This window comes from Eumetopias jubatus, unplaced genomic scaffold (assembly GCF_037043125.1).
Source record: "Eumetopias jubatus isolate StellerSeaLion01/CBP00866 unplaced genomic scaffold, mEumJub1_p1.0 scaffold_4, whole genome shotgun sequence".
In the NCBI taxonomy this organism is placed as follows: Eukaryota; Metazoa; Chordata; class Mammalia; order Carnivora; family Otariidae; genus Eumetopias; species Eumetopias jubatus.
This window is the reverse complement of record NW_028274810.1, coordinates 151,872,955-152,017,133: the sequence shown is the minus strand read 5'-3', so window position 1 is coordinate 152,017,133 and position 144,179 is coordinate 151,872,955. Positions and strand designations below refer to the sequence as shown.

The 144,179-nt window shown below is 37.7% G+C and overlaps 2 protein-coding genes and 1 pseudogene across 4 annotated transcripts; all 3 read left to right on the top strand.

The window, feature by feature from the left end:
* Window positions 1-2,295: 2,295 nt before the first annotated feature.
* On the top strand, window positions 2,296-2,806 carry LOC114216157 (heat shock cognate 71 kDa protein pseudogene; annotated as a pseudogene).
* A 10,006-nt stretch (window positions 2,807-12,812) lies between these two features.
* Window positions 12,813-28,771, top strand: OTUD6B (OTU deubiquitinase 6B). Of its 2 annotated transcripts, XM_028113401.2 has the most exons (7): window positions 12,813-12,987; window positions 13,625-13,776; window positions 16,310-16,390; window positions 21,331-21,643; window positions 23,295-23,356; window positions 25,581-25,687; window positions 26,662-28,771. In XM_028113401.2, exons 1-7 carry the CDS (start codon window positions 12,813-12,815, stop codon window positions 26,744-26,746), a joined length of 975 nt encoding a protein of 324 aa, XP_027969202.2. In that variant the 3' UTR covers window positions 26,747-28,771. The 2 variants fall into 2 exon arrangements, with proteins under 2 accessions (XP_027969202.2, XP_027969213.1); XM_028113412.2 differs by lacking the exons at window positions 12,813-12,987; window positions 13,625-13,776; window positions 16,310-16,390 and adding an exon at window positions 19,292-19,420.
* A 19,523-nt stretch (window positions 28,772-48,294) lies between these two features.
* LRRC69 (leucine rich repeat containing 69) lies at window positions 48,295-139,046 on the top strand. Of its 2 annotated transcripts, XM_028109357.1 has the most exons (8): window positions 48,295-48,477; window positions 76,049-76,175; window positions 79,593-79,665; window positions 86,061-86,256; window positions 89,196-89,267; window positions 114,701-114,802; window positions 122,775-122,954; window positions 138,936-139,046. In XM_028109357.1, exons 1-8 carry the CDS (start codon window positions 48,295-48,297, stop codon window positions 139,044-139,046), a joined length of 1,044 nt encoding a protein of 347 aa, XP_027965158.1. The 2 variants fall into 2 exon arrangements, with proteins under 2 accessions (XP_027965158.1, XP_027965168.1); XM_028109367.1 differs by lacking the exons at window positions 76,049-76,175; window positions 79,593-79,665; window positions 86,061-86,256; window positions 89,196-89,267.
* The last annotated feature ends 5,133 nt before the right edge of the window (window positions 139,047-144,179 follow it).

The following is a 144,179-nucleotide window of genomic DNA, read 5'->3' as shown; positions in this document are numbered from 1 at the left end:
TTAATATTAAGTCAACTCTATTTTCCTGGGATAAACCCTACTTGAACATATTGCGGTATCCATTTATGTATAGTTGAATTTGATTTTCTAATACTTTGTAAAGGATTAATCATGAAAGATATTGCTTTGAAATTTCCCTTTTTGTAATATCTTTGCCAGGGTTTGTATTATGTTTGTGCAGGCCTCACAAAATGAGATGGGGAATGATTCCTCCTGCAATTTTCTAAAAAACATATTGTGTAGCACTGATGTTATTTATTCCTTTAGTGTTTGATAGAATTCACCAGAGAAAACTTATGGACTTGGTATTTTCTTTTTTTGATAAGTTTTTTGATAATAAATTCATTAAAAAATATATATAAGACAAAAAAAAAAAAGAAAAAGAAAAGCAATGAAAAGCTGAGTGCTCAGAATCAGAAGAAAAGCTCCCTGGAGAAGTTATTTCCAATCCTGGCTGCATATTAGAGTGATCTGGGGGAGATTTAAAAAAAAATACACGTGCTTGGTCCCAATAGCAGACATTTTGGAAAAGAGACCAGGACAACAGTATTACAAACAAAACTAATCATCTCTTCAGATGATTCCAAAATACAGGCAGATTGGAAATTTCTGCTTCAGATTATCCAGCGATATTCAAATTAACTCCTTGAGGCTCATCAGAGTAGGTAGGATTCCACGACACTCATTCCATTCAGTCTCACTAGCTCTGTTCTTATCTGTTTCATATACTGGGCTTCTGCATAAGATTTCGTTTGTAAAAGTAGTTTTATGGTAAAAAATAAAGAGATGACTTTTCATCTTTCTCTTCCCCTCAGTTTAAAATTGGAAACTGAGGCATAGAGAAGCTAATACAGAGGCTGCCACAAGACGTGTTGACTTCAAGAACACATCTCCATGGCTATGCCCAGAGACAGAAAGATACCTAGATATGAGGTGTAAGGCACTGGACACTGGAATGCTGCTGCAGTGCTACCCAAGGTCTCCACAAAAGTCCGAATCAGTAATAACAGAAATAAGAAATAAGAAAAAAGCAGCCCAACTCAATTAATCTTGGGCAAGTCCCTCTAATTGATGGAAATTAATTTGAATCCAGAATCCTATAAGAGATAGAAGAAATAAAGTACTTATCTTTCCAGTCCTTGAAATTTCTTTCACTTTTAGGAAGAAGTTGGAATGGATGCTGAGTACCAAATGCCATACCCACTACACCAGGTTTCATCATGTTAGGATTCTTAGCTAATGCCACATGATTGTTTAGTGACAGGAAAAGGAAAAAGGAGAAAAAAATTATAAGGGAAGAAGAAAGATAATTTAGTGAGAAGGATTTAGAAATGGGCAAGAAAACAAAAATGAGACTTGAAAACATTGCAACTGAAAATACTTGAAAAAGGTGAAATACAATATAAATTAGACACAAAGTAGAAAGTTAAAAGGCCAAAAGAAAAAGTACTATAAGGTGTTTCTTTTCACTTACTGGTATTCTATTAGTTGCCATTGGGTAAAATCTCATTGTGGGAACAAGATCTGATCTTTTGTCTTCTAATTAACACTGAGGACTGATTTGAGTCTGAGAATATTGATAATAAAATATGGAACAATGTTTCCATAACTGTATGAAGATGAAAGAGACCTTAAATGTTCTTTTATTCATCTTTATTATTGCTAAATGATCATCCAGTCCATGTTTGATTTATTAAAATGTTTACTAAATGACTTCTGTGTGCACAGCACTACATTAGGTAGTGAGGACAAAAATGTGAAGAAGGTGAATCTAGTTAGTCTGTGCTTCGTGAAAGTATATGCAAATACAAAAAAAAAAACAGAAGAAAAGTAGAAGTATTATAAGGGGGAATAATTAGGGTACTTACAATAGGGAATGAGTGGATAAATATTGTGTATTACTTTAGATAGTGTGGTCAGGGAGTGATGGCAGATCAAAATTTCCAGCGGTGAGAAAGCACTATTTCCAAAGGCACTCCATTCCCGAAGAGATAGAGTGAGAGTTCAAGATACCAAAGGCCAGAATGGCTTAAATAGATTATAATGTGGCATGTGATGAGACTGGAGATGGCCTTGAGAAGCATGTTAAGAAACATACACTTTATTGAAAAACTATTTAAGAGTTGAAACTCTTAAATTTGGTTTCAATTTTACAAAGATCACTCATATTGTATATAAAGAGTAAACTTGAGAGAGGCATACTTTCATAATACAAGTGAGAAATGATTCAGGCTTGGACCTAAAGTGGTGCCAGGAACTGGAGGTAGGTTAATTGATTTGCGATACATCTAGAAGATGGGGTTTGATGCTAATGGTATCCTCAATGTCTCTGCTGTGGATAATAGCACAGGAAAAGAGAACAAGATTACCGGCACTAACGACAAGGGCCGCCTGAGCAAGGAAGACATTGAGCGCATGGTCCAGGAAGCTGAGAAGTACAAAGCTGAAGAGGAGAAACAGCGGGACAAGGTGTCTTCTAAGAATTCACTTGAGTCTTAATGCAATCAACATGAAAGCAACTGTTGAAGATGAAAAACTTCAGGGCAAGATCAATGATGAGGACAAACAAAAGATTCTTGACAAGTGCAATGAAATCATCAATTGGCTTGATAAGAACCAGACTGCAGAGAAGGAAGAATTTGAACACCAGCAGAAAAAGCTGGAGAAGGTCTGCAATCCCATCATTACCAAACTATACCAGAGTGCAGGGGGCATGCCAGGAGGAATGCCTGGAGGCTTCCCTGGTGGTGGAGCTGCTCCCTCTGGTGGTGCCTCCTCTGGACCCACCATCAAAGAGGTTGATTAAGCCAACCTGAGAATAGGTCTAGCATTGTTCCACATAAAATATTCGAGGACCAAATTTGTAGCAAATTCTATGGCAGTTTTAATGTTGAGCTGCTATAGTAAATAAACTGGACATTCTTGATACTTGAATGTGGAATATGTGCACAGGGAAAGGAAATAAACATTGCACTTTATAAGCACTGTAATGTTAAGTGGAAAATGCAATGTCTTAAATAAAACTGGATTTAAAACTGGCAAAAAAAAAAAAGGTGGGGTTTAATGATTTGTTCAAAGTAAAGGGTAAGGGAAAACAATAGTCAAGAATGATACCTAGGTTTTTTGTTGTTGTTTTTTTTTTAAATAAAGATTTTATTTATTTGACAGAGAGAGAGACAGCGAGAAAGGGAACACAAGCAGGGGGAGTGGGAGAGGGAGAAGCAGGCTTCCCGCGGAGCAGGGAGCCCGATATGGGGCTCAATCCCAGGACCCTGGGATCATGACCTGAGCCAAAGGCAGACACTTAACGACTGAGCCACCCAGGCACCCCAATACCCAGGTTTCTGATGTGAGCAACTGAGACAACAGTGGTGCCGCTTACCGGTTAATTGGTTGCAGTTTATCGTATGTCAATTATACCTCAATAAATAAAACTGTGAAAGAAAAAAGGCAAGAAAAAGATGCTATTAGAGGGTAATCAGGGCTCTGACAGTGCTACAGAAGGTGAAGTCATTGACAGTTCCTTGAGATAAGTGATATATACTTATCATGAGATTCCCCCCCACAATTGTCGGGGGTCTCAGGTAGCTTGTTGGTTAGGTGCCGCGTCTCTGATAAATCAAACATACGAATTTTGACCTGAATGATAATAAAAAGTCCGTTTTAGAAAATTTGGGGTGTATTTTTCCTGAGGAAGCACATAGTGAAAAACTTAAAACTTTTAGGTAGGAAGAAGCTTGATTTTTCTAAAAACAGAAAAAAAAGACCAATATGGCTGAAGTTCTGGGATTGGGTGTAAATGGGATCAGAGATCCATGCAGGAACAAAAACATGTGGGGACTTCTACAGTGTGGAGTGGTGCCATTTACTGAGATTAAAAAATATAATAATAAAGAAAAATCCTTGAGCGCCTGGGTGGCTCAGTCGGTTAAACATCTGCCTTCGGCTCAGGTCATGATCCTGGGGTCCTGGGATTGAGCCCCATGTCGGGCTTCTTGCTCAGAGGAGAGCCTGCTTCTCCCTCTCCCTCTTCTCCTCCCCCCACCCCACTGCCGTCAAATAAATAAATAGAATCTTTTAAAAAAATCCTGGAAATACAGAAATGTTATTCAAAAAAGAACAAAAACCCAAACAAATTTAGAGAAGAGCCATTTAGCATGTTAAATCCAGAGTACCTGCGGGACGATCCAAGTGAAGCCACCCAGGAGGCTGTATTTGTATGTATGACTCCGGCACTTGGGAGAAAGGTCCAGTTGGCACACAGATGTAGTAATTGAAGCCATGGGAGTTGAAGTTGGGAGAAAAATGGGCCTGGGACAGAGCCCTAGGGGAACCAGCAAATTTTAGTGAGAGACAGAGAAGGAGCAGTCAGAACCAAAGGAAAAAAAAGCAGGAGAGGGTATGTCATGGAAGCGAAGGGAGGAGATACACAATACTCAATTTAACAAGGGTATATATATCAGTTGGTGGTTAATTGTTACGGAGAGAAGTCAGGCAAGTTCAACAGGGAAATAGGAAAGGTGGGTGGGAAGAGCACATTTCTTTTCTTTTTTTTTTTTTTAAAGATTTTATTTATTTGACAGAGAGAGACACAGCGAGAGAGGGAACACAAGCAGGGGGAGTGGGAGAGGGAGAAGCAGGCTTCCTACTGAGCAGGGAGCCCGATGCGGGGCTCGATCCCAGGACCCTGGGATCATGACCTGAGCCGAAGGCAGACGCTTAACCGACTGAGCCACCCAGGCGCCCCTCTTCTTTCTTTTTTATATGGTGGGACAAGGACCGGTTTCACTGACATTTGAGTAGAAATGTGGACAGAAGAGATAGTCAATAGTATCTGATATTGCTGAGAAGCAAACTACAAGCTGAAAAGTGATTTTTGGCAGCTGGTTTATATGGTAGGAAAATATGCAGCAGTTAAATGTTTTTGAGGAACAAATGACTTGGAGAAATGTCTGTATTATAATTGAAGTGAACAAAAGGCAGAAATTTATATATAGTATTAGCCTAAATTTGAAAAGTAATTTAAAAGTAATTTCCATAAGGAAATACCCCGTTCTCAGGGCATCTATGCATGGTGGGATAATGGGTAACACTTATCATCTCTATCTTGTTCAGGATTTCTGCAGAAATGTTTTTAATTTTAAAAAGCAATATGCCTTTCTTTTGCTGTGAACATGACACATGCTAAAGAAAGATAAATAAGGAATTTTTTAAAAAAAGCTACCATCCAGGGGCGCCTGGGTGGCTCAGTTAGTTAAGCGACTGCCTTCAGCTCAGGTCATGATCCTGGAGTCTGGGGATCGAGTCCCACATCGGGCTCCCTGCTCGGCAGGGAGTCTGCTTCTCCCTCTGACCCTCTTCCCTCTCATGCTCTCTATCTCTCATTCTCTCTCTCTCAAATAAATAAATAAAATCTTTAAAAAAAAATAACAAGCTACCATCCAGATGTATAGTAAGTACTGTTAATTTTGGCAATATCCAAATAGTTCACTATACATTTTCTAGACAGGAAAAGTCATGCAAATACTCACACACAAACATGTACAATAAGTATTACAATATTTGCTGTTAATTGGCTTTTTTTCTTACTACATGTCATTAGGTGTTTTCCATATCAATTAATATAGAGCTTACTCTTTCCTAGTGGTTACCTGTTAATGTATTTATTTTTTTTCTTAAATTTTTTAAAATTTATTTGAGACAGAATGAGAGAGAGAGAGAGAGAGAGAGAGAGAGAGAGCACATGAGAGGGGGGAAGGGTCAGAGGGAGAAGCAGACTCTCCGCTGAGCAGGGAGCCCAATGCTGGACTCGATCCAGGGACTCCTGGATCATGACCTGAGCCGAAGGCAGTCGCTTAACCAACTGAGCCACCCAGGCGCTCACCTGTTAATGTATTTAACTAAGCCCTTAAATCTGAACATACACATCATTCCCTATTTTTTTCAATATTATAAATTTTGTATACTTTTCTATTGTATTTCCAGGATAAACTTCTAGAAGTCAAGTTGATGGGTTTGCTATGAATTATTAAGCCATGTTCAAAAAATGTTAGTAAGTTAATCACACTGAAATACATTTTTGATCATTTCTTTACTATTACACTGTTTGCTCCATTTCAAACCTCTTGGACCTCACTTTGTCTCTAATAGACACTTGATAATGGTAATAGTTTTTTTTCCCTATCTTATTGAATTGTTTGAGCTTTAAACAAGAGAGTAATATACAAAAGGACTTTATAAAAACCCGTGTCCATTTTAGCAATCGTAGCCGCCCTATTATGAAAATTTAATACTTGCAATTCTTGAGAGAAAACAATATAGAAGTCCAGTTAAATTTTTTTTTTCAGAAACCAAAAAGCTCTTACACTCAAATTTTCAAGTTTTCATTCCACATTTTTATAATTATAAAACATTTAGCACATAACAACTAAGATAGGCTGCTGCCTAAAAGCTCAGTGTTGGTAAACCAGCAGTTATTTTAGGCTGCATTAAATTGTATTGCCTTCCCATATTACCAAAGACTGAATTGTGCCCCCCCAACACAAAAAATTCATATGTTGGGGGGGCTGTATTTGGAATAAACAAGGGATTAAGGTTAAACGAGGTCATATGGGTAGAACCCTAACCCAATACAATTAGTGTCCTTATGACACCAGAGAGCATGCTCTCTCTGCCTCCCTCTCTCCCTCCCTCTCTTTCTGCCAAGTGGAGGGATGGTGAGAAGGCAGGTATCTACAGGCCAGGAAGATCTCTCATCAGAAATGGAGTTGGCTGGCACCTGGATCTTGGACTTCACAGTCCTGAGAACTCTGAGAAATAAATCTGTTAAGACACCCAGGCTGTGGTATTTTATGGCCACCTAAGACTAAGACATATACTGTTTTTTTTTATTATTATTATTACTATGAGCTTTTAGGATGAGAGGCTTAAAATTGCCAATTAATTAAAACTAACCCAGGGGAGCCTGGGTGGCTCAGTCGGTTGACTGTCTAACTCCTGGTTTTGGCTCAGGTCATGATCTCGGGGTTGTGGGATTGAGCCCTGCATTGGGCTGTGCACTCAATGGGGAGTCGGCTTCAGATTCTCTCTCCCTCTGCCCCTCCCCCTGCTCCTGCTTTCTCTCACTAAAATGAATCTTAAAAAACAAAACAAAACAAACCAAGGCCCAATTTCCTTCAGCAGTGTACTAACCCTTATGAGCTTTGAGGCTGGGTGTGTGACTCTTGACTATCAATCTCATTTCGTAATTGGTTGCATGATATCGCTCAATTATGCAGTCTGGTCAAACAAAAAAGACAAACCCTCAAATTTTCTGTACCGTTTTGGCATATAGATTTATACTGTCATTTAGTCTTGTTGAGAGTTCTTTGAAATTAATATTTGGGACAACAGTCTAGATCTCAACCTGGCTCTGTTCCATATTTCGAACATTCTCCTCTTGCTGTCCCAGACAAAACAGCAAAATAACAGTTGCTAGGAATCCAGACTTCCTGGCTCAGAGCCAACAGAAAGGAACGAAGCAAAAACCACTGTGTTCATGGTGATCATGTACAAGTCTTTCAGGACCATTGCAGCGATCCTTAATTCTGTGGGAGTCATCAGTGTTGTACCCCCTCAAAGCTGCATTCTTTGGCTTTTAGTGTAAATATGGTTTCCCAATTCCAGTTGGAAATACTTAACAAAAACGTTGAATTATAATCCATATTCATTTTTTGCAGGTTACGTATGTTAGTTTGTTTACTAAAATTTACCAGTAAACCCCCGAATCAATACTTATGGTGCTTTCATGGGCATGTACATGTGCAAATTTGTCATCTGACATGTATAGATAGGCTCAGATAAAGTGAGACAAGGTGACAGTCTTATCTCAGCTCTCATGCTGCAAACAAGTGCCCTTTTCATGATGTATTTAGTGTTTTTCACATTTTTGTGCCTTTTCTTGGTGATTTTGCTGTTTAAAATGATCCAAGAATACGGCTAGGTAGTGCTTGTTCCTAAGTACAAGAAGGCTCTGATGTGCCTTAGTTAGGTAAGATTTGTTCAGGCCATGTATTACAGTGCTGTTGGCTATGAGTTTAATGTTGGTGAACCAACAACAGATATTGTATCTTAAAACAAGACTATGTATTGATCAGTTGATGCAAATTATGCGACCAGAGGTTCACGGGAACCTAATCCTATCCTTGCCCCAGATGCAATGATACAGTATCTGCTAATTCAGTGTGACTTTATAGAAATAACTATAGTAACAAAAATCAACTATGTCGCAGGGAACTACATATTAGAATATTTCGAACAATGGGTGTGCCATTCTTATTTTTAAGTTTTAAAATTACAAATTAAAAACAATTTTGGTACAAAGATAAAAGCCGCATACTCCATATTACCCGTCGCTAAGTAGAGGGCTGACAATAGCGTGCGTTGTTTTTGATGTTAAATTCGACTGGAACTATAAATCTCAATCTTCTATTCTTCTGCAATACCTACCCATCAAATACAGGTGTCCCTTATGGTTTAATCTCCTTTCCTTTTCCCTTCTATTTCTTACCATCCTTTCCAGGGTGATTTCTCATGGCCTCAAATACCATCTTCAAATAAAAAAACTCAAACCTAAACTTCCAATCTTGACATCTCTTCTAGCTCTAGACCTGAATTTCCAAATACCTGTCTGACTTATCCACAAATCTTCCTGTCACAAATCATGATCGGTATGTTACAAACAAACCTCATTTTTTCCCTCCATAAGCCATTCTTTTCTGTGTATGTACCTTAACTGCAGTAATGAGCTTTCTTCCTTATCATATAAACCAGAAGTTTATCCTCACAACAATCTTCTAAGTAGGTGCTGTAGTGTGGATGAGGTAAGATTACATAGATGACAAAATTACAGCCTTGAAATCAGATTTGGTTCTGATATTTACTATGCAGCCTTAAGCCAATTACTTTCTGAGCCTCACTTTCACGGTTAATAGACACAGTGAAGATCTTACTTTTCTACTTGAAAGTGTCTTATGTATCCAGACTGGCAGCATCAACACATGGGTACTTCTAAGAAATACACAATCTCAGCTTTACCCCAAATGTTGTATTATTATCTGCATCTTAATATATCTTCAGGCAAGTGGTTTGCAAATTCCAACCCATCCTTACTAATACAAAAATGTTATCACCTTCAGGAGAGTACAACCTTGGAGAGTAAGTCCTGTCTGTAATTTACTAGAGCCGCTGTTCCAATTATTGCTCATACTATTTATCATTTGTCACCAAGCTATAGTTAATGAAGGCCTTTTACAGCTTTTATAATCTTTGATTTCTTCCAGAACCCTTGAACTATCTGCACATGACTTGAATTTAAATCCACCCCAAGGTTATCTTATTCACTAGAGAGACCTATTATGTTATTATTATTATTTGAGAGGCTCATTCTTTATTTACCATTTTAAGTTGTACTCCTTCAACATTTCTTAATTTGGATTGTTTGACTTGAAATTTTCCTTGTGTCCTAACTTTATAAATTTTCAAGACAGAAGGAAAACAGAAAGTACCAGTCTTGCCCTGAAATATTTGGAAAATGTGACTTACAATTCAAATGCAAAAACTTTCATATAGTAACACTGCTTCGGCAAAACTGTTTCTAGATTTTAATACTATTTTAACATTTATTAAGCATTCATAATGTACAGTGCATTATGTTCAGTGAAAAAGTTTACAGATGTTTAATGTATTTTATAATCTAATCCCATGCTGCTATTAACCTGAGATACATTTCTAACAAGCTCCCAGGCAATGCTGATATTGCTTTTCTGAGGACAATAATTTCAATATAAAAACCGTACCGCAAGAAATATTATATGGAGGTCTAAGAAACAGACAAAACCTGTGTGTGTGAATGTGGGGGTTGTGGTGCTGAGAAGACTTTGGCTTCTCCTTTGAAAATGAGTTTTTAGAACTTATGTTAAAACTCATTTGGGAGAAATCTGTCACCAAGATGTTAATTGTGGCACTTAAATAGCTTATATTGGAGAATATCCACTACTTAAGATTGGAAGGTAACAAAATTTACAAACTCCAGTTACTAAGTCTATCTAGGTGCATATTCCATTCTTCACCTAATGTTTTCATTCCCTGTTCCTTGCCTTTTGTACACCCATTCCATAACATAATAATGTATAACATCCTTATTGTAGCATTTCCTAAATTATGTGTTTGTTACAATTTTCTCTTTGACCCAAGTTATATGAGAACATCCCAAAATTCCAAGAATATGATTTTTCAGCTTTTAAATTTAGTTTCTAGTCTTTCTTGCAACGTAGTCATTTGTGCAATGTGCTCATAGATTAAAGTTCTCTCTGTATCCTAGCACAAGATCATTTAGAAATGTTTCAGGACAGTTTGAAAAGAATGTAAATGAAGTAGCAAAGTAATACATATTATACACATATTCACACCCCTCCTAATTAGTTTATCCCTTTTCATTTACTTTACTAAAGACTGTAAGTGAAGTCAGTCTCCAATATATGTACTGCCACATGTATTTGAATTAAGAATTACTTTATTAAGTACTTAGAATGCACTTAACTATATATACAGCAGTAAAACTACCACTCACATCAAGATACTGAACATTTTACAGATGAATGCCAGGTTATTTACCACATAAAGCTTCTTAAATGCTACATCCTACAGTTTTATACTTTGTTATAGCTTAAATTCTGATAAAAATGTTGCTCCCTATTTCATTTTCTATGCTTTAACAGTTTCCATTATCTTTAAATTCCTTTATCCTTTGTTTTACACAAATGTAAACCTCCAGGTTCAGAGACTGATTTTTGACCCAATTTGAATCTTTTTAACAGGGATATTTAGCCTGTTTATAAGCGTGATAATTCGCCTGTTATCTGTTAGTCTATCTTGTGCTAATTTTAGTGTTTTCTTAGTGTTTTTGTTTTTTCACCATTTCCTCTCTTCTTTTATCTGTAACACTTATCTCAACGTCAAATTTACTTAGAATGAACTACTACATCAAGTGGTTACTACTGATTTTCCCTAGGCAAGATGTACATAAAACAAGGTTTTCATCTACCACCTCCCCAGTCAGGGATTTGGAAATTTTCTTTACATTGTCAGCATTAACATTATAAACAAACTTGTTACTTTTCCCCCCTCTATAATTAAAAATAAAGGACACAAAACTGTACCAATTGTCCCATCTTATCAGATTAACACTTGGAATGCCTTTACTCTAGGTGTCCTGCCCACCACAGTAACAAAGCCCTTTTTATTTATTTAGCTGAAGAGCATGCATATCTTTATCTACATTACATACTAAAAACAGTACTTACTTGCTGTCTGCATTGAACATTTAGCACACCTTTTCGGTTTAAAACAAGACAAACTGAAATTTTAGACCCAACTCAAGAATTTATCTTTGCATTTAGTTTTATAACCCTACATATAACAATTTAATCTTTAATGATATTTAACTAGCTTTAAGGCTTACCCATTTTTTTTCCATACAATTGCCTCACTACTCGAGTTGTTTTTGTGCTCTGCAGTAACATCATTTAGCAAATTTTTCAAGAATGGTATTTGGCTGATAAACTTTCTTAACCCCTGCATATCTAGGAATGTCTTCCAGTTGCTTTCATTTAGAAACGATAACTTGACAGGATATATAACTCTAAGTTCAAAATCATTTTCCCTTAAAGCTGTAGATACTCTCGGCATTTAGAGTTGCAAGAGAAAAATCGCGTCAGTCTGACTTTTACCCCTTTACAGGTAACCTGCTTTCTCTGAATACTTGTAGAATTTTTTCTTTATCCTTCCAGTTTAAAAACGTCACTGGGCTAGATCTAGGTGTTGCTTTCTTTTCGTTGTTTTACTGATACTCTATGAACTTTTTCTATTTGCAGATTTAGTTCGTTTTTCGAATCTGGAGCATTTTCTTCAATTAGGTCCTTACTGTTTCAGCTTCATTTGCTTTCCCGTTTCAGGTATTCCTATTACGTGTAGATTGTATCTCCTGGATCGATCCTGTAGATTTCTCTTCTCTTTTATTTTTCCTTTTTTTCTGCATGTTTCTCTTGTTTTGCATTTACTTCGGTAATTCGATTTTGTGACCGATCAGGCTTGCACATTTCTGTTATCTCTCTCTCTCTCCTTTCCAAGCACTCTGACACTAGCCTCTTTATCAATGAGCATAGATCTTTAAGCTCCTGTGTTACACGATGCTCAAACCTTACTCTCTCTTCTGTTTCCACTGCTATATCCGTTTCAAGAGGCGGCATTTTCTCGATGATAAGCTGTTTCTTCCGAACTCAGGTATTACGACCTTTAAAACAATAAACAAAACTTAATTCTCTACCGCTTGACCCAGTCAGCCCAAAGACTCCCACTGGTAATTATTAACAGGTTTATTGAAATATTTTCTTCTTCTTGCTTACCTTTTGAACAACTCTTCTTGGCAATGGGACCAAAAGTAAAGATTAAAAGAAGCCTTCCGAAGCCCCTTACAAAATAAAACCAACGTCCAAAATGGTTCCCGTCACGTCAGCACTGCACGCCTCACGTCAGAGCCAATAGCCTGATGCTTAGCTTTATTGCTGGGGAGCTATAGCGCGCTAGCCAATCGGGAGGCAGCAAACTCCAGCGAACCAAGCCACACCCCCACGCGTTTTCGCGCTCCTCCCCCGCCGCCCCGCCTCATCAGAGGGGTCATGGGAGTGCGCATGCGTCCATCCCATCTTGGGTCCAATGACTCGGCTTAGATCCGGTACCGCCTCGAAGGCGGGACTGGGTCCCAGCCACGGCCAATGGAACCCCAGGTGAAGGTTGAGGGGTGGAAAGTGCCTGGTAGTCGGTGGTGCAGGTTTCTACCAGCGCATGTGCAGGGCTATCTGGTCGTCATGGAGGCAATCTTGGCGGAGGAGCTTGATGAGGAGGAGCAGCTAGTGAGAAGGCATCGCAAAGAGAAGAAAGAGTTGCAAGGTGACGAGGGAATGGGAACCTAGAAGTCTCTCGGATCCAGGAAAGGCCGCGTGGCGGGTCGGTTCTAGGGAATCCCGAGAGGCTTCTGATCTGGATCCTCCTAGACTTTCCCAAAGTAGCCGATGGCCTCACCCCTCCTAAGGTGGTCCCTTAATCCGCCAGATCTTTAGAAACTTCCTTTTCTCAGGTCCACCGCGTACCCACTATCCCACGCCACAGCCGGTGCTGGTGTCTGAGAATTTCGTGTTGGGCCCAGATTGTTCTCCCTCTCCCGTCTCCCTTTCCTGTTCCTAATCAGTTACTGATACTGGGCGCTAATGGACGCGTTTTGAAATACCTCAGTTTTGAGGACTCAGAAGGGATGCTTGAGAGATTTAAAACTCAGAGTCATTTTTTCCCCTCCTCCTATCACACCAAACAGACGTACGTTTTTGTTAGTGAGGTTTTTTGCTTGTTTGTTTGTTTTGTCTCTTCTTCATCTGGGTTCTTCTCTGTAAATGTCTGATTGTTACGTGCTCTTCTTGGCTTACATCATTACTCGTCTACACACTTCTCTTATCATCCCCTTATTGCCCCTATTTGTCATTTCCTCTTAATCTCTGGGTTGTTGACTTAATGATTTTTGGTGGATTTTCAGCCAAAATTCAGGGTATGAAGAATGCTGTTCCCAAGAATGACAAAAAGAGGAGGAAGCAACTCACTGAAGATGTTGCTAAGTTGGAAGCGGAAATGGAACAGAAACATAAAGAAGAACTGGAGCAACTGAAGCTGAATTCTAAGGAAAGTAAAGTATGTGAAGTGATGTTTCTTTTTGCCTACAGCTTTTGAAAGCAACTGTCCACCTCTAATAAACTGTTCACTATATGAAATCATAAAATTAGAGGGAAAGGAAGTCACAAAATCATGCTCATGCATCATCTTTCATTAATATTTCTGTGACCAGGTTTACTTGGTAATGTGTAAGGGAGGTCAGCAAAAAAAGTACACTTCAACTATGTACGTGCCCCCAAAATGAACATATTGATAAAGTGGACGAGAGGAAGCCTCACCAAGTGGAATTTGGAAGATCAGACTTCTAGCCCCAGAACTGCCATTAAATAGTATTGTAACCTTGGTAAAGTTACTTAAAACTTCCTGAGCATAAAATTCTCCACATATAATATGATACAAATACTTCTGCTGTTTAAGCACAAGATTCTGTAAGAATCAAATGGGACAGCAAATATGAAATCATGTTCAGGTTATAAAATGTGCTTTTATGAACAAGTTGTAATGAATGAAAATTTACTTTTGTCTCCTGGGTAAATTAGAGCATACTGTCATTTTAACTAATACTTATTTTATCATTGTAGCTAACAGATATTATGTGCCAAACACTTTAACATATCATGTGCATTATTCTCATGTAGTTTTCATGGTAACACACTATGAGGTATTACCCATGAAGTAAATGTAGATAATCCCATTTTTCAAGAGAGAAATAGACTCAGGGATTAAGAATTTCCTTCTGAATTCATACCAGCTATTAAATGCCAAAGGCAGAATTCAAAATCAGGACTATCTTACTCCAAGATGTGAATCTGAATTCTGTTATGACTTAGTGTGGTATGGTAGTTTATTGCATGAGTTTGGATATCAAGGATCATAGACTCTATAATCTTACTCCATTTTTGATAGTTAGAAAGTTCTTACAGCTGTACAAAATTTTATCTACCATAACTTAGTTTTACTTGGTTTATTTTTGGTCTGCAGTTGAGGGAAAACTTGTCTGTACTGACTTACAATGGTCTTTATATGAAACATAATCTCATCTTCTTTAGCCTTATTAGCAAGTCATTAAGCTCCTGGCCTTCCATGACTTAACATATTTTATTTCCAAGTGGCAAAGCATGATGCTCCACTTGTTTTTGTTGTCACAATCATGGTATTCCTAATTATCTCCCCATCTTTTCTATTAGTGAGATAGTTTTATTTGCTCTCCAATTTTCAGTTTTGAGATTTCTTTCCTAGGTTTCCAAGGACAAAAATGCTTGATTTTTAAGCTACATATTGTTCAACTGTTAAAATACAAAGTCCCATTTTACTTTGACCTGTTATCTTTTTCATTAACTTAAGCTTGTTTTCTTTCTGAACACTATCTGAATTCTCATGTCATTGCTTTCCAGATGCTTCTCTGTATCTTGCCTCTTGTCAGTATGGCAGTTTGTAGATTTTAGCAGATTCCTCTGAAAAATATAAGGATACTAATTTTATTAAAGTTGATGTAACTATACTCTGAAGTCTTAATCTGGTTTTGATATTTTGATAATTTGGTTGTAGCCTTGGAGCCTACTATCTCTTTTGTTATGAGAGGCCTCTATATGCTTTATGCATGTGTCATACTAAAAACTAGTTTAAGTTACATTGCAGTAATAAAATACTAGTACTAACCCTGATCATTAGTCTAGCATCTTTCTTCTTCCTTCAGCAGACACATGATAGCCATTTGATGATTAAGATTTGTTGTGATATCTAAACAATACATTAACTTTTCTACCTGTAGTTACCAGTTTGTAGATGGGAGAGGATAGAGAAAGCTCAACAGTGTTCATCAGGTTCTGGCTAATTGAGATGGGAAAAGATCTTTCCTGCCACATTTGAGATTCTTCTTATTATTTTTTTAAATTTTATTATGTTATGTTAGTCACCATACAATACACATTTGAGATTATGAAGGCGGTAATGAACTGATCCAGCACAAGACCTTATTTTTTCTTTTTTTAAGATTTTATTTATTTATTTAAGAAAGAGAGCACGAGCGTGGGCATCATGCACGCAGAGGGAGGAGCAGAGGGGGAGGGACAGGCAGACTCCCTGCTGAGTGTGGAACCTGACATGACCTGAGCTGAAATCAAGAGGCTGACACTTAACCAACTGAGCCACTCAAGCACCTCAACACAGGATCTTATATATCCTATAAGTACTCTCAGCATTTAGAGAAGGGAAGGATGAACTGCTGAATGAGTTGACACTTATAGGAAATATTTAGATTAACGGAGTAGGAATTTCAAGGAAGGAAAGCCTGCAGGGATGAGTGTTATCTTTGGAGAGTTCTAAGGAAACTTTTTGGGAATCTGATGAATTCTCCCTTAAAAATAGAAATAGGAGACAAAGCCACTTCATGTAATATTGTACCTAGTGCTGTTATTCAAATTTGAATTGTATTACATATACCTGTGATTTTCTTTTTTTGTGTGATTTTCAATAATTTAATAATCTAATACTTTGAATAATAACTTAAAAGTATTTTTCATTAACTTGGTAATGCTTTTGTTTCCTTCAGATAGATTCTGTTGCTGTTAACATTTCAAACTTGGTTCTTGAGAATCAGCCACCTCGGATATCAAAAGCACAAAAGAGACGGGTATGAATGTCATGTCACCAAGTAATTAAGTTAGTGCTACATGCTTATTACTATGTTAGGTGTTGTATACATGCACGAAGGGAATAGGAAAAAAAATGATGGAGTTTCTTGTCAAATACCTGAACTAACATTTATTAAACACTTAGTATGTGCCAGATACAATGCTAGGCTTATGGATTATATGAAATCTCACTTAGTCCTGATTATAATCGTGTGAAGTAGATTCTTATCCTCATTTTGAAGAGAAGAAAATAGGTCTAAACAGTATAAAATAACATGTACAGTTTTCAGGTCTCAGAGAGTAGGGATAGGAAGGAAGTGTGCAAAGGATATTTTTTACAAATATATTATCCCAGACTTAATAATTCAGAATCTTCAGATTGTGGGCCCAGGTGATTCTGTTTTGGTTAAAAACTGTGGTGTTAAGTGGTGAAACAAGGATTTGAATCTAGAAATTCAGCAAGATACACAGGTGTACAGAATTCTCAGGATTATGCAGGTATCTATGTAACGGTTAGTGGCAGTGAAAATTCAGAGAAGGAAAAGTTCATTTGTGCCAGGTATTATATAATGAGTTGGAATTTTAAGAAAGTACAGTTAATTAGATAGGATGTTTGAATAGGAGAAACTGCATGCATAAAAATAAATAATAAAAATAAATGTGGGCATGAAATTTTGCAACATCAGAGAGCTATAAGGAAACTGATTTGTTGGGAGTAGTGAGTTCATGAAATCAAAGTTACGGGAATGAAATTAGATAGGTAAGGGCTGTTCACTTGAAAAAGGAAAAAGGGGTTTAAATCTAGTATGTTTAGTCTCAAATACTGTTTTACTAACATTTGATGTTTTATAGTATTTAAATGTTTGTTTTTAAGCTAATTTAGCATTTTGTAATTTAGTAGTACATAATTTAATAGGGCATGGTATTTGGTGTCAGACATGTGAAGGTTTTAATATCCCACTTACTATGGTGGCTTTGGGTAAGATTCTTAACTTTTTTAAACCTCAGTTTCATATGTACAAAATGGGGTAAATAATACCTACTTTATAGAGTTATTGTAAATATTAAATAATGTACCATTTCCAAAGCCCTAACACAAGGCCTGGAGAACCAGTGGGTCAGCAAATGGTAGTATTGTTTACTGTGTTCAGTCCTGCATAGTGTGCCTTTTAGAAATTCAACCCAAGACTGTATCTTTTTTTTGTTGTTTGAAAGTTGATTAAGTTGCAAGTTGTCAAACATTTCTCATACTTATGTAAGATTTTATTTTTTTGAGTAAATATCATGTTTGTGAATTCCATAGAATCATGCAACTTAGATTTTGTAGTATCTTGGAGGTTATCTATTTTAACTCCCTACTTATATGTGTTCTTTTTGTGAGAGCCTTATAGTCGTCATCTAGCTTCTATAGATCAAAAGCAAAGGTCAGAATTTTTGCTTGGCAGGAGCATAACAAAATACTTGTTGGAGTTACCTCTACTTAATAATTGATACATCTTAAGAGTAGCCTATTTAATTCTGGAAAACCTAGGTCCCAACCCCTTCCCGTCTTTATCAAATCTTACTCATCCCCAGCTGGACCCTTAGGCAACAAAACAAATAAAAAATTAAACTCCTTTACTTTTCTCAAACATCTTGTTACTTTTCTCCTAAAATTCTGCATAGCTGAAATGCATACCTTTTCAACTATACCCTCAAAAAATTTGGTATCTTTTATAGTCAGCTGCTTAAACACTTGGCAAGAAAACACCCTAGAAGTAATGCCTGAAATTTTTTATTGCTTTGTTATATTAATAGTAGTAGTAAGATTCTAGAACTGAAAAGACTTGAAAGTTTATAGTATATACGAAAATGAAACCTGAACTTTTTTTTTTTTTTCCGGCCCAAAACACCAAGGAATGAAAAGCCAATAAATTAGTTGTGTTTATCTTTGGGAGAGATACAATTCTGTCCTTAGAAAAAAAACTGACAAAACTTTATGAAGATTTATTATTGGAATATTGTAGAGTAAATCTCTAATTTTGAATCTAGAAAAACACAGGGAATATTTTTTTAATTCAGCAGGCTTCAATGGAAGAAGCTCTTTGGTATGCTGGGAAGAGCCCAAAGTAGAACTTAGAAGAATTGGGTTCCAAAAATAGGAAATTTGGGAGCTGTAATGAGATCTAGTTCAATTTCTTTATTTACAAATGAGAGAGCCCAGTTGTCTTAGTGGCTGAGTTTGATACAAACCCAGGACTAGTACCTAGCTCTTAAGATTTCTCTTCAGAGATGATTTTGCTACATTGCTATATTGAAATGATTCTAGTCTTAACTGACAGTATATTTATGAGTTAATTGCTGTTTTCATCTTAAATATATGTTTTCATTAGACTTAATTGTTGACATTCTGGGGCGCCTGGGTGGCTCAGTTGGTTAAGCGACTCCCTTCGGCTCAGGTCATGATCCTGGAGTCCCGGGATCGAGTCCCACATCGGGCTCCCTGCTCGGCGGGGAGTCTGCTTCTCCCTCTGACCCTCCCCCCTCTCATGTGCTCTCTCTCATTCTCGCTCTTTCAAATAAATAAAATCTTTAAAAAAAAATAAAAAATAAATTGTTGCCATTCTGTCTCTAGCACTAGGGCTATAGAAACCACAGTGCCTAGTGCCATTGGGAAACTATCCATGGCTGGGAAAAGAATCCAGTGAATTTCCCCCCCTGTGCCCTGGAAAGAAAACACAATTGCTGTGTAACGTTGAAGCAGAGCTTGAGGGCAAAAGTGAAATGTTTGGATTAGTATTTTAGAGGGTTAAATGGTTTTGCAGACAGTGTAAAATTCCACTCATCTAGTAACTAGTATATAACATCATTAACTCCAGCTCCCATCTGCTCCAACTTTTATTCTGATTTAGGTGCCCGGATAGAAGGAGTGCTCTGTGTTGTCCTTGGTCCCAATCTGCTTCTAAACCAGCTGTATGGCCTTTGGAAATCTTTCTGCGTGCTGTTTCCTCAGAGGAAAATGAGGGGTTTTGGATTAGATGATATCCAAGGTGCTTATCCTCCCTCTCCGCTCTGAAAATGCTTTTTAGACTTTCAAAACGTAACAGTGCCATCTTGTGTTTTAAGGTTTTTATGCTGCTGTGATAACATAGTTAAAGATATGCAGTGAAATAAATTTGTTCATGTTACTTCTGGCATGGTTGGATTCGGGTGGAATAAACTTAAATAGGTGTATGTTTTATTAGGGAGATAATACTGTTTTTTATTCAGGTAATTTACAAATCACTTTAGGTTCCAGCATGGCACGTAACAGGCAAGTAGTTCAAGTGTGTGACATTAGTTGAAATTTGCTTTCCATTAATTTCTTCTGCCCCAAGGAGGAATGAGAGCTAGGGACACGAAAATCTTTACTTTTTCCTTCTTTTTCTTGATTTACCAAATCCTTCACTGTAATTTGCTACCAATATCAAGATTTGTGGAATTTAACTTATTTTTATTCTCTTAAATTGAAAAGGATTCATGACCTGTATATAAGTAAAACATATTCATGATCGAGAATTAGAAAGATGCAGAAAAGTGCATGCGTGCACACACAAAACAAAACTTACTTTGTAAACAAAAGCCAGACTTCTAAATACAGAGAACAAACTGGTCGTTGCTAGTGGGGAGTTGGATGGGGGGACAGGTGAAGGGGGGAAACAACTTATTTTGTAATCCTATGATCCAGAGAAAAGCACTGTATTTTGTGTATATCTCTCTAATTTTTAAACTATGTATGCATAGATTTAACATATATTAACTATATACATACCTTTTTTGCCCCCAGCCTCATTTCTTGACATGTTTCTATAGTACTCTAGCTATATGAACCGTGTTCAGCTATGAAACATATAGTGCTTTCTGGCTTTGATCCTTGCTGGTATAACTGTCAGGATTTTTTCTTTTTTTTCTCATTTTCCCCAGCCTTCCCATTTACTTCCTACCCATCCTTCATGTCACAGATCTCATTGCCCTATACCTACACCATCCTTGTGTATGTTGCCATAGGAAGAGCTCTTATGACATTTGAATAAGGAAAAGCATGTTGCAGAATGTAATGTGATACCATTTTTTGTCAAAATGTTTTTTTTAATTTTTTATTGTTATGTTAATCACCATATATTACATCATTTGTTTTTGATGTAGTGTTCCATAATTCATTGTTGTCAAAATATTTTTTTCCATACTTTTTTATGAGTACATCTATATTTGTTAAAATGCTTAGAAAAAAAATCACCGGACCTCTAGAGCAGGCACTGAAATTGGCCGTGGTCCTTAGGGGAACTTCAGTCTATCTGTAATATTTTAATTTTTTATAAGAAGAGTTTTTTTTTTTTAATCTGTTGCTTTAGTAAATTGTGTGTGTGTGTGTGTGTGTGTGTGTGTGTGTGTGTGTGTGTACACACACACAGTTTTTTTCTTTAGGCTAGATAAATAGAATTCCCATACCCTTCTAAAGGCTTTGGCATATTGATGCCTCACTGGTGATTTAGCATGTTAATGACCCAGTAGTTGAGTGATAAGTTAAAAAGCTTGAATTAGCTTGGCATAAATATGATGATGATGTTGCTTTAAGGCCTAGGACAGCTCAGTTTTAAGGCAGTACTTTGAAATCAGTAAGTAGAATTTTTAGAAACTTTTCATGTAGTTTTTAAATAGACTTCAAAGAAAAATTTGAAGGCTGTTTTTGGTCCTAGTACAGAGCTTGGTGTTGGGTACATGCAGATGAGAAAGATAGTTGCCCTTAAAGGAGTTCATAGTGTAGAACATTCTATAAGTGATGAGATCATCAATATGATAATGCTTGTGGGAGAAGGAAGATGGCAGAAAGTTTTGAGAGTCTTACATTTCTATCCCCTAAATAAATGTGAAATAGTCCTAATTATTGTAAATTAACTTTCCTGTATTCTTCTCATCCTAGGACAAAAAAGCTGCATTGGAAAAGGAGCGGGAAGAAAGGATAGCTGAAGCTGAAATTGAGAACTTATCTGGAGCTAGACACCTAGAAAGTGAAAAACTTGCTCAAATACTGGCCGCTAGACAGTTGGAAATTAAACAGATTCCATCTGATGGCCACTGTATGTATAGAGCCATTGAAGATCAGCTGAAAGAACAGAAATGCCCCTTGACTGTGGCTGCCTTGAGAAGTCAAACTGCTGAATATATACAAGGCCATGTGGAAGACTTTCTGCCATTTTTAACAAATCCTAATACAGGAGATATGTATACTCCAGGTAATTTATTTTTCTTCACTGTCTTTTTTTTTTTTTTTTTTCCTACTATGTCTTGTCGCTGCTGTTAAATAAAACAATTTCTGGGATTGAGAATAAGAAAAACCCGTGATAGTCTTTATAGAGGGAAAAAAAATCTCAAAATTTAGGCAGAATTATTTTTTATAATTTTAATAGTTACTAGTTCATTTTGCTTTATTAAGATCTTTTAAGTACTTGACCATTTTGTGGTTTAATGTTTAAGATAAAAATGGGAATAGGATTATTATTATCGAAAAAAATTGTGGTTTATAAGTTCACATGTCATAAATTTGGGCATAGAGGGAGGTAAGCTTTGACTAGTCTATGGAAGTATAGGGCCCAAAGACCATAAGCAGAATGATTGGGAAAACTAAATCCTACTTTTATCCTGTACACTGGGAGATTTAATTTTCTCAATAAGCCGTAATATTTAGGCAAAATTTGATTTTGCCAAACCAAAAACAAGTTAATGACCTGCCTTATTATTCTTTATAATACCTTTGGTAATTAAGGTAAGATATTTATGGAGAGGTGTAAAAAAATGCACAACTCGCAAGTAAAGGAGAGAGCAGGTGAAAATCTGAGAGTTTTGGGGGGAGTCAGGGATAGAACAGAGGAAAGTTAGTCCTTAAGGGAAGATGCAGGTGTGGTAGTATCCTTTGGGAGCAAGTCATATGGCCAGGATGGGTCAGAGAAGAGAAGATTAAGGTTGGCTTTCCTTTAATGGAGTCCCCAACTCTGCTAGTTGCAGGGCAGTGGAAAAGAGGTGGCAACTCAGCATGCTGAATTTAAAAAAAGATAAAAGACTTAATTTCTTATTCAGCCAGTATTTATTGAGGGCCACTATGTGCCAGGGACTCTTCTAGGCACTGTGTTGAGCATTGGAGATATAGCAGTGAATGAGACAAACCCACAGGACATTATTTTCTATAGATGCCCTTAATTCTTTTCCCTTCCTCTAAACAGGGAGGGTATTCGTTTCCCGTTTTAACTTTCTGTATAAAAGTGTGTATGCTCAAGATGTGCCATTAAACTGCAGTTAGGTCTTTGCCTACTCTCATGACTGATCTAGGAAGCCCTTTCTTTGGCTAGAACTGATACTGAAGCAAATAAGGCAAATGCCTTCAAGATAACAAGTGAGGGCACTCTGGTGCTATTGCTGGGAAAGGAATTTCAGGTCCTTTCTACTTTACCCTAATTCTCTTCTCACATTTCTTGTGGGGTCTTAGAGTAGACCTGATTTTATAAAGGCTGCACTGTTCTAATTGTTCTGTGTATTTTTTCAGATGGAGGTCTGGGCTTTAAAATATGTGTCAAGGTAGTGAATATGGTGGTAATTTGGGGGATTGCCTGGGTAAACAGAAGAGCCTTGCTATGTAGTTAAGGTTCCTGGGCTTCAGGCTGAGGGAGAGAAGCAGAAATGAATTGCTTTGCTCTCAGATGGAGAGGTGGTAGAAAGTTGGAGTGAGTTAAGTTTGGATATGGGAAATGGATTAAATTCTGGAGAGTGCAGGTAGAGGAAGGTGTAAGTTCACAACTTGAGTAATAATCAGGAATTGTGGGAGCTATAAAAGGGATCTTGTAACATGAGTTATGAAAATTATTAAGTGTATCTTCTAATTTTTCTCTACAGAAGAGTTTAGAAAGTACTGTGATGATATTGTCAACACAGCTGCATGGGGAGGTCAGCTTGAGGTAAGTTTGTAATTATTCATGGTATTTGTGGATTGTTAAATTTAATTTCTAAATCCCATATGTAGTATTCAGACGTATTTTTCAGCTGATCCTAGTTTCTGAGTATCCTTTTTCTTAATGTATTTGCTATTTCTCTACTGATGAAGCACTGAAATAGGGATTCTTAGGCCTTTGATTTAAATATGTATCTTTGGGAAGTAAAGCAGTATTTCATTTTAAATAGCCCAGTGTTTGATCTCTGGGTTGGTGAGGCTAATCTTGTACCTGTGTGTTTCCGTTTGTGATGCCGCTCCTGGCAATATATTTGATTTTCTGGACTTAAGAAAGGAGGATTTTATTCAAATATAGTAAAATTTACCCTAGTGGCTCAGATGATGAAAATCACTATTGTAAAGTAACATATCCATTACATTAGAAATAGAAAACAGTATTTTTATGTGAAATTAGGGGCCAAATCCTACCACAATACATTACAATTGGAATTCTAGTTGATACTGACTGCAAAGCAGTATCTGCTGCATTAAAATTCACATGTAGGAAAACAGTATGTTCAGTCACTTCTAGGGAATTAATCAGGATTTTTTTTTAAAGCTTTATCTTATTGTTAACTTTGTTTCATTAAACAAAATAAAACACCTAATTGGTCCAAGTGGTGATGGGGCAGCCTGGGGTATTTGAAAGACAGGGGATGAGAGAGAAAGTCCTGGGTTTGGGTCCTGGCTTTCCCTTCACGTCTCAGTTTTGTGATCTGGAGTCAGCCAGCCTCCTGAGCTCGAGTTTCCTAATTCAATGCGGGTGTGTACTTGGTAGGTCATTTGTGGACATTAAATAAGACAGGTAGTACGTGCATAGCACTCCGTAAGCTGAAGTTCCAGCTGGATGAATCTAGTGTGTAATTAATATTGTGTAGTGATGGTTAGTCATCTTGAATAGTTTGTGGCTCGAAGTATTTCACTTCAAGAACTATATTTTTGGAAGAAATGGCGTGAATGCTTCTTCAAATCTTTTTCTCAGTAATGCTATATTTGTACCTCTTCTGAACCACCAGAGGGAACTATGTCCATTCATTTTGTATGCCCCTCCCGGGTCTCTGAAACTCAGGAAGTGTTCATAGTAGCTTTGTGACTACATTAGGAGTAAAGATGCTTGAACTTTGTTTTGAGAAATCACATAGGATTAAGTTTGCTGTTGTGCAGCATAGAATTTTTTCCATATTCTTGAAGTAATTTCTTACCTTTGTTAAAACTTCCTAAAAGGACCATGTTCTAGGCAGAATGTTCTTATAATTGGGTAAATATATAGATGAGGGCACCATGAGTGAGGACTGTTAAATGATTAATTTATGAACTTGGACTCCACAGTCACACTTACTCATTTCAGTTGCAGGTCCTTTTATTTCCTTGTGCTTGACTACAGAGAGGCACCTTAACCATTCTCTGCTTCAGATTCTAGATCTTTAAGATGTGTAACAATAGTAGTACCTATCCCATAGGGTTATTGTGAGGGTTGCATGAATTAATACACATAAAGTGCCTTAGTGTGCTTGGTCATAGTAAATCTAAACAATGTTATGACTAATACTTATTACTAACTATTACTTATCTGACTTTAAGCTCTAATTTTATAATGTAGGATATGAAATTAACATTATGTATCAGTCAGATGGAAATACCATGAAAGGATAGTACAGTTCTTAAACATAACTCATTCTAGTCATGCCTTGAAAATTATGAAGCAGTGGTTATCAACACTGGCACATTAGAGTCATCAGCTTTAAAAAAATAAGCAAACCTCCTAATCTTCCCTGTTCTTTCTCTCCTTCCTCCTAGCCCCTCCCAAATTGTAGTTGATTTGGTTGGGTGTCTGAGCAATAGTATTTTTAAAAACTAGCAATTTTCATGCAATATTCAAAAGTAGAGAGATTAGTATAATGAGTCCAATCTACCCCTGTCCTCACTTCATTAACTATGGTACTGCTATTTCTAAAAAGCTGTCACGCAGCCAGGACTTGAAACTTCTGCATTTGATTTAATAAATATTATATTTGTTTTTTCAACAAATATGTATTAAGTGTCCACTATGTGGCAGGCTCTTGGTGAACAGTGAGGAACAGAATAGATCCATGCTGGATGATGATTGCCCTATTCATGCATACTCAGTAGTTTATGATTTGAATAAGATTTACCTTTTTATTTTCCTTACTAACACATTTTCTTTCCTTTAGCTAAGAGCTTTGTCTCACATTTTGCAAACACCAATAGAGATAATACAGGCAGATTCTCCTCCTATTGTAGTTGGTGAAGAATATCCAAAAAACCCATTAATACTTGTGTAAGTACCTGGAAATTTCTACTGTTACATTTTTCATATTTAAGACAAAAAGTTATTCAAAGATTTAGGTTGTGTATGTTGATTAATCAGAAAAAAATCTATCTTTGGCTGCATTAATTATGCTATTTTATGTTAAAGGCAATTATAGAATTAGAAAGCATTGTCAATATATGATTTAGATAATTGTTTAAGAACCTCTAGTGGTTTATTCTTGTGTATGAGTTAAGAATAAAGTCATTTCTAAAGGTGACACATTTTAGCATTAGTTTTCATATGGTCCTGGTTTCACATGAGTAACGCTAAGTTTCAACAAGTATAAAAGCTGAAATACATTCACGTTGCCTAATTGTTTATTCCTTAGAGATTTTTTCTTTTTTTTTTAAAGATTTTATTTATTTATTTGACAGAGATAGAGACAGAGAGAGAGGGAACACAAGCAGAGGGAGTGGGAGAGGGAGAAGCAGGCTCCCCGCAGAGCAGGGAGCCCGATGCGATGAGGGGCTTGGTCCCAGGACACTGGGATCATGACCTGAGCTGAAAGCAGACGCTTAACTACTGAGCCACTCAGGCGCCCTGAGATTGTTTCTTTATACTGTAAAAATATTTTACCTGAATGAGAATTCTTCTCTGAAACACAGCATGGAGAGTTCACTATTGGCTTTAGTGTTTATTACTCAAACCTACAAAGATAGTCATTAATGGCTTAAATTTAGGTAAAAATTTAAGCTTATTGAGCACTCAGCATTTCAGTATTTCCCTTTACCCCCCAATGATTGTATATTCCCCGACTTAAACTCATCTACAGAGTTATTGAACTAGATTTTACTGACTGCTGATGCTTTTCAAATGGTGTTGAACTTTTAAGTAATATGTCAGTGAAGACTCAGAGTGTTTGGTTTTATATACAGAATAAACATTTATATGCAATGAATTACTTTCATCTAAACTACTCATTTCTCCTTTTCTCATTTCAGATATATGAGACATGCATACGGCTTAGGAGAACATTACAATTCTGTTACACAGTTGGTGAACACAGCTACTGAAAATTGCAGCTAGTTTACAAAATGTTGCATAATGTTTTAGTACAGTGTGCCGATCTGACTATTCTTACAAGTGCTGGATTGTTCTAACATTACTGAAAAACACAACTACCTTAAATCAGTTTTATGGCAAAGCTACTAACAGATTTTTTAAAAATGTGTCAGAGATAAACTTTAACCAGTGTTCCCTTATTGGTATTTTAGAGTCCATTGTAGAGAACCATCATTTACAGACCAAGATAGTACCCTGTTTGCTTATATTTTTATTAATATCGGATCCTGAACATTCTGTTCTGCACTGAAAATAAAATTTTTTTTTCTCCTTATTACTAAAAGCTTTCAGTAACCATTTTAATGTAACTCTTCTTGAAGAAATGAAATGATTCGGTCTCTTTGTCTTGAAAATATGTGGTAATGGTGATAGCAAATTTAATTAATGCTTATAAGTGAATCTGATTTCAGTAACCTTGGTACTGATGGGATTAATACTATGAAGCTTTTTATATAACCCCATCAAAGTGTAGCTAAAAAGCTTGCTTTAATAACTAAAAAATTTAAAATATTTATTCACATGGGAATCAGTTAAGTTTAAGAAATGAGACAAATTCATAGGTAAATAGGTGTTCCCTATCAGATCAGTCCTCTAAAGAATTACAGATTAGCCTTTTATTTGTGTGCAAATAAAGACCTGTCAGATTACCCTCTCTCTAATTTACTTGTTACTCCTTGCTGTTTCTGAAACTTCCAAATGGAATTACGACCACCAGTTTTTTTTTTACAAAAGTTTTTTAGTGTCTTTATTTTTTTATTTTATTTTTATTTTTTATTTTTGAAGTAATCTCTTTGCCCAACATGGGGCTTGAACTCATGATCCTGAGATAAAGTCCCATGCCCTACTGACTGAGCCAGCCAGGAGCTCCAGTACCATCATTTCTTGATCACCTTTATAACTACAAATTTTTATATTTTTGGTTATATTTTCCTCATCCTCACTTAGCTGCTTTGTTTTCTGTGCAGCCTTTTCCACTAAGAAACAGTTTGTGGCCTCTCTTATTCTTTAACTTGTACAAATGGAGTAGCAATGTAAAAGGGTCCAAGGCCAACTTGACTTCAAATTCTTACTCATTTCCAATTTGTCTTACAAGACCTTTCTTTTTGTTTCATTCTCTAGGATTAGAAGAAAGCCTTTGTTATTTTAGTTAGCCTTATTAATGACACCTTTCTTTAATTCAGATATTTGAGAATGTTTGTGTTACATGTAGGGATAAAGTTGAAAGCCGCTGTTTGGGAGCTATGACTGTATAGTAAAGTCAGTATACAATACTTTGTGTGATGTGAATGATTTATCTGGCTCTGATTTCAGGTTACTCTTAACAGTGTTCTCCCTAAGAGGACAGTATCCATGTATAGAAACATGTCTCATTGATAATTTGTTATATAACTAAGTATTATGAAAATGAGTCCTTTTTGGTTTGATCTAGTTTTCCCAAATTAGGAATGAGTATTAAGATTTAGCATCAAGTTCATAGTATTTGAATTTTTCCTCCATGAATGCACTAATTTTTTTAAGTAAATACTGGGTTTTATAATACTAAAAACGAGTGTCAGCCTCACATGCCCAGCTGGTGACAATGTGGGAAGCTGGTGGGGACTGTGGTTAGATAGAACAAGTAAGTACTGCATGAAGGTATTCCAGTTCAAAAGATGAAAAACTATTCTGTCTGCCAAACAAAATATGTTCTGAAGGCTGACTTTTGGAATCCTTGATCTGAAATTTTTGGGGCCTGAAATTTATAAAAGTTAAATTATAAAGTTGCTAAATGTCTTGCCTTTATTATGAAGTAATCTGTTACTTTAAAATCAAAAGATAAGCATTGAGAAGTAATAAAACAAATATCATGAAACCTAGTTATTACAAATGCCATCTGTATTTAAAATAACTTATTGGTAGCTATTTTTTTCTGATAAGATGAATGGAATTTTCTTGATTATAGTTTTATTATTTTTTATTTTTAAATGTCCAATATGGTTATGAGTAAGATTTGTGTGGTCAGCTTCTGTTTTTTCATAAAACTTCAGATAAAAATCATTTTAGCTGTAACCAAATATTGAAGTCTTTAAAAAATGGCAGATGTTAATTTAAAAACAGCATATACTAATTTAGTTTGCTGTGTGATTATGGTCTAACAGAAGTTTCATAAGCTTTCTTTTCTCCTAACTCAGAAAAGTATATGTCAGAGTTTTGGAATATGTCCTTAGCCAAGAATTTTATCCACTTAACATATGTTTACAAACTTATATAAAGCAAAAAAGAATGTATGTAACTATAATGAGCAATATAGTTTTGCTCCTATTATCTGATGTTTGCCAAAAGAATAAAAGATGTATGAATTAAATCAACAGTTGTTTAAATTGTTATTCTTAATTGTTCTTCTCAAATTGTTTTAGAATTTTATCCAACCTTTATTTTGTCCTTACATATAATTGAGAATAATACAGTCACAAATTCTTGCTTTAAGGGATTTGGAATAAATATATTAAGCATAGCATTATGTCTCAGACAGAACAGAGGGAAATAACGTGATAGGCATTTAAGCTGTGGCTCTTAGAAATCAGGTTGAAGCTTAAAACCTTTTAGAAAAATGAAGGCAAATTAATTTGAAGAATATTCTAAGACTCATGGATGTTAAGAAGGAAAACAAGCACTTGTGTGCAAGAATGTGAAGCAGGAAGAAGGAAATTTGTGCAAATTAATGCTCATACATGATTGTTAATATATTATCTTGGTACGGGTTGTCATGAACTAGCTGAAGGAGCAGATCACTTGTGTTTCTGAGAATTTAGTTGGTAATTTCTTAATGTTTCTACTTTTATTGAACAAATGAGTATGGTTTTTCTTCCTTTCCATATGTTTTCACATATTGATTTTTCTTTCCTGTCGTACAGTTTTTTCAAAATCTTTTTCCATCTTGCAGAAAAAATATAACTCAAGGGGTTCTGATTTTTTTTTTTTTTTAAAGCAAGTTGTAGGAAGTATCATTTCTTGTTCACCATTGTTCCCTCCTATTTGAAGGCCTTTGAGCTGCCATTTGGAGTTGAGCATTTCACCCAACCAGCTTCACCTAGCTTACTATCCTGGTCTCAGCTTAATTAGCACCAACTTAGTCAAACTTCTATCCAGGCTGGGCTGGGTGCCCCAGTTCATACATGTTGATTTCTAGTAACTGCACACTAGTAATTAGTTCTTTGTATTTAGTTTATTGTTATTGTTATTATTTTCCCCTAGTCTGTAAGTGCTTAGAAACAAGAACTTTTTGGCTATTAATAAAATATCTAGTACATTGCCTGGCCTCTATAGTAAGTGCTTCATAAGTGTTGTTGACAGTCATATGATCAATTGAAAGGACAGGCTCTGACTCTGAGGAGATGTCATTAGACTAATGGACCATTAGTAGGGAGAGGTATTGACTTAGCATTGTGCTTGCTCACAAAAGGGCTGCTTTCTAATTTACCTAACCCCTTGGATGAATTCTTCAGTCTTTTGGCAGATTTAAAGGAGGAACAACCCAAGAGAGCCTTCTTTTTTCTTCTGATACTGTGTTAGTTAATTTGCCTTCATGTATCAATTAGGACAATCGATTTTAATGAATATGAAATATAAAGGTCCTTTAAGGTAAGTATATAAACCAAGAAAATATTATAAACCTTGTTAATATGCTGACCAGGAAGAAGTTCATAGTTGTCTTATTTCAGTATAATCAGGGTGGCTAGCATATCTTACTGAAACAAATTATTAACAGGGACAACTTACAATCTTTCTCCTGATTTTTCTTACCTGTGTTACCCTTATCTTGACAAAAGGAAACTCCTGTTTACTATTTATAATCTTAACTAATACAGTATCACCATGAGGACTAATGAGAACCCAATGCATGAGTTTACTGAGCAAAAATAACCTAGTTTTAAAAAGTAAATTGCTGTTTTTGAATCAGACATTTCCCCCGCTGAAATCAGAAAGGCGTTCTTCACCTCTATCAGAGTTTCTCAACGGTGACACTACAGACATTTTGAGCTGGATGATTTGCTGTGAGGGCCGTGCTGTGCATTTATAAGATACTTAGCAGCTTTGTTGGCCTCGGCCAACTAAATGCCAGTGGTACTCCTCCAGAGATGTGAGGAAGAAAAATACCTCCAGACATTTTAAATGTCTTCTTGGGGACAAAATCGCCCCCATTAGAGAACCACTTAATAAATCTTAAGTTTTCTTGCTAATGAGGTTGGAAAGTTCTAAGGAAAACCATTAAAAATAAAAACTTGGCACGTTAGGCAGAGTTGTCTTTTGTAACTTTGGCAATTGCCTAATGCTAGACTTTACATGAACCCCTTTGAAAAGTTCAGTGGACCTTAACTTACTCCATTCTATTTTCATACTGTATCCTGACCCATTGAGATGAGATGATATTTGACATTTGAGACCACTGGTGGTAGCAGTCAGGATAGACTAAGTCAGGCTGTGGTAACAACTCAAAAATCTTGGTGGCTGTTCCAACAAGGAGTATTTCTTATATGTGCTACATTTTGCCAATTGGCTGTGAGCAGTGCTCCATGTCTATACCCTGGGACCTGAGCTGTCACTGTCTTAAATTTTTCTAGGAGACAGTGTTCTGGAGTTTCACTCTTAACAAATTTTGTGGTTCAGAAGAAACACTCATTTCCATTCATTGGCTTGAATTTGTCATATGGCCTCACGCAAATAGGAAAGTACCCAGAGGTGCAGCCCTGCCATGCATGTGCCCTGAAAGCAGAGCTGGAATATTTGATGAGCATCATTAGGGATTTTCACATGTACTGAAAATACTGGAATTTGGTATTAGACCTTGATTTAAATCTTGACTGGCTCTTATTTTTTAAACTTTTGCATATATTTAACCTTTCAGAGCTTTGCTTGTTATAAAATAGGAATAATAGGAATAATATTTATCTTAGTAGGAGAATGATACAAGTAAGTATGAAAGTACAAATAATGAATCTAGCGTTTTAGGAAATGCTCAATATGAAAATAATGGTTATTGTTTTGCTGTGTTTTGTGTGTGTGGGGGTTGCTTTTGTTTTTTGTTTTTTGTTTTTTTGCCTGTGTGTCACCTGGAAGGGAAGCAGAGGTGATAGAAAGGCTAATGATTTGTTTTGGAAAAGTTTTGGATCGTGAAGGTGGTTCACAAAGCAGAGCCTGAGATGCTGGAATGGGGAAAATTCATTGCTGCCCTTGGTATTCAGCGTAGAAGATTTTCTGTAGCTTTAGGCCATTATGAGACCCAGGAAGAATCTGAGATAATAAGGTAAAAATTCTAATAGTTTTGCTTCTTATCTGTTATCTCAAAGTTTGACATTTATATTCTGTTTGGAATTGAGCTGTCAAGATTCTTGATCAGAATAGAATTTTCAGGTTTGGTTATGATATTCTTTAATGAATTTTTAACTTTTCTGATATTATTGGTGAATTAATGTGAATTAAGGAAACACTTTTACTAAGCTTCACAAAGAATACCCACAACGGCCTGGGTTTAATACCACCACTCCACTGAAACTGCTGTAAAAGCGGTACCAGTGATCACTTTCCTGTTCTTTTATCTTTCTGGAAGTCTCTGCTGCATTTAACACTGGACCACTTGCTCCTTGAAATTCTTTCCTGCTGTTCACAACACTATTCTGGGGTTCCTCCTCCTTAGACTCTGTGCTGGCTGCACCTCTTCTCCTGACTGTCTTTCAGGATGTTATCCTTGATGCTCTTTTTGCCTTGCTCCACCTGAGCTGGCTGAGTGGGGTCCAGACAGGTATTTTGTTTGACGTGGTTCAAAGAAAATTCAAAAGTGAATTAGTTGGTAGTATTTAAGAGCTGGGAGATTTCACTTAAAGTCCATGTTTCTACTTCTCCAAGAAATCAGAACTGTCGACACTGGGCCAGGACTTCCTCATGGCAGCACTCAGCAAGGGCTGAGCCGTGGCTGTGGCCTTAAGCCAGCACATGGGCCTGGTTCACCCACCACCATCCCCAGCTGGTCTGGGAAAGTACAGTTCATGTCTCAGTCAAGGGTGCCTTGTTTTCAAGCCAAAATCTTGATTGGCATCATAACATCCCCCCTTAGGTTCACCTTTTTGTTCTTTAATTCTATCCGTAGACTTTGTAAACATTTAGTTACCTTATTGCGCTTGGTTTTATCTCACTGTTCTCTTTCCTGATACTTTCATTTCTACTTTTAATTTTAATTGGTTACTTCCTTCTGTTTTCTATGTATCTAATTTTTGGTAGAAACTTCCAAAATATATGTATATGTGGATTTGTGTGTGTGGGGGGTGTTTAGTAGAATCGGAGAGGTTCTAACTTAGTGGTAATTAAATGCTGATCTGTAAGCTGATACCATTTGCAAAATAAGAAAATTTTGTATAAGATGATGAATTTTTCATAAGGCAAATTCATTTAATTGCATGAAATTTATACATATATGTGTATATATAATTAATTAACATTTATAACATTTATTAACATTTATAATACAAAAGAACTTGTCTAATTCCTATGACAGGGGCCCCGGTGACAAAGGATTTTGAAAGCTGCAAAAATGCATTGAGAACAGGAGTTCATAAACACAGGTTATGGCAGAAACCAACACACTTACTTGAATTATTTTGGCAAGCTTATTTTGTGATTAAAACGTGGTCTGAGATTTGGGGTAAAAGTTTTCAAACATGAGCAGATCCTTCATATACTAAAAACCTACTGCAGAAATTCTCGGTCCTGTAATAAAAAAGGGCACTGGCTTTCTCTTGGTTCGTTTTCTTTTTAAATGTGGAAATGGAAGCTTTGATTTAAAGGGTTTTAGATTCTCAGGGTGCCTGGCTGGCACAGTCTGTTAAGCATCCAACTCTTGGTTTCGGCTCAGGTCATGATGTCAGGGTCGTGAGATTGAGCCCCACATCAGGCTCCATGTTCAGCTTTGAGTCTGCTTAAGACTCTCCCTCTCCCTCTGCCCCTCTGCCCCTCCGCCCCCCCCCCCCGGAATAAATAAGGAAATCTTAAAAAAAATAAAATAAAAAATATAAAGGATTTTGCATTCTCAAAGGCCTGCCTTCTGAGGTCAGCCTTGCCACTTACTGTCAACGTGGCTTAGCAAATTGTTCACTCTCAAAGTCTTCAAGTCTCATTCCCATGTTTAGAACAGGGATGAGAATACCAACCTGACCTTCTGCAAGGACTAAAGCCTACTTAGGTAAAGCACTTCGCACACATATAGTAAATGCTCAATAAAACGTAATTCTGTTTTCTTTTGTACAACATTTTAAATCAAGATCTCTACCTTTTGTTAAATTTCAGATGTGCGCATGTACCACTTTTGGGACTGATTAAGGTGCTGATATATGCCTACTGTGTCAAGGACCTGTCCCTGCTGCGACCTGCAGTACACTATCCGTTATCCATCACTACTTTAACTTATTACTTAGATATCTGAATGCACTCTCATTAAAGGAGTTCAAATAGGGAACTAGGTGAGGATTTGTCAGCAGTGCTGTACAAAGAATTCTTGTTGGCTATGAGGTTAGAAATGTAACAGTGGTTTACAGATTTTAACACAGGAAGCAATTTGTAAGAAATTCAGTTATCAACTCTTAATTTTGCCAAGTAAAGTCATTTTATTTTTCTTATTTATATATTTTTGAAGATTTTATTTATTTATTTGCAAGAGAGAAACAGCATGAGCAGGGGGGAAGAGCGGAGGGAGAGGGAGAAGCAGGCTTCCCGCTGAGCATGGAGCCTGATGTGGGGCTCAATCTCACAACCCTGAGATCACAACCTGAGCCGAAACCAAGAGTTGGATGCTTAACAGACTGTGCCAGCCAGGCACCCTGAGAATCTAAAACCCTTTAAATCAAAGCTTCCATTTCCACATTTAAAAAGAAAACGAACCAAGAGAAAGCCAGTGCCCTTTTTTATTACAGGACCGAGAATTTCTGCAGTAGGTTTTTAGTATATGAAGGATCTTCTCATGTTTGAAAACTTTTACCCCAAATCTCAGACCACGTTTTAATCACAAAATAAGCTTGCCAAAATAATTCAAGTAAGTGTGTTGGTTTCTGCCATAACCTGTGTTTATGAACTCCTGTTCTCAATGCATTTTTGCAGCTTTCAAAATCCTTTGTCACCGGGGCCCCTGTCATAGGAATTAGCTAGGTTCTTTTCTACTATGGATGTTAATAAATGTTGGTAGATGTGTTGTAGATGTTAATTAGTGTGTTAATAAAATTACTGATTGTTTTAAAGTCCTTGAGATTCTAGGATGCTAAATATTTTAGCACTCCTTCAGCACTGTATACTTCCAAAGTAGTTAATAATCAGCAGTTAGATATTTCCCACACAATCTCAGTGGAATAGATTGGTATTCTTGTTATTTTACTGATGAGAAGAGAGATAAAGCCAGTTTGACTGACTTGCTGTTTATGTAAGTCACCTTCACATTCTAGATTAACATTCAATTTAAGGTTCCTAGTTTTGTGCTGAGTTCACAGGATGATGCGTTCTCAAAAAACTGGTGATTTTTCAATTTTCCTGCAAATAGATAGATTTCTGGTTGCTGGGAAAGCTCTGGATGCCAACATTCCAGGAGGCCAACCCATAGAGCAGAGCTCAGAGGCTGTTTCAACTGAGTGCTTATAGGGAGCATGTTTAAGATGCAAGTGAAAACTCCAAAGTCTGAAATAGTAAACCCCATCCCCTTTTCTACATCTCTCTTCCTAGGTTTTTAATGTCTTCATGAACTGGGTTTGTGCCACAGCCTCATCCTACCAAATATTACCCCACTCTCATTTCCCCACTTCACACCCTAAATTGTGGTTCACATCTAATCTAATGTACCTATGAGATCAGGTTGTAGTGGCAATCCTACCCACATTATACCCTATCATTTCTTCCCTGTCCCTTTCTCCTCTCACTTAGAATAGTACAAAAATGTCATAATTGCTGTCCCTGCCCACAGAGCTACTCCCTTACACTTCCCCCTTCCTTCATGCTGCCAAAGTGAACTGCCAGAAATGCAAATCTGAGTACTGTCTCCTAACCTAAACTTTCCAGTGGCTTCCCAGTCCTAGAGGATGAGTCCATTCCTTAACATGGCATTTAAGGGGGGTCCTTTATGACTGGTCCTGTGTACCTCTCCAGCATCGCTTCCCATCACTCCTTTCTTTAGACTCATGTACCAGAATTATTTATATTCCTCATGGACCCATGTATTTCATGCCTGTGAACATTTTTCTCATACCCCTTTTATTTAAATTCACCCCCACCTTCTTGTATTTATTTAATCAACTGCTTAATTCTTCTTAACCTGTTATGACTAGACTCAACAATCAACAGCAGGAAATCTTCCTTGAACCAACAAGGTGCCTTAGTTCTATAATGGTACCCAGCATGTAGTGGGCACTTAGTAAATATCTGATTATTGTGGTATTCATTTTGCCACATTTACACATATCAAATCATTATTTTGTACACCTTAAGCTTATACAATGTTATATGTCAGTTATATCTCAGTGAAACTGGAAAACAATAAATACTTGATGAATGAATGACTGATTTACATTTCTAATTTCCCTCTAGACTCTACACCCCTTGAAGACAATGACTGTTATTCATATTTGTATACTAGGCATCTTGGACAGTGCCTAACAAGTAATTACTCAATGTTTTAAACTTCTGTGTCTTCACATGTCTTTTCTCCTATATTTTCATGAACATTAATTTATGCTATACTAATAGACTTTATATAAGGTGCTTCTTCATACAACCCCTTAGCATAAAATTCATTTTAATTTAATGAACATTTACTGAATTCTATGCCAAGCATAGTGATAGAGATTGCGGTTCAAACGTATAGCAAGAGAGAAATATGACAACAATAATACAAAGTATTAAGCTAAATTAAAGTTTGTATAAAGCCCCACGAAACAAACATGGAAGCAGTTTTGCTCGGAGAGGTCACAGTTCAAGGAAAATGACAGAGGAAATACTTGAGCAGATTCTTCAAAGGATTAGGAACAGGCAGGTGGCAAAGGAATATAGGAAAAATGAATGGCATAAACAAAGGACTAAATATATTTGATTCTTTTGATGAATAGTAGTCTTCTAGAGGCAGAATAGAAGGTTAGTGAAAGGGAATGACATATAATGACACTGGGGCTAGACTGATACTTTAATTCCAACTCAATAGTTGGGATTTTAACTTATAAGCAATGAGGGGCCAATGAAAGATTTTATTTATTATAAATTTGTCATAAAGCAAGATGTATTATAAGATGATTGATGGCAGTGACAATGTATGTAATTGCAGAGTGGCAGAGAATAGGCAGTAATACAGGTAGAGATGATGAGACTGGCCTGTGATAACAGCAGTGGAAAGAGAAGCAGATATGTGTGTGAAGGGTGATGGTGTGGTGGATTTGTACTGGATCAGTTTAAACTTAGACTATATCTCAGAATCCCCTTCCCTGTATAGTTTCCCAGTCCTGGCCACAAGAGACGTTTTGCACATTTGGAAGGCACAAGTCAAGCAGAAGCTTAGTAAGTTAGCGTGAAGGCATCGAGTGTCAATAACATGTGTCCTGTTGCCAATGTGCTGGCTTGCTTCACTGGTGTGAATTAACCATGGAGCCTGCAGCCTCTCCCACTTCTGCCAGATCTTCTCCTTCAGCGTCGCTGAATCCCGGGGCAAGCACAGCACCACACACATCATCAACATCCCTATATAGATGGCTTAAACAGCTCCCATAATTACCTAAGGCCAGTCTGTATGATTCTTGGTCTTCTCTGATAAAGAATTTGCTGCTTTAACAAAATACCTAAGCCATGTAATGGGTTTTGGGACTGGGACTCAGGTTAAATTAGAAGGGTCTTTTTATTTTATTTACTTAAGATTTTATTTATTTGAGAGAGAGAGAGAGACAGAAACTGTGTGTGAGTGGGGGGATGGGGTAGAAGGAGAAGGAGGGAGAATCTCAAGCAGACTCCATGATGGAGGCTGGCTTGGGGCTCCATCCCACGACCCTGAGATCATGACCTGAGCCAAAATCAAGAAGTCAGATGCTTAACTAAGTCACCCAGGCGCCCCTAGAAGGGTTTTGAAGAGACTGTTAGCAGGAGCCTGATGTTACTCCAGGAGGCTGCTGGTGAGGATTTAAAGGAATATGAGGAAAATATTGGAAATGTTATTGTTACATTATTGGAAGAAAGGTGACTCTTGTTACATAGTAGCAGAAAGTTTAGCAATGATGCCAGCAGCATTAACATGGAAAATAAAAAGTGTATCTCATCAACTGGATGACCTACCTAAGGAGATTTCTAGATAAAATGTTAAAGGTGCTATCTAGATTTTTCTAGCTGCCTATGGTAAAAGAGGAGAAAGGCAAGCAAGAAGAACTGTAAATGGGCCACAAATTTGGGGGTTTGAAAAATTAAATTTTCTTATTCCTAGTCTCTCCAGACAGTAAATGATCTAAAATTAAATGAGTTCCAGACAGAGAACAAATCAGGGAACTGTCAGGAAAATGAAGTATAGAAATGAAGCCATGAGCATGACTGCAAAACCCTTTGTTGAAACCTCAGGAAGATTAAAGATGCTTTCTAGTCAACAGATGTGAGAGCTTCTCAAGTTATTTTTTTTTTAAGATTTTATTTATTTATTTAAGAGACAGAGAATGAGAGATAGAGAGCACGAAAGGGAAGAGGGTCAGAGGGAGAAGCAGACTCCCTGCCCAGCAGGGAGCCTGATGCGGGACTCGATCCCGGGACTCCAGGATCATGACCTGAGCTGAAGGCAGTCGCTTAACCAACTGAGCCACCCAGGCACCCAAGCTTCTCAAGTTATTAAGGCTATTGTCCCATAGTAGTTTCACATGGAAACCTGAAATAGAGGACAACTCTAGCAAAGACGTTGTGGGTGTGGCTTTTGCTGATGGAATGAATTATAAACTCAAGACAAGCTTGCAAAATATTAAAAGGGACTGTATCAGTTTGGATCAAATGAAACAGTATAACTTTTTTTTAACATATTATGTATTACTTGTTTCAGGGGTACAGGTCTGTGATTCTTACACAATTCACAGCGCTCACCATAGCACATACCTTCCCCAATGTCTATCACCCAGCCACCCCATCCCTCCCACCCCCCACCACTCCAGCAACACTCAGTTTGTTTCCTGAGATTAAGAGTCTCTTAAGGTTTGTCTCCCTCTCCCTCCTTGTTTTCCCTCCCTTCCCCTAAGATCCTCTGTTTTGTTTCTCAAACTCCTCATATCAGTGAGGTCATATGATACTTGTCTTTCTCTGATTGACTTATTTCGCTTAGCATAATACCCTCCAGTTCCATCCACGTTGTTGCAAATGGCAAGATCTCATTTTTTTGATGGCTGCATAATATTCCAGTGTGTGTGTGTGTGTGTGTGTGTGTGTGTGTGTGTGTGTGTGTGTGTGTGTAACATCTTCTTTATCTGTTCATCTGTTGATGGACATCTTGGCTCTTTCCAAGTTTGGCTATTGTGGACATTGCTGCTACAAACATTGGGGTGTACATACCCCTTTGGATCACTACATTTGTACCTTTGGGGTAAATACCCAGTAGTGCAATTGCTGGGTCATAAGGTAGCTCTATTTTCAACTTTTTGAGGAACCTCCATACTGTTTTCCAGAGTGGCTGCACCAGCTTTCATTCCCACCAACAGTGTAGGAGGGTTACCCTTTCTCTGAATCCTTGCCAACATCTGTCGTTTCCTGACTTGTTAATTTTAGCCATTCTGACTGGTGTGAGGTGGTATCTCATTGAGGTTTTGATTTGGATTTCCCTGATGCCGAGCGATGTTGAGCACTTTTTCATGTGTCTGTTGGCCATCTGGATGTCTTCTTTGGAAAAATGTCTGTTCATGTCTTCTGCCCATTTCTTGATTGGATTATTTGTTCTTTGGGTGTTGAGTTTGATAAGTTCTTTATAGATTTTGGATACTAGCCCTTTATCTGATATGTCATTTGCAAATATTTTCTCCCATTCTGTCAGTTGTCTTTTAGTTTTGTGGACTGTTTCTTTTGCTGTGCAAAAGCTTTTTATCTTGATGAAGTCCCAATAGTTCATTTTTGCCCTTGCTTCCCTTGCCTTTGGCGATGTTTCTAGGAAGAAGTTGCTGCGGCTGAGGTCGAAGAGGTTGCTGCCTGTGTTCTCCTCAAGGATTTTGATGGACTCCTGTCTCACATTTAGGCCTTTCATCCATTTTGAGTCTATTTTTGTGTGTGGTGTAAGGAAATGGTCCAGTTTCATTCTTCTGCATGTGGCTGTCCAATTTTCCCAACACCATTTGTTGAAGAGACTGTCTTTTTTCCATTGGACATTCTTTCCTGCTTTGTCAAAGATTAGTTGACCATAGAGTTGAGGGTCCATTTCTGGGCTCTCTATTCTGTTCCGTTGATCTATGTGTCTGTTTTTGTGCCAGTACCATACTGTCTTGATGATGACAGCTTTGTAATAGAGCTGGAAGTCCGGAATTGTGATGCTCCCAGCTTTGCTTTTCTTTTTCAGCAATCCTCTGGCTATTCACGGTCTTTTCTGGTTCCACACAAATTTTAGGATTATTTGTTCCATTTCTTTGAAAAAAGTGGATGGTATTTTGATAGGGATTGCTTTAAATGTGTAGATTGCTCTAGGTAGCATAGACATTTTCATAATATTTGTTCTTCCAATCCATGAGCGTGGAACGTTTTTCCATTTCTTTGTGTCTTCCTCAATTTCTTTCATGAGTATTCTATAGTTTTCTGAGTACAGATTCTTTGCCTCTTTTGTTAGATTTATTCCTAGGTATCTTATGGTTTTGGGTGCAATTGTAAATGGGATTGACTCCTTAATTTCTCTTTCTTTGGTCTTGTTGTTGGTGTATAGGAATGCCACTGATTTCTGTGCATTGATTTTATATCCTGCCACTTTACTGAATTCCTGTATGAGTTCTAGCAGTTTTGGGGTGGAGTCTTTTAGGTTTTCCACATAAAGTATCATATCATCTGCAAAAAGTGAGAGTTGCACTTGTTCTTTGCTGATTCAGATGCCTTTTATTTCTTTTTGTTGTCTGATTGCTGAGGCTATGACTTCTAGTACTATGTTGAACAGCAGTGGTAATAGTGGACATCTCTGGCATGTTCCTGACCTTAGGGGAAAAGCTCTCAGTATTTCTCCATTGAGAATGATACTTGCTGTGGGTTTTTCATAGATGGCTTTTATGATATTGAGGTATGTACCCTCTGTCCCTACACTGTGAAGAGTCCTAATCAAGAAACGATGCTGTATTTTGTCAAATGCTTTTTCTGCATCTATTGAGAGGATCATATGGTTCTTGTTCTTTCTTTTATTAATGTATTATATCACATTGATTGATTTGCGGATGTTGAATCAACGTTGCACCTCAGGAATAAATCCTACTTGGTTGTGGTGAATAATCCTTTTAATGTACTGTTGGATCCTATTGGCTAGTATTTTGGTGAGAATTTTTGCATCCATGTTCATCAGGGATATTGGCCTGTAGTTCTCCTTTTTGATGGGGTTTTTTTCTGGTTTTGGGATCTAGGTAATGCTGGCCTCATAAAGTGAGTTTGGAAGTTTTCCTTCCGTTTCTATTTTTTGGAACAGTTTCAGAAGAATAGATATTAATTCTTCTTTAAATGTTTGGTAGAATTCCCCTGGGAAGCCATCTGGCCCTGGGCTCTTGTTTGTTGGGAGAGATTTGATTATTGCTTCAATTTCCTTACTGGTTATGGGTCTGTTCAGGTTTTCTATTTCTTCCTGGTTCAGTTTTGGTAGTTGATACATCTCTAGGAATGCATCCATTTCTTCCAGATTGTCTAATTTGCTGGCATATAGTTGCTCATAATATGTTCTTATAATTGTTTGTATTTCTTTGGTGTTGGTGGCGATCTCTCCTCTTTCATTCATGATTTTATTTATTTGGGTCCTTTCTCTTTTCTTTTTGATAAGTCTGGCCAGGGGTTTATCAATCTTATTAATTCTTTCAAAGAACCAGCTCCTAGTTTCATTGATCTGTTCTGTTCTTTTGGTTTCTATTTCATTGATTTCTGCTCTGATCTTTATTATTTCTCTTTTCCTGCTGGGTTTAGGATTTATTTGCTGTTCTTTCTGCAGCTCCTTTAGATGTAGGGTTAGGTTGTGTATTTGAGACCTTTCTTGTTTCTTGAGAAAGGCTTGTATCGCTATATACTTTCCTCTTAGGACTTCCTTTGCTGCATCCCAAAGATTTTGAACAGTTGTGTTTTCATTTTCATTGGTTTCCATGAATTTTTTAAATTCTTTAATTTCCTGGTTGACATTCATTCTTTAGTAGGATGCTCTTTAGCCTCTATGTATTTGAGTTCTTTCCAACTTTCCTCCTGTGACTGAGTTGTAGTTTCAAAGCACTGTGGTCCGAAAATATGCAGGGAATTATCCCAATCTTTTGGTACCGGTTGAGACCTGATATGTGACCCAAGATGTGATCTACTCTGGAGAATGTTCCATGGGCACTAGAGAAGAAAATGTATTCTGTTCCTTTGGGATGGATTGTTCTGAATATATTTGTGAAGTCCATCTGGTCCAGTGTGTCATTTAAAGCCTTTATTTCCAAAACTAATGATGTAATGTATGGTGACTAACATAACATAATAAAATAATATTTAAAAAAAGGCTTTATTTCCTTCTTGATCTTTTGCTTAGATGATCTGTCCATTTCAGTGAGGGGGGTGTTAATGGCCCCCACTATTATTGTATTATTGTCCATGTGTTTCTTTGATTTTGTTATTAATTGGCTTATATAATTGGCTGCTCCCATGTTAGGAGCATAGATATTTAAAATTGTTAGATCTTGTTGGATAGACCCTTTAAGTAGGATGTAGTGTCCTTCCTCATCTCTTATTATAGTCTTTGGTTTTAAATCTAATTTGTCTGATGTAAAGATTGCCACCCCAGCTTTCTTTTGATGTCCATTAGCATGGTAAATTGTTTTCCACCCCCTCACTTTCAATCTGAAGGTGTCTTTGGGTCTAGAATGAGTCTCTTGCAGACAGCATATCGATGGGTCTTGTTTTTTTATCCAATCTGATACCCTGTGTCTTTTGATTGGGGCATTTAGCCTATTTACATTCAGGGTAACTATTGAAAGATATGATTTAGTGCCATAGTATTGCCTGTAAGGTGACTGTTATTGTATATTGTCTCTGTTCCTTTCTGGTCTATGTTACTTTTAGGCTCTTTCTTTGCTTAGAGGACCCCTTTCAGTATTTCTCGTAGGGCTGGTTTGGTGTTTGCAAATTCTTTTAGTTTTTGTTTGTCCCGGAAGCTTTTTCTCTCTCCTTCTATTTTCAATGACAGTGTAGCTGGATATAGTATTCTTGGCTACATATTTTTCTCGTTCAGTGCTCTGAATATATCATGCCAGTCCTTTCTGGCCTGCCAGGTCTCTGTGGATAGGTCTGCTGCCAATCTAATGTTTCTACCATTGTAGCTTACAGACCTCTTGTCCCGAGCTGCTTTCAGGATTTTCTCTTTGTCTCTGAGACTTGTGAGTTTTACTATTAGATGTCAGGGTGTTGACCTATTTTTATTGATTTTGAGGGCGGTTCTCTGTGCCTCCTGGATTTTGATGCCTGTTTCCTTCCCCAAATTAGGGAAGTTCTCAGCTATAATTTGCTCCAATATATCTTCTGTCCCCCCACCCCTTCTTCTTCTTCTGGGATCCCAATTATTCTAATGTTTTGCTCTATGGTATCACTTATCTCTCGAATTCTCCCCTTGTGATCCAGTAGTTGTTTATCGCTCTTTTTCTCAGCTTCTTTATTCTCCATCATTTGGTCTTCTATGTCACTAATTCTCTCTTCTGCCTCATTTATCCTAGCAGTTAGAGCCTCCATTGTTTATTGCACCTTATTAATAGCCTTTTTGATTTCGACTTGGTTAGATTTTAGTTCTCTCATTTCTCCGGAAAGGGATTCTCTAGTATCTTCTATGCTTTTTTCAAGCCCAGCTAGTATCTTTGTAATTGTCATTCTGAACTCTAGCTCTAGTTCTGACATCTTACTAATGTCTATATTGATTAGGTCCCTGGCAGTCTGTACTGCCTTTTGTTCTTTCTTTTCTTTTCTTTTTTTTTTTTTTGAGGTGAATTTTTCTGTCTGGTCATTTTGTCCAGAGGAAAATAGATGAATGAGAGAACAAAATGCTAAAAGGGTAACCATGACCCCAGAAAAATATACACTTCAAGAAAGTGGTCACTTTTCTGTTCATAGAATTGCTGCTATTCTTTTCTTCGATCTCCTGTTGAGTTGTAGGTGTTCTGAATGGTTTGATAACTATCTAGCTGAATTCCTGGGACCAGACAAAATTTAGATCTCATACTCCTCTGCCATCTTGCTCCTTACCCCTCCAGTAGAACTTTTTAAAAAAATTTATTTATTTGAGAGAGAGAGAGAGAACACAAGAATGGGGAAGGGCAGAGAGAGAAGGAGAGACAGAATCCTCAAGCAGACTTCCCCCCCCGCTGCTGAGTGTAGAGCCCAATGTGGGGCTTGATTCCAGGACCCTGAGATCACAACCTGAACCAAATCAAGAGTTGGACACTTAACTGACTGAGCCACCCAGGCGCCCCCAAATGTGACAGTATAAAATGAGAGGATGGGGGCACTGGTGGCTTAGTTGGTTAAGTGTCTGCCTCAGCTCATGGTCCCAGGGTCCTAGGATTGAGCCCCGTGTCAGGCTCCCAGCTCAGTGGGGAGTCTGCTTGTCTCTCTGCACCACCCTCGTGTGCGCTCATGCTCTCTCTCTTGCTCTTGCTGTCTCTCTCAAATAAATAAAACCTTTTAAAAAATAAAAGGAAAGGATGAACCCTCATACACTGTTGGTAGGAATGTAAACTGATGCAGCCACTTTGGGAAACAGTCTGGCAGTTCCTTAAAAGTACCCTATGATGTAGCAATTCCTTTCCTAGATAGATACTCAAGAAAATTCACATAAATGTCCATAGCATCATTTATAATAGCCAAAAAGTAGAAACAACCTAAATTTCCATCCAATGATAAATTGATTAAAAAAAAAAGTACTAGAGCCATATGATGGAACATCTTTAGGTGATAAAAAGGAATGAAGTGGTACATGCTATAACATGGATGAAACCTGGAAACACTGAGTGAAAGACAGTCACCAAAGACCACATGTTGTATGATCCCATCTATATAAAATGTCCAAAAGAGGCCGATTTATAGAGATAGAAAGGAGATCAGTGGCTGCCTAGGGCTGGAGTGGATGGGAAGAATGGGAGGGTGATAGCTAAAGTACACAGGGCTTCTTTTTCAGTGATCAGAGTTCTAAAATTGTGGTGATCGTCGCACAACTTGATGAATATATTTAAACGACTGCATTGCACACTTTAAATGGATGAATTGTGTGGAACATGAATTACAAATCAAAGTTGTTACCAAAAAAAGAGAAAAATGAAAAGAGGTCTTTGGTGTCTTGAGCTTCTATGGACAAGCACTCTGAGAAAATTTAGCAAACAAGGGCAATGTTTTATGAAAAAGTAAAGATATTTCAGGAGCCCAGATAGGAGACCAAAAGCCAGCCCCAGGCAGTTGGACTGAACATTAATCAAGGATCTGACAACACATACCTACTTAAGTTCCAGAATTGCTACAAACCAAGGCTTCCTTGTGCCTCTCATTTTTCCCTTTTTTAAGTGGCAATGTCTATTGTCTGTCCTATGTTTCACCTCACCCATTGTTAAATTCTGGGTATGTGAGGACAAGATATCTTGTCTCTTTAGTTCATGGGTCTTCAGATCAAGATGAACTGTCCTTGAAATGGACTCAAGGAAGATGACAAGATTCTGGAATCTGATGCTCTAAACAGATGAAACTTTTGGAGAATGGGGATCTTGCAAGAAAGTCTATTTTGTGTGTTGAAGGAATATAAATAACTCATGGCCGGGGGTGGACTGTGGTGAGTTTTAAGACATGTCCACTTACCATTGAGAGGTGATTCATCTTCTTTTGAATATGGGCTGTTCTGAGTACCTTGCTTCTAATGAATAGAATGTGGCAGAAGTGATGCTACATGATACGAAGCTAGGTCATGAAGTGATATGGCTTCCATTTCACTTTCTCTCTTGGGGTGCTCACCCTTAGAACTAAGCTACCATGTTGGGAGGAAGCTCAAGCCACCTTGGATTGGCTGCATGGAGGTGTTCTGGCTGACTGCCCAAAGGTCCCAGCACTTATTACCAGATATAAGTGAATGAGCCTTTAGATGATTTCCACCTCAGCCTTTGAGTCATCCCAGCAGGTGCCAAAAGCAACAATGACAAGCTTTCTCCACTGAGCCCTGCCCATATTGCAGATTTGTGAATAAAATAAATGTCTTAAGCCATGTTTTACAGTGGTTTGTTACCCAGCAACAGATAACTGGAGCAGGTAGTATTAGTAGGACTGACTGATGTTGGAAGTAAGAGAAAAGGAGGAGTCAAGAATGTTTACCAGATTTTCTAGGTTAAGCAAATTAATATGAAGCAGTATTAGCTTGCAGTGGTCTGTTTACCTGTTACCTGGCAGTAACAAATTACCAGTATTTGGATAGTGTCAGCTGGGGTACTGGCTGCATAGAGTTACTTCAGAGGAGATGAGTGTCCATGAGATTTCTTTTTTAAAGTCCGTGATCAGTTTGTTTAGAGAGTTACAGCATGATTGTTCTTAAGAAACTAAAACAGTATCAGTAAAGAAGCTGGAAGATAGGTTTGGAAGAGATAAGACAAAGCACAGTGATTAAGTAGCTGAAAATGATTTTATTCTAGCAACTGGAAGTCACTACTTGCACCTCTTGTTTTACTATTATGATGGTACTGATGTACATACTACTCTTCATAAATTTAAAGATGATTCTTTAGGACTATATATATGTATATAGGCATATATATATGTTTATGTAACATATAACATATATATAAAACATATAACATATAACACACACACAATCCCAAATACCTCCAAGTCTCAAACTGACTCATAAGTTCTAATAGTAATCAAATATGTTTCAGCTCCACCTCATTCCTGTTATTTTTATCTTGTCCTAACCTTTTATTTGAATAATGAGAATAATATAATGAACCCATATATACCCATTACTGAGCATCAATAAGTTTGATGTTTCTCCACTCACTTGTCCCCCCAGTATTTTAAAGAAAATTCAAGACATCATGTCATTTCACCTGCAAATTTCAGATGCATTTCTAGATATTAAGTACATTTTAAAAAACACTACCAGCACACTATTATCACACATAGCAGAATTAGCAATTCCTATCATCTAATATCCTGTCCATGATCACATTTCCCCAGTTGACTCCATAATATTTTTATTCAAATCAGGATCCAAACAAGGCCCACATATTGCATTTGGCTGTAATTTTTCTTGTCTCATTTATTTCCTGTTTCTCCTCCTTTTTATTAATGCCATTGATTTGTTGGTTGAACCTTTTATCAATTCTGCAGAATTTCTCATGTTCTGGATTTGGCTCACTGCTTCCCTGACATGAAGTTAGCTTGTTTTCTAGTCCTCATATTTTCTGTAAATGGCAGCTAGCTCTGGACACATGACTACGTTCAGATTCAATTTTTAGGCAAGAATATTCCATAAGTGGTCCTGTGTGCTTTTTTTAATTGCATCACATCATGAGACTTAAAACATGTGGTTGTCTCAATTTTAATGATGCTAAAACTGATTTTTAAGTTATTAGCCTGATTTCTTACTTATAAAGTTCTCATCAACCTCTTACCTAATGCTCTTAGCATCCAATTATGATTTTTGTGAGCTCCGTTCTTTATTTGGATTTGCAAAAATAGTGATTTTTCTAAATCTGTTTTTCTTTCCTCATTTATTGGCTTTTATTTTTTCTTTGAGTAGGAACTTTATTAACCCTTAAGTTACACTAAAATGCACTTGTAGTGGAAAAGCAGAATAAATGCTTCATTTTTTTCTTTATCAATTTTCAGACTTATGAGTTCCTTAGCAATCCCTTTGTAATCAATGAGTTTCTCTTATTTTTAAAATACCATTATGAACTCTTAGATTTTAATGTATTTTCACATGTTTGATTCTAGATTATTCTTTCTGATCCTCAAATTTCCTGGTTTAGACCAATGGGAACCTCTGGAAGTTGGTTTTTGTGTCCTTTTGATGTGTGATCTCATTAGTCTGATAACTTCCATGTCTCTGGCATAAGATATCCTAGGCTCCTCTTGTACACTTCTTGCTCCAAATCTGGAATCAGCTATTTCCTCTCCCTACCTTTTTCACAGGAAACACTCTGATGCCTCCTGTCCTCGACATGGTAGATCTCAGAATGTTTTTGTTTCCATGACACACCCATTCTATAATTAGAGGTTCTAAGGAGGCACAATAAGTAAGTTAATCCCTCGTGATTACTTTCTCCCTCTTCTATTTTTCTTATAAGCCCATGACTGAAAGGTTGTTAGTAAGAGCATTGAAGGGTGGTGAAAACACTAAGATCGTTACCTTGAATGGGAAGAAGATAACAAAGATGCCCTCAACATTAGATAAACTGCCTGGCCTGAAGACTCTGGATCTTCAGAATAACCAAATACCCAAGGTGGGCCCTGAGATAAGCACCTTGACCCAGGTGAGGAATAGCATATCATTTTGGACTGAGGTTGGAAAATAGGAAGAGAGAAAAGAGGTGAGAGAAAAATAAGGCTTTGATCTCTGGAGACAGCTCCCGGGAGTCTTACTATGGAGGGTTGTTGGAGAGGCATCAAAAAGCCCTCTCCCTTAGGGGATTACATATGGTAGGGGAGAAGATGTTTCAACTTATTTGTGTGCACATCTGGAATCAGAGGATTAGGTCTCTGCCATACTCATCTTTCTGGAGGCTGTCATCTGGAAAAGGGATGAGAGCCTGGATCTGCTTGCCTACCTTGGGGGCTCCATCTGGAAGTGGGATTGAGGATCCCCGAGATGCGGTTCACCCTGGAGACTATCCTGAAGCTTTGCATATGGAATGAAGATAGTTTTTGGATGTAGCAAGGGGGTTCCTTTTCAATTTCCTAGAGCAGGCTGAATTTTGAAATGGGAGTGTTGGCAAGGAATGGGAAGGAAGAAACATTCATTTCTTCTGAAGCAGGCTTTAAAAGAAGGTTAGTATTTTAAATAAAGAATACCCTTCTGAAAGAGCAACATTTGACATGAATGAATCCCAGATGCTTGTGTTAAACATTTCTGCCCAACAATGTGAAACTTCAGCGGCTAAAAATCTTGACATTGGGAGAAAGCAAGGGATATTAATTTTGCAGTTTTCTTTTTATTTGCTTCTAAACTGTCACCAAACACTGGAAGAACCTATAAACAGTAAAGTCATTGCAGTTCATTGGTTTTGAGTTCAGAGTTACCAAAAAAAAGAAAGAAATAAAAAAATCTATTTTCTTACCTTCACCTACCTCATTTCCTTCTAGATTCACAGAATTATTTGAACTTGTAATCTGTGGCCAAGTCTTTTAAAAAAAAATAGGGTAATACTCACAAACTCCTCCTTTTAATGGTAACTTCCAAAGTGCATATATGGTTACAGGACAAAGATTTGGACTTTTCTAATAGAATAGAGGAGTTTCTATGCAAAAGGATTTAGGATTTGTCTGAGTCACAACCTGATTTTCTCCCCCCACTTGATTTTTTTTCCATTAAAGTAACACAATGCATTGTTTTAAGAAAATCAAATACTACCAAAGGCTTATAATAAAAAGCTACTATCTTCTGTCCCACCCTCCCTCACCCCCAAACCTGATCTCCATGTATAAACATTTTTTACTCATCTTTTTTTCCTTGATTTTTCCATTTTAGATATCACTCTTCTTCATTCTTTCAAATACTATTAATATACTTAGTTTCTCCATAGTTGTCTTTTAAACTTAATATTACTACACCTTCATTTCTTCTCTTCCCAACTGCAGTCTCTTTTTTGTCCCCACTTTGTAAGATGACCGTGTCAGCATCTTTAATCCACCTTCAGCTCTCCTTCTCTCCTCCTCACCAAAAATTTTAAACTTATTACTTTTATAAGATGTATACCATTTACACTGTATTCAGTTATAACTGTGGTTAAATATTTTGTCTCTTGGGGAATTCTAAGATGCATATCATTCATTAAATATCATTCATGCAGAGTTAATTAATGTATTATGATTATATTTTCTTCCTTATATCCCATTTCTGTTCCCTTGGAGTTTCCAGTTGCCTTTCTTTTATTCTTGTGTCTTTTGCCTTTGGCATGACCTTGTTTTATTTCAAACTGGATTATGTTACATATTCTATCAAGTGTGCTTTTTCCTTGAGTGACATCCCCCCAGGGGCCTCCATCCTCCTGCCCCAGTTGAAGCTGATTACTGTGTAGGTTTGCTGGATAATGTCAGGCTAGGGCGGCTCTCCTGAATTGGACCCATTGTTTCCTCTGGCCCATATTTTCCTCTTGCTTGGTTTCCTTTCTTATTTTGTAAGAGTAAGTCTCCAGATACCATCCTCATCTGGGTATGTGGTAGTTCAATTTTTTTTTTTAACCCTTGCATGTCTAAAAATGTGTATTCTTCCTTCATGTTTTGTCAATAGCTATTTAGTAAAAAAAAAAATTAAAGACTGTAAAATATATTTCCTCAGGGAAAAAAAGCCAAAGTCTGATTATCTTTACTTTGTCTTCTTCTCATGGCTCCCCCAGTACTTTCCTCCTTATCCTTCTATTTAGGAGAGCCCCTAAATTTTGACTTCTGTTTGCTCACAACTTCCTTAAATAGGGACCTGGCTAAGCTCAGCCCTTAGTTTTAAAGACAAATTCATCTGATTTAGAAAGTAGACTTCTTGTGGTCTACCTTTAAAGTGCTTTACAAGTCAGATTCAGGCTAATGGCATAGCTGTTTAGCTGTTCATGAACTAGCAATTTTTCTCATATAGAGTCTCCCTAGTTGTGGAATTTTGAAAAAAGTCAATTTCCCCTTCATAATGGGAGTTGTAGACATAGCTCAAATAAAATGTGCTAAAAAAGATATAGATTGTTCATATGGTTCAGAAATGCTGCACAGTCATTCCCATAGTTTCTAACAGAAAGGACAGATGATAGAAAAGAGAGAGCTAAGAGGGGCTGCTCGCCCTGGAGGAATGTTTGGGAGACCTGGATATCTGAACTGGTTCAGCCACGTACCAGCTAAATAAAAGGGGCTTAATCCCCCTGGGTCTCAATTTCTGCCTTCATTTACTCCATCCACACGTAAGTATTGAGCACCATCTGTGTCTCAGGCACTAGGAACTGGTGAATGAGTAACAGATGAAAATCCCTGCCTTCATGGAGCTTCAAACTAACAAGCAAAACAAACAGGATGTGAGGCAGTGATCAGTGCTAAGGAGAAGATGGTAAGAAGGCAGGCAGGACATGTGGCATTTAAGCTGAAAAGTTGAGGAATGATCTAAGCCACAAAGTGTCTTTGTGATCTTTATAACCTGGTGATATGTATATCATAGTTCTAAGATCATCATTCTTATTCTCATCATTTTCTATAAAATCCCTGAATGTATTTTTCAAGAGTTAGTTTGGACTCTTTCTTGTATTGCCTCAAATCCTACATTTTATGAGTAATTATTAAAAGTATCCCCCTACCACATTTTTGGGGGGTCTATACTGTGCTTGCTTTTTGGACTAGCCTTTTTTTAAATCATTGTAGGAAGTCCAGTTTGCCCCAATATTCTGATTTTTGGTCATATTTTCTACAAAATATTAAAATGGTCTTGATATTTTTTAAGTTCCTAAAGCAAAAATAATACTTTTAAATTTCAGCACTCATAAAATGGTATCAAATAGAATAACAACATCAATCATTTCTTGAGAGCCAGGCACAATGCTCGGAATTCTGTTCATCTTCTACCCTCCTATTGTTAATAAAATGTATGTATGGTTCAGTAAGAGATTAAATCACTTGTCAAGGTCCCTCAACCAGTGAATACATGTATAAAATGAGGTCTCTTTCAAGGTTGCTTTCAGCTCTGTTTCATTAGTTATATACTTAATATGAAATTTACCAGGGTGTGGTATTTCAACTTGCAGTTCCTAAAAACAAAAACTGGGTTGCCTAAAGAGAGAAAGTTTGAATGCTACATGGGTCCTCCCCACTTACCATTTCTTTACATACACATTCTTTTAACAAACATTTACAATTCATCTTCCTGTGTCTGTGCTGGTCCCAAGGATACAAATGTGAAAAACACATGGACCCTATCTTTTTGTTTGAGGATTAAGTTAAATGTTAACATATGTAAAGCTCAATGCCTGGCACATAGGAACTTTTCGAAGTTATAATTGCTATTAAGATTACTATTACCATTGTAGTGTAACTGGCAACAAGCATAAAATGGGAGGAGGTTCTTTAGAAAATACAGATCCTACTTCTTTCTTTGTTTATTTGACTAGTGAAATTTGGGGAAATTTTAATCACTTCTAATGACATGAAAAAAATGAGTTAATGCCCTGTAATTTATGGTGAATGCATTTGGTCTGTGACTGATGAAGTGCTGGGATAGCAACAATTTTCAAAGAAGCACTTTGTAACTCTTGAGGGAGGAGATCTTGTTTTGTCCAGTTTACCAGTTCCCAGTGCCTGGCAACTAGTAAACCGTATATTGTGGACTTCAGTGGAATGGGATGGAAGCCATTTTCAGAGTCCAATTTAGCCAAACACAATGTTATCATAATTATGGCATCATCTAGGAACAAAGTCTTTTTATAGGCAAATCAGCCATAGTTTTAAAATCCCCAGAGAAACAAATAACCATCATCTTTATTCGTGTGTAGCACTGTTAACACGCCTCATATGGTCCAATGGTAGTACAGTAACGTTCCCCTTATGAGGCTCACATGTGTAACTGCCCGGAAATAAGATACGATCTACCAAAGCTTTTTATTTGACCATAAACAATTGACAGTAAGTAAGGCCAATCTTAAGCAGAGTTGGGTAGTTTGTAAATTTGTTATTGTGTTTTTAGTCTCTCCTTTTCTTATTTTTACTGCCCTTCTCATTGACCCCTAACACAATCAACTTCCTTTCTTCCTCTCTCTCTCCCTCCCTTGCTTGCTTGTTTGCTTCCTTCCTTCCATTCGTCCTTTCTTCCCATGTTCAGCAAATAGTTATGTGTGCCCGCAGTGGATGAGGCACTCTGATAGATTTTGGCAATGTAAAAAAGAACAAAAATATCCATGGGTCCCTATTCTCAGGTTTGGTGGGGAAAGGCAATCAAATAGAGGTAAAATTATAATTGTGAGAAGTACCATGAAGGAGAATTATACTGTGCTATGAGCATCTCTAGTCAGAGAGGTAAGAGAAGGTTGTCCTGAGAAGTGCAACGGAGTGAAGATCTGGAGGATGAGTTATGCAGAGGAACACCAGAGGCACAGCACATGCAAACACTTCCCTTTCTCCCTCCTTTGGGGTTCCGGGTCTCACTCTAGAAGCCTCAAGAAACAGTAGGGAACTGACGTCATCTGCACTGTTTGTCAGCCGTACTGTCCTTTCTTCTGTCCTTACCACTGGAAATTTCTTCCTCCATCAAGTAGTGCCTCTGTTTTCTAAGCCTGGCTTTCCTATCAAACAGGGATTTATTATCCTGCTTTACTCTCTCCTGTCCAGGTACACAGGCCCCTAGGGAGTTCCTTCTCTCCAAGCTCCTTTATTCTTTCTTTGCCTCTGCCTCTCTGCGCAAGCCTGTGTTAAGCCTCTTGCACCCTTTCTGGAACTTGAGCTTTCTCCACTAGCTGGCAGTCAGGTGTCCAGAAGAGGCTCAACCCTCTTCTCTCACTTGCTGGCTAGGTGATGGGAAACAGCTCACATTATCTCTCTATGCCCTGCTTGCCTTATCTCTAAAACATGCTTCATTATTCTTAGCACCTAATGTTGCTGTCAGCATTACCTTGTATAGAATGCCTTAACATCCTGGTTACTAGGAAAACTGTAGCCCCTACCCTCACTCAAACATCCAAATGCTTCATTCTTCCAAACACTTTGGGTTTTACATTTTAACTAAATGTCAGTTTTGTGTTGTAATTCCTCTTTTCTGACAATTTGAAACTCTCGTTTCTTCCATATTCTTAAGAAGCTTCTGACAGGATGCTAACGGGTAATATTTTGTTCATGATTTTACTGTGAATGCCAGTCAGAGAGTCTTTCTTATGATGAGTGAGTAGGACTTGCCAATTCCGTGACACTGGGTTTCACGTTGGGGGTCTAAGGGGACAGTACTTAAAGGTTGCAGGTATCCCTAGAGAGATTAGATGGTATGCTGGACTTTGGAAACTTTGCCTCTCTTTCCAATGAAATTACAATTGTTTTGAGAAATCTGACTTTATATATTAAGAAGTTATGCAAATTTAAATAATAGTTTTGAAATCTGCAAAATTATTCAAATAAACAAAGTCAGGAATAGCTGAACTTAGAGAAAAGCATTTGGCAATTGTATTAAACTGTGGTTTTATTTTATTTATTTATTTTTTAAAGATTTTTATTTATTTATTTGACAGAGAGAGACAGTGAGACAGGGAACACAGCAGGGGGATTGGGAGAGGGAGAAGCAGGTTTCCCGCTGAGCAGGGAGCATGATGTAGGGCTTGATCCCAGGATCCTGGGATCATGACCTGAGCCGAAGGCAGACGCTTAATGACTGAGCCACCTAGGCACCCCTAAAGTGTGATTTTTAAATATGCCACAGATTCCTTAAAAAAATTTTAAAAAGGCATTTATAAGAATTAGCAGAGTGAGCCATAATGTTACCCTCCCCGATATACCTTGGTCATACACATGCTAATTAAAAAATGTAAAAATCCCGTTAATCTTCTCTCATTAATTTGATTCAATTATTTTTACTAAATAGTTTACAGAACCTAACATTATATTATGTATTATTTAGGTATAGTGAATGGGAATATTCACTGTCCTTAAAGAATTTCAGGCTTAATAGTCACATACTAGCTAAAACACATACATATATATGTTATAGGCAAATGATCTAACAGCTTATTCCAAAATGGTATCATCAAGCATGATTTAGTTCAAAAAGATGTCCAGATAAAATGGACATTTGCACTTTTTAATGATTTATTTATTTATTTTTAGAGGGGGGCGGGGCAGAGGAAGAGGGAGAGAGAATCTTGAGCAGACTCTGTGTTGAGCATGAGCGACCCAGGGCTCAATCTCACGACCCTGAGATCTCCACCCTGAGATCATGACCGAACAGAAACCAAGAGTCGGAGGCTTAACTGACTGTGCCACCCAGGCACCCCTGAACTCATTTTACACTTTTAAAAATGTTTTTATCCAAGTTAGTCATAGATATCATTTTAAAAATCAAATAAGCAATTGAAAGACACAATAAATAGCACAGAGTTTACAGTGGCAATTAATAGTGACAAGCACAGCTTAATTAAATGTTAGAAGTTGCCTGGTGCAAGTTCCAGGCAAACATCTGATAGGTGGGCTCTACGCCAAATTGAGTATAGGGGTTAGTGAGAATGAGCAGATGGTTAAAATAAGGAAAACATGCAGCCCTTAGAAGGAAATATATCAAGTTGGGAAGATTGGAGCTGACTGCACTCCATAGATACTTGATTAAAAAAAAATGATGTGGAGCCATAATGAGTATTTCACAGGGTGAACCATTAGGTTGCAGAAATGATCTAAGCAGACAGCATTCAACTAATGTTTATTGAGCAACAATTATGTTCCAGACACTGTTCTTTGAATGCTAGGTGAATCACATAGAGACCCAACTTAATAGTAGAGGTAATATATATGCATGAATCACTACAATATAAAGCAGAAGATAATAATTGGTCATAGAGAGTACACAGGGCCACACAACTACAAAAGGAAGGTGGCTTCGTGAAGAAGGAGGTATATGCCAAGGAGGAGCAGTAAATATAGAAACCTATCCTGATAACTGGAGAACTAAGGTAAAGTGATAGTTTAATGGAAACAGAATCCTGGAACACATTATCACTAGAAACAATAAAAAAATTTTCCCAACAAAATTAACAAGTTAACAGAAGTCATTATTTTGTGGCTAAAATTTTTCTCTTCTCTGAGAATGTAATTGAAAAGTGGCTGTGAGAGAACAGAATGGTGCATACCAGAGGCTGGGGGGTGGGGGAATTGGGGTTACCTTGTTTAAAGGTACAAACTAGGAACTAGTAGATAAGTAAGTCCTGCACAGCATAGTGATTATAGTCAATAATAACTGTATTAAAAACTATAAATTCGCTAAGAGACTAGATCTTAATTGTTCCTAGCACAAAATAAAAAGATGATAATTATGTGATAGAGGTGGCAGATAAGGTTATGGTGGTAATCATTTTGCAGTATATATATGTATCAAATCAACACACACTGTACACCTTAAACTTACAAAATATTATAGGCCAATTTTATTTCAACTTTAAAAAGTGGCTTTGAACTTAGAAATCTTTGAAAAAATCAGTTAGAAATCACAAAGAAAACAGTTTTAACCATGAAACTCTTAATGAGAGAGAAGAAGCTGAGGGTTGATGAAGGGAGGTGGGTGTGGGGATGGGCCAAATGGGTGATGGGCATAAGGAGAGCACTTGTTATGATGAACACTGGGTGTTGTATGTAAGTGATGAATCACTACATTCTACTCCTGAAACCAATATTATACTATATGTTAACTAACTAGAATTTAAATAAAAATTTGAAGAGATTAAAAAAAAATGAAAACAGGTGGAAAATTTGAAAACTGAATGGAAGTGTCAACTTATATATATGAAGAACCTACTGAACTTCTAGCACCATGCATGTCCAACATTTTGTACTATGGTCTTCTTCTGGATCTAAAAGATTATAGTTAACATTTCATAGTATCTTCTATTTTCCAGGCACTTTATTGTATTGTCTGTAATCCATAAGACAGCCCTGAAAAGTAGACACTAGTATCCCCATATTTTTAAAGTAATATCTACCCCCAGCATGGGGCTTGAACTCACAACCCTAAGATCAAGAGTTGCATGCTCTACTGACTGTGACAGCCAGGCACCCTATCCCCATTAAAAACAAAAACAAAAAAAACCTGACACTTAGGAATTGGACTTGCCCAAGAAGCTAGTACATTGCAGAGCAGATGGTCTCCAAATCCTGTGCTTTGCCCACTGTGCAATACTGACTAAAAAGTGTGAACACTAACAGAATATTTAAAATAAGAATTCTATGTACTGCATACAAGACAATTTCATTGTGTGTGTGTGTGTGAATCAAAGTATATATGTGCATGTATGTGCATATACATGATCATTCTGCACAACAGTAAATTTGTTTTAAAAATAGGCAGCACATTAGTATAGACATTGTAGTGTAGAAGTTAAGAATATAGGCCATAGAGTGAAGCTACATTATTTCACCATAAATCATAGTCTGGATGTGAGATCCCTTTTCTGTAAAGTCAGGGGTATTGTGAGGTCGACATGTACAAGAAATGTACAAGGCTACCTTGCACAGTGTTTGGCACAAATAAAATTCTATTTAAGTGTTAGTCATTAGTATTATCATTAATAAGTCAATCGGTACTTTTTCTTCTCAAATTTCTTGGTCTCTTCTCTCCTATTTATACAAAGATTGCTACGCATTAAACCTGGATTCCATAATCCAGAGGCATTGGTGACACTGAGATGCTTACTTCGCATCCAAGATGTAAGAGGAAACACATCCATCTATTTTGAGGTGGGCCACAGACAGGCTGTAACTTAGAGGTATGAATAGGCCTATCGAATAAATCAAATCAAATTTAGGAAAAGTTGGGCCAGATAGACACTGTTTGGGACAAGTATACCAAGATACAGAAAAGGTAATAGGGATACTGAAAACATTTAGGACATTATTGGTAGGGCAATTCCTTGTGGACTGGTTATTTAGGCAGCCGTTTATATATAATGTAGTGGGACTGGATAAAGGGAATTTAAATGCTCTTTATACACATCCCATTCTTTACATTCTTTGGCTATGTAATGCTATAGGCGGGCAGTAATGATCACCAGTTTTAGGGTGACTGCAATGAGATACAGCTGAAAAAGATTCATCTAAAAGGAATTTTGAGACTAAGAATGGTGACCGATTGAATTTGGGTGTAGAAAGAGAGAAGTTCTAGGCGATTCCAAAGTTTGGTCACGAGAGGCAATAGGATTAGAAGAATGATGGGTGCATTAACCAAAGTGGGGATGGAAAAAACAGATCTAGTATGCCCAGTGACATTGTCCAGTTTTAGGCTTTGAATTTAGAGTGACAACATCACATTAACTTGAGAGGTCTTTTGAGCCAAAACCAACAAGATGCAATTTTTGCAGGGATAACTGTGAATTCCTACATTTAAGAAAAGAATTCAATTGCACAAGTCCAGGATGTGGGTTATCTCCTTCACAGTTATCTCTTTGGCAGTGGGTTTTTGATGGCCACACACAAAATCAATTATGCAACAATAATGTGCCCTGCTGCTGAAAGAGTGCATGCAATGTTGGGCTGCATTAATAGAAGTGCACTCATCTGCCCCAGGGAGATTCTGTGGTCTCACCAGCATCTATGCTATGAGATCACATTTCCTGTCTCACCCTAGGCAACCATGTTTCCAGAGAGGGATGCTTATAAAAATGAGAGAGTGACCAGGACAGTGAGAGGTCTGGAAATTATGTCCTGAGGGAAATGGTTAAGGAAGAATGGAACAAATTCAGAGGGACTATGACAGCAATCTTCAAATATTTGAAAGACTATTATGTGGCAGAGAGGAGGGGGAATAAAGCTGTTTTTTTATGATTGCCATGGGAAGAATTAGATAGAAGTTATAGAGAGCCTGACAAACAAAAAAATATGAATAAATAAGTAAATAACACTTCCTAAGAAATAAAAGAGCTACCCATTACTGAGTGTGTACATGAGGGTTGCCCACTTGCATTTTATATGCTTCACTAGGTGACTTATACAAGTTCTTCCTGATTTTACGATGCGATAATTCCCTGGTCATGGGACCATGAGAAACCATTTTGGAGAGATGGTGTCTTTCAATCGATGGCAATGTGCTAGTTTCCAAAGGACAGAAGAGTTATGCCAACAGAAACTTCATTATAGATAATTATTGAAGTAACAGAAGTTTCAAACTTATCCAGTAGCTGTCTCTTATATGACCAAAGGCCTCCCCTCAGGAACTATCCATAACCATAGAGTGTTACTAGTAAAACACTGTATGTGCTCTTTCGGGATGCCTGGTATTTTTGAGACCCTTTGTGAATGGAATACCATTTGGAACAACCTTGTCAAGGCATCTCAAATAGTTCACCTCAACTTGTTAAAGCATCCCAGTTAGCTCACCTCAAACATCACCTTCTCAGAGATGTGTTCTCTAGTGACCCAATCTGGCCTTGAGTCTCTTCCCTCTCTCCCTCTCTCCCTCCCTCCCTCCCTCCCTCCCTCCTTTCTTCCCTACTTCCTTCCTTCCTTCCTTCCTTCCTTCCTTCCTTCCTTCCTTCCTTCCTTCTTCCTTTTTAGATTTATTTATTTACTTAAGAGAGAGCCAGAGAGAGACAGAGAGAGCACAAGCATGGGGGTGGGGCAGAAGGAGAGAGAAACTCAAGCAGATTCCATGCTGAGTGTAGAACTTGATATGGAGCTCAATTTCAGGACCCCAAGATCAGACCTGAGCTGAAACCAAGAGTTAGATGCTTAACCAACTGTGCCACCCAGGTGCCCCAACCTAGAGTTATTTTCCAACCCATTAACCTGTTTTCTTTCCTTTATATGAAGCACCTAACACTAACAGAAATTACTTGTTTACTTGTTGTCTGTCTCACCTCCCAACATGTAAGCCCTAGGAGAGAGGGATGGTGGGTATACTTGTCACTCTAGCATTCAGAATACCATATAATAAACATGATTGAATTAATACAACATTTAGGTTGGATCTTGAGGTATATCTCAAAAGAAATTTAGTCCTTGCTATAATGTCTCTGGAACTTCTGTATAATTTATATAATCTAGCTGAAACCTGACATACTTGCTATAGTGACAGTGGTCATAGCATAACCACACAGTCTTTAGGATACCTTTATGAATTTAAAGGTCATAAATGAATCTTTAGTTACCCTACTCTATCAAGAATAATTCTGGTTCCATTCACTTCATCTTAGTTTTAACTTTAGAATTGTATAAATCTTGAGATTTTCAGTTGAGCCCTCTTCATCTTCTATATGTCATAGTCTTGGTGTTGAGCTCAGAATTTCACATGGTAGCCTTTTCTAGCCAAAGGGCCATGTATTTAATGTGTCATCCAAAGCCGGTGCCTTTTCCTGGGTCATCTATCCATTTTATAACATCTTCTTTGGAGCCTTTTGATCAGAAAACCACCTGTGGCTATCAGCCACCCTACCACATTTGCCCAGATTGCTCTTCAAAATTACATTTCTTCAAACTTCGTACATCTCCCCCTCCAAGCAGATGGTTTTGTTTATATTTGATTGAAAAAACAAACAAACAAACAAACAAACAAACAAACAAACAAATACTATCAGTCAGGAACTTCCTCAGCTTTCTATCACCAAATCCATCCACAGCCCACATCTGCATGTGCTTTCTTTACCTTCCTTCCTACAGTCTCAGTGAAGAGTCCCTACTCTTATGCAGAGCCAGCACCCACTTACACTTTGGACTATATCCTCTCTCATTTTCTAAAGAATTTTGATTCTGAAATGATTCCTCTCCTTATATCACTAGTTTCTCACTCTCTGCAGAATTATTTCCATTAGCATGTAAATATAAGATGTACTATCTTTTATTTTCAAAGAAAAACCCTCCAGCTGCCTGCTAATTTTCTAAGATCTCTTCATAGCCAAAGTTATTCAAAGAATTGTCTATTCCCCATTATCTTCACTTTTCCACATTTTCTCCCCAGCCCACTTCCATCAGTTTCTTCACCAACACTTCGCCCCTATTGCCAAGGTCACAAATGGCTTTCATGTTGCTAAATCCAGTGGTTGTATCTATGCTTTTATTTTACTTAACTTTCCCCTGGGATATGGCCTGCATCTTCTTTTTAAAAACAGCTTCCTTTTCCTTTTCTTTCCCCTCGGCTTCTGTTATACTATGTATCTTGGAGAACCTAAGTCATAGATTTTTTGTAATTTATTGAGGCTGTGCTCTCAGGAGAAACCTATAAAAGTGTGAGGAAGCAGAACAGAGCAGGGAAAGAATCAAGGTTAAATCTGATTTCAGGAGAAATTTACCTTTAGCCTTATCCCATCAGAGTTCTGGAACATGCCTTGAGCCACAGAGGCAAAGGGGCTGGCTGTTACATCCCTGCATTCATTATGGGATATAGGCCACCCTGAGAGGATGGAGTAGAGGCATAACTTTCCAGGCACCTCCAGGTAAAGCATCTCCTAGTAGCCAAGGGAAATTCTTCAGAGAAGGATGCAGTAGAAAGTCCTCAACCGGAAATGTCCAGTTCCTGAGGATTGAGCACTGTCTCAGTAAAGGAGATCTGTTACACCAGATGCTGCAGGTGTCCCACCCTCCCTGTCTACCTCTGCTGGCCATTCCTTCTCTCTGCTAGGCTCAATCCTCTCCTCATACTCTCACTCTTGGTGATCTCTTACAATCCCACAGGATGCCTTTTCTTGGGGAAGGCTCAAATTTAACCCTCTGGTCTTGATCACATTAGAGAGTTCTGGAGTTGCATTCACATCTGCCTACTTGATATTTCCACTTCAAGTTCTAAAAGGCATCTTAATTTTAATAGGGATAAAACAGAACTCTTGATACCTTGGTCCTTCCCTCCCAGCCTGCCCTCGTCCTAACTGTCCTCATTTCAGGCATTCAAGCTCCAAAGCTTGATTCTATCCATGATTCCTCTCTTTCTCTTACATCTCACAAGCTTCTGACTCTACTTCCATAGCATATCTCACACTCATCCACTTCTTTCCACCTCCATCACCACCATTCTAGCCCAAACCATCCTGATTTCTTGGCCTGACCACTGCAGTCATGCCTCTGAAGAGTGTGCTGTCCCTTGCTCTCCTGAAGACTATTCTGTATACAGCTGTCAGAGTGCTCCTGATAAGACATACACCAACGAATATTACATTTGCTCAAAACCCTACACTCGTTTCTCACTTCACTTAGAGTAAAATCCCAACCCTTCACCCTGGTTTACAAAACCATGTACAATCTGGCCCAAGTATACCTTTGCAACCCCATGTTTTGCTGAGTTTGCCCATTATGCTTAGCCGCATCAGCCACATCTCCTGTTTCCTCAACTATGTCAAGAATGTTCCAGTTTTGAGGCCTCTATTTTGGCCATTTCTTTTTTATTATCATCGTTCAGATCTCAATTTAAATATCAACTTCTAAGACAAGCTTCCCTGATCAGCCAATCACTATCTCTTAATTATTTTAATTATATACAGAGCACTTAATGCTACCTAATATTTTTCTTATTTTCTTATCTTTTAGACATTCATTCACTTTTTTCTTTTTTTTAAATTTAAGTTTAGTTAACATACAGTGTATTACTAGTTTCAGGGGTAGAATTTAGTGATTCATCAGTTGCATATAACACCTAGTGTTCATTATATCAAGTGCCCTCCTTAATGCCCGCCACCCCATTATCCCATCCCCCCTCCACATTCCCTCCACCCCCAGCAATCCTCAGTTTGTTCCCTAGAGTTAAGAGTTTCTTATGGTTTGTCTCCCTCTCTGGTTTTACCTTGTTTTTCCTTCCCTTCCTCTATGTTCACCTGTTTTGTTTCTTAAATTCCACATATGGGGGTTCCTGGGTGGCTCAGACTGTTAAGCATCTACCTTCTGCTCAGGTCATGGTCCCAGAGTCCCTGGATCGAGACCTGAGTTGAGCTCCCCACTCAGCGGGGTCTGCTTCTCCCTCTGCCCTTCCCCCCACTTGTGCACTCTCTTGCTCTCAAATAAATAAATAAAATCTTAAAAAAATAAATTCCACATGAGTGAAATCATATGGTATTTATCTCTCTCTGACTTATTTCACTTAGCATAATACCCTCTAGTTCCATCCATGTCATTGCAAATAGCAAGATTTCATTCTTTTTTGATGGCTGAGTAATATTCCACTGTGTATGTATTTTATATATATATATATATATATATATATATATATATATATATATATAACATCTTCTTTATCCATTCATCTGTCAGTGGACATCTGAGCTCTTTCTGTATTTTGACTGTTGTGGATATTGCTGCTATAAACATTGGGATGCATGTGTCCCTTTGAATCATTATTTTGTGTCTTTTGGATGAATGCCCAGTAGTGCAATGCAATTACTGGGTCATAGGGTAATTTTATTTTTAACTTTCTGAGGAAACTCATACTGTTTTCTAGAGTGTCTGCACCAGTTTGCATTCCCACTAACAGTGTAGGAGGGTTCCTCTTTCTTTGCAACCTTGCCAACATCAGTCGTTTCCTGAGTTGTTAATTTTAGCTATCCTGACTAGTGTGAGGTGGTATCCCATTGTGATTTTGATTTGTATTTACGTGATGATGAGTGATGTTGAGCATTTTTTCATGTGTCTGTTACCCATTTATATGTCTTCTTTGGAAAAATGTCTATTCATATCTTCTGTCCATTTCTTGACTAGATTTTTTTGTTTGTTTGTTTTTTGGATTTTGAGTTTGGTAAGTTCTTTATAGATTTGGGATACTAGCCCTATATCTGATGTGTCATTTACAAATATCTCCTCCCATTCTGTAGATTGCCTTTTAGTTTTGTTGACTGTTTCCTTTGCTGTGCAAAAGTTTTTTATCTTGATGAAATCCCAGCAGTTCATTTTTGCCTTTGTTTCCCTTGCCTTTAGAGATGTGTCTAGCAAGAAGTTGCTATGGCGGAGTCAAAGAGGTTGCTGCCTGTGTTCTCCTCAAGGATTTTGATGGTTTCCTATCTCACATTTAGGTCTTTCATCCATTCTGAACTTATTTCTGTGTATGGTGTAAGAAAGTGGCTCAGTTTTATTCTTCTGCATGTGGCTGTCCAATTTTCCCAACACCATTTGTTGAAGAGACTGTCTTTTCTCTGTTGGATATTCTTTCCTGCTTTGTCGAAGATTAGTTGACCATATTGTTGAAGGTCCATTTCTGGGTTCTCTATTCTGTTCCATTGATCTATGTGTCTGTTTTTGTGCCAGTACCATACTGTCTTGATGATTATAGCTTTGTAATACAGCTTGAAGTCTGGAATTGTGATTCCTCCAGCTTTGGTTTTCTTTTTCAACATTACTTTGGCTATTTAGGGTCTTTTCTGGTTCCATACAAATTTCTGGATTATTTGTTCCAGCTCTGTAAAAATGCTGGTGGTATTTTGATAGTGATTGCCTTGAATGTGTAGATTGCTCTGGGTAGCATAGATATTTTAACAATATTTGTTCTTCCAACTCATGAGCATGGAATGTTTTTCCATTTCTTTGTGCCTTCCTCAATTTCTTGCATAAGTGTTCTATAGTTTCTGGAGTACAGATCTTTTACCTCTTTGGTTAGGCTTATGCCTAGGTATCTTAGGGTTTTTGGTGCAATTGTAAATGGGATCAATTCCTTGATTTCTCTTTCTGCTGCTTCATTGTTAGTATATAGAAATGCAACAGATTTCTGTGCATTGATTTCATATTCTGCAACTTTGCTGAATTCGTGTATCAGTTCTAGCAATTTTTTGATGGGAGACTTTCGGGTTTTCTACATAGAGCATCGTGTCATCTGCAAAGAGTGAAAGTTTGACTTCTTTGCCAATTTGGATGCCTTCTATTTCTACTTGTTGTCTGATTGCTGAGGCTAGGACTTCCAGTACTATGTTGAACAACAGTGGTGAGAATGGACATCCCTGTCATGTTCCTGACCTTAGGGGAAAAGCTCTCAGTTTTTCCCTGTTGAGGATGATATTAGCTGTGGGTCTTTCATAAATGGCCTTTATGATGTTGAGGCAGGGTTTTTATCAAGAAAGGATGCTGTATTTTGTCAAATGCTTATTCTGCATCTATTAAGAGGATCATATGGTTCTTATCTTTTCTTTTGTTAATGTGGTGTATCACGTTGATTGATTTGTAGATGTTGAACCACCCTACAGCCCAGGAATAAATCCCACTTGGTTGCAGTGAATAATCCTTTTGATGTACTGTTGGATCTGATTAGCTAGTATCCTGTTGAGAATTTTTGCATCCATGTTCATCAGGGATATTGGTCTGTAATTCTTTTTAGTGGCGTCTTTTTTTGGTTTTAAGATCAAGGTAATTCTGGCCGCATAGAATGAGTTTGGAAGTTTTCCATCCATTTTTGGGGAAGTTTCAGAAGAATAGGTATTAATTCTTTAAATGTTTGGTAGAATTCCCCTGGGAAGCCATCTGGCCCTAGACTCTTGGTTGTTGGGAGGTTTTTGATTACTAATTCAATTTCTTTGCTGGTTACACATCTGTTCAGATTTTCTATTTCTTCCTGTTTCAGTTTTGGTAGTTTATATGTTTCTAGGAATTTATCCATTTCTTCCAGATTGTCCAATTTGTTGGCATAGAATTTTTCATAATATTCTCTTATAATTGTTTGTATTTTTGTGGTGTTGGTTGTGATCTCTCCTCTCTCATTCATGATTTTATATTGGTTGTGATCTCTCCTCTCTCATTCATGATTTTATATATTTGGGTCCTTTCTCTTTTTGATAAGTTGGCTAGGAGTTTATCAATCTTGTTAATTTTTTCAAAGAACAAGCTCCTAGTTTTGTTGATCTGTTCTACTGTTTTTTTTCCCCTATATCATTGATTTTTGCTTTAATCTTTATTATTTCTCTTCTCCTGTTAGATTTAGGCTTTATTTGCTGTTCTTTTTTCAGCTCCTTTAGCTATAAGGTTAGGTTGTGTATTTGAGACTTTTCTTGCTTCTTCAGGAAGGCCTGTATTGCTATATACTTCCCTCTTAGGACCACATTTTCTGCATCCCAAAGGTTTTGAACTGTTGTGTTTTCATTTTCATTTGCTTCCATGTATTTTTTAAATTCTTCTTTAATTTCATGATTGACCCATTCATTCTTTAGTAGGATGTTCTTTAACCTCCATATATTTGTGGTCCTTCCAAATTTTTTTCTTGTGGTTGACTTCCAGTTTCATAGCATTGTGGTCTGAAAATATGCATGGTATGATCCCAATCTTTTTGTAACAGCTGAAACCTGATTTATGACCCAGTATGTAATCTATTCTGGGGAATGTTCCATGTGCGCTCAAAAAGAATGTGTATTCTGCAGATTTAGGATGAAATGCTCTGAGTATATCTGTGAAGTCCATCTGGTCCAGTGTGTCATTCAAAGCTCTTGTTTCCTTGTTGATCTTCTGCTTAGATGATCTGTCCATTACTGTGAGTGGTGTGTTAAAGCCCTTACTATTATTGTAATATTATCAATGAGTTTCTTTAAGTTTGTTATTAATTGATTTATATATTTGGCTACTCCCAAGTTAGGGGCATAAATATTTGCAACTGTTAGATCTTCTTGTGGGATGGACCCCTTTATTATGCTATAGTGTCCTTCTTCATCTCTTATTATAGTCTTAGGTTTAAAATCTAGTTTTTCTGATACGAGGATGGCTATGCCAGCTTTCTTTTGATGTCCATTAGCATGTTAAGTGGTTCTCCATCCCCTCACTTTCAATCTGGAGGTGCCTTTGGGTCTAAAAGGTCTCTTGTAAGCAGCATATCATTGGGTCTTGTTTTTTTTATCCATTCTGCTACCCTATGTCTTTTGATTGGAGGAGCATTTAATCCATTTACATTCAGAGTAATTATTGAAAGATACAAATTTAGTGCCATTGTATTACCTATAAAGTTGCTATTCCTGTAGATTATCCCCGTTCCTTTCTAGTCTTTGTTACTTTTGGACTGTTCTTCCACTCAAAGGGTCCCCTTTAATATTTCTTGCAGGGCTGGTTTAGTGTTTACAAATTCATTTAGTTTTTCTTTGTCTTGTCAACTCTTTATCTTTCCTTCTATTTTGAATGACAACCTTGATGGATGAAGTATCCTTGACTGCATATTTTTCCCATTTAGCACACTGAATATATCATTCAGGCCTGCCAGGTCTCTGTGGACAGGTATGCTGCCAGCCTTATGTGTCTACCCTTATAGGTTAAGGACCTCTTGTCCCAAGCTACTTTCAGGACTTTATCTTTGTAATTTGCAAATTTCACTATAATATGTCATGGTGTTGACCTATTTTTGTTGATTTTGAGGGGAGTTCTCTGTGTGTCCTGGATTTGAAAGCCAGTTTCCTTCCCCAGATTAGGGAAGTTCTTAGCATAATTTGTTCAAATAAACCTTCTGCTCCTTCTTCCCACTATCTTTCTTCTGGGACTCCTGTAACATGAATATTATTTCACTTTATGGAATTGCTGAGTTCTTTAAGTCTACCTTCATGATATAATAGTTTTCTTTTCCTCTTCTTTTCAGCTTCACTATTTTCCATAATTTTATCTTTTGTATCACTGATTCACTCTTCTAATTTGTTCATTCTTGTTTTTATGGCCTCCACTTGGGACTGCATCTTGGTAATAGCATTTTAAATTTTGGTCTGACTAGATTTTAGTTCTTTTATCTCTACGGTAAGGGATTCTCTAGAGTCTTCTATGCTTTTTCAAGACGAGCTAGTATCCTATAATTGTTGTTTTAAATTCTAGTTCAGACATCTTACTTATATCTGTATTGATTAAATCCCTGGCTGTGAGTACTACCTCCTGTTCTTTCTTTTTGGGTGAATTTCTCCATCTTATCATTTTGTCCAGAAAAGAAAAGAAGAAAGAAAAAGAAACAACAACAACAAAAACAACAAATCACTGATCCTGGGTGTATTTTAGTCTGCTTGTTAAAGAAACTAGATACCAAAATAAGAAAGAAAGAAAGAAAGAAAGAAAGAAAGAAAGAAAGAAAGAAGATATGTAAATAAAATGCGATGAAAGGAAACAAAAAATGGAATATGCATATATAAATTAAACTTAAAAAAGAATAAAAAAGAATTGAAAAAAAGAAATAAAAAAAAACCCTACAGAATAAAAGTACAATGGATACTAGATACTATTTTCCCCTAGAGCTGAGCTTTGCAGCCCTCTATATAATCAGTAAATTTGGTGTGAGCAAGTTGTTTGTGCTGGTCTTCTTGGGGTGGTTCCTGTTGCCCTGATTCTCAGGTGGATTTGTCCTAGTGGAAATGCACCTCCAGTGCATAGGGAGGCAGGGCTTGATGTAAGCGGCTCTCGACTCCACTAGGTGGTGCTGTTTTGCTCCCTGAAGGCTTTCAGTACTGATGGGCAGGATGAATATGGGGGGGGGGAGTGCCCAGCTCTCTAGCCTGGGAGCTGAAAATTCATGCCCCCCCCTCTTTGGTGAGTCTTCACAGAAGAGCAATCAATCAACTCATCTCCCCAGTTTCTGTCAGAACTCTGTATTCACTCTGCCTATGTCCGAGCTTTTTTATCTCAGGCACGTGACCAAGTTTCAAAACTCCAAATTTTAGGGACCTCTCACTGTTCCTCCTGGGGAGGGTCAACTCATGCTTCTGCCTTTTGTTGGACCTGTCCCAGGAAAGTGGTCATACGACTGCACAGTGGTTCACAGTTTATGGCAACACGGAGCAGAAACCCGGCACCTAGACTTGCTGTTCTCAGCTGGCTTCCACACTCCTATGCTTGGGAACAGTGGCGCACTTAGGCACCACTTGTTTTTGTGACCCAGGGGATACTCAGATCATGGTGTCACACCTAGGATTCTGCCCCACTTCACCACCTGAGCACCTTTAAGCCAGGCATGTCTCCCAGTGTAGAAGACTTCTAAAAGTTCCAATTTTTCACTCCATTGCTTATAATGCTTTGTAGTAGCCTCCTAAAGCAGGCTTCCTCCCTGCTGCCATATACTCAGCTATATCACACCGGATTCAAGTCTCTGCACCTCCTACCTTCCAAAAGGTGGTTGCTTTTCTACTTGTAGACTTGCAGTATTTGTTTTCTCAGACTTCTGATTGATTTCTTGGGTGTTCAGAATGATTTGATAATTATCTAGTTGTATTCAAGGGATGAGAAAAACTTAGGGTCCCCCTACTCCTCCCCCATCATCATTCACTTACTTTTCATTCACTGGATTGCTGTTCTCTCACTGTTACTGTGTAAGTGTCTTGAGGGTAAAGACCTTACAAGTCTTTTTTTTTTTTTTTTTAAGATTTTATTTATTTGTCAGAGCGAGAGCACAAGCAGGGGAGTAGCAGAGGTAGAGGAAGAAACAGGCTCCCCACTGAGCAAGGAGCCCCACGTGGGACTTGATCCCAGGAGCCCAGGATCATGACCTGAGCTGAAGGCAGCCACTTAACTGACTGAGCCACTCAGGCATCCCAAGACCTTACAAGTCTTATTCACCTCTGTGTATCTAGTATCTAGAACTGGTGGCTCAAAATAGGCATACAGTGCATATTTTCAAATGAATACTGACCCACTTGCTTCCTTATAGATGATTACATGAGCAGTTTAGATTGCATTTCTTCATAATTTGTTTGTGGATATATTTCAAAGCATCAAAAAACCCAATCCAGGGCGCCTGGGTGGCTCAGTTGGTTAAGCGACTGCCTTCAGCTCAGGTAATGATCCAGGAGTCCCTGGATCGAGTCCCGCATCCGGCTCCCTGCTCGGTGGAGAGTCTGCTTCTCCCTCTGACCCTCCCCCTCTCATGTGCTCTCTCTCTCTCTCATTTTCTCGGTCTCAAATAAATAAATAAAAAAAATCTTTAAAAAAAACCCAATCCACTTTATAGTCAAGCTTGATTATATCCTGTGATTTCCCTTTGATATACCATGAAATCAAATTACTGTGTTATCTTCAAATATCTGGGCCATACCCTTAGATTCTGTAAAACAAAATGACAATATATGTAACTCATAGATGAAAACTTATGACATAGCATGCAAAATAAGCACCATAGAGGTTGTGCCCTCAGAAATACCTGGAAAGCACTGATAGTATGAGAAATCACAAGTTCAGTTCTTTGTTATTTACTTTAAAAATATATGTTGCCATATTTTCATTGGAGACAATTCTTCATGAGTCTCTCATGTTTTTGCACATCTCTCTAGGCAGAGGCACTGACTAGCTTTGTTCTGAACTAACTTTTGGGGAACATTTACATAGCAGATAGCCTTGGAAATTAGAAATCGTGTCTCCTCTGGAGCAAAGGGCAAGCACAGTTATTGTTTATTCTAAAAGATTCAGGTTCCCTAAATTCATGGTTTCTCTTCTGTAACACAATCCATTGCATGTCCAGGTATCATCTGGTTCTTTTTGCATTGCTGGTGCAAAAATAACAATATTCTGGATACTGTTGCTGTAGGTAATAAAATGACCTTTGTCTCCTGCCCAGAGGTCTCATGCTTTCTGCCAGCATCTATGAAATAGTGGCAGGTTAACTATTAGCTTGCAAATTGAGTAAAATCTCAGACCTTTCACAGTTCCCAACTGTTGTATTTCTCACTAGTACTCACAAAGATTTTGTCGAGCACTAGTTTACTGCTATGAATTTCTCACTAAATTTAGGCAAAAGAAAGAAATTGACTTGATTTTTGGAAAAGAGATTTCAAATAGTTACTGCTATAGACATATAATGGCCCCCCAAAGATGCCTACATCCTAATCCCAATAATCTGTGAATATATTAGGTTACATGTCAATGAGGAATCAAGGGTACAGATAGAATCAAGGTTGATAGTCAGCTAACCTTGAGATGAAGAGATCATCCTGGATAATATGTGTAGGCCCTGTGTAACTGTGAGGTTCTTTAGCAAAGGATGAAAGACTTACACAATCTGAAGAGAAATCAGAGTATGAGGTTCTTTAAATATGGAAGACAGCATCAGAATTCACCCCTAGAGTCTCCAGAAAGAAACACAGTCCTGTCAACACTTAAGTCAGTGAATCCCATTTAATTTCATCTGACCTCCAAAACTATAAGATAATAAATTTGCCTTGTTTTAAGCTACTAAATTTGTGGTAATTTGTTATAGCCCAATAGGAAACTAATATAGTCACAGACTCTGGAATAAGTCTTTCCATTAGAATGGCTACATGAATATATTTTAACTTCACCTTTACAAAAGAATAAGGCCAGGGCACCTGGGTGGCTCAGATCATGACCTGAGCCCAAGGCAGACGCTTAACTGACTGAACCACCCAGGTGTCCCCCCTAAAATTCAAGTATAATTATCATACGTTACATTAGTTTCAGGTGTACAGTATGATTCAACTGCTCTAGATATTTCTCAGTGTTCATCAAGATAAGTGTATAAGATAAGTGAGAGGATGGGTGAAATAGATAAAGGGAGTTAAGAGTATATTTATCTTGGGCGCCTGGGTGGCTCGGATGGTTGAGCATCTGCCTTCGGCTCGGGTCATGGTACCAGGGTCCTGGGATCGAGTCCCGCAACGGGCTCCCTGCTCCTTGGGAGCCTGCTTCTCCCTCTGCTTCTCTCTCTCCCTCTCTCTCTCCATCTCTCATGAATAAATAAATAAAATCTTAAAAAAAAAGAGTATATTTATCTTGAGCACTTTGCCGACTTCTTAAAGGTTTTGACTGTATGGGTCACAATGTTAGGATACTCTTCGGGATGCTCAAGTGAATTATGAGTGAATCATTAATTGTGGTTTTAAATGGCTTTTTAATGGTTTGCATTACAATTTTAATGAAGTTCAGTGCTTTATTAAAAATTAAATTGTGCTTTAATTAACATAAGATGTTTGAACATGAAGCTCAAATGAACTTTATAAAGCTCATTTTAGATATATGTGAAATAATTGTTTAAGATTATGCTGACATTTTCTTAGGTTACATGGATCTCAACAAAGTTCTTTTTAAAATCCCTATTGCAAAAATCATTTTAATGTTGAAATTGTCAGGTAATATCACATATGTATGAGAAATTTTCAAAGACATAAATTTTGAATAGAAAGAATTTTATATAGAACAATAACTAAAAATAATGATGCTATTTTTAACAGCAGTCACTTTTGTTGGCCTTTCCCTGGTTTGAATTACTACATTATTTTCACCACATTCCACCCAACATTGCTCATTTCCATTCCAATATTTTTATTCTGACATGCACTTTTCTTGTATCTTATCATTTTAATTTTTCATGCAGCATACTTAATAAGACTACTTTATTTTATTTTTTTCTACCAAGTTTTTATTTAAATTCCAGTTAGCTAACATACCTTGTAATATTAGTTTCATGTGTAGGATTTTGTGATTTATCACTTACATACAATATCCATTTCTCATCACAACAGGTGCCCTCCTTAATACCCATCATGCATTTAACCCATCCCTCCACCCAGCTTCCCTCCAGCAACTCTGTTTTCTATAGTTAATAGTCCGCTCTGTGGTTTGCCTCTTTTTTCCCCCTCTATGTTCATCTGTTTTGTTTCTTAAATTCCACATATGAGTGAAATCATATGGTATTTGTCTTTTTTGACTGACTTAGTTTGCTTAGCATAGTACTCTCTAGCTCCATCCATGTCATTGCAAATGGCAAGATTTCATTCTTTTTTATGGCTGACTATATTATGTTGTATATTTAGCCACATCTTTATCCATTTATCAGTCAATGGACATTTGGGCTCTTTCCATAATTTGGCTATTGTTGATAATGCTGTTATAAACATCAGGATGCATGTATCTCTTTGAATCAATATTTGTGTACCCTTTGGGTAAATACCTAGTAGTGCAATTGCTGGGTCATAGGGTAATACTATTTTTAACTTTCTGAGGAACCTCCATACTGTTTTCCAGTGTGGCTGCACCAGTTTGCATTCCCATCAACAGTTTAAGAGGGTTCCCCTTTCTTCGCATCCTCACCAACATCTGCTGTCTCCTGACTTGTTAATTTTAGCCATTCTGACTAGTGTGAGGTGGTATCTCATTGTGGTTTTGATTTGTATTTCCTTGATGATGAGTGATGTTGAGCATCTTTTCATGTGTCTTTTAGCCATTTGCATGTCTTCTTTGAAAAAATGTCTATTCATGTCTTCTCCCCATTTTTTACCTGGATTTTCTGTTTTTTTGGGTGTTGAGTTTCATAAGTTCTTTATATATTTTGGATACCAACCTTTTACAAGATATGTCATTTGCAAATATCTTCTCCCATTCCATAGGCTGCCTTTTATTTTTGTTGATTATTTCCTTCACTGTGCAGAAGTTTTTGTCTTGATGAAGTCCCAATAGTTTATTTATTTATTTAAAAGATTATTTATTTGAGAGAGAGAATGAGAGAGAGAGAGAGAGAGCATGAGGGGGAGAGTCAGAGGGAGAAGCAGATTCCCTGCTGAGCAGGGAGCCTGATGCAAGACTCGATCCCAGGACTCCAGGATCATGACCTGAGCCGAAGGCAGTCACTTAACCAACTGAGCCACCCGGCGCCCACCAATAGTTTATTTTTTTTTTTTAAAGATTTATTTATTTATTTGAGAGGGAGAGCACGAGAGGGAGAGGAAGAGAGAATCTCAAGCAGACTCTGCACTGAGTGTGGAGCCTGACACAGGGCTCGATCCCACAATCCTGAGATCACGACCTGAGTGCAAACCAAAAATCAGATGCTCAACCGACAGCACCACCTAGGCACCCGCAATAGTTTATTTTTGCTTTTGTTTCCCTTGGCTCAGATGATGTATCTAGTAAGTAGTTGCTACAGCTGACATCAAAGAGGTTACCTCTGTGTGTTCTCTGTGATTTTGATGGTTTCCTGTCTCACATTTAGGTCTTTCACCCATTCTGAATTTGTTTTTGTGTGTGGTGTAAGAAAGTAGTCCATGTTCTTTTGCATGTGGCTGTCCGGTTTTCCCAATACCACTTGTTGAAGAGATTGTCTTTTTTTCCACTGGTTATTTTTTCCTGCTTTGTCAAAGATTAGTTGACCATTTATTTGTGGGTCCACTTCTGCATTTTCTGTTCTGTTCCATTCACCTATGTGTTTTTGTGCCAGTACCATACTGTCTTGATCACCACAGCTTTGTAATATACCTTCATGTCTAGAATTGCTATGCCTCCAGCCTTGCTTTTCTTTTTTAAGATTCCTTTGGCTATTTGGGTCGTGGTTCCATACAAATTTAAAAATGCTGGTGGTATTTTGATAGGGATTGCATTAAATGTGTAGATTGCTTTGGGTAGTATAGACATTTTTACAATATTTGTTCTTCCAATCCATGAGCATGGAATGTTTTCCCATTTCTTTGTCTCATCTTCAATTTCTTTCAGAAGTGTTTTATAGTTTTTGGAGTACAGATCTTTTACTTCTTTGGTTAGGCTTGTTCGTAGGTATCTTAGGGTTTTTGATGCTATTGTAAATGGGATTGATTCCTTGATTTCTCTTTCTGTTGCTTCATTATTGGTGTAGAGAAATGCAACAGATTTCTGTATGTTGATTTTGTATCCTTTGACTTTACTGAATTCATGTATCAGTTCTAGCAATTTTTTGGTGGAGTCTTTCCAGTTTTCTACACAGAGTATCATGTCTTCTGCAAATAGTGACTTCTTTGCTGATTTGGATGCTTTTTATTTCTTTTTGTTATTTGATTGCTGAGGTTAATACCATGTTAATAGTGTTAAGAATGGACATCACTGTTGTGTTCCTGACCTTAGGAGAAAAGTTCTCAGTTCTTCCCTGTTGAGGATGGTATTAACTGTGGGTCTTTTATATACAGCTCTTATGATGTTGAGGTATGTTCCCTCTATCCCTACTTTGTGGAAGGTTTTTATCAAGAGTGGATGCTGTACTTATCAAATACTTTTTCTGCACCTACTGAGAGGATATGGTTCTTATCCATTCTTTTATTTTTTTATTTTTAAAGATTTTATTTATTTATTTGACAGAGAGAGATAGCGAGAGCAGGAACACAAGCAGGGGGAGTGGGAGAGGGAGAAGCAGGCCTCCCACGGAGCAGGGAGCCCGATGTGGGGCCCGATCCCAGGACCCTGGGATCACGACCTGAGCTGAAGGCAAACGCTTAACGACTAAGCCACCCAGGCACCCCTCTTTTATTTTTTTAAAAAAGATTTTATTTATTTAATTGACAGAGAGATAGTGAGAGCGGGAACACAAGCAGGGGGAGTGGGAGAGGGAGAAGCAGGCTTCCTGCCGAGCAGGGAGACTGATGTGGGACTCAATCCCAGGACCTGGGGATCATGACATGAACCAAAGGCAGACGCTTAACGACTGAGTCACCCAGGCGCCCTTATCCATTCTTTTATTAATGTGGTGTATCACGCTGATTGATTTGCGAATATTGAACCACCCTTGAAACCCAGAAGTAAATCCCACCTGATCGTGGTGAATGATTCTTTTAATGTACTGTTGGATTCAATTTGCGAGTATTTTGTTGAGGATTTTTGCGTCTATGTTCATCAGGCATATTGGCCTGTAGTTCTCTTTTTTAGTGGAGTCTTTGGTTTTAAGATCAAGGTAATGCTGGCCTCATAGAATAAGTTTGGAAGTTTTCCTTCCATTTCTATTTTTTGGAACAGTTTCAGAAGAATTTTAACTCTTCTTTAAATGTTTGGTAGATTTCCCCTGGGAAGCCATCCTCCCTGGACTTTTGTTTGTTGGGAGATTTTTGATTACTGATTCAATTTCATTGCTGGTTATCAGTCTGTTCAAGTTTTCTATTTCTCCCTCTTTCAGTTTTGGTGGTTTATATGTTTCTAGGAATTTGTCCATTTCTTCCAGATTGCCCAATTTGTTGGCATAGAATTTTTCTGTGGCGTTGGTTGTGATCTCTCCTCTCTCATTCGTGGTTTAATTTATTTGGGTTCTTTCTCATTTCTTTTTGATAAATACTGGCTAGGGGTTTATCAATTTTATTAATCTTTTTCAAAGAACCAGCTCTGGTTTCATGATCTGTTCTACTGGGTTGTTGTTGTTGTTTCTGTATCACTGATTTCTGCTCTAATATTCATTATTTCTCTCCTGCTACTGGCTTTAGGATTCATTTGTTGTTCTTTTTTTAGCTCCTCCAGGTGTAAAGTTATCAACAAAAGTTCTTAATGATTTCTTCATCTTATTTGAAGGTGAATAATGCATGAGTTCATTAAATTTCTATATGTTTACAGTTGATAGTACTAAATCTGGGAAACAACCTTTTGGAAGAAATTCCAGAAGAGATGAAATACCTTACATCCCTGAAGAAGCTTCATTTATTTGGAAACAAGATTTGTAAATTTGCATCTGAAGCATGTGGTAAGTTAGTCAAAGAAGAGCAACATTATGGGATCAAACTTAATCTCCTTAAATCTCCTTATATTGAACAAGTAAAAAAAGTAAAAAAAGAAATTTTACCTTTTAATCTTTTTCTGTTGCAGATATTTATACACTATTCTTGAAATTAAGGAATTTGGGGGCATTTTTTTCAACCATTGTATATATATTTCTCTAATGTGGACCTAAGAAAATAAGTTAATATTAGATTAGTGAATTTTCCCTTTTCAGAATCAGTGTACATTTTGATTCTTGAATCTGGAGGCCCTTCCCTGTGCCTGAGAGGAAACTCAGTTTGAAAATCAAATTAAGAAAAGCTCTTCTTGTTCTTTACACTTTTTATTGTCTTTACACTTTTTATTGTCTCAATATTAAGCTACAATATCTGATCAAGATGCTAAATTTAAAATCAGGAGACTTTGAAAGAAAAAATATGAGATCCAATAATTGGCATTTTTTTTGGTGTTTCTTTTCAACTTATAACTTCTCCGTTCAACAGGACACTCTTCCTATTTAATATTAGGTAGAGTGGGCTTAAGGACAAAACACATGACAAAGATCTAGGTGATGTTTATAGCTTCATTGACCTACGTACAGCACTTCATCATTCTATGTCTTTGCCTCTATTAGTAAAACTGAAGATATGTTATGTGAACTTTTGAGACATGGGTACTAGATATAATCCCTGTCACCATCGAGCAGCATTTATTAAGAATATCACTGCATGGGGTGCTAAGTTAGGGGAATATTTGGCAAATAGCACAAATAGACTTGGTATGATCTCTTTATTTTAAAGTCTTAAATCATGTATCTTGGAGAAATATTTTTTCAAAATAAGAACTGTAACAAACACTTATTGATGCTTATGCACATTATATATGCAAAGCCATAGATTAAGGGTTCAATTACAGTTTACTTAGGAAGAAAACAGTTTATATAAGAAAAAAATTAATGGCATGAAAACAAACACAATTTTATAAACTATTTCATAAACTATACTGAGGGGACAAACTTAGGTAAAACCCGACTTATATAAATAAAATTAAGCAACCTAATTAATGCTAATTTAGGTTTCCATAAAGAAATTTTTTTTCTCGTGTGCCCTTAAATTTGAGGTTTATAAAATATATGTAACCTGTGTACAGTGCCCTTGGATATCTGTAGTTTCTGTATTTCTTGGTTTTGGGCTGTTGAAGTTTGAAAAGCCCATGTGAGTGACACAGAATGTTTTAGGTTGTGTCCTTATTATCCAAGAGCAGAAGTAGTTTGGTATCAGGGAGCTGAGCACTATCCAGCATGTATTACATGACCCAGTGCCCCTGACCAGAACCAGACTGGGCCGGGGCTAGACTTATGTCCCAAGATAGGCCAATATTAGTCTCTTTCTTGGAAATTATGATGGAATCTAAAACAGTGTAACTGGTCTGAGCTAATCATACGAACTAAGACAGTGGTTGCAACTGGTGGCTTGAGCGCTGAAACTGGTTCACAAATAAGTTGGTTCTGTTTTGATCGCCTTTTAAAAAATTTGAATTAGGGTACCAAAACTTGCAAATCAGAAGAGTTCATTAAAAAAAAAATTGGATCTCTCCCTCTTTTTTGTCTGTTTTAAAAAAGAACGACTAGGCAACACCAGAATCACATTCCCACATGATAGCAATGGCCAGGAGCTGGCTGAAGGGCAACTGCCCTGTTAGATAAGGCAGGTCCTCACCAATTCTACACACTCCTGTCAGGTGCACTCCTGCCAGGGTTACTACAATGTTCTGAGTTATCTTCTTAGTTCCTGTAGGCATCTCAGTTTGAGAACTGTCTACCCTGCCTGTGAACATTCAAACACAGGAATTGTAGGATGGCTATGAATACATGGAAAATTGGAGACAATCTGCTCAAAAGAGAAAGCCTGGGGAGTGGGGGAAAGATGGGAGTAGGGGGGAGAGAGAAAGAGAGAGAGAGAGAATATAAATATGAAGCCGAGGGAAACTGTAATGAGAAATAAAACTCTGTGTTCTGCAGAGACGCCCTGAGAATATACCCACTGGACTTTGAGAAACTCCTGGGGGAGACAGAGTATTAGCCTGGAGCATGGTGTGTGGGTCCTTGGATATCACAACTTGGTTCAGTGGTTCAGAAGAAGCATGAGAAGCCCAGCAGACCCAGGCGTGAGCATTTCTGTGACTACCAAGTGCAACCAAAGGCCTATGTATATGCACACACAGCCAGTACATATATAGGAGCCTATAATCATGTTGCATAACACATGTATTTATATTAATATGATTCCCCCCAGCCCCCACGTGCTAAGGGCCCAGTGTGTTGGGCGGCCGGCACAGCCATAGCCAAGCCGAACAGAGAGAAGCCTGATGTGGAGATGTACCTGGAGCTGCCTTTAGTCACCGACTTCGAGTTCAAGGGGCCAGAATTCCGCGCAGGAGAGGCGTGCCGGACCACGCCGTGTGCGACACACAGTGCTGCCCGTCCGACGAGCCGGGAAGGACAAGTGCACAGGCCCCCAGTCCGTCCGCTTTGCCTTGGGCTCTGCGCAGAGGCTGGTGGCCGAGGAGGGCCTATTCCCCACAAAATGCGGCAGAGAATGCCTCAGCTCCTTCGCATCTCTGGTGAAGAAGATCCCCAAGTCCTCGCGCCACGTGCTAGCGCGTCTACTCGTCCCTCTTCAAGGTTGCGCTGGCCCTGGAGCTGCGTGGACACATGTCCACACTTAATGTCCCCTTCATCCTCCTCTCTGGGGAGTTCCTCCTGCGCGGCTGCAAAGAGAGCGCCGTCGTGGGCCACGTGCCCGAGGGGCTGTGCAGCGGTGGGGCTGCGGCGCATGCGCAAGGGCGTAGAGCCTGACAGGCGTGCACGCGTGCGGAGAGACGGTGGTACGCGTGCGTGTGTGAGTGTGCGCACACGTGCCGGGCTCGCTCACGGGGGGGTCTGCCCACTCACGTTCCCCAGCAGCGCGCCAGGGCAGGGTGGTGGTGGCCGGCGCCTTAGACCGCTCTGCACACGTGGTTTTCCTGATGGATGGGTGAATGCCGCCAGTAAGGAGGACCCTTTGGACTTCATTTATTCGCTTAACAAACATTTATGGGACAGCCCTTGTGAGTTAAAACTAAAACAAAATAACCCTGGGTTCAGATGCCTCTTAGTGTCTGGTTCCAATTCGTGGTAAGCAGGGCTGGGCTCTCTGCTCTTGGGCGCTGTGATTTAGCTTTTTAATTTGGTGATGAAATCCCCCTGTTTTGCTTAAGCTAGTTTAAGAGGGTATCTGTCACCAGCAACCGCAAGAGCCTTGACCAAGGCAAGAAACCAGAAGGAAAACAACAGTATATAGAAAAGTGGCTACAAGTTATTCTCTAAGAGATAGCTAACGTAACTAAAATTATTTTCCAACAGATGGGTTACAAAACTTGATTCTGCTTAATCTGAACAACAATCAGCTCACATGGATTCCTCAAGAAGTCAGCAGGTAATTTTGTTTGTAGCGAGACTTGGTTAAACATCCCTTCACCAGCTCCACCCTGGCCATCTGAACCTCAGCCTCATTGCCTGGCCTCAAGTCCCTGTGGGGTTTGTACATGGCAAAGAGGCATCTGAAGGACTGAGACAAGCCACTAATTTTAAGCAGACGATTCTTTAAACACTTCAGGGAAATGAGAAATAGCATGACTCGGTGGTCTAAGTGTAAAAGTGGGGGTTTGAAACCTAAAGTTCTAAAGTTGATTGCATTATTGATTTCCTAACTCCAGAGTTCTTGGTGTTTGCTCTGATACAGAATTGGGGACATTAAATTTTATTTCATAAAGTACTGGAAACCATTTTCAGCTTGATGGAAAAGGTAATGTAAAAGCAAAGTGTTGAAAATCAAGATAGCATTTTCATTAAAAACCCCCACATTTTATTATCATTAACAACAACAACAAAATGCTGCACATCTTATCCTGCACATCTGCACAGATGGGCTGCTGTTACGGTGGCTTTCTTGAGCCAGCTTAGGGCCTCGTCCTTCTGCAGGCAAAACACTCTCTTGGGTTTTTCCTCTGACAGATGGAGAGAAACCTACTTGGGTTTACTTGACTTTGGAGACTCTTTTTATTGCCTGTTGAATAGAAACAGATGTATTACAACATAAGAGCATCCAGATTTTTAAAGGATACAGAACTATGAACAGTCCTTAACAAAGGGATTTGTGCAGCACCTAAAATCTATTCCAATTCACTTGTCTATACTTCTAGTCAATATATTATGCTTCCCAGAGAGATTTTCACAGAGAAAGTAACGTTTTAAGTCAGAGTGACTCGAAAAAATTTTAAGTGATCTAATTTTTGAAGAAGACTATTTATAACAATGAAAATGCCAATAGTTGTTTGCTTGCTCTTTCATTTATTTGGCTTATCAATGGATTTGTGTATCAGTGATATAATAAAGAAAGGGAAGATCTGGCAAACTAGGTCATATCTTTGTGCAGCTAGCCTTACGACTTTGGTCAAGTAATTTAACTGCACCTTAGCTTTCTTGTCTCTAAAGGAAAAATTTTGAGTAGATGTACTTCAAAACCTTTTCAGCTATAACATATTATGATTTCACAATTTATTAAGCTTAGATCTGATTGAACTATTAAGTATAATAGTCACAGAACTGTATAAATCTATAGTAATACGTTAGAAGATGATATGAAATGAAATCTTTCACTGAAAAATGTAGTATTGCAAAATATGTTAGTCTACACTGTTTTGTAGATAATTCTGGATCGTCTGTATTCTGGCTTTGTCCTATATGTAGGCTGATTGGTCACTTCCTCAAGCTGGATTCCATTTTCTGATGTTGGTGAATTTTCTTCACCTTCCAAAACCTTAGTGTCTTCAACTGCAGCACGAGGACAATAATAGTGCTATTCATAGTGTTGTTTTGACAGTTAAATAGGCAAATTCGTCAAAAATATTTAGGATTGAGCCTGGGACATATTAAGTGCTCAGTGGATGTTAGCTTTTCTTGTTATGGGTTGTTATTTTTATTCTTCTTTTCGTTCCTCCCTTTTTAGAGATGAAAGATTGACTTATTGGTGAATTTGGGAAAAGCATTGAGTGTACATGGCTCAGTGTCTTTCTTTTTACTCTGCCATCGAGTAAGCAGCTTCCTTAGCAGGAAAGGCTGTGACTGGGTGGGTACGTTGAATGCAGGGGAGGATTGGTAGGGAGCCTGAGAATGTTCGAGTCAGCTCTATGCTGACGTGTGATTCCCTTCTTTCCGAATCCCGTATCTTATTTCTCCATTTGTTTAGCATCTGGGGGGGGGAGAGTTCTCTTTGTTGGCTCACTTAAACTACAGAGTATTGGTTCATGGACTTGGAGTCAAACCTGGACAGGAGAGAGTTTTGCCCCTAAACAACTCTGTCTTGGGCAGGGCTGCACAGCCACAGAAGAAAAAGGAGAATGTGGGCATCCTGGGGACAGAATCTCTGTGAAAGAAAGGGAGAAAGGAAGGGACTAAGCCAGTGGGCTCAGTTCTTTCTCCAAATTCACCACTCAGTGAAGTTATTCTTCAGCCTACTGGAGAGGAAGGGGGGCAGGGAGAAGCTGCAAGTGTGCTTCCTGTAGTTTTCTCTTGGAAGAGTGAAGTTCTCCCTGCTCCTGGAAATGGAAACAATGACACATACTTGTTTTCCCTTCTGCTCTTTACTCACCCAATGAATGATGGCTATTTACAGTAGCCTCTGAGCTCAGCTTTATGCCTTGGAATAACGACAAAATGAAAAACCAACTGCCATAGTAGTAATTCAGAGTAGAATCAATTAGAGTCGTGATTATAACAGTGGTTAGTGAAGAAAATTCCTTGTCCCTTTTTTCACAGGACCTACTCCACACACTTTCACTCTCTTTTAACACTGAGTCATCCAGTTTTGACCCTGTATCCTCTCTGCAAATGACTTTGCTCCTTATTTTACCAAGAAATTTGGCTCCCTCGTTCCCTTCTTTTCAGCCTCTCTATCTTGCCTTAAGTAGATCTTAAGACAAAGTCTACTTCTTGTCTTTTTTTCTCTTGCTCCCTCGTTCTTTCCTTTATAGTCAAATTTCTCTAAACTGCCATCTGTCTTTTGCTTTTGTTTTCTACTTAACCCCTTAAAATTATCTTTTTTCCGTCTTCATTCTACTTTATGTTATTTTTAAGGACCATTAGTATCCTTTGGACAATCAAATCTAATGGCCTTTTCTCTCTGCTGAATACAAATTACACAAAAATCATGAGTGTTCCATTCATTGAGTTTTGACCAATGTACACACAGTAGTAAGGTATTGAACATTTCCTTCAATCCACAGATTTCCTCATGTACACTTCCTGAATTCTTACCTCTCACAAGCAGCTATTATTCTATTTCTACCTCTACAAATTAGTTTTACTTGTCCTAGAACTAAATAAGTGGAATCATACAGTCTGTGTTCTTTTGTGTCTGCTGCTGAGCATAAATTTTTTTTTGAGATTCACCTTATTGTTGCATCTGTCAGCAATTTGTTGTCTTTTGTTTATCCCCAGTAGCATTTCATTGCATGAATTATGCCACAAGTTATTTTCGCCTGTTCATGGACATTTGGATTATTTCCCATTTGGGGCTGTTATGAATTAAGCTACTATAAATATTCTTGTAGAAATCTTTTTGTGGACACGTTTAATTTATTTTTCATTTCAATACCTAGGAGTAGAGTTGTAGAGTCATTGAGTAGGATTATAGGCATATGTTAATTTATTAAGAACTGCCAGTAGTTTTGCAAAGTGGTTGTACCATTTTACATTCCAGCAGTTTTTAAAATGTTAACCACTGCAGTAGGTATGAAGTCATATCTCATGGTAGTTTTAGTTTGCATTTCCCTAATGTCTAATGACAGTTGAGCACCTTTTCATGTTCTCATTCCTTATTTTTATGTCTTCTTTTGTGAACTGTTTGTATCAAGTATTTTTTCATTGAAAAAAATTTGTGTTTTTTTTTGTTTTTTTTTCTTTCTTCGCATTGAGTTGTAAGAGTTCCTTATGCATTCTGGATACAAGTGTTTTGATAAGTGTTATGTATTGCAGATATCTCTTCTAGTATGTGGCTTGCCTTTTATTTTCTTAACAGTACCTTTAGGTGAACTGAAGTTTTTAACTTTGATGAAGGCCAATTTTATTTTAAGATTAGTGCTTTCTGTGGCCTTTTAAGGAAATATTTGCTTACCCCAAAGTTATCAAGATATTATCCTATATTTTCTTCTACGATGTTTATAGTTTTAGTTTTTATATTTAGGTCTATGATTCATCTCAAATTAATGCTTGTGCACAGTGTGGGGTTATAGTCAAAGTTCACTTTTTTCCCACATTATCCTATATTTTCTTCTACAAACTTTATAGTTTTAGTTTTTATATTTAGGTCTATGAGTCATCACAAATTAATGTCTGTGTGTGATGTCGGGTAATGGTCAAAGTTTATTTTTCCCCATATGTTTATCCAGTTGTTCTAGCACCATTTGTTGAAAGACTGTCTTTTCTTAATTGAGTTGCCTTGACACTCCCAAAATCAAATGACCATTTATATGTCTATTTGAACTCTCCCTTCTATTGCATTGTTCTATTTTTCTATAATTTCTCTAAATACTATCTTAATTACTATAAGCTTTGAAATCAGTTAATGCAAGTCCTTTGACTATTTTTTATTATAGTTTTGGTCACACTAGGTATTTTGAATATCGTGTAAATTTTAAAATTGACTTGTCAATTTTTACACAAGGAAACTTTAAGATTTTTATTTGGGAGAGCGCCTAGGTGGTGCTGTCAGTTGAGGGTCCACCTCTTCGTTTCAGGTCAGGTTGTAATCTCAGGGTCGTGAGATAGAGTCCAGCATGGGGCTCTGAGCTTAGCACAGAGTCTGCTTCAGACTCCCTCTCCCTCTCCCCGCTGTGCGCGCTCTTTCTCTAAAATAAATAAATAAATCTTTAAAAAAGATTTTTTATTTGCGCTAAGTTGAACTGTAGATCAATTTGTGGAGAAGTGGCATCTTAGCAATGTTGTTTCTTTTTACATGTGGACAAGACATAACCCTACTTTTATTTAGAGCTCCTTTAAATTTTCTCAGTCATAGTTGACAGTTTTTGGTATAGAGTTCTCTCATATCCTTTGTTAAATGTTTTCCTAACTATTTTATGGTGTTTTTTTTTTATGTTACTGTAAATGGGGTTTTTAGAACTTTTCTTTTCCAATTTTTATGGCTATAGTTTAGAAGTGCAATAGATTTTTTAAATAGCGAATTTGTAGTCTATGACCCTGCTTTTGGTTCTAGTAGTGTTGTTTGTATTACCTCTCTTTAACATTTACAGTGTTGACCATCTCTTTAATTTTGAAATTCTCTCCTCCTATACCTTTAAAGATTCCTTGTTAACCTGGTTCATCTCCTGTTTCTCTATTCAAGACTTTTCTAGGTGCCTTTTTTGTTTTTGTTTTTTTTTGGTCAGATGTTCACATTCCTCAAGAATCTTTCCCACTTCTCTGTCTTCTCCTGCCCTTTTTGTTGTTGTTCTTCCTGTCAATCTCATCTATTCACATGGCTGTTCTTGTCAGGTTTGTAGTCTTCCCCCAGTCCCCTTCACCTACTCTGACCACTTTCCTTCCTCCAGGCCCCCTTTTTTAATGGTCTAAGAAACATCACCTCATTCTGTTATTACTTTAATCTTAACACATTGGACCTTGAGATTATTATATATTTTCATTCTTTGCTTTGCAAAAAGACACATCTGCATTTGAATCTTGACAGTGTTATCTACTAGATGGGTAATTTGGGCAGGTTGTTTACTGCCTCTCTCCTTTATTTTCCTCATTTCTAAATTAAGGGTAATAATTCCAGCCTTAGGGTTGTGCTGACGATATAGTTTCATGCACAGGTACATAGTTGATGCTGAACATTACTAATTTCTTTTGCTTCTTTATTCAAAATATAATATTTTTCTCAGCTTATTATGTTGCCTCTGTTGCCCTGGTTTTACGAGTTCTGTTACTCAAAGCCAAGTTCAAATGTTTATTCTTCCAAAATGTTTGTGATATACTTTACTACCATACCTGCAACTAGAAACTCAAATTTCCTTAATCCCTTTCTCCCTGTCTGATGGCATTTCCTATCTTCATTTTATGGCTCTAATATCTCCTTCTAGACCATGATATCCATAAGGGCAGAATTTGTGGCTGATTCATCTTTGTATCTTCTGCAGCAACTAAGTAGTTCTCACATCTGTTTGGTGCAGGATATTTAAATCTATATCTATACCTCTATCCATTTATATCCATGTATATATGTATGTGTATATTTATGCACATCTATGTCCTCCTTTGTCTTCTGGCTTCTTTTTTATTATAGCCAATGTATACATACAAAAAGTGAAAATAGAGTTTTCTCTCTCTTAAATTGAAGTTTTTTTTTAAAGATTTATTTATTTATTTGAGAGAGAGAGAATGAGAGAGAGAGTACATGAGAGGGGGGAGGGTCAGAGGGAGAAGCAGGCTCTTTTGCTGAGTAGGGAGCCTGATGTGCGACTCGATCCCGGGACTCCGGGATCATGACCTGAGCCGAAGGCAGTCGCTTAACCAACTGAGCCACCCAGGCGCCCTTAAATTGAGGTTTTGATTACCTAAAATTCTTTTAACATAAGCTATCTGATTATAAAATATCTTTAAAGGTTAAATTATAGTAAAGATTTTTTTATGCTCAAAGTATTTGTAGCAGTTGTGAACCCATGACTAAAGTAAGGCTTAGACGAGCTACAAAAAAATGAATTGACACATGGCTTCTGATAAGTACAATGGGCTTTCTTATTCTCATAAATTTCATTCATATACTTTATTTTTTAGATTGAAAAGTCTTACATATTTGAGTATAAATCATAACCAGCTAGCCAGCATTCCTAAAGGACTTTGTTTTCTTAAGAATCTTTCTGAACTTCAGCTTAACTACAATCAGCTCATTTGCATACCTGAAGAGATTAAGTTCTTGAAGAAGCTCCGGAAGCTTCTTCTGGTCAGGAACAACATTGAAGTTTTGCCAGAGGTAAGGAAAACATGGAACCAAATTTTCTTGGGGAAGAACTCATTATGACACAATGGGGAGTGGTTATGGAATAGGTTTGGACATCTGAATACAAGCCATCATTTACTTTCCCTCCGATTAGGCATAGTCAGTTCCCAAAGCCCTATCAGAAAAGAGGGTTATAACTTGGATTATTCCACATAGCTAGGGATGCCAGATTTAGTAAATAAGGATACAGGATGCTCACTTAAATTTGAATTTCAGATAAGGAAGGAATAATTTTTTAGTGTATGTGTGTTCCAAATATTGCATGGGACATACTTATACTAAAAAAAAATTGTTGTCTGAAATGTAAATTTAAGGGAACCTCTTGTATTTTATCTGGCAACCTATGTATGGCATAAATTGTAAGTACATTTTGGTTTTGGAATATGTGCTATATGTCTTCCATTTTTCCTACATATCTACTATCCATCTTTTTCCAACATGTTCTGTGCCTGGAAATCTGACCTGCATGGGCATCAGTAAGCTCCTTTGTCCTCTGGCTAATAGGACTTGAAAGGGCAGGAGGAGAGTGAATACCAGATGGTATTCCCCTGGTACCATTCCTGATAGGATGTCATAAGTTGCGTGCACACTTTTCTGGCAGACCATGGGGAATATTAGGTGATCCTCATATGGACCATTACTACCTCCCCTTGGTTCTTCAGGCCCATGGCAGTAAAGAACTCCCTGCTGTTGCCTGCTTTTGGGACTGTTGTGGGAATCTTACCAAACTTTTATAAATGGTGGCTTTATTAAACTCTCCTCAAATTTCCCAGTTTGAGAGTATTATTTCCTGCTAGGAACTTGTCACTGGGTTTACCTTCCTTCCCTATGCAAGTTAAAGTTAATTTGATAGGAGGGGGAATTCATGTCATGCAGTAAATTGAGGAATACAAAAAGTAGATCAATTCCTGCTGTTTCATTTTTTCTCAAGAGGATATTCCCTTTAAAAATTCTGGGAGCCTGGGTGGCTCAGTTGGTTAAGGGTCTGCCTTCAGATCAGGTCATGATCCCAGGGTCCTGGGATAGAGCCCCACATACAGCTCCCTGCTCAGCGGGGAGCCTGCTTCTCCCTCTGCCTCTGCCCCTCCCTCTCGCTCTCTCTCTGCCTCTCATGAATAAAGAAAATCTTAAAAAATAAAATAAAAATAAATAAATAAAAATTCTGTGCACACTAATGTGATATGTGAAAATATAGCAAGTTGTAGGCTGTAAATAAGTATATTTCAAAAATTTTATTCTTCAATTCCTTAAAAAATCCTAATTTTTGTAAATGAGTAGAAACAGTTCTCAGAATTACAAACTAAATCTATTAAAAGTGTAATACCTTTATTTGAGGGAAAAACAGTAACAGTAGTACCACAATCATTGTCATGAAGCATTATATTATTTAGTGTTCATAACAACTCTGTAATGTTGCTTTTCTTATTTATCCATTTTATTATTTTTTTTTTTTAAAGATTTTATTTACTTGAGAGAGAGGGAGAGCGAGTGAGAGCATGAGCATGGGGGAGGGGCAGAGGGAGAAGGAGAGGGAGAAAAACAGACTTCCTGCTGAGCAGGGATCCCTGATGCAGGGCTCAGTCCCAGGACCCTGGGATCATGACCTGAGCCAAAGGCAGACAGTTAACCAACTGAGCCACCCAGGGCCCCTACCCATTTAAAATAAGGAACCGAGGGTTATATAACTTGAACACAGTTTGCAAAGGTCAGAGAAGGGGCTTAAATCCATGTCTGTCTGACTTAAAAGTCTGTACTTCAAACAGTACTCTTCCTACAATTTTTTTTAAATCATGAGGATTTTGGACTTCAAAAAATTTAAATGCTACTAAGTCCAGTCCTGAATTATTATGTAAAGAATGCCTATGATCATATGTCCTTGTACATTTAATATGATTCAGTCTATCATTGTTCTTTTTGGTCTGCATTATAAATGGTAAGGCATTATAGGAAATACTCATTTGCTTTGATAATGAACAAATTATGAATCATTTTCTGGTACATTATATTTAAAAATTTTTTTAAATTTATTTCTATATTTTTAATTTTTTAAAAGATTTTGTTTATTTACTTAGAAGAGAGAGCATGAGCATGAGGTGGGGAGGGGCAAAGGGAGAGAGAGAGGGAGAGAGAGAATCTCAGGCAGACCCCACGCTGAGCGTGGAACTTGACGCCGGGCTCCACATGGGGCTTGATCCCAGGACCCTGAGATCATGATCTGAGCTGAAATCAAGAGTTGGATACTTAACTGACTGAGCCACCCAGGAGTCCCTGGTACATTATAAATTATGTGTATGTCTGCACATGGGTGTGAACGTATATGCCCATTCAGTCACAGTGGGCATGTAGATAGAGACATTAACAGATTTTATTTTATTTTTATAAGGAAAGGATTGCGTTAGCACAGTGCTAAGCAAAAGGTAGTTGTGAAATAAATGCCTTTGGAATTGTTGATAGACCTTTTACATCTGTTTTCTGTTTCTCAAAAGTTCTTTGTATTTTAATTTTAGTAATGTCTACTAAGTTCTCACTATAAGGCCCTTCAGTAAGCACTTTCTGATTAGTAACTTATTTAATCCATTCAATAACCATATCAAAGTAAGAGCTTCCATTACCATTTTTGTTTTACAAATGGGGAAACTGAAGTGCAAAGAGATTAAGAAATTTGTCCATAGTTACATAGTGTCAGACGTCAGATCTGAACCTACAAATAGCCTAACTTTTGGCCACCATGTTATGTTGCCCTGGAGGAAATGGAGACCACAGAGAATCTGGCACCCCAGGACATAGGGATCTTAGGAGGTACTGAAGCATTGATCAGGTAATTAGGAAAGATGGTCAATCCCATCAAGTTTGAAGTTGGAAGCAATATTTTTAGATTTTTAAAAATCTCTCTCTTTTGTTTTCTGACACAGGGACTTTGTGATCTTATAAACCTAAGAATCCTAGACATAGCTGGAAATTTTATTCAGACATTTCCATCAGGAGTAAGTAGAGTCTACCTCTATTATAAATGAAATATAACTTTGTTTATATGCTATTGAGATTAGAAAAATATGAGCAGTCGTAAAACCTTGTAATTGGAACCTTGTATTATACAAATGACTCAAAGATTTTGTTTGTTCTAGAATTTCAAAACCTGTTCTCTCCCATTCCTTCCTATGTGTTCTCTGCCTGCTTAGATTGTTTGAACTAAGTGAACTCTGATTGCTATCATAAATATTTTAAATGTTTTTTATTTTATGCTGCTTTGGTCACCTCAGACTTTTTGGAAATATGACTTTCCAGAGCATACATTTTTATCCCTTGTAATTAATCCAAGGTGACACTTTTGTTAGTTGCTTTTGAGACATGAACAACGAAAAATATACTTTTTTCCCATTTGGAAATGAATTTTGACTTTACTGTATTTCAAAAAACTGAGGAACAGTTGGTCTTGGCAATGTTTGACTTTTGAGAAAGAAATGGCAGTTTTTCATACTGCATTTTTATACCCGAGCAAGCATAGTTCCACATGCAGGGTAATAATTAGAAGCTCATCAATCCAGAAGGTATTCAACAAATAGTTTTTGATCTGTTAAATACTTTTGCTGATTGATCAACTTCAAACTGAAATTTCAGTCCTTTTTACCCTTAGAAAAAATTTTTTTGCACTCAAGGCAACTCAAATGTGAAAAATGAGTGTAAAGTCTGTTTTAGAAAAAAATGTAGTTTTAATTGTGTTAAAATATATATAACATAAAATTTACCATTTTCACCATTTGTAAGTGTGCAGTTCTGCAGCACTAGGTATATATTCACAGTGTTGCACAGCCATCGCCAACTGTCTCCAGAAGTGTTTTGTCTTCTCCCACTAAAACTTTGTTCCCCTTAAACACTATCTCCCATTCCCCTCCCCTCCCAACCCCTTGCAGCCACCGTTCTACTTTCTGTCTCTACAAATTTGACAACTCTGGGAACCTCATTTAAGTATAGTATACCTCATGGAAACATACAATAATTTGTCCTTTTGTGACCGCATTTCATTTAACATGTCTTCAAAGATCATCTATGTTATAGCCTGTGTCAGAATTTCTTTCCTTCCTAAAGGCTGAATAATGTTCCATTGTACGTATCTGTTACACTTTGTTTATCCATTCATCTGTCAGTGGGCACTTGAGTTGCTTCCACCTTTCGGCTATAGAGAATCATGCTGCTATGAACACGGGTTGTACAACTGTCTCTTTGAGTTTCTATTTTCATTTCTTTGGGGTATATACCTAGAAGTGGAATTGCTGAGTCATATGGTAATGTTTACTTCTTTTGAAAAGTTTTTATTTAAATTCCAGTTCGTTAACATACAGCATAACATTCATTTCAGGTGTAAGTGCTCCTCACAACAAATGCACTGTGTAGGAATCACCAGATTATCTTCCAAACATACACAATTTTGAATGTTTAATGATTGGATGTTGTTGATATTGACCTGGTAAAGGCAATCAGGTCTTATCAGCCTGCAAGTCTTAGCTCACCTCTCTCTGCCCTGTGATGCCTTCCAGGTTTTCCAAAGCAGTCTTCCGGTGCCACCATTTCCGTGGGACCGTTAGAGTTTATACCAACCACATAGGAGAGTAATTCTTTTCAAGTCTGTCTTGCAGGTAGACGGTAAGCTAAGTAAACTACTGAGGTTTTTAGTCCCCTCGAAACAATTATTTTTAAATTTTTAAAAAAATCTTTTAAGCAGCGATCTTTCTCCAGCTCCTCTTTCCCTCAAGAGCCCAGTTATTTTTCAAATTGCAGTCATTTGAAGAAAAAGTTGACCTGACAAAAGTGAGAAAAAGTTTTAATGATGATCACCAGGGAGCATCATGACATTTGCCTTTGATGTGAAGTTTATAACAAAATATCTATAAAACATTCGCAGACCTAACAGAAAACTTCACATTTCTGTAACACTTGTGATCAGAATCCTCCGTTAGTCTAACTGCCTGAACTATCATGACTGTACTTTTCAGATTGAGAAATGGCACTAAAAGTTATATTTCTAAAGCAGTACTTCGCAATTATTTAGTAATTAGCAGATTTGCAAAGCAATTTTGCATGTTACTAAATATTTATAACAGTTTAATTCTAAATAGCCCATTGAAGAAGGCCAATCTGGTATTATTATTCCTGTTTAGCACTGAGGCTCCAGAGAAGTAATTTACTTAACAGCAGTTCCCCTTAGACTTAAGAGGGCATCAGAGTCCCTGGATGACTTGTGAAAAGGCAGAGGGCTGGCCCATACCTGTAGAGTTTCTGATTCAGTAGGTTGGGGAGCCCGAGAATTTGCGTTCCAGTTAAGTTCTCAGATGATACTGATGCTGCAAGTCTGGGGACCACACCTGGAGCACCCTGGGATGGAAATGTAGAGCAGTGATAGAGCTTGGATTTGCACTCAAGGTTTTCAGCTGCAAGCCCAGGGCTCTTCCCATATTAGAACTCTGCCTCTGATTAAAAAAAAAAAATACTGAGCAACAAATTCTTTGTCTCAGGAATGACAGGCAGGGACAGTCTCTGTTATGCTATACAAATAAATGAGACCTTTCTTTCATCTCACAGGGAGTTTGGGTCCTGAGAGCTTCCCTGTGTCTTCGCTAAAACGATGCTCAAGGAACACACCTTGAACAAATACAATACTTGTATGCTCTGGAAAATATTTTACAGAGAAACTAGGATTTTGGTTTGTGAACACAAGGAATGCCTATAAAGTTGGAAGCTGAGTTTTATATGTTGCTCCTCTTCAGCCACCCTGTGGATGCACTTGGTCAATGTATACCATTGACACCACTTCTTAAACATTTATTTATCAGCCAATCTAAACATTGAAGAGATTTTTAGCATATGACTTTAAACACTAAACTTTATTTTGGGGGAAGTTTGGTCAAATCCGTCATCATGTAACTTGTAATAGTCTCTAAGTTTTGTCTTTAAAAAGTTTCCCATTTGCATCAGGTGGTTGTATTTGGAAGTGGGGCTCAGGTCTAGGTAAAATATTTACAAGGACACATATAAATATGATAACTTATGGGAAAGTGCTTTGCTGAGGGTAGACATAGAGGAAAAATGCTTTAAAAGATATAAACCATAGCCAACCCGTCGTTTTCCACAATTGCTGTTTGCTTTCAGTTTCAAATTCATGATATTAATATTCATTTGAAGCCGTGGCCTCCATAAAGAGGTTCTGTGTCAGGGTTAAGAATCTTGAGTATTTGTATATGCCTAAGATCTGTAGGCATATAGTGTTTTCATAAGAAAAAAATACAAGGAGAAAAAGCCTCATGCAGTGGTGTTGTCATGAGAAAAATATGTTTGGACTATTTATGGGAGGGATAATAGTTATAGCACCTATTCCATTTTATCAGCGCCCCCCCCTTTTTTCCTTCAAGAATTCTTCAGAGTCATCATAAATCAAATTTGAGAACAGTGCAAACACTTTCCCCTTTCACAGTATGAGAAACACAGGAGAAAAAAATGTAAGTTAACTTTCTCAGAAACACAAATCATTTGAATGGCAAAGAGACTATTTGAATCCACTGTTCCCAAACAAAAATTAAATATGCCTAAGTTAGCAATTTACCAGTTGTGTGACCTTGAACACATAACTCAATCACTTTACGTTTCATTTTTTTCCCTATGGAAATTGGGGATATTAATAACACTTATAACATTGTTGGGAAAGGGCCTGACACAACAGTTGGTGTTCAGCAAATATAGAATGAATAAATGATTAAATGAGATTATCCGTATAAAGCTTTTACTGGTGCTTGGCCCATGGTAGATAGTAAATGTTATTTTCTTTTTATTTTAAAGTTTGGTCTGAGCTACCTGCCACTGAATCCATCCCAAATGCAGGGACACTTTTGCATGCTTTTGACACATGAGAGCGCCTGAATGATTTTAACTTGCCAAAAGCAGGATAATCACTGATCTGTAGGTGCAGGTATACTGGGGTGGGGGGAGGGTACAGTCTTATAGTACTTTACTATGCTTTCTGTTCTCCATGTGCTTTTTGCCAGAATAGGTTCCAAGTTATTTTCCTCTGCAGACCCATTTACAGTCTTCTGGCCTACCTTGGCTAAGCAATAAAACAGAACCAACAAACAATTTCCCCGAAGGGGGTCCTTCTTTCCCTGGATCTTCACCAGTGATTCTGTTTATTTCTGTCTCACCGTTTTGCCCTGTGGCTCACTTGCTCACTTGTTTTCTGATTGTCACACTGGATTCCTCTGAAAATAGGACCCCTCGTTACTGAACGCCCTTTACTGAAATTGTTGCCTACTACTTATCCTGATGTCCTTTCTTCCCTCGAATACCTTTAGTTTAAAATGGTTTCTCTATTTGTAGCTGATGCTGATTGATTTTGATCCATGCCAGTCTAAGCATATCTTGTTATGGTGTCCTGCATCTAGCATGGCACAGACTCTGGCTTAGTGTCACTTCAGTCTCATAGTTGTTTAATCCATAAAGCCTAAATATTTCACAAATGCTCCCAGTGTCTTTTGTTTTACTTTTCTGTGCTTAATTCAAAATCCAAGTGAAGAAAGGCATTTTATTTTTGAATGACTCTCATCGTTTACAAATGAGGTCACCTGTCTTCAATAGAATGCTTTTTCTATATGAGCAAGTACATACAAATATGTGCACTACACATAGGGAGGCCATTTAGCTTTGGATGGAGAGAAGTAGTACTGTGAAACTGACTGAACACATGGAGAATGGTTATATAAAATTTCAAAATGTCCATGATCAAAAATGTGCTTGAGTGATCAGAAGTGCGGTACAATCATGGGAAAGGAATTGCCTGGGAAAATGAAATTGTGATGTTTGTCTTGTATCAAAACTTCTGTCCAGAAACTCTGTTGCAAGATGTTTAGGAAGTAGCCTAAAAGTTTAAAACTGATGTGCAGGGAAGTGTCCATGAAGCTGTGTTCAAGGACATCTCCAGATGTCTCCACCATCTAGTGATTTGGTTTGAAGGATCCACTTTGCTCAGTAGCCCATGAGAAATTCCATTCCTCTACCTCATCTCCTATGCTTTTCTGCCTCTTGAACAGCAACATTAGAGATCCACGTTGTTCTTATTCCTGTGTCTATAGTTTATTTTCTGTCTCTGTTGAATATCAAGGAAAACTGTACCCTATCCTTGAAGCTCATTAAATCGTCTCTAAAATTTGACCTTAATTTGAAAAAAAGTATATTTTCTTTGGTTGTCGCTGCTGTCTTCAGTGGCTTAGTTTATTAGGAGATATACATTTAAAACAACATTCAGTGACCTTTAAAAAAAAATGGGATACAAGCCAATGCTTGCCGAATGAAAACCCCTTGTGGCCTCTGTGGTTTTATGTAAGTGATGTAAGCTTAGCTAATAGAGAATCAGTGAGTTCCAAAACTTGACTAAATGCCTTGCCTGTCACTACTTTTACGAGAATGAGATCATGTTTTCTGCTATTTCTTATATGGGGGGAGGCAGGGAGGAGAGTGTCGAATTATATGTGATTGCTTCTTTCACCTTTCGAATTCTAAAATTTCATGAGACAGACTTTTTGAGATGAAAAGCATAGAGAAAATTCATAAAATATTACCCTGGATGCAGTGAGGGTTTTGTTAAAACTCTAGCTCAAAAATTGAGGGCTCTGTTAAGTTACAGGTGTAACTGATATTCCTTGCTTAGCTAAAGTAAATAATCTGAGTTCTGCCATTTTACTTCTCTATGTGCTCTTCTCAGAATTAGGGATGGGCTGGTCCCTAATGACTGACTGTAACTGCTCTGGAGTACCCCGTTCCACATCGTGTGATGGGTGGTGTACAGTGTTTAACTGTCGCTGGTTACTCTTGGAAGTTTTATTTATTACTCTTGTTCTAGCCAAGTGGCTAAAGAGTGATTGAGGTGACAAAGGGGATGCATTTCATTCTCAAAATGTAGATCCCAAAATTTAGGTAACACACACTTCACTTGTTGAGAGAAAAGGAAGCATAGGGTTATTTGCTCATAGAGTCGAGTCAGGGCTACTGTTTTTTTCTGCTGTGTGATAAAAGCTGAGTTTAAATGATTTCAAAATGAGGGCCAGTGTTTTTCAAGGGGTAAACCTAATAAAAAATGAGAAAAATTTTAGAGAGACTTGGACTGAAATTCAGTAATGTAGTTCTTAGGCAGCCTATTTAAGCATTGATTTTGATTTAGATGGTGAGTTTTTTCTACTGCACACCCCTACCCCCAAATGTAAGCTCTATGAAAGTAGGGATTTTTGTCTTTTTTCATTGATGTATTCCCAACTCCTAGAACAGTGTGTCTTGCAAACTAGGCACCCAATAAATACTTGCTAAGTGCACAGATGGGTGGATGGATGGATTGGGTGGATATGGACTTTACCTAACAAACAAACATAACGGCTTTGTTCTGCTAGAAAAATCGAAACACTGATTGGTGAGAATGAGTAACGAAGAAGTTGGTCTAAGGCAGTAATATCCAACCAGAGAAGATTTTGCCCTTCGGCGACATTTGGCAGTATCTGGAGACATTTTTGGCTGTCGCAACTGAGGAATTGCGGTGGTTCTGTTAGCATATAGTGGGTGGAGGCTAGAGATCCTGCTAAATGTCCCATCATGTGCAGGACAGTCCCCTGTAACAAAGTATTATCTGGTCTAAAATGTCAATGTCTTGGTTTGGAAACCCTGGTTTTAAAGATTTACTATTTATTCCTCTGTGTTTTCCAGATTGTAATCCTTATAAAATATATCCTTATCAAATAAATTTGGGACTGCGTAAGAATCGGCATTGGTGCTTGTTAAAATTTTGATGTCTTGGCTTCGTGCTTATGTATTCTGAATTACATATGCTTTTTGCTTTAAAGTTGAATTTTCTTATATTAATGTGGCTTTATCAGCTACATTTATTTTGATTCATGCTTGCAGGATACATCTATTTTAATTCTTTGCTTTCAACCTTTCTGTATCCTTAGGTTTTGGATATATTTCTTATAAATAGCATATGACTCTTCATTTTAAGAAGTTCAGTGTGATAAACTTTGTCTTTAAATTGCAGCATTTAGTTCATCTAAATTTAATGTAGCTGCTGATTTATTTTGGGCTAGCTCAGTATCTTCCTGTATATTTGTAATCTGTTCCACTAACTCTGTGTTCCTTTTTCTCTCATCTCTTCTTTTGGTATGATTGGAAATTTTTGTGATTACATTTTTAAGAATCTTTGTAAGGCATTTTTATACAGTTTTGTTATTCTTTTAATTTACTACCTTAAAATTAAAAAAATCCTACTTGCTTTATGAAAGTGTATTATTAATTAATACTTACACCCTCCTCTTAGACAATGTAAAAACTACAACACTTTAACTCTATTTGTCGACCTCCATTCTTAGATATTTTGTGTGTACTATAATTTTGTATTTTAAATACAATTATATTTTAAATATAATTTTTTATTTTAAAAGGTTTTATTATTATTTTACACAGATAGTATTCATTTAGATTTATCTGCAGTTTTCACATTCTTGTTGTTATTCATTTCTTCCCATATCGCCAGTCTTCCTTTTGGGATTCTATATTTGTTTCCAGCTCAAATCACATTTTTTTAGTTCCCTTTGAGAATGAGCCTACCTGTGGTTCAGTTTCACAGTTTTTGTTTGAGTTAAACTATGTTTCTTTGAATTTGATTTTTGAAGAATAAATTTTACTGGGTATAGAATTTTAAATTGACAGTATTATATTTCACTACTTTCAAAACTTTATTCCATTGTCTTCTAGCTTCTATTGTTGCTGTTGAGAGGTCTGGGAGAAGTGTAGTTGTTGCTCCTCCTTAGGTAACCTGTTTTTCTTTTCCTGGCAACTTTATTTATTTATTTTTTTTTATAGATTTTATTTATTTATTTGAGAGAGAGAGAGAATGAGAGAGAGCACATGAGAGGGATTAGGGTCAGAGCGAGAAGCAGACTCCCTGCCGAGCAGGGAGCCCGATGCGGGACTCGATCCAGGGACTCCAGGATCATGACCTGAGCTGAAGGCAGTCGCTTAACCAACTGAGCCACCCAGGCGCCCTTCCTGGCAACTTTAAACATTTCCTCATTGTCTTTCATATCCTGCATTTCAAATAGGATGTGTCTAGATGTAAACTTCATTTTATTTATCCCACCTGGAATTTATTGGGCTTCTTAGATATGTAAATTAATGTCTTTCATTGTTTTTTGAAAAATTCTTAGGCATTGTCTTTTTCAGTATTGCTTCTTCCTCCCCCTTCTTTTGCAACTCTAATTTGCTACATGTTACAGCTTCTCACTGTATCTGTTTTTTGTCTTACCCTTCCCTCCCCCACTGTTTTCTCTCCTTTTGTCTCTATGCCTCATTCTAAATATTTCCTCCTGATGTATTTTACAATGGAATAATTTATTCTTTGGCTGTGTCTAATGTACTTTTAAACCCATCCATTAGGTTATTTCTTTCAGTTTTATTCAGTGGTACAATTTTTGGTTGGTCCTTTTTCATATCTACCATGTTACTTTTTTTTTCTTTTTAAAGGGGGGCTTGAATTCATGACCCTGAGGTCAAGACCTGAGCTGAGATCAGGAGTTGGATGCTCAACTGTCTGAGCCACCTAGGTGGTGCTACCATGTTCCTTTTTTTTTTTTTTTAAGGTTTTATTTATTTATTTGACAGAGTGAGAGAGCACAAGCAGGGAGAGCGGCAGAGGGAGAGGCAGAAGCAGACTCCCCACTGAGCAGAGAGCCCGATGTGGGACTCAATCCCAGGACCCTGAGATCATGACCCGAGCCGAAGGCAGATGCCCAACCAACTGAGTCACCCAGGTGCCCCCATGTTACTTTTTATATTTTTCAGTAATCTACTGAAAATTTTAAGCTTGGTTTTTATTTCCTGGAACATGTTAAGTATAGTTGTTTTAATGTTGGAGTCTGATAAATTCCATATTGGGAAGTACTTTTGGGTTGATTTCTGTTGTCTGTTGTTTGTGCAGTTTAATTTACCTGTATCAGTCAGAGTTCTCCAGAGAAATGCTATTCAACCCAGTGCACTATCTTTTCTTTTTATGTGCTTAGTGATATATATATAGATGAATATTCTCTCTCTCTGTGTATATAAATGCACCCACATATATGTATATATATTGAACACATGTATTTATTAAAGTGTAGTTGACACACAATATTATATTAGTTGCAGGTGTACAACATAGTGATATTACTGTATAATGCTATAATGCTTGGTTATATTTGATTATATTTAGGACATTGGATTTGAAAAACTATTTTTGAGAATAACTTGAGGCCTCAGATGCTGTAACTTCCTAGAGACATTTTCTTCTGCCACTTTGACAGTGATGTAATGGCACCCTTTAGTACAATGGAAATAAAAATATGGTGTCACTTTAGTTTCAATGCTTAAGAGTCACCCAGAATAGTCAAAGTTGGACTGCTATCCAGTGGAGTGGGTATTTTTTTATTTACCCTTATTCCTAGGTGAAAATTTCTTTCTGGTCTCAGGGGAAAAATTGTGAGACTTCTTTCTCAGGAAAAAAAATGTGAGACTCAAATCTTTGGATATTTATGTGCTCCTAGATCCTGTCTTGGTTTTTCTGTTGGTCTTTTATGTTCTTTGATGCCTTGAAGATTTCTGATATATATTTATGTTTATTGAGATATTTTGTCTGAATTACCTTTTTTTCCATTACTGGATTTGTAAGTTTTTGATAGATTTCATTAAGACAGTAAGAAAACTTGAGTGACTTCATTCCAAAAAAACTCAGTTACCTTCTTCAACAGCCAATGCATTTCCTTTTCCTTAATGATCACTTCTGCTTGTTTCTAGGACTCTTCTGCAGGTATCAGAATATGAAGTAGCAAAGTACTCTAACTTTGACTCACTCAAACCATTCTCTTGCTGTTAAATAGATACTAGGTATGGTTCTCTGGTTAAGAGGTATGTATGGTCTCCTTATTTCCTGCCTTCCTGAGGAAATAGTCTTCCCTCATCTCTGCATGCCCGGTTTTTCTATGTCGTTATAGGTCTCAGATCAGGTATCAACTTCTCAGGAAAGCCTTCCCGGGATGCCCAATCAAAGTAGCCATCTCATTACTCTATTATCTCAATTCTTAAAATTTTCTTTATGGGACTGTTATAAATGTATGTTTATTTGTTCACTTGCTTATTGTATGTCTTTATCCACAATCCATTCTTTTATGCCCAAGGGAATGTAAATTCCCATGAAAGCAGAATGCTTGTCTGTTTATTCATTACTGTGTTCTTATTTAGCACCCTGAATATATCATGCTAGTCCTTTCTGGCCTGCCAGGTCTCTGTGAATTGGTCTGCTGCCAGTCTAATATTTCTACCCTTGTAGGTTACAGACCTCTTGTCCCCAGCTGCTTTCAGGATTTTCTCTTTGTCTCTGAGATTTGCAGGCTTCACTATTATATGTCAAAGTGTTGACCTATTTTTAATGATTTTGAGGGAGGTTCTCTGTGCCTCCTGGACTTGAATGCCTGTTTCCTTCCCCAGATTAGGGAAGTTCTCAGCTATAATTTGTTCCAATATACCTCTGCCCCTCTCTCTCTTTCCTCTTCTTCTGATATCCCAATTATTCTAATATTGTTTCACTTTATGGTATCACTTATCTCTCAAATTCCCCCCTTGTGATCCAGTAGTTGTTTATCTCTCTTTTTCTCAGCTTCTTTGTTTCCCATCATTTGGTCTTCTCTATCACTAATTCTCTCTTCTGCCTCATTTATCCTAGCAGTTAGAGCCTCCATTTTTTATTGCATCTCATTAATAGCCCATTTGATTTTGACATGATTAAGATTTTAGTTCTTTTATTTCTCCAGAAAGGGATTCTCTAGAATCTTCCATGTTTTTTTCAAGCCCAGCTAGTGTCTTTATAATCGTTATTCTGAACTCTAGTTCTGACATTTTACTTATATCCATACTGATTAAGTCCCTGGCAGTCAGTACTACCTCTTGTTCTCTTTTTTGAGGCATCATTCTTGTTGATGTGGGTGTGCTGCCAAAGCAAGGACCCTTTGTCATGGAGCAAACACACATACCTGGCCCAAGAGTCTGAGAAGCTGAAGGATCCCAGCAAGGTGGAGGTGTGGTAGGCCTGTTGCTGCACACCCAGGAGGTGAGCCAGCAGATAACCCCATTACTATGTTCTTACTGCCTAGAGGAGTGCTTGGCAGATGGTAATGTAAGCTTTTATCTCATGACCCTGAGATTAAGAGTTGCGCGCTCTACCTACTGAGACAGCCAGGCACCCCTGAGAAATTACAGTTTGAGAATCCTCATCTTTTTCATATTTTTGAACTCTCATTTTATTTGCCACAATTTATAAGTCTTCTATCATAAGCCACCTGAAGTTCTTGGAAGGTAATTGATAATATATTAAAATACAAACCAAAACAAAAATAAAAACCTAAGCGCTGGCTGAGTAGGTATCCCAGGAGACTTCCATAGCTCCTTATATTAAGTTACAGAGCATTTAACATTTTATTTATAATCAGCAGTGAGGGTAGGAGGGAAGGGGGTCACTTTTCTCATTATTTATAAGACTTTTATGAGGCAAGCATCAAATAAATTTATAGAAAACTACTCACTGTATAAATGTTAGCTTTCTCTCACTTTTTTTTCCCCTCTAAGTGCCCATATGCAAAAAATCACAATAGTGTGCAGAGAAGGTATAATGGGGAGATAGGTATGTATAGTGATTAGGGACAGTAAAGACTCAAGGTTCTGGAACATAATGAAGGGAAAATAATCACTTGTGTATCAAGAAGACAATTACTCAGAGGTGTCAGGGAACTCGGCCCAGAAAGTGGTTCTTTCATATGCTAATACCAGGGCAGCTTCCCTTTAGGAAGTTCTGGCAAGAAACTGCCCCAGACTAGATAGAGTCTGAGGGGAAGAACCAGCAGGGGTGGGCAAAGGCCATCATGGGAGGCATGCTCTTCCATTTGTGAATGTATTGTTATATTGTTAGTAAGAGTTTTGTCTACCTGGGTCACAGATGCTTGCTGGAAACAATATCATGCTAAGGAAGATATATAAAAGTTACTATGTAAAAACAAAAAGTGATAACTAATATTTTTTGAAAACTATGTGTTTGGTTTTGTGTTAAGCACTTTAGAAACATCATCTTGTTTAATCCTCACTATAGGTCTGTGAGATGGGTACTATTGCTATTCCCATTTTACAGATGAGAAAATTGAGGCTGTGGAAAGAGATTAATGCACCTATAACAGAGCTGAAATTCAAACCTAGGCCACTTCAAAGTCCAAATATTCTTAATTACTGGTAGTAATTTATATAACTATACCATGCTTTATTATTATAGATTGTTTCTATTTGTCAAGATTGTATATTCTTTTGATTTTTGTGGAAGGCGTGTTGAACTAGCCAGAGAAAGGTCTGATCTCTGAAGCCTGCTATACTCCTGTAGGCTCTGGCTAACTTTAGAAAATTGAAGTCAAGACCTCTGGAAATGTGTTCTTTAGGAGAACTAAAAGCATAGTTTCATTTGAGATGAGGAGTGGAGATTAGCAGTTAACTCTGCAAGCTCTTGCTTTTTGTGCCTAGTAATTAGGAGGAACAATTGGTAACATCTGAAGTCCCTCTACAAAAGGAAGCTCTAACCTACTATTGAGGGAAAGAAAACATACTGGGGTTGGAGCATATTTTTATTTATTTATTTATTTTTAAAGATTTTATTTATTCATTTGAGACACAGAGATAGAGAGAGCATGAGCAGGGGGAGAGCAGAGGGAGAGGGAGAAGCAGGCTCCCTACTGAGCCAGGAGCCTTATGTGGGGCTCGATCCCAGGACCCTGGGATCATGACCTGAGCTGAAGTCAGATGCTTAACCATCTGAGCCACCCAGGTGCCCTGGAGCATATTTTTAGATACCATGTGGGAGAGTCTGTTGCTGGCATTCCTGGATTAAAGGGGGGGAACTTCAAAGAAACTGCAGGTGTGACTTTCTAGAAGGGTAGACTAAAGAGAAAGCAGAGCTATAAATCAAGAAAATAATTCCAGCCTGAAGACACTGGATTTGTAGAAGACTTAAGGCAGCTAAGCGGTGCAGTGGTTACCGGGGAAGCCACTCGCAGGTGGGGAGACAGTAGGTGACATTGACGAAGGTTGAGTGTGTCACTGTGGGGACACTTGATATTACAGTTCTTTGTTTCAGAGTATAAACATTTTGCTTTTAATAATACAAATAATGCTGGCTGCTGTGATAACAGACTGAGCTGGCAAGTGTAAGACGTCAGAAACCTAGTTAGTGCTTTATACGTTATAGTAGTCCTGACTCCTGTCTTTGTTTTTCACCAGTAAAGCACAAGCATGTGCCCCCGCCCACACTATGACAGTGGTGTCAGATTGCCACCGTGATGTGAAGGCTCTAGAGATGTGATGCCAGATGTCACTGCTGCTGCCTCCCCTACTTTTGTCAAAGGTTATCCCTTACAGATCTACGTGCCCCCTGGGCAATCTGACCCAGACTATGAGAGAATGAATGTGGGGAGGGGGATGGGGGATACTAAATGGAAAAAATATATAACCTATGCGTACCTGAGGGGGTATTGTTAGAAATCTAGTTAAAGCTAGCAATTTTTTCAACTTTATGGCAGGAAGAACAGTTATAATGTATGCTTATGGATCAAATATACACTCTGTAAAGCAAGAACAAAATAAAGTGAAACAAGCATGTAGCTTGCGTTTAATATGGAAGAGGCCATTTTATGAAACTATTTTACAGCACTCCCATGTAATTTTTATTCAGGTATTCAGTGTTTTGGAGTACAAGTTCCACTGAATGTCCCCTGGGGAATAATAAGTAGAGTCGTCCAGCACTAACTGTCCTCATATAAAAAGAACAAGAGGATTTATGCGTCTTTGGAGTAAGCCCAGGACTGTCAACCAGGCGCTGTCTTTCAATAAAACCTCTGCCCCTGCCCATTTTCATAGACACAGAGCTGGTTATAAATTCTGCTGTTCCCTTTTCTCCACCTACACCCTGGTGATCTTGCCTGATTTGCTTGCTGAATAGCCACAATTTTTAGTTACTGGTTTGCCCCACCCTTGTTGAGCCACATGTGATCCTTGTTCAAAAATTTAGAGATTTGGAAAGTGGAGAAAGCAAGAGGAGGGCACCATGCTGAAGACTCAGAGTCCCACAGAAACAGCAAAATAAGGACAGCTCCTAGGGAGAGAAGTCTGGGTAACTCATGTAAGTGCTTTCAGCATAAATAGACAAGGAAGTGGGATGGGAAGGAGATACCCAGTGGTGTTAAATGTTTGACAACTAGCTCTCTTTGTGGCATCCGCCAGGGTCCGTGGGGTAAATACTCCCACAGCCTGTATCAGGTTCCCAGCATGATATCACTGGAAGCCAGGTTGAACATTGATGCTCATAATTGGTTTTCCTGATCTGGTACCAGTCAGCAAATCAATGGCAGTAAGCTTGGCACCACTGTTATAGAATTTAAAGAGATTGTATGTCTTTCTTTTGTGCCAGAGATTCTTAATATATTAGCTTTGTTATTTACAAGCTGTCTATTCTTGGGTAGAGATCCTTCAATTCACTTAGTCTCATTTCCTTACTATTAATTCATTTATTAAATATATATTTACATATCTTTTATATGCTAGGAACTATTGTTCTAGGCATTCTGGATACAGAGGCAAATAAAATAAACTCTGTACCCTCTTGAATCTTATATTCTAGAGGGGAAGACATAATAAGCAAATACACAAAAAATATAATTTTAGGTAGTTCATGAAGAAAGCACACAGGGCATTATAAGCCCAGAAGGGGAGATTTTATGGATTATTTTTTTGTGCACTGCTCTATTCTCAGTGCTTACACCACTGCAAGAACAAATCAGCATAAAGGAGGGTCTGCTACTCTAAGCGCGGCTGACATGTGATCAGAGAGACTGGAATGATATAGAAGAACCCATGCGGCAGGTGCTGCTGGGAAGCTGGTTGAAGGCTCCATCTCAAACCCTCTTCTCTTGAACTACTTTTGTGGGGAGTGACCATGTGTCACAGTTCTGGCCAGAGAAAAATAAATGGAAATCTTTTGGGTGGGGTTTCTGGAAAACTTTTATTATTATTGTTTTATTATTAACTAATATTAATAGTTGTCAGGAGATACTTCTTCAAAGCTTCCAACACTTACATGTGAAAACAGAAAGCAACACAATGCTTAGAAAAAATCTACCATTTTATAAGTATTCTTCTTTTTGTCTACAAACTTCAGTATACAAGCAAATTGTTGAAGAGTCAATTGATTGAGTTTTCTAAAACAAAGGAACATGTGAACATGTATGTGTGAACATGTGTAATAAAAAAATAAATAACAGTAGTGAATGCTCTAAGCACCCTAACCAAGAGAGGATATATGAAAAAAAGAATTTGGGTTTTAAGTTCCTATAGCTGAACCAGTGTTTCTCAACTTGTCCCCCTTTTGCCAGAAGCTTTTTAGACATTTTTTCCCCTAATAACTTGTCCCCCACCCCATTACATTTTAGCACTGGAGAGAAACTGTACATATGTTTATATTGTCAGGTAGGATTGAGTTTTGGAGGGCCACGAGCCACTGTAATAATATCTAAGATTATTTTGCCTCCTCCATAAACCAATTTTCACCTCCTTGAGGATCATATCAGCCCTCACTATTGAAATGCATGAGCCGAACCAGCACAGAACTTGAAAACATATCTCTTACAGTCTTCCTTTTATACCTCATGGGCCAGATATGTGGGAGAGTTTTCAAACTTCTGAGAGAATCTCAGAATCAGCACAGATGTTGAGATAGCTTTCTTGAAATCCTTGAAATACTTTTAGTCCTGGGAAAATTTTATCCACTTTGGGAAGCTGTATTTTCAGTCTTTCAACCCAGTACAGAAAGAGTCTATATCCTGTTGCCATTCCCAAATGCATCTTCTGAAAGTTTGCAGATCAGAAATCAGAATTAGGGTGATGTGAGTTTGATCATTTTGGAAAAAAAATTGGGAATTTCTTTTCACTGTGAATTATTTGGAAAATAGAGATAAACAAAACAAAACAAAAAAAGCAAAATTACCCACAATCTAAGCATGCTGGGCTGGGGGAGGGTGGAATGCTCATACCTTAACATGTTGGTTTATTTTTTTCCTATTCTTCCAGGTTTTTTTTTAAGGTCTATGAATGCATGTGTATATGTGCAGATACAGATTTTTATAAAAAAATGGAATATTCAGACATGCTAATGTGTTCGTATTATTAGTATTACTTGTACATATTAGTGTATTATTCATATGTACATGTTTTATAATATGCTTTTCAACTTCTATTGTAAACATTTCCCCATTGCTTGAAGTATTTTCCTACCTATTTCTTTCTTTCTTCTTTCCCCCCGCCCCCATTGGGTATCTAGATTTATTGTGGAAATTTGACTAAATTATTGAATATTCTTTTATCTTGGCCAATTTGTGCTAACTTTAAAAAATTATAGTTGACATTAACTTCAGGGGTACAATGTTACATTAGTTTCAGGTGTATGACATAGTCATTCGATGTTACCTATTTCTAATGGGTGGGTGCATCATATTGATATTGTTTATATTTAAGCAGTCTCCTGTTTTTTGACAGGTGGGAGATTTCAGACTTCTTGCCACAATTAAAATGCTTCAGTGAATGTCATTGTAACTAATCTTTGTACATACCATTAGTTACTCCCTCAGGAAAGATTCATTGAAATGTAATTGCTAGATCCAAATTATGCATACTTTTACTGCTTTGATAAATGTTGTCAAATTTTGCTTCAGAAAGCTTGACATTTCCAAGTTTTAAAACTGGTTCTTATTCTTGCTTTACCTAGGCAGTATTTCACATATCTCTTTAAAAATATTAATTATACTAATTACTTTAGAGTCCAGTCCTATTAGCTCTGTTTCTTCTGATATAAGTTCTTGCCTCTATTATTTCCAATGGTAGTGACACTCAGTGATTTTCAGGTCATTTATTTTTAAACTTTCATCTTATTTTTGAATTTGGGACACTTGAGATTTCCTGAAAGCTGGCAGCTGTCTTTGCAGTTCACTTTATGGGAGAAGATAAAGTTCTTAAAGAGTTTGTGTTGGTCAGTAACAGTAGAGAAATGGTTGAGAATATATTCCCACAGGTGTAATGCATTCTGATAGCTGCTCATTCTTCCCCGGTGTTGCCAGCCACTCAGGGTCCCTCTCACCTCTCTCTATTCAAAGCACTGCTCCTATTAAGCTATGGGTGTGTGGGATTCAGGGAAAGGAGGTATGGAGGTGGGAGGTGGAGTGTGGCCGTGTGATAAGAATGTGTGGATGAATCCATAGTATCTGCCAGCTTCTTAGTGTGGTAATCCTCCTGTCTGTTGTTTCACTACCTGTTCTTTTCTGGAGACCTCTACTACCTCTGTGTACTGTTCCTCAGTTCCATTTTTTTTTGTGTGTGGAAATTTCCCCCTGGGCTTCCATTGCATCCTGGGTTGATACTTCTTTCTTCAGATGATAACTGTTTATAGGTAGTTTCTGTTCCTGTGAGAATTTCTCTTCCTGTTCTTAAGTGGCTATTTTTTATTTTAAAAGGTATCTTTGTGTCATTTCTAGGATTTGTCATGGGAGAGGGATATTGCTGATTGTGCTTAGTTTTACCATCTTGAAACTAGAAGTACTTATATCAGTTTGCTAATACATTTGCGCATGTGGAAATGCCTTTACCCTTGTCTGGTAGCACTTAAATGAAACAAAGTATTGGGGTAAGAAAAGGAAGACAAAATAATGGCTGATCTTAATAAGCCAGAAGAACAATTAATGTGACTTGCCTATTGTAGACAACGGACTACATGTTGGTGTAGTACCTAATTTTTCTAGAATGCTTCAAAGTTTACCACATACTTTATACTTCCTCATTTGACCTTCACAATTAGTAAGATAGATATTGTTATATTTATACATGAAGAACAGGCTCAGATACTTTAAATGGCTTGTGTAAAGAGATTGTGTGGAGGAAATGGATTTGATCCCAGTCCCCAGCCTTTAAGACCATGCTTTCTCTGTTCTGCAACTAAGTAAAGATTTAGTTATAGGAAAAGCTTAAAAGAAAGGGTATTTTAGTTAAAATAACAGACTTAAGGGAAGGTAAAGGAAAGCATTCAAGAATTCTTGAAACATTGATATCTAATTTGAGTAAAGGACAACAAAGATATGTAGAGTGGAATTAAAGGTGTTTTACCTTTAGATGCTTTATTTAAAACCACATTGGGACTTGCATGAAAACCAAGGCAGAAGCTACAAACTGGCATTCTTTCTGCATTTCTCATCATGAATCTGGCCACTAAAATTTTAATTTCCTGTCAGAATAAAAAGAATGGAAGACCGAATATCTCACAATTGGTTTTTAAACCATAAACAGCTTTCACAAAATCTTTGAATATCTTTCTTCTGGTTCAGTACTCTGAATTGTTGTCTGGTCTGAATAAATCTTAATATGTAATTCTTTAGTTTAAATTGTAGACTATCCCAGGGCAGAGGTTAGGGACTTTGATTTCTTTGTTATTCCCCAAGGAAAGTGCCTTTTATAAAAGTTTGGTTACTGCTGATGACTGCTTTTTATCTGTAACCAGATCTGTGAGGTTTAGAAATATGGATGAAAGAATATCGTAAGGTATATGGCTTCCCTGTCCAGTGGAGAGGTACTAATTATTACATAATTTGCTTTCAGAAGCCTGAAACTGTTTCTAAAGAGTGAGTATTTGAAAGTCTTAAACAGATTGAGAGAAGGGAGGAGTAGATTTTTATGTTTTGCAAAGAAGGATTTGAAGAAAAGCACCCAGGAAGGTTAGTTGGAGTAATTTAGAAACAGTGGAGAGAATTGTTTATCTGCTGAAGGTGGGACAAAAGAATTCTATGACATGTTGAAATTGGTGTGCATGATTTCTTTTGGCTCTTTGGTTGCAACATAAATAGAATTTAACTAAAGTTACATAGGGAAGAGTAAGGAGAATCTCATGGGGATTCAAGCAGGAGCTACGGTAAGGTTAGGCGGAGCTCAGAGGATTGGAGTGAATGTTTTCAGTTCAGGTTGCTGCTGAGATCTTCAGCAGCATGAGGATGAACCATTAGGTCATCACACTTGTTGGTATAATGTTGATATGTTGTTATAATGTAGCCATATTCCAAATGTTGCTCTGTTTATACCTTGTTTCTGGTCTCCTATGAGATCAGCATACACATAACCTACTGTGGAGTTTGCAGCAACTTGACATAATAACTGTTTTATTCCAGCTTCCAGAACTCAGTTGCAAATTATTTCCATGTTTCTTGGTTTAAATTCCCAAAAGAGTGTATGATTAGGCAAGTCTGTTGGATCGCATATGATTGGATCAGGCCTATGATTAGCTTTCTTTGGCTCAGGAGTCAAGCCCCTGTTTAAGTGTCCAAGTAGTAGAATCATTCCATGTAAAATCTATAGGTGGCAGGGTCCCTGGCTAGTGGTGAAAGGTGGGGCTTGGAGCAGCATCAGCAGAGTAGGAAAAGTTTGGTGGTCCTAGTATATGTTTAATGGAGCTGAAATTTAAACAAGGCAATTTGATTACCAAGTCTGTCTTCCTAGACCCATGCTTGTTATAAACTGAGTCTTGCACTAGGAATTCGGGATATAATGGTGAGGAACCAGATGGGGTCTCTGCTTTCTCAGAGCTGTAGTATAGTGGGAAAACATATTGATCAACTAATTAACATTATGAATATGTAATTACAAACTGAAATCCGTCCACTAAAAGGAAGAACCCCTGGTCTATGAGAGAGAGAGCAGTAGTCAACAGGTAGGTTAGGGAAGGCTTCCAGGAGGAAGTAACATAAGCTGAGAGCTGAAGAGTAAGTAGAAATCATTTAGGTGAAAGGAAAAGACACATTTCAGACAGAGTAAACAGTGTGTGGAAAGGGCTTGGGAAGGAACATGGATGTTCAGGGACCTGGAAAGAATGTAGTGTGGCTGGAGCTCAGAGATTGGACGGAAAGAGACCATGGCCAAAGAATATAGGGTATGTGTAAGGATTTTTATCTTTATTTGAAGGGCAACACAAATTTCAAAGGATTTTAGGCAGGGGGTGATATAATCAGATTTGCATTTTGAAAAGATCATTTTGTCTGAAGGGTGGAAGATCTATTGGAGGACACCAGAGCGAATGTTGGGTACACTTCAGGTAGACTCTTTCTGAAGCCAAGTAAAAAATTATGGTAACTTGGTCTAAGGTGGTAGCAGTAGGAGTGGAAAGACTTGAACAGATTCAAGAGACATTTAAGAGGTAAATTTGGAAATGGTGATGGGTTGTAAGCTTTCTATGGTCTAGGATAGAAAAATGCTGGGAAAAGACCAAGCTTAGGAGAGCAGATCATGAGTTCAATCTTGGACATGGTGAGTTTCACTTGTGTTTAAGACATGAAAGTGAAGATTTTGAGTAAGCAGTTGGCTATCAGATGTGGAATCAGAGTCATTGGCTTAGAGATTTAATTGAAATTGTGGATGTGGGTAAAATTGCCTAGGGAAAAGAAAATAAAGTAAAAAGAGAATGTGGTGGGCTCTGTGGAGAACTATTTCATGGTTGGGCAAAGAATGATAGGCCAACAAAGAAAAAGCCGAGTTAATGTTGGCTAGCATGCTGAGTAGAGAAGAATTTCTGGCAACCCCTGAGGGCATTTTGGAAGGTGGTGACTGTGATTCCTGTCTAACATGCAGTGTGATTCTGCAAATGGGACTTATTTGCTTGAGTGCAGAGACAGGGAAAACTGATGGCAGGGATGACCCAGGGTTAGGTTTTCTTAAACACAGGTAGTGAAAATGCAGAGGGCCAGGGGATTCAGGTATGTCATATAATTTACCAGACATTTTTTTTAATATAGGAGACTCTTTTAAAATTTTAAGTAATTCTGAGAAACACATTTTGTGCATAAATATTTGTTCCTATTTCAAATATTTATTTTGGGCGAATTCCTTCAAGTAGAATTAACAAAGAGAAAGAATGACTTTCAGGCTTTTTGATGACATTGCAAATTTGTTTATAAGCAGATTGCCCTAATCTTGTTTACATTGGGCAGTGGGTGTTCTGATGTTTATTTTTATTTTTCAAATTTTTTTTCTTTAGATGTTTCTAAGAAGCTACTTTATTTATTTTTACTGAAGTATAATTAACATACAGTGTTATCTTAGCTTCAGGTGTACAATATAATGATTCAGCATTTCTGTACATTACTCAGTGCTCATCATCATAAGTGGGCTCTTAAACCCCTTTATTTTTCCCATCTCCTCACACACCTCCTAATTTTTATTTTTTGCATTTTGACTGGCAAAATAAATGTATTCCCCAAATTCTTCGTTTTTGTTACTCTCTTTCAGCTGCTTTGTATCTTGAGGAATTTTCTTTGGTTAAGGTAATTAGCTCATACATGTGAGAAGTCTTTCTATTGTTTTTGCATGTTAATGAAAACTTGTCTGGATTTCGAATCCATGGGTCATCAGGATTTTCCCTCTCAAATGGCTAACTGTAAGATTACATTTTTTTTTTTCTGAATTTTAATGGTATGGACAAGTCTGAGAGCAGAGTGCTAAAAAGTGGGAAGTGCAAATGATCCGAGGTGAAGAATGTGTGGAAAGAAAGCCAATGTTGCCAGAATGGAGACTGGGATAGAGAAAGTGAGAGTGAGGGCTAGGGGTCAAAGATTGGGTCAAAGATAGTGCAGGGTCCAATCATAAGAGTACTATAGGCCAGTGTGAGGAGTTTGCATTTCATCTTGAGTGAGATGAGAACCACTGGATGATTTTGAGCAAGGGAGTGATATGATGTAATTTACATTGTAAGGCGATCACACTGTTGAGGATGGAACACTCAGGGCCTGTGGAAAGAGAAGCCTCTTCCTCTGCTGGTTCTCAGGTGGTTCGAAGACAGAAGTGGGGTCTAAAGCAGGGGTGGGGTGGGGATTGTGAGGAGAGACAGACAAGCCCTTGTAGACCAGTTGTTCTTTTTACAGTGATGTTTAAATCAAGAGGACTGAAGAGGACGCTAGAGCCATTGTCCCATCAGGTTAAGGCCCAGTGTATTGAAGGCAGGAAGGGGCCTGGGCTTGGGGCTTTGGCCACTTCTCCCTGGCCAGAATTGAGGAAGGGGTGTGTGTGTGTGTTTAGAGCTGGAGAGGTTAGTAATCTCCTTTCCTCTAGTTCTCTCTTGGCCTGCCCTCTTCAACTCCTTCTAAGTGTCTTCTCTAGGGACAAGTATCCAGCTGATACTGAAGGATCCTGACTTTGGGTCACTTTATGCCTATTTCCACTCCCACTCCCAGAATAGAGTTTTTGGCTTTCTTATGTTCAAATGTTATCATCAGCCTACTCATTATACAATTCTAATTAGATATGAAGTTTATCATATATTTTCTTAAATTTCTCATTGGTTACATTTCTTATTTCTGTCCTTTTTAGAATTGTTCATATATTTTTTGAATGCCACAGCCTGACACTTAAGATCTTATCCTCTTTACAAGTTGGGCTTTAGCTTATTTAGAAATTCTAATTTCTTGCTAACAGGAACCCACGAGCTTTGGGATGGTCCAAAGAGCCCATGGTAATTTGCTGTTAGCCTACTTATCAGTTCTATTTTAGCCAATGTGAAATCTCAGCCTCCTTTTTTCTTGTTTACTTTAACAATGTTCTTGCTAAACCAGACCCTTCTGATCTCCCTTATTACTTTAGTCTGAAGCAACAGAAGGACCTGTTGAATTTATACATTGTTCCTGAGGCCTGGGGCTTTGGAGGAACAGTTACAATTGACCACCTCTGGAGAAGAAGGCCTTTGAAAATTTTGAGGTCTTAGGGAGAGCTGTGTGTGCCTGGGGTTTCTGAGAAGACATTTGTTAATTTACCAGTTATTTACTGGGCATCAGCTGTGTTCTAAGTACTGAATTTAGAGGTTGCATTACATAGGCACTTAAGATGTGGTTCTTAAAGAGACCAAAGCCTGAGAGATGAAGATAGACTTTTCAATAACGATTGTTTCATAGTATTAAAGGTGGTATGATTAATATATAAGGCCCAGGGATTAGAAATGGAAACATTTGGTAGAAGCCGGAGAAGCTTAGGTGGGTAACATTTTCATCTTGAAGAAGAGGTAATCCAGGAATGGGGTGAGTAGAAGGCACAGCATGAGTAATAACTGTGAGATAAGACACAGGCCTCTTGTGAGACCCCTAAGCACCTTAGGATGACTGGCGTATAAGGGTGAAGGTTGGGCTTACCAGGATATAGGGTTGGAGAAACTGGCCGAGAAAACCCAATTATGATATACTAGGGCTTTTGAGTTTATTCTGTGGACAAAAGAGAACATTGAAAAGTGTTAAGCAGGATTGTATTATGATCATATTCTCATTTTAAAAGACAACTTTGGCAGCAAAGTTTGCATGGAGACTAATTTGAGTACTGTTGATGAGGGCCTTAATCATATAAGGTGAGGGCCTTAATCAAGGCAGAGGGCCTTAATCAAGGTAGAGGGTTAGTGGCTGGGGTTGGGAGTAGGAGGAGATTCTGCAGAGGTAGTGAGGAGAGAAAAAAGCTGTAACAACGTTTTATTAAACAGAAGAGAATGCAGCTAATTGTGCTACTGGAGTGATGACAATGATCAAAAATATTGTCCTAGTAAGAAGCAAGGCTGACCGGAAACCCAGTAGTGCACATAGAGAGAGGGTATGAAAAAAATGTTGCTCTGGGGAATATTCAGAGTGGACATTGAGAAATTGTGTGACTTCAGGTTATTGAAACTTACCTGCTCAAAACACATGCTAGTGAATTTCATTAATTAATGTCCTTTCATGAGGATAACTTCTTTCTGAAATATTTTGTGTAGCAAGATAGCAAACTGAGTCGCTCATTACCATGTATGATGGAAGGGTAGTGACAGGGTTTGAAGGAAGAGAAGCATGACCCCTAAAGAGAAATGTATGCCCTTTGAACCATGGTCAGATTTGAAATGAGGTTCATATATGTTAACAATACTTACATATAGCAAGGTATTCAAGTTTGTATCTGTTTGAAAAAGGGCCATGAGTTTTGATATAAATTATGGAGTGTTCTTTAGGACAGAAAGGAAAAAATGATATGCTGGGAGTGCTTTCTTGATTTCAGCACATCCAGCACTGCCTTGGGGCTACCACTGGATTCAACTCTCTAGGTTGCTTCCTGATGGTAGACAACATAGGAAACTGCCTTAGGAAAGTCAGAATGCCTGTTGTGGGACCAGGAGGCAAGGTGATTCCAACATGGCATTGAGCTCTGTATTTTATTTCAAAATGTTGTTTATGTTGTAGAAATTCCCTGAGACTTTTGAGACCTAGTGATGTGATGACCTGGAAAGGTGTTTTAAATAAATTATTTTAATTTGTTGAATGCTTGCTGTGTTTCAAACCCTAAGCTGAAATCAGGGAAATATCTAATTCTTCCATAAGTGTGATGATGCCGGCTCATCCTGGCTCAAAGGAACCGATTTTCCACATCTCTTCCCAACTCTGTGTTTGGTGACTGGAATCAGCCATGGTAGCAGTATTTATACCAGTGAATCAAAACATGCCACAGTTCAGGGCTTTTTAAAATGTTTTATTTCCAGAGAACTGTTTTACCAGTGCACCACTGAAGATAGGTCTTATTTTTTTCCATTTCACAGGTGAAACTGAGGCTCAGAAAAGTAATTCTCTAAATGAATTTAACTTTGAAAACACATAGGTTCCTGGGAAGCAAGGCACACTATTAATATGAAAGAATCCTTTGTTTTTCTACTAAGATGGGAGACTTAAATGGTAGACAATTGAATTTAGGGTTTCTTCATAGAAGATTAAATATCCTTGTGAAATCTGTTCTCCTTTTTTTATTTTCACTGTGCACAATAGGTTATAGTGAGAACATTTTGATTTTCCTTTGTTTCTCTTCCCTTTTTCACTGAACATAAATGGATCATGGTTCACAGTCTTTGAGACATGGATTTTGGTGTATTATTAGAATGTTATTTTTCATCATACTTGGTTTTCTAACAAATATATTATTTGCAAAATGTTCCTAGCATTTGATTAATTAACGACCCCTTTTCTATTACTAATCAATCCCATTATCCTGAACAAGTTTTTGCAGTTGTCTAGTATGGGGGATGCCACCAGGGACCTGTAAGGTTATTGCCATTCATGCTAGCATGAAGACTCTTAGGCTTCTAACAACTAGAGTATGTCCTGCTTTTAAAATACTAACAAGGAACGTAAGTCCTAAATAAGATGTAGCCTCAAAAGTGAAGTTTGTTATTTTGTCATGCAATGAAGTTTTTATTTTGTTTTGAAAGTTTCAGAATCTGAAGCTGAAGGAATTCTACTGTGAAGGAAACGCACTGTTCCTGAAGCAGCCAGTTAATGCTGTACAACAGGAGGACGCCTGGAGTCTACAGGTGAAGCCTTATGTCATTTACACAAGTCTTCAAATAAAAGCTGTGATTTCAGTTTTAAAGAGTTTTCTGTAAATGTTCTTGCAAGCCAGCAAATGTTTACTGCAATCCTAGTCCATTGGCAGTGTGGATCCTAGACATAATCTCTTTGACCTGCTTACAGAATCCAATGTAATCCTAATTTCCAGAGTGACTATATTTGGAGAAATGGAAACATTTTGTTGGATGAAAAGAAAAGAGAGGAATTTGTTTTCACTTTAACCTTCCAAGTATTTTTTTAATTTTTTATTGTTATGTTAATCACCATACATTACATCATTAGTTTTTGATGTAGTGTTCCATGATTTATTGTTTGCGTATAACACCCAGTGCTCCATGCAGAATGTGCCCTCTTTAATACCCATCACCAGGCTAACCCATCCCCCACCCCCCTCCCCTCTAGAACCCTGTTTGTTTTTCAGAGTCTATCATCTCTCATGGTTCATCTCCCCCTCCGATTTACCCCCCTTCATTCTTCCCCTCCTGCTATCTTCTTCTTTTTTTTTTTCCTTAACAAATATTGCATTATTTTCAGAGGTACAGATCTGTGATTCAACAGTCTTGCACATTTCACAGTGCTCACCATAGCACATACCCTCCCCAATGTCTATCACCCAGCCACCCCATCCCTCCCACCCCCCACCACTCCAGCAACCCTCCGTTTGTTTCCTGAGATTAAGAATTCCTCATATCAGTGAGGTCATATGATACATGTCTTTCTCTGATTGACTTACTTCACTCAGCATAACAGCCTCCAGTTCCATCCACGTCGTTGCAAATGGCAAGATCTCATTCCTTTCAATGGCTGCGTAATATTCCATTGTGTATATATAAATTAACAAGTCAGGAAATGACAGATGTTGGCAGGGATGCGAAGAAAGGGGAACCCTCCTACACTGTTGGTGGGAATGCAAGCTGGTGCAGCCACTCTGGAAAACAGTATGGAGGTTCCTCAAAAAGTTGAAAATAGAGCTACCATATGATCCAGCAATTGCACTACTGGGTATTTACCACAAAGATACAAATGTAGGGATCCGAAGGGGTACGTGCACCCCAATGTTTATAGCAGCGATGTCCACAATAGCCAAACTGTGGAAAGAGCCAAGATGTCCATCGACGGATGAATGGATAAAGAAGATGTGGTGTATATACTCAGTATTATCTAAATATGTATTTGATTTGTTTTTACCAGGATCTTTGCCTCTTCCATTGTATTTTCACTTGTCCCTATTTCTAGTGGATGAAAGAATGTGATCCAGAAATCATGTTGACTTTAGTCAGGCAAATTGATGATATTAAAATATGGAATAGAAAAGCATATTAGAGGACTCTCTTTGTGTGTTTTTTGGTGACAGGTGAATTAAAGATTGTAGATCTTTCCACATTTGAGTATGCATCTCCATCATGCATTTGGACTTCTCAGGTTCTAAGTGCTTGACAGGAATGAACTAATTTAGTCCTCTAATAATCTTAAAAAGGTAGTACCCTTATTGTCCTCCTTTTATAGATAAACTGAGACTCAGATAGGTTAAATAACTTGTCCAAATTCACAGAGCTTGTAGGTGTTGGGATGATGATGCCAACCTAAGCAGCTGGGCTTCAGATTCCATTTTCAGAAAGCTCTATTGTCTCAGAAAGATGCTGCTGGAAGGTGAGGGAAAAGGAAATAGAGGTAGTCCCTTCCTGGAAGAGGTTCTGACTTGTGGAGGGGACTGAATGAGCAGTTAACTCGATGTGGCAGTGGTCTCATTGGGAGCCCTTGTATTCAAGAGTGTTGCCCTGTGGCTGGGATGAAGATGCAGAGTGAGAGGGCAGTATTTCTTTCCTTTTTTTTAAAACTGTAAAGACCCGGGAACACAAACATTTTATACACACACACACACACACACACACACACACACACACACACACACGGTTGACCCTTGAACAACACAGGGACTAGGAGCACCAGCCCCATGCAGTTGAAAATCCATGTATAACTTTTGACTCCACCAAAACTTAACTAATAGCCTACTGTTGCTGGAAACCTTACCAATAACATAACTAGTTGATTAACATATTAACACATAACAAATAGGTGTTAATGTACATAGGTTTTATATACTGTATTCTTACAATAAAGTAAGCTAGAGAAAAGAAAATATTAAGAAAATCATAAAGAAGAAAATACACTTACAGTACTATACTGTATTGAAAAAATTCATTGTCTTTGGAAATGAGAGGGGCTTAATATCATGAGTTTTTAAAATCTTCGTTTTGTTTTGGCACATTGTGAGATTTTATAATCAGTGAAGCTTACCACCTGGAACTTTAAAACTCAGCAGCTTGGTTCTGGGAGAGCCAAAGGGTGATAAAAAACTGAGTCCTCACCCTTAAAGAGACAGCATAAGAAACAGCCCCAGTGATACAGCATAGAAGCAGGAGTTTGAACAACACTTGGGGTATGGGAGAGATATTTGTTTATTATCTCAGAACTTGTGCAGGAGGGGCAGAGATCTTTGGGAAACTTCTCTAAGCATGAAAGAGCTGGAAGGCCCACACCCCCAGCCTAGATACACAAACACGTGCAGGAACCAGCAGAGTGTGAACACTCCACCTAGCTTGCTAACAGTGTACCCCACACCCACCCTCTTCTGCAGACTCACTCCCTCCAACCCTGCAGGAGTTTTCCAAATTGGCTACAGGTCCCCTCCCACATTAGACCTGCACAAAACTTCCTGACACTATGTGCCCTGCCCTTGCATTCTCCTGTTAAGCAGACCTCTCCATCCTGCCCCCCACAAGAGTCCAAAGCTAGGCCACAAGTGTGGCATTGTGCAAGCAGCCCCAATAGGGGTCAGCACCATTCCAAAGTGACTCCTGTCCTGGGGAGAGTGGAAGATAACCACACATACCAGTTAAACTGCAGCCCCAGTGGTGGGCTGAGTGCAAACATCTGGTCTAACTACAGACTCCACCCATCAGTGAAAGCCCCCCCACCCCCACCCCCGGGACAACACAGGAAGAGTGCCCTGCAGTTTGGTGCTACTGCAGTTCTGACAAATGCCTGGTCTGACCCAACTCAAGCCCAGGGCAGCCCCAGATTGGCCCATTAACAACAGAGGGACAAACCCTGCCAATAACAGGGAAAGTAAGCCGCTGCTGACAACTGGACTGAGACAAATACAGCTCAGCCACTACAGTAGGGCACACACAGCTCACATAGGAGATACCCCTGAAACTCCAAATTCTGATGAACCGGGGACATTATACTAAAGGACACCGCAGGACCTCTCCTTCATAAGGCCACTACCTGTAAGAGCAGGAGACTATAAAAAAACTACTATAACTGATAAATGAATTTAGTAAACTTACATGATACAAAAGCAGTATACAGAAATCTGTTGCATTTCTATACACTAATAACAAAACAGCAGAAAGGGAAATTAAACAGTTTTATTTATAATTGCACCAAAAATAGTAAAATACCTAGGAATGAACTTAACCTAAAAGGTGAAGACCTGTACTCTGAAAACTATAAAACATCAATGAAATAAATTGAAGATGACACAAACAAATGGAAAGAGAATCCATGCTCATGAATTGGGAGAACAAATATTGTTAAAATGGCCTTACTACCCAAAACAATCTACAGATTTAATGAATCCCCATCAAAATACCAACAGTGTCTTTCACAGAACTAGAACAAATGATCCTAAAATTTGTATGAAACAACAAAAGACCCCAAATAGCCAAAGCAATTTTAAAAAAGAACAAAACTGGAGGAACCTCAATTCCAGATCTCAAGATATACTACAAAGCTGTAGTAATCAAAACAGTATGGTGCTGGCACAAAAAGAGACACATAGATCAATGGAACAGAATAGAAAGCCCAGAAATAAACCCATGATTATATGGTCAATTAATCTACAACAAAAGAGACAAGAATACAATGGGAAAAAGACAGTCTCTTTAACAGATGGTGTTGGGAAAAGTGGACAGCTACATGTAAAAGATTGAAACTGGCCCACTTTCTTACACCATACATAAAAATAAACTGAAAATGGATTAAAAACCTAAATGCGAGACATGTGTTGTAAAAATCCTGGAGGAGAGGACAGGCAGTAATTTCTCTGACATTTTTTCTAGATAGTCTTCTGAGGCAAGGGAAACAAAAGCAAAAACAAACTATTGGGACTACATCAAAATAAAAAGCTTCTGTGCAGTAAAAGAAACAATCAGTGAAACAAAAGGACAACCTAGTGAGTGGGAGAAGATATTTGCAAACAATATATCTGATAAGGGGTTAATATTCAAAAAATATAAAGAACTTATACAACTCAACACCGAAGGAACAAATACTCCAATTAAAAATGGGCAGAAGATATGAACAGAGATTTTTCAAAAGACATACAGATGTCCAAGGGGCAAATGAAAAGATGCTCAGCATCACTCATTATCAGGGAAATGCAAACCAAAACCACAATGAGATATTCCCTCACTCCTGTCAGAATGTCTAAAATAAAAAACACAAGAAGCAACAGGTGTTGGTGAGGATATGGAGAAAAAGGAACCCTGTGCACTGTCGGTGGGAATGCAAACTGGTGCAGCCACTGTGGAAAACAATATGGAGGTTCCTCAAAAGTTAAAAATGGAATTACCATATGATCTAGTAATTCCACTACTGGATATTTACCCAAAGAATGCAAAAAACTAAATCAAAGAAATACATGCACCCCTATGTTTACTGCAGTATTATTTACAATAGCCTGATTATGGAAGCAGCCCAAGTGTCCATTGATAGATGAGTCCACAGTTCAAACCCGTGTTGTTCAAAAGGGTCATTTGTACTTAGTAGAAATAATGATTTTTACTTATATTAATGATTTGGGTATTTTTGAAAGTATGTCTAAGATTTTTTCTTAGGAAGGTGCCAAATTTATTATATATTTCATATTTGTACTTAAAGTAAAAGTCATTGCTAGTGGATATTTGGGTAATGTTACTGATATAAACTGTTTTTAAGAAATATTTTTTATGATTTTTTATTTTTTTAAGTAATCTCTACACTTAGGGTGTAGAGATTACTTAAAACCCCGTGGGGCTCAAACTCACAACCCTGAGATCAAGAGTCACATGCTCCACCAACTAAGCCAGCCAGGTACCCCTGACTTGATCTGTCAAAGAACTGTAGAGCTTTGATTTAGGCTATGCCTTGATTAAGATTTTTTAAAAACTTTTCTTCATCTCAAAGATTTATGAAATAAATTCAATGTTTATGATTAGATTATAACAAAATATTAACCAAAGCATACTGCACCAGTAGATGCTGCACCAGTAGAGTTTTTACCCATGTTATCTAATTTAATTCTCTGAATTCTATGTGATAGTATTAGAAAAAAAATCCCTATTTTACAGGTGTGGTATCCAAGATTAGAGAAGTTAATAAGGACTTGGCCAGATAGGGTCACACCCCTGATAAGTTGTAGAGCCAAGATTTGTACCTATTTATCTGTCTAGCTCTAAGAATCTTTCCTTTTGATGATGTTTTAGTGTCTGTCATATACACAGTAACGTTTGATCATGCAATAGTTTCAAAGTTCACCGTTCCTTCTAAGGCTTCATATTTGTTGTACATTTTATAATTTTTAATATTTATAAAAATATAATTTGTATATGCATAATTTTAAAATTCAAATTAAATAATCATACGTAAGGAAAATAAAAGAATTCAGCTGAAACTGATTTTAATATATGATGGTTTAAGCATAGGAATAATCTCTGATGTACATATAGTTAGCTAACAAATGTTCTGACAAAGTAGCATATAAACTATTCAAAAGGAACAATTTATTTGTTCACAAAAGATTTCTTGACTTTTAAACACTAGAATTAGGCCATCATTAAGTCGTATGTTCTCAAAGACTGCATTGCCTGTATCTTTAAGAGGTGTCCTGAAAGATACTAGTGGTCATGCTAATAGTATCTTACTTTATATATACTAGCAGTTCCAAGTCATAACTTTATGTTTCAGTGGTATATGTTATTCTCCCAAAGTAATATATTGGCAGCAAGTAGGAGAGGAACATAATTAATTGGTAATGTAAGAGTTGTCAAGAGACATATCAAATGCAACAAACGTATTTGGTTCCAGAAACCATAAATGGAAAAAATGAACTGTATGAATTGTGACCTATTTATAGGTCCGATGTATTTCGGCAAATTTTTCTACCATCTGCTGTTTTGGGAGTGAATCCTTATTTGTTTGTTTTCTGCTTTATTGTGAGACCTAGCCATTGAGATCTGGTAGCTAAAAACTTACCTCTAAAATCAGTGTTTCATTCTGAATCACAAACTCTGCTCTGTGTAAGTAGTTAAAGAAAAGGATTTGATAATGGACATCTAATTTAGGAGTCCTGGTAATTAATATTAGTGTGAAAGAGTATTTTTTTCAGAAAGGTTGACTTATTATGTAACCATCCAGGAGAAAGAGCTGAAATAGGTAGGAGGTTGTGCTGTTGAAGGATCATTTAAGGAACCCAAGCTTAAGGCTGTTTGCTGTAGAAAGGCAGCTTTCTCAGATGCTTGGGTAAATGGAAGGGATAGAGTAATAAGGAACAGGGAGGCAACAATTTATAGAATTTTGTTGTTATTTTTTAAGATTTTAATTGGGGTGAATGAGTGAAGATTATGTATGTACATATGTATGTATGTATATATTCCCAAAGATTCCTATTAGAGCCTGATATGGGCTATCTTAATACTGGAGGGAAATCTTTCACTTTGGCCAGAAAAAAAAAAAAACAAAACAGTCCCACAAACTGTTAAAATTCACGCAGTGTTTGTGTAACATTTATACAGGACTTCCATGCTACCGGCACAAACAATGCGGCTCCTTTAGTGGAGTAAATCAAAAGTTTATTTTGTTTTCTTCATCAGTGAAGATTTGATTTTATGTATTATATAGTATTTTACTTTAAGATGATGATATTGTTGGTGGTCGTGGCAAAAGCCAGCTTATATTTTCTCACCACCCCTTTTGTTATTTAATATTCTAATTATTACCTAAAGTGAAGTTTCTGGATATGGCTGGGTGGATAGGTGTAATACCTATTGAATTCAGAGATTTGGGTAATAGAAATCAGTGCTCTTTACCAATATGACTCTATTCAAGTACTCACTGCAGTGGGTAACTTAGACCAGTGTGTCTCAAAGTTCAACAGGCATACTGATTGCCTGGGGAACTTTTTAAATTGCAGCTTCTGGTTTAGTAGGTCTGGGGTGCAGGTGGAAGTCTGCATTTCTTTCTTCTTCTTCTTTTTTTTTAAGATTTACTTATTTGAGAGAGAAAGGGAGAGAGGCAGCAGGGGGAAGGGTAGAGGGAGAGGGAGGAGAGAAGCAGACCCTGCCGCTGGGCACAGACTCTGGTGCTTGGGCTCAATTTCAGGACCCTGAGATCAGGACCTGAGCTGAAATCAGGTGTTGGAAGCTTAACCAACTGAGCCACCCAGGCACCCCAGGAAGTCTGCATTTCTAATAGGTTTTGAGGTGATGCAGATGCTATTGGTCCATGAGTCATAGTTTAAGTAGTAAGGATATAGACGTTAGTAAATATGACAGACTCAATATTTGAGTCCAGTCTGAATTATTTGTACAGTCCTTGCTTATTTTAATGAGAGGTACAAAATTTGAACCTAAACTTTAGTGATGTAAATTTTTATTAATTTGGATTCCTGTACGTAAGAGACATAGAGATATTGAAATGGAAGTAACTTGTTTTTCTTATATTATTGAAAATGAATTTATAATGTCGGTCACTAGCAATATAATTTATAATATATATACTATCGATAATTAACTGTGAGAAATAGGCCAAAAATGTCAATTAGCGAAATGTCAATTGTAATATAAAATAGTTATCTTAAAAATAATCTGAGGAACCATTTTTTTTATCTAGGAAATAACTTCAAGATTTATAATGAATGAGCTAGCAGGAAAGAATCCTTTCATAATGCACGTCATAGAACAGCACCCACAGGTCAGGAACATAATCTCTCAGGGAAGAAAATGTGCAATATGTGGAAGGTGCTTTATAACAGTATGGCTGGAATGTGTTGAATTTGTTCCTCCACCAAAGGTAATGGTGCTTTTTGTGTGAATAGAGCCTAAGACCTTCACTTATTCTTTGTCCTTATCTAAATCAACCAGTAGTAACTAGATTTTTATCTAAGAATTGACTTCTATGATAGTATAATGTTATTTATTGAGCTTTATTGAGATATAATTGACACATAACATCGTGGAAGGTTTTATGGTATTAAGGTTTACGTAAGACATGTTGATTTGGTACATTTATAAATTGCAAAATGATTACCACCATAGTTAGTTCTTTTTTGTGGTGAGAACACCTAAAATCTACTAAATTAGCAACATTCGAGTATATGAAACAGTATTATTAACTGTACTTACCATACTGTGCATTAGATCCCTAGACTTGTTTAATCTTATAACTTGAAGTTTGTACCCTTTGACCAATATCACCCCATTTTTCCCATGCCAACCAACCACCACTTTACTACTTTTCTGTATCTCTGAGTTGGTCTTTTTTTTTTTTTTTAGATATCATAAGTGATATATAAGTGATATTATATTTTAAGTGTTATTATAAAGTATTTGTCTCTCTCTGTCTGACTTACTTCACTTAGCATAATGCCCTCAAGATCCATCCAAGTTGTCACAAATAGCAGGATTTCCTTTCTCATGGCTAAATAATATTCCTCTGTGTGTGTGTGTGTGTGTGTGTGTGTGTGTGTGTGTGTGTGTGTGTATCTCACATCTTTTTTATCCATTCATCCACTGACAGACACTTAGGCTGTTTCCATGTCTTTACTACCCACTATTATTAGTAGTGATGCAATGAATACAAGAGAACTGATATCTCTATGAGATAACTGATTTCAATTTCTTTAGATATATACTCAGAAGTGGGATTGCTGGATCATATGGTAATTTTATTTTTAAGTTTTGAAGAACATGCATACTGTTTTTCATAGTGGCTGTACTAATTTGTATTCCCACCAATAGTGCACTAGAATTCTTTTTTTCCCATATTCTTGCCAATACTTATCTCTTGTCATTTTAATGATAGCTATTGTAACTGGTGAAGTGATATCTCAATGTGGTTTCAATTTGCATTTCCCTGATGATTAGTGATGTTGAGCACCTTTTCATGTACCTGTTGACCATTTGTATGTCTTCTTTAAAAAAAAAAGTCTATTCAGTTCCTGTGCCCATTTTGTAATTAGGTTAATTTTTTTGCTCTTGAGTTATATGAGTTCTTTATGTATTTTGGATATTAACCCTTTATTTGATATATAACTTATAAATATTTCCTCTCCTTTTGTAGGTTGTCTTTTCATTTCTCTGAGTTTCTTTTGCTAAAAAGCTTCAGAAGCTTTTTAGTTTGGTGTAGTCCCACTTAATTTTTTTCCTTTTGTTGTGTTTTTGGTGTCATATCCGGGAAATCACTGCCAAGACCAAGGTAAAAAGGTTTTTCCCTTACGTTTTTTCCTTGGAGTTTTACAGTTTCAATTCTTTTTTTTTAAGATTTTATTTATTTATTTGGTGGAGAGAGACACAGGAAGAGAGGGAACACAAACAGGGGGAGTGGGAGAAGGAGAAGCTGGCTTCCTGCTGAGCAGGGAGTCCGATGCGGGGCTCAATCCCAGGGCCCTGGGATCATGACCTGAGCCGAAGGCAGACACTTAAGAACTGAGCCACCCAGGCACCCCTACAGTTTCAATTCTTAAATTTAATTCTTTCATCCATTTTGAGTTTACTTTTATGAGTGGTGTAAGATAGGGGTCCAATTTCATTCTTCTACATGTGATTGTCCAGCTTTTCCAACAGTACTGAGGACACTATCCCTTCTTCATTGAGTATTCTTTCTTGCTTGTCAATTAGTTGACCATATATGTGAATGTTTGTTTCTGGGATCTAGATTTTGTTCCCTTGGCCTAAGTGTCTGTTTTTATGCTGGTACAGTACTGTTTTGATTACTATAAACTTTGTAATACAGTTTGAAATCAGAAAGTGTGATGCATCCAGCTTTGTTCTTTTTGGGGGGATTCCATTGGCCATTTGACATCTTTTGTGGCTTCATACAAATTTTAGGATTGTTGTTTGTCTATTTCTGTGAAAAATGTCATTGGAATTTTGATAGGGATTACATTAAATTTATAGATGGGTAATATGGATATTTTGACATTAATTCTTCTGATCAATGAACATAGGATATCTTCCCATTTGTTTGTGCCTTCAGTTTCTTTAATCAAAGTCTTATTTGTTTTCAGTGTAGAGAACTTTCACCTCGTTGGTTACATTTAGTCCTAAGAACTTTGTTTTTGATGTGCTGGTGAATGAAATTGCTTTTTTTATTTCTTTTTCAGATGTTTTGTTGTTGGTGTACAGAAACACGACTTTTTTTGTATGTTGACTTTACTGAATTTATTGATTAGTGCTAGCAGGTTTTTGTAGGAGTCTTTAGGATTTCTTCTACATAATATCATAGCATCTGCAAACAAAGACAGTTTTACTGTTTTCTTTTCTATTAGGGTACCTTTTATTTCATTTTCTAGCCTGACTGCTCTGGCTAGGATTTTCAGTACTCTGTTGAACAGGAGTGGTAAGAATATAGAGAGCTTAGCACAGTGCTTGGTACATATTTTATTTCTGAGAAAGGCTGATGAATCACAAGATCTGGATTTGAAACCAGCTCTTCCATTCTATTAGGTTATTAATATATTATATCAAATGTATCTTAGAGAAAAATCTGGCAGAGGTGCTGCCAATGAGGGCTAATATCAAGGTAAAATAATGGTTGAAGTGAAATTTAAAAGTCAAAACCAGCTGGACATGAAATACCAAGAGAAGAGAGAGATCATCAGTGGAAAAATGAAAATAGAAATGTATGTTGATTCTCAAGATGGGAGTAAATCTGTAATCCTGATTGCTTATGTAACCTATCTGTGAATTGTTCACATTACCATCTGGAATTGATTGTTACATTCAAGAGACGTTTAATGAGTATAACACATGCCATATTACTTGGTAAAAGTTGTCAAAACACTCTGCTTTTCACTGGTCATGACACGAACACCTTGGAGAAGTTGCCATTTTTCTCCCAATGAACATCTTTCAGTCTTTCTTGGGGAGCATGTTCTTGCTCTAATAGATTTTTTTCTTAAAATCATCTGATAAGCTGCTAGTCTCATTTCAAGTAGAGAAGTCACACTTAATGATAGTAACTGCCTCCAACACTTATTTGGTACTGTGTCTCATGTCATGCTAAGCATGTTGCCTTGGCATCCCTCAGTTAATGTGCAAAATAACCTCATGACACAAGTGATAAATCCAAGTTCAGAAGAGCAAAGTACTTTGGCTCAGTTCACAAAGCTGCTGAGTAGAGGCTGTGCGGAGGGAACCCATGTATGTGATTCCTTGCTCTTAACCAGACATGGTGGACCATCTTTCCTATGCTTTTCAACCCAGTTATTTCTCATTTGCTTCAACTGAATTTAAGGCATTCATGTTAAAGAGCCTTATTCTGTCATCATTTATTTATCTGCTCAAACGCATGAATTTTTTTCCTAGTATGTATCAGGTGCTTTACCAAGGGCTGGGAATATAGAGCTCCGGCCTCTCAGGAACTTACACGTTCCAAGGAGAAGTGGTATAAGAAGGTGATTGGAATCTGACAAATTAGGCTTGATGACCAGCCCTGCCACTTAACCATCTGTGTCATCTTAATTTACCTTTGGGGCTAAACTTCCATTTGTAAAATTGCAATGATAATAATAGTACATATCTCACAGGGCTGAGATGAACGATACATGAGGTATTTCATAGATGGTGCTTAGCATAGTAGGTGCTTCATAAAGGTAGTGCATAGTAGATACTTAATAGGATAGATTTAAAAAAAATTAAGGCCTTCAGGCAAGAAAGAATTATTACATTCTTATGTAAGTACAGTGATGGAGGAGTGTACAGGGTGGTGCTATAACACAAACAATCGTGGATCACTACATCAAAAACTAATGATGTATTCTATGATGACTAACATGACATAATAAAATAAAATAAAATAAAAGAAGTCATTTCATTTAAATGGGGACATTCTCTGTCTATCCCTGGGGCCTAGCACAGTGATCATTCTTGGTACTTGAATACATAATACGTGTTAACATTATTTTAATAAGCATTGCTTGTAAATGTGCTTTGAGTGATAGGAAGGTATTAGAATAAAGTACCAGCGGACAGGCATTTTTGGTACGGGAACTGCCTGTGCAAAGGTAACATTGTGTGAGTAAATTATACAATGAGTGCCAGAAACTCGCAGAGATGGGAGATGAGGTTAGAGAGAGAAGCAGGTGCGAGATCAGGATGGCTCTTGTGTGTGAAGTTTGAACTTAATTTTGAAAGCTACTCTCTTAGTTTGTTACAGTTTATTACAGCTGCCATCACAAAGTGCCACAGACTGAGTGGCTTCAACAACAGAAATTTATTTTCTCACATTCCTGGAGGTTAGAAGCATGAGACCAAGGCATCAGAAGCCTTGGTTTCTTTTGTGGCTTCTCGCCTTGGCTCATAGATGATCATCTTCTGTGTGTGTTCACATAATCTTCCCTTTGTACCTGCCTGTGTCCAAATTTCCTCTTCTCATAAGCACATGGTCACCTTGAATTAGGGCCCACCATAATGACCTCATTTTAACGTAATTACCACTTTAAAGACCCTATTTCCAAATATAGTCGCATTTAGAGGTACTGGGGGTTAAGATTTCAACATATGAATTTGTGGGGGACAGGTTTCTGCCCATAACACCTACTTAGAGTTGTTGAAGTAGTGGAGTAGCCAGATGAGATTATTTATTTATTTATTTTTTGCGAGATACTCGAAGCCAGGGGAATGAAGATTGCTCAAGGAGCCTTATATGGTGAGGTGAGAAGGTCAGAAGGACAGAACCCTTGAGGATGATAATACCATACTATCAAAGGGGTGAACAATAGCAGGAGTCAGCAAAGGAGAATGAGGAAATATAGTCAGGGAGGCAGTGAGGGCCAAAATCAGGTAGTGCGAGCACAGATTTTCTATCTATAAAACACAGATGTGTGAGAAAGAGGATTTTCTTACTTTTTCTTCTGCTGAACTTATCTTCTATTTGGGCCCTCATTCTACTGGAAAACTTATTTTAGTTAGTTCCAGGTTTATGTGGTAATTTTAGGAAGTTTTTGGTCATTTAAGATATCTTGATCATTCAGGATTTCCTTCTCCTCCCTTTCTTCCTGTATTATCAAATTTTTGGAGCTCTTGAGTAGTGTCCCATGTGGTCATCCTCTGAAGGGTATGGTCATCCTGTCAAGACCTCAGATGTGGTTGTATCTTCATGACGGTGTCTGCTGAGTTGCCCACTGTCATTAACTTCTGCTTATCTCTTCTGTGCCCTGTCCCTTCTATTTCTGACTTTGGAGTCTCTTTGTTCTGCTGGTCCTTTCCTACCACAGTATTCTCTGGGTGAGATAATTTGGCTGTTCCCTTACTCTACTGTGGGCTCAAGCATGCGTTGGTTAAAGGTTCCCAGTTGAGAGATTCGGAGCTGAGGAGAAAAAACTGAGCTGGAAAGTTGGGAGAGGAAGATTGTCTCCTTTGTGTCATTAAATGGGAAGCAGGTTGCCTTGATCAGAAACCAAATGGGAACACAGAAGTGAAGTCTACAAGTCTTAACTAATCTCCATGAAATGTATAGGGTAAAGGTAGGAGAGCAATAGGATGTTCCCTAGAGGGTGAGGAAGGCTTGAGGAAAGATTTTGAGGATGGGGAAATATGTGCATGATTGTAGGCTGTGGAAAGGGCTAGTAAAAGATGAAACTTAAAATTAGTCTGTGTTGGGGTGCCTGGGTGACTCAGTTGGTTAAGCGACTGCCTTCGGCTCAGGCCATGATCCCAGGATCCTGGGATCGAGCCCCGCATTGGGCTCCCTGCTCGGCGGGAAGCCTGCTTCTCCCTCTCCCGCTCCCCCCACTTGTGTGCCCCCCCGTCAATTAAATAAATAAAATCTTTAAAAAAATTAGTCTGTGTTGTGTGATAATTCAGGAAGGGTGTAGTGTTTTGATTATGTACTGCCTACTTTAAGGAATTAATAGTGCTAAAATTTGGTTACCACATGATGAGCCTCATCTTTTCCATCACCTTAAGGGATTGAGTAAGCTAAAAAGAGCAGATATGAAAGTTTTTAAACAACTAGAAAATGGGGGGGCGTCTGGGTGGCTCAGTCGTTAAGTGTCTGCCTTCAGCTTAGGTCATGATCTCAGGGTCCTGGGATCAAGCCCCGCATCAGGCTCCCTGCTCAGTGGGGAGCCTGCTTCTCCCTCTCTCACTCCCCCTGCTTGTGTTCCCTCTCTCGCTGTGTCTCTCTCTGTCAAATAAATAAAATCTTAAAAAAAACAACAACTAGAAAATGGATAGTGGTGGTAGTTTCCCACTTAAGTATGATTTGTATGTGTTTGTTTCCTTCAGTTACCTTTAGTGGGTGCTTACTATGTGCAAGGTACTGTGCTTGTCTCTTAGGATCCAAAGATGAATAAGACAGTCCATGCCATTAAGGAAATCACATACTGTTTATTAAAATACATTGTTATAAGCATTATAGTAAGGTGTTATATACTCATACTATGACATCACAGAGCAAGCAGCTACTTAGGTGTCCCTGTCTGTTCAGGCTACTATAATGAAATACCACAGAAAGAGTGGCTTATAAATAACAGAAATTTATATCTTACAGTTCTGGAGGCTAGAAGTCAGAGGTCAAGGTGCCAGCATGGTTGGTTGAGGGCCCTCTTTTGGATCACACATTTCTTGTTATAGTCTCACGTGTTGGAAGACGCTAGAGGGGTCTCTTCTAAGGGCACTAATCCCAATCATGAGGACTCTGTCGTCCTGGTCTAATCACCTCCCAAAGGCCTCATCTCCTAAAATCATGACATTAGTTATGAGGACTAACACATGAATTTTGGAAGGACACGGGAGGTTTAAGGGAAACTTTGCTGAGGAGGTGATATTTGAGTAACATGAAGTCACAGTGTTCATATTAACTTTATGACTTGTTTTTCATTGCCTCCATTTAGAGGTGAAGCAACTAAATAAGATAAGCAGCTTGTTCATCTTAAGTTTCAAATCTTTGAAATAACAGGACTTGAGTTAATGCCTCTTGATACCCCCTTTAGGTCTCTTTGTGTTGTACTTCTATAGCATATACATTTTTATTTTGAACCATAAAAGAAAGTGCAAATAAATTCATTGATTGATGGTTATATAATTATTCACAACAGCTGCCTTCCATATTTGAAAGACTGTCAGCTGGAAGAGAGAGGAGGCTTTTCCTCTGTTGACTTATGGAGTGGAACGTAGAACCACTGGAATTCAGGCCACATGAAGGGAAGAATTTTCCTACGGGATTTTACACAGATGCATACACACATGCACTCATGCATGTTAACATTGGTCATTACTGAAGAAACAGTAAGGATGGAAGAAAGAATAGAATAAAGAGATTTGGTATCTGCATAATTTCATTTTAAAAGTTAAAAGGGAAGGGCACCTGGGTGGCTCAGTTGGTTAAGTGTTTGCCTTCTGCCTTTGGCTCAGGTCATGATCTCAGGGTCCTGGGATCAAGCCCTGTATCGGGCACCCTGCTCACTGGGGAGCCTACTTCTCCCTCTGCTGCTCCCCCCAACTCATGTTCTCTCTCTCACAAATAGAGAAAATCTTTAAAAAAATTAAAGGGTGATAAGAATACCTTTTTTATCAATTAAGTATGTCTGAGTGTGTTATAAAAACAGCAACAGAATGGCATAAGAATATAGCATGGGTTAAAAACATAATGGTTAAAAAAATAAACCAGAGACCTAGGTGTGAATACTTGCAAATGGCAGAAAATATTCAGTTATTGGAGAAAGACATGATCCCTCACATTGAAATAGCACATTGGGTGCAAAGCAGAATAAGAAAGAACAAATCCATCTCTAGACACATTTTGGCAAAACTGCATTATGCCAAAGAGGAGCTATTAAGAGCTAAAGATAATTTTTTTTAAGATAAATTTTTAATAAAATAGATCATCTACAAAGAAATGACAATGGACTGAGAGCAGATGCCAGGAAAAAAATGGTATAATATCTTCAAGCACTAAGAGAAAATAACTCAAAATCTAGAATTCTATGCCTAGATAAGTTGATAGGCAAAAGACATTGGAGTGTCAGGAAATTGTGAGAAGAAAAAATTTGAAAAGGAAAATTGTTTTGCTTTGAAACAACCACTGATCCTAACTTTATTAAAATAATTGAAAAAATTAAACAAGTAACATTTAGTAAGTTTGTGACAGTGAAAAAAGTATGTAACAATGGAATTAGAATAAGTGTATAGTATGAATTTATAAATTATGCCAAATAAATTTAAGGATATTTAAAAATTGGATAAATTGGGATATACATTACCAGGTACTTCCCAATTGAAACATCTTATTTTAATGGGGTTGTTTAGTTCCCTGTTTCTAGAATAAAATGTGCACAGAATACATGGGGTTGATAATCAGATTAACCATGTTGGTAAACAGTTGCTTTTATATAATCTTTAGGATTGTGTGTTGCCTTTCCACTTAAGTAGAAGGAGATTATACAAAAACTAGTTTGCCTAGAAGCCTTCCTTTCTATTTAAAAAATTTTATATCTTAATTATCTTTTCAGGAACGAAACTTAGAGAATGCTGACCTTTAGAGTAAATACTTGATCATGAAGGGAGAGCCCATTTGATAATGCCAACGTCTGGTTGCTTTGTTGTGCTTTGCAGAATGTTCTGTCTCTGCCGGAGTTTGCCATCTGAAAGCACAGTTGAAGGGGGGGTACCCTTGATGACAAATGGGTCTTTATTCTTGACACAAAACAACTAGAAACAACCAAATATCAAATTGTAATTGCTTTTATTCAGGTGAATGTGAAATTATGTGGTACTTATGAAATAGTGAGATTAAGGACTGAAAAGTAGTTGATGAAAAGTTCCGCTCAATATCAAATATTAACCTTTACCATAATTCATCCAGATACCTTTGTGTTTTTCCAAATGTTACAGCTCTTGCCATCTGAGTTCAGCAAGTCCTTAGCAATGATAGAATTATCAATAATTTCAGCGTAATTGATATTTAAGTATTAACTGCTAATGATGTAAATCTTTGAAATAGCAACAAAGCTAATCCTTTTTAGTTACTACCAACTCGGGCCATATTTGAACTAGTAACTTAGAGGTAACCTAAATAGTCTCATAAAATCCTTTCCAAACACTTGAGAGTGATCCTGGGCCCAAGATATGCATTTGATAGTTTTCATTTTGTATAGTTACATTAGTTGAACTTAACATTTCCCCAGATACCTTTAAAGTTGAAGAGTTTAGGGAGGGAACAGTTTGGAATATGAACTCTCAACCCTGTATTGAATGATGTAATGTAATTAAAACTACCCTCAAAAGAGATTAGATTGAATAGGTTTCACTACAAATGAGTGAAAATGCTGATCTACTCTATGAAAATAAATGAAAATTTGCAACCTTAATTCCTTTTTTATGACAAGCTGCCAGTAATGAAACATGATATAAGATTACATTTAATAATTTTACTCATTACTTGTAGAGCAAAATCTTACTTTGCAGTAAAAGGTTATTACTGTTTAGATACCACTGACATTCATTTATGAAACTGATCATTTCAGCCAGCCAACTGTGAAAATGAATGTAGGTTTTAAAACATTTATGCAGTGGTTAGTCAATTTAATGTACATTAGGCACTAAGAGGATCAGAAGGCATCACATTTCTAATTCTAAACAGTCGTGAAAGTGATATGTATTTATTGTTCAGAAAAATTGAAATGGTATGAATGTTCTTTATTATTTTATTCGGAAAATAGCAAAACAATTATAGTATAAACGAACTCACACACTATATCTTGATTACTTCTACTCCTTTGGGAACTCATTGAATTTTCTTTTCTCTTTAGAAAACTCTCCCTTTTGTTCTTAAACTGCTAGGTAGAGTCACAATTGTATTCAATATCTATGATTGTTTTTTCTTCTAAAGAATCTCAAATTGCATTCAACTTCAGTACATTTATCTGAAGCTGTGCATCACCAAAATGTTTGAACCTCCCACGTGAAATTCAAAGGACATTGATGATGAAGACATGGTGTTGTAGAGCAGGATCACTCTGTAGAGGAGAGAATGCTGCTTGCTTTCTGGTTTCTGCTCTTATCACAGTCCAAAGTGCCCTACAGGGCAGAATGACCATATAATGTATTACTTAAGTCAAGATGCTTTTGAGAGTGAAAGTGAACATTATTAGTAAGCTGGAAAACCAGCAGGAAACCAGGACTATCCTGGGCAAATCTGAATGTGTGGCTCCCCTTCTTAAGTGGAGCAGTTAACTTTAGAGTAGTGCTCATTGCTGGCTTTTATCACTGCTGGTGTGGAGGAATTGTCATTCTGAATGTTCATCTGAGATTTTTAAAATTATTTTCAGTCACTCTGTAAATATTTGAGGTCCTGCTTTAAACAGGAAACTCTGGGAGCTAAGTACAGGGCAAATAAGTAGGGGACCTAGTTGGTCCCAAATCGTTTAAAATCTAAGAACTTAAACTCTAAAGATGAAAAAGACACTAGCAATACAAACTAAATGTTAAATGAGTGGTAAGAGCTTTTGTGCTTCACAATGGAAGACGAGATTGTTGTAAGTTGTTGGGCCTGGAAGGTACCCAGAAAGATGCTGCGACTTTACAAGACCTTGATGTGGGTAGAATTCAGATACATGGAGAAGGGAGCAGAGAGGATATTTTAGAAGAAAATGATATGGAGGAGAATGGATCTTGTTCATAGGACAGTGAATTAAGTTGGTTCATGGAATGAGAGGAGGAGACATTATAAAAAATAATGAGGTCAAATTCTATGAACCTGTCAAAGGACAGAATAAGGAGTTTGAACTTGATCCCATTTGGAAATGGAGTCCTACTGAATGTGTGGGGACAAGCCACTGATATAAAGAAAGATGTATTTTAGAAGGAATCATTTAGCAGTACTGTGCAGGATTAACTGGAGGTTGAAGAGAAGAGAAGAGAAGCTGAAGAAAAGAGACCTATTAGTGGTTGTCTAGTGTGGGTGTAAGGTGTAGCATTAGAAAATGCAAGGAAAGGAACCTTCATGGGAGGAGGAAGGTTGATGGAGCTTGATTGATTGGATAAGGGAAACTGCAGAAGGGTGTGAAGGAGAAAAACCAGAAAACTCCAGAGGGAGCTGATGTGGGAGGCAAGACCCCAACTTTTATCTCAGACATACTGAGTTTCAGGTGTTGTGCGGATAATTCAAGTGAATATGTTTGGCCAGTTGGAGATAGATCAGAACAGCAAAGCAGTGTACTTCTGTGCATTATCTGAAAATGTGTGCACTTTCCAACAACTGTTCATTCTTTTCAGAGAGCTCTGCACATTGTTACTAAACCACAATCAAAATCCTACTTTGGTGAAAGAACGTGGGAGGAATACTCTGACTAACACAGTCAGTTAGTTAGTTCACAGTTTAGTGAACTTAGAGTCTAGTTCTGTCTGTAGCTTGAACCCTGAGACTTAAGGTAAACCACCTTCCTTCTCACTGTATCTGGACTAATTTCCTCATCTGGGCAATGAAGGGATTAGAGCAAAGCCTCTTCTAGCTTCAGAGTGTCCGAGGGGCTGTCATAGTCATGCTTTTCATGGTCCTGCTAATTTGGAACATGATACCAGTTTTAGTGTCCCATTGCTGATGTAACAAACTGCCATAAACGTGGTATCTTAATGAAAATTTATTATGTTACAGTTTGGTAGGTCAGAAGTCCAACATGAGTCTCACTGAGCTAAAATCAAGGTGTCAGCAGGGCTCCATTGCTTTCTGGGGGCTCCAGGGGAGGATCCATTTTCTTGTTCTTTCCAGCTTTTAGAGACAACTGACATTCCTTGGCTCATGGCCCCTTCCTCCATCCTCAAAGCCAACATTGGCAGATCTGGTCCTTCTCACATCACATCACTTGGATCTACTCTTCTGCCTCCTTCTTCCAGTTTTAACAATCCCTGTAATGAAATTGAGTCCACCTAGATAATACAGAATAATTATGGACCTCTGAAGGTCCTTATATTAATCACACCTGTAAAGTCCCTTCTGTTATGTAAGGTAACATACATATTCATAGGTTCCAGGGATTAGGACATGAACATCTTTGCAAGGGGGTCGGGACACTACTCTGCCTACTATGATACTTTTCCAAAGAAAACAGGAAACCATTTTACTCTTTTTTCTTATGCTTTATGCATCATGTAATACTGAAACCTTATTCAAAACTTTACTTTTACTGTGATATTAATATGTATTTTGATAACTTTTTATTTCTCAGTTTAAAAGATGACAGTCATTGTCACTGATAAGGCATGTGTTGAATTTTTAAAAAAAACTCTCAATTCCACCATTCAAAAAATATAAAACTTAGTAAATACATGTTTTTAAACTTAAAGGGCAAAACTACTTTTTCCTAAAATAGGGAGAGGATGTAATCATCTATTCATTTGCTTTAGGAAATAGTGTATTTCACTATAAATAGTAAAGGGTGAAAAATTAGACTGTAGTATATTTTCACATTTTAAAGCTTTTTGCTACAAAGATACTTCAGAATAAAAGCATGCCTAATCATAGACCAATTCCTTTTCCTTTTCTATCTTCAGCTTGACAAAAAGGAGCTTTCAGATGTTTCAATTTCTATCTGTAAACAACAAGCAAACCAGTAATTATCTTCCACAGAATCTTGGAGTTATGTTAATTGAGGCTTGTGAAGAGAGGTCCTCTATAAGAGGGTGTGTCGTTATTCTTTTGTAACATGCTTATGTCAAATGGACAAGTGTACTAGTAGAAACCATTGTGATGATGCCACAAATGGGCATAGAAATTTAAATGGATATCAACAGGTCAGGTATTTGAGACTTTCTTTTTTTTTTATGAAAACATATTACTGCATCCAGTGACTCTAGATGGAAAAGTATGTTCCTAAGGAATTATGTTGAGTTCATTTTTCTTAGTAAAATTTCCAGCAAACAATTCATAGTACTGAGAGATACCAGAAATAGTAATTATTAAGTTATAGAATAATTATAAGCAAAGATTCATATTCAGTACAAAACTGATAATGGCCATTGGTAAAATAAACTTCTAAAAAATGAAACAAAACATTTTATTTTAATTAACTAAACTTTGATACCCCTAAGAAGGGGAAAGAGGGATACAGACCCTTTGCATTCCTGCCTGCAACAAGAGCCAATGCAAACCTTGCCCATACAGTTTCTTACTGACACAAGGGAAATGGCTAAAACCATAGTGGAAATAGAAAATGTCTTTTAATAGTTTCTACTGTAAACTTTTTACCTCATGGAGAAACTGGACAAAGCGAATCAGATTAACTGTATGGCCCCACTTGTTTCCTTGGTTTATGTTTGTCTTTCTGTAACCTCATTTTAGTTGATGGCTCTATTCTTTGTCCTAGTTCCTTAAATAGCAGCTAAGTGAAGTGTATTAGCATGGTTTATTTTGATAGCCCTTAGTTGTAGATGAAATGTGCTACAGTAGTAAGCAGGGGTAGCTGGTTGGACCCATAGGCTAAGGGGAAAAAACACATTTAGCTTTTGAGCACAATTTCAACACTTAGCCACTATAATCCAGTTGATCACTATGATCTCATATAGATTTAAAATACTGCACATAATTTGTATATCATTGGAGAACTTTATGAATTCTTACCCCTGGACTAATGTATTCACTTATTGTTGATAGTCCATGATTCAACATTTTATGGTCTGTTTATTGTTTATATTGTATTGTTTCCCCAATACAATATGCACATTCCTGAACTTCTGCTCTCACAGCCCACTGTTTTGGAATGTCCTTTCGTGTCCTTTCCAGGCAGTCACAACATAGTCATCCTTCAAAACCCAGCTCACCATTTTCTTATACCACAAAATTTTGCTTAATGTGCAGTCTATGGTGGTGTCTCCCTTCTCTGAATAACACAGAACCTATCATGGTGTTGAGCCTTATGTTTCTAGTTATTTTTTGTGTTTATGTATTAGCTTTCCAACTAGATATTGAAAAGATTCTTCGAGGCAGAGATTGTTTGTTATATATCTTTGTATCCTTGGCACTTTGCTTAATGTGGTTCAAGTTTAGGTTGCTTATAATTTTTTAGAACTTTTGGTTGCAAGTTAAAGAAACCCAACTTATGCACTAACTAACTAATGACAAGTAATAAAGTCTAGGAATGGGTCTGGCTGAATACTTAGTCATGCTCGATCAGGTAACCCAAATTTATCATCAGGAATCTGTCCTTCTTTGTGTATTGTCTCTGCTTTCCTTTGTTTGGTTTTGCACTCATTGCACCCTACACTATGCCCTCTGTCAATAGAGGTAGACCTTTCTTCTCTTAGTAGATCCAGGGAAAGCCCTAGGGCTGATGTTCATTGGCTTTATTGGACTGTCTTGGGTTATGTGCTGGATTTGAGTTATGTGGCTAAGTTTTGAGCCAGGGAGTGGAATCAGTTATCCTCTCTCTTCCATAACATAAACACTGAAATCAGTGAAGGGATGTTTCCCAAAAGGGAAAAGATGGGCTTTTTTGCCAGCAGAATGGGAAATAGATGCTGGACAGGTAAAAACAAGATGCTGATTGGAGATTTCACTAAATGTTTGCTGATTGATCAACTAAACTTCCTTTTAGGAATAAAGTCAGATTTGTAGAGATTCTGTACCATTTTCCACCTTAATCCCAAATATTTTATCATCAGATAGTGCCATGTATCCTCTGAGTACTTCATAGTCATGGTTGGAGGTAGATGAGGTGATGTGACATATGACTTTGACTTTCAACCCACCAAGGTTGAAAGGCTGTTACTCTCTCAAGGATGGATTAATAACTGTGCTTAGGTATTTGAACATTTAAATGGGCCCTCACAGTTCTTTTGTGGAAGAGTGAACCAAACGGTAATGAAATCTCTCACTGTGGATTGTGATGATGACAGCCCAGTGGGTCCATGATAAAAGTAAGTAGCATTGTCAACGAGTTAAACTACTAGTTGTGTGACTGTTTTGGATTCTTTGAGAGCTATGTTGACTTCAGAAGTTGTTTATAAAGCATACAGATGGTAAGTTTTTGAAGTTGCCATTATTTCCACATTAGTGGTGAAAACATGTATACTAAGTTGGCTAACAGGGTTTTTGACTGCCTATTTTGTGTATTGAGAATTAAAAACAGAGATTTGAAGTACAAAAACTTAAGTCATGTATTGGGCGAATTGTCTGAAATCCAGCCAATCTTAACATTATGCATAGTGAGCAAAGAATATTAATTTCCATGGGAAATGGATGCTGGACAGGCCAAACCAAGATATTCACTGGGGAATTCAATAAATGTCTGCTGATTGATCAATTTAACATCCCTGTAGGACAGAAATCAGGTTTGTGTGGATTCTGTATTGTTTTTTATCTTCATCCTAAACACATTATGGCTAGACAGTATAATAATATATTTGGATAAAAGCACAGATAATCCTTTATCATTTGAGTTTTGTTTATTTTTTTTAAAGATTTATTTATTTTAGGGAGAGAGAGAACGGGAGGAGGGACAGAGGGAAAGGGAGAGAGAGAATCTCAAGCAGACTCTGTACTGAGCCCAATGACGTGGAGCTAGATCTCAGGACCCTGAGATCATGACCTGAACTGAAACTGACAGTCAGATACTCAGCTGACTGAACCACCCAGGCACCCCATTGTTTAGTTTTGAATATGCCTTTCTTAGCTAGTTAATTTGTGTGTGGGAAAAGAGCAAATCAAACATAAATAGAGTACTGTGTGCCCTTTAGAAATTAATATTGTGAAATCTTGGAGAATGTTAATGTTTATTTTATTACAAAATATTTATTGAGTACTGCTTTAATTTTATTTTTAATCTTTACCTTTTAGAACTGGAAGATAAGCAGAAATCTACAGCTGGTACCTCTTCGAATATTAATTTGTTCTTACAAATGTTTTAATCAACGTGGCCCTAACGTCTTTGGAATTGCTCAAGTGTAGAGCCGGTGAGCAGCTCACTTAGAGCCTCACATGACTTGCCCCATCAGCTCTGCACACAGAGTCAGATTATGCCCTACTTATGATACCATGCTGTGTCTCTTCCCTTTGCCGGTACATTAAGCAAAGGAAGAAAAATAATTTACTTGTAAAGATCCCAGTTTAAGCACTATCATCTACCTTTAGCTTGTTTAGACTCTAGGTGTGCTGTTCTTTGACTTAAAAACAAAATAAAGAATGGAAAAATAAAGATCTGTGTGGCAAGTATTTTTTCCTGTCATTTTATGACCACCACCCTCCTTTTCTGGGTAAGTATTAAGAGACTTTGATGGGGACAAGTATTTATTTTATGCATGTTTTGCAATTGAAAGAGGATTACCTTTTAGTGTGAGACAGTTGTATCACATTTGTATGATTTCAGCTGAGCTCTTATTTTTTAAGAGGCACTAACGTCTTATTGACTAAGATAAAACCTTTATTCCACTTAAAGCTGAGTAGAAGCCTGGAAACTCAGGCTTGTTTACTCCTAACATCACTTTGTTTCTACTTTTAAAGTTTTGTTCTTTATTTAGTTTTGTTTTTCACAAGAGAAACTTATGGAAGCCAGGGCAGTAGCACTGAAATGAGAATTTGACTCATTTTCTCTGAAGGACAACAGAAAATTAGAGAAGGAAGTTATGAAAATTTATGATATAGGTTGCACAGACCAGTGGTCTTTGTAAGTGTGGTTCTGTCCAGCAGCCACATCACTTGTGAACTTGGCCTTACCCAAACCTACTACATCAGAAACTGGGGGAGTACAGCTCAGCAGTCTGTGTTTTAACAGATTCTCCAGGTGATTTCAAGCCACACTCTCATTGGAGAACCATAGGTACTGACGAGGAGAAATTTGTTCTAGGTTCAGAAAAGCAAGAAATTTAATCATAATTTTTTGTTTAAACCCCACTAGAAATATGTTTCTTCACATAACTATTTGTCAGTACTTCTGGTGGAAAGCTGAGTGGATTCTCATTTTCCATTTATTAATGTTACCTTTTTTTTTTTTTAAAGATTTTATTTATTTATTAATGAGAGACAGAGAGAGAGGCAGAGGGAGAAGCAGGCTCCCAAGGAGCAGGGAGCCCGATGCGGGACTCGATCCCAGGATCCTGGGATCATGACCTGAGCTGAAGGCAGACGCTTAACCATCTGAGCCACTTAGGTGCCCTATGTTACCTTTTGTTAGTTCACTTCAGGATATACTCCTTTATGTATCAGACTTGCCTCTAGCATACCTGGGAAGCTAAATCAATGGAACACAGCTGAAAGGCCTTAAGTCCCAAAGAATACAAGAGTCAGGCCCCACTGACACAGAGATGGGGCCTCAAGAAAATTCCTAAAGGCTCCATTAATCAAGAATGCATTTTAAACAAAAATAAAAAATAAAGTACAAATGAAAGTCATAGGCGCTCATTAAAAATGAGTCACAGGAATAAACCGTGTATGCTTATTGAGGGAAAACCACTCAGAAAATTGATTTTGATTAGGGAAATATTTTTATGCAACATGTGCTGTTCAAGAGTGTTTTGTTTACCATTTTAATCTCTTGACCTCAGCCACAGTTTATGTGCCATTCTGGTTCTGGGGAGAACATTGTATCCATTTATTCATCTACGTACTCATTTGTTCAACAAATATTTCAAGTACCTTTGAACCTCAGGTAACATGAAAAGAGAATGTTAACTCTACTTTTTCACCTCATCTACTTCTATCTCATGGTCCTAAGACCTGGTTTCTGCCCCCTTTTCCAAAACTGATATTTTGGAGGTCATTAGTGACTTCCTACCAATCCACCTGCTCCTCATCTGGCTGGTCTTCCCTGCAGGTTTGAGCTCAGAGCTCAGTTGACTGTCTTCTGCCTCTTGGAACCATATGCCTTAGGTTCATTCTTTATTTCTCTGGTGGCCTCTTCCCCATACCTTTAACTGAATCCCCTTCTATAGCTTCTTTCAAAACCAAGGGTTCTATGAGACTCTCTGTTCATTACCATTTTCTTCTCTTAGCACTTCTCCTTTACCTGAAGGAACTCATCTACTCCCACCAGTTTCATTTATCACACCTGGGTGGGTAGCTCCCCAGTCTCTTTAGCTGTAGCTCAGGTTTCCAAGCTCCCCCACTTCAACATTTCTAAAATAGGACTGATGCTCTTCTTTTTTTTTTTTTAAGATTATTTGAGAGAGAACACGAGAGAGAGCACACGTGCAGGGGGAAGGGCAGAGGGAGAAGGACTCCCCGCTGAACAGGGAGCCCGACACGGGGCTCGATCTCAGGACCCCGGGATCATGACCTGAGCTGAAGGCAGACGCTTAACCAACTGAGCCCCCCAGGACCCCAAGACTGATTCTCTTTTTCACAAATTGTTTTCTTCCCATGTAGTAAACATATTTATTGTGGCACTACTATCTACCAGGCACTGTGTTTTTGTCCTAGGAATATAGCAGAACAAACTGGCAGGGCCCCTGCTCTCAGGAAGCTTATATTCTAACGAGGCAAGGGAGGCAAACGAGGAAAAATAGACAATATGGTGATATATAAACTTTGAAGAGAAGTAAAATAAGATTCGGGAGATAGAGAATGATGGGAATACTTTTTATGGAGGGTGGCCTGGGTCTGATAAGGTAATATTTGATCAGAGATCTGAAGCAAGTGAGGGCATGAGCTCTACAGATAGAATATAATGAATCAGAATCAGTTGAGTGTTTGAAAGGCAGAAAGTTCAGGATGATGCTAAAAGTGCCAGATAACTAATGGTGTGCTAAAGAAAAATCATGACTCCGATGTCAGAAAATTTAATGTTACTGGATGCATGGTCATGTATCAAATGTCACCAAGGCAACCAGACTGGGGAAGGATGCACCTGCTTCTACCCTGTGGGGCCACCCCATGTTCTGAATCATTGGTTGATTAAATCAGAAATTTAGTTAATCTTATTCCATATATATGTGAGTGTGTATGTGCATGTAAATTTGTGGTCTCTTCTTGCCAATCTGTAATCCGTCTGAGACACTATTAGATTCTGAAACACTGCAAAATATTTTTACTCCTAACAATTACAATCAACCTTTATTCAGGTGAAGTTGAAGCAGCTGAAACATTGACTTTTTATGGATTATTTGGATTCAGTTTTTTCCTTTTTTTGCCTCTTTTGTGGGTGCTCTCTGGAATTTTTTTGGCTTACATTTGCCTCAGAAGGATATAGGAAAGTAAAGAGAAATTAAGTCTCTTTTTGTTTTTCATAAACTCGTATCATCAGCTATTGGGAAGTAGTTTCAAACAGAAGATATATATTATTTTAGGGTTATTAATGAATTCTATTTGTCCCTAGTTACTAATTTCTTCTCAGTCTGTTCTATTCCTATTCTATTCTATTCTATTCCTATTCTATTAGTGAATTTCTTTATGCGTCCAGTTACTATGAATAATTCAAGCATAATCTCTGGTTATTTGAATTTGTGGATCCCCTTTGTCTACACAATCCAATGTGGATTTTTCTCACAGTATTAATTACTCTATTTCCAACAACTGTTCAGAAAGGTGCTTGTTGAATCCTGTTCCTGTGGGCAAAGAATCAATAAATCTAGTTAAGTACTGATACTATTTTTGTATAATCAAAGCAATAAGCCATTAATGATATTTGTGGTATTTGCCTTTTTTTACCTTCTTGGTTAAAAAAACATTGTTTTCTTTATGTTAATGTTTATTAGTGGTGATTACTAATAAAGTTTTATTTTTATTTTTAAAGGTGGATTTTTTTAAGATTTTATTTATTTGAGAGAGAGCAGAGAGAGAGAGAGAGAGAGAGAGAGCGCATGAGCAGGGGTGAGGGGCAGAGGGAGAGGGACAAGCAGACATCTCGCTGAGCAGAGAGCCCGATGCAAGGCTCAATTCTGGGACCCCAGGATCATGACCTGAGCTGAAGGCAGAGGCTTAGCCGACTGAGCCACCAAGGCACCCCACTGAGAAAGTTTTAGATGAAGGGAGATTTAGTTTTTTTTTGCCTGATAAAGCTTCTAAAAACTCTAAAATAACCATTGAAACTCTCATTGGTATTTCTCCATAAAATACCTCTTTGCATGTTCCTTATTGTCTAGGTGGCTTCCCAGACTGTAGCTGTGAGAAAATAAATAGCTGGCAGTCAGTGGCACTTGTTAAAAAGAATGGTTTTGCTTCTTGATGCCGAGAAATTTCCTGGGCAGTTTAATCAGCAAACCCAGTGCTGGAACTTGGGGAGCTTTCTGCAGGCCACAGGACTCCGAATCACTTGGAGTCTCCTGAGTGCAGTTCAGAAGGGACTTGGAGACACCTAGACCAGCTGTGACACACCAGGATTGATGAGGGGACTTTTAGATAACCCTCATCCTACTAGAGTGGGTATCCTGAGGGGCAGAGCAGTCACCTGAGGTAGAAGGCAGGATACATGCCCTGTTCCTGCATACAGGGTTGGAGTGAGTGAGGATGGCTAATAGGGGCAACAGCATTTGTAAACACCTGGGCTGGTGGTGGATGAGTGAGCTACAAGAGCTGAAAGGGAGGATGCTTTAGAAGGTAGGCAGAGAAAACAAAGGATTTATAATGTTGTCGAGTCAGGCCACCGAAGGGGAGAGAAAGATCAGACATTGTCTGGGCCTCACAAGGAGAGGTGGGGCTCATCAGCATCACTGTAGACTCAAGGTGAGGACGAACCTGGATTGCAGCTCAGACAGCATGGGGTCAGGGCTGTGTGGGGCAGGATGTTCACAAGGGCCATTTTATGGGAAATCTGCCTTTTATTCCCTTAAATAGTTGATAACAATTTGGAGAGAGGAAGAAGGAGTGTGTTGGAGGATGGGGGAGCTGGATGCAGGGGAAATGGATCATAAATAGCCACCACTCTCCTGGTAAAATTAGAAAAAGCTTCCAATCGATCAAATTAAACTTTAATTTCTTTCTCATGTAAATCAGGGGTTGCATGTAATTTTATTTTATCTTTCCAAATAGAAGAGAAGGGCGTTTAAAAGGTTTTAAAGCTTACCACTTCAAATGTCTCATCAAGTAAGTAATATTGGCTTAAAAAAATACTTAGGAGACTAAAATATCCATGTTACATTGAAAGACTTC

Excerpts from the sequence above, each read along its gene's own strand:
- OTUD6B (XM_028113401.2), top strand. The coding sequence starts at position 12,813 with ATGGAACCCCAGGTGAAGGTTGAGGGGTGGAAAGTGCCTGGTAGTCGG. Across the intron at positions 12,988-13,624 it reads AGAGAAGAAAGAGTTGCAAG|CCAAAATTCAGGGTATGAAG; the intron begins GTGACGAGGGAA and ends GTGGATTTTCAG. Across the intron at positions 13,777-16,309 it reads TGAATTCTAAGGAAAGTAAA|ATAGATTCTGTTGCTGTTAA; the intron begins GTATGTGAAGTG and ends TGTTTCCTTCAG.
- LRRC69 (XM_028109357.1), top strand. The coding sequence starts at position 48,295 with ATGACTGAAAGGTTGTTAGTAAGAGCATTGAAGGGTGGTGAAAACACT. Across the intron at positions 76,176-79,592 it reads ATTTGCATCTGAAGCATGTG|ATGGGTTACAAAACTTGATT; the intron begins GTAAGTTAGTCA and ends ATTTTCCAACAG. Across the intron at positions 79,666-86,060 it reads ATTCCTCAAGAAGTCAGCAG|ATTGAAAAGTCTTACATATT; the intron begins GTAATTTTGTTT and ends TTTATTTTTTAG.